Raw genomic sequence first — 144,179 nt, forward strand, 5'->3', positions numbered from 1 at the left:
TAAATAATATACTCTATCATAGCTAGGCAAATTTCAAAAAGGCAGATGGGCAAATATCCAAAAAAGAGAAACAGAGGCGTATTTTCCCAGTTACTGCTCACGGCTCCTTTCTGTTGACCTCTTGAAAACCAAGTGAAACAACCTTATCCAGTCAATGGGTATTTATCAATTGCTTATATAATACATGACAGATAATTGGGAATTTGAAATGAAAAGAAAGTATTAGGTAGACACAGGGCTTACTCTCAAGTAACCAGGACAACCTGCTTAAATAATGCTAAGAAAAGTACCATCTAAGATTTATGTTTAGGAACCATAAATATTGTCATCCAATGTTTGAAATATTCTTTGACCTATAATAAATAACTATTAGTTATGTTATAAAGTTTTAGATTTATTCTTCTTTCACTGAGCTATTCTAGCCCCTTGAAGTTTCTTTAGCTGTGATATATTCAGAATACAGTTCAGAATCTGGATACACTGATTTGCCACATTCCCTGGAAAAACATCATTGTCTGAAAAATGGAAGGACAAGAATGAAGGAATCATGAGCTCAGTTGGAGGATACAAAGGGTTGTGCCTCTTTGTGAAAATTTGCTATATCTGTTTTCTCCTAATCTCTGTGCTTGAAGTTTAAGGGTCATAGCAGGAGGATAAAGAAATCACTCTTCTGGGAGTATCTTGATTTAAAAAGATTTCATATGTCTACTACAGTGTCCCATATTTGGGTGATATTTCAAATTCAGTTACTCAAGACAAGTAGGTCAGTTGTTATAGGAAATATTTATTTATTGTTTTTGGCTACTAATATCTTAACTTCCTTTCCAACATCTGGGAATTTCCCATTTTATGAGGCAGATACTGGTTCCCACTGTAATGCTAGACATGTCAGATAATTACCTTTCCAGTGATTCTTGCAGGTAGGGTATAGACACACGACCTCAAAGTTCTGCCAAGTATACACTTCTGCCCAAATTGGTGTGGGAAGCTGGTGAAGAGGAACTTTCCAGATTCCATTCTGATGAAAGTGATGACAGGGATGGCAATTGAATTTATTCCTAAAGGCAGTGGGGGCATTAATGTGGTATCCTTGTCCCGTGCCGGGTGGTGGCGATGATGTCTGATCATGGTGCCATCTGCAGGGTCTATGTCATTGGGAGTGGTATTGGTGGTTTCATGATTTTGGGAATGATTTCTGATTGATAGGCCCCCAGGCCTGATTCTCTAGTTTTCTTATCTGTCAATGCCCAACATCCTTTCAAAAATCCCATTTCTGCTTAAGTGAGTCAGGTTTAATTTTCAATACATGCAAATAGGAGGTTTGACCAATACTTTGCAACTTTTCTTAGAAAAATGATATGAACTCACATCTTTGGATTTACTGGGTAATCTTATAGGAAACATAGCTTCTCAATTTTAATATCTTGAAGAAAATTTTTAGTGATCAAATTTCCATTCTGTAAACCAAGATGATCTTTCCAAAGGGCAAATGTTTCAATTTGTAGTATAATATTAGAATAAAAATTTCTTATTTCTTGTTCTAATTAACACACAGGAAATGGAGCAAAAGCTAGAATAGGTGACCTGCACAGGTGAACAGGTTTTGTTTGTTTTTTATTTTTGTTTGTTTTTGGTTTTGCCTGCTTGCTCTGTTAGAGACTCAGAAAGAAGTTTTAGGCTGGGGAGTTAGGATTTCAGTGTGGAGATTTCAGTCCTAGGATTATAGTGGGCTCTTTTTAGAGCCTCTTAGTTGCTGAGAACCTGAGAGAAAATTGTTTGCTGTGAGTCCTTGTACAAATGACACCATAGGGTGTGGTGGGCTTTAACATGCTCATGGTAGCACTGCTCATGGATGACACTGCAGAAATTTGACACAGGAGCACCTCTATGAGGGGCCAAAATATTGAGGTAGTTGCTTTTTGAGTACCTATCTTCATTAAGGATAATATTTAGAGTGTTTCGAGAAGTAGATAGAGGGCTTGCCCTTTAGGCAAGCTTCTTAAAGTACTATCATTGAAAATTAAATTGTGATAAAGTGTTTGAGGTTAAGTTTCTGGAAAATACCTGGGAATTAAATATTCTTTTCTGATTATCAGTAAATAACTAGGAGGCAGGTTTGACATCTTCTGGGTGCAGAAAGGAAGTTGACCAAGTCACATGCCTGAAGAGATGGCTACACCATCTTGGGGAGAAGAGGTCAAGGAAGGATCTGGAGTCAGGGCCAATAAAGGACGTGTGCACTCAGACCACAGCTTTATTACTGAAGGACAAGTTGTTAGGGCAACCGGTTCTGTGACTGTCTTCATTAAGAATGATGGTTGGCTTTTATTATCTGTGTTAATAATTACGATGGCATGGGGAGTGGTAAATCCAAAATAGTAGTGTGTCCCAAACAGTTTAGGCTTAGTTTAGAATATTTTTTGAAGAAGCAAAACAATAGAAATCTCAAAAGCTTTGCCTCCTATAGTTTTGTCATCTGCAAAATGAGAATAATAATCTCTATGGTACCTAGTTGTTTAGGTGATGTAGTCATGCATTCATTCAACAAATACTGGGGGTGCCAAAAAAAGTAGACAAGTGGACACTTTGGTCAACGTTGCTCGAGCAGTAGTTCGCCATAATCAGAAGTATCTGGACGCTGATGGTAACCACTTTGAGCACCTCTTAATTGCAGAAGTCAAATGTGACTTGTATTCATCTTTTGTTATCAGTATCTATCGAATATTACAATTTTAATAATTTTTTCCTTTCTTAAAATATGTGCACATTTTTCAGGCACCCTATGTATTTATTGTGCAGCTACTATGTGCTCGGTACTAGTGAGACTGTAGCATTAAACAGTACAAAGTCCCTGCCCTCATGGAGCTTATATTATAGAGGGAAAGGCAGGCAAGTAAGCATATAGATAATATAATGGTGGGTAATAAGTACTATGAAGAAAAATAAATCAGGGTAATTAGAGAGTGTTTGCCATGGGTGGTGGGGTGAAGGGTAGAACTATTTTAGATAGGTTGGTCAGGGCCTCCGTGATATAACATATGTAAAAGTAAAAGGAAATACTTGCGTAAATCTTCAAGTAACAGTGACTAATTTTTATTTATTTATTTTTGCAAGACTTTTATTGGGGAACAGTGTGTACTTCCAGGACTTTTTTCCAAGTCAAATTGTTGTCTTTTTTATCTTAGTTGTGGAGGGTGCCATTCAGCTTCAAGTTGTTGTTCATTCCGTCTTAGTTGTGGAGGGTGCAGCTCAGCTCCAGGTCCAGTTGCTGTTTCTAGTTGCAGGGGGCACAGCCCACCATCCCTTGAGGGGGTCGAAACCCGGCAACCTTGTGGTTGAGAGGACACACTCCAACCAACTGAGCCATCCGGGATCTCAGTGGCAGCTCAGCTCAAGGTGCCGTGTTCAATCTTAGTTGCAGGGGGCACTGCCCACCATCCCTTGCGGGACTCGAGGAATTGAACTGGCAACCTTGTGGTTGAGAGCCCACTGGCCCATGTGGGAATTGAACCAGCTGCCTTCGGAGTTAGGAGCATGGAGTTCTAACCGCCTGAGCCACCGGGCTGGCCCCCTAACAGTGACTAATTTTGAATTCACCCAATCCTTCCTTGTTTTCTATTTACATTTTTCCCTTCTGTGTATGTTAAGCATCCTTAATATCTTTTTATTATTTAGTTTCCCACCAAATATAGTCACATGAAATTAGCATTTATAAAACTTTTTGGTAGTATAAAATATGAGATCTCTTGTCTACAACCAAAAGGAACATATATATTAATTTAATTATCTAATATGTATTAATTACCTATGGTATATCAGGCACTCTAAAGACATTGCAGATACAGAGTAAACAAGACTGATATGTTCTGAATCTTCATTGACCTTAAATTCTAGCAGGAGTGATGACTGACATTCAACTACCAGGAAAGATGGATATTAAACAACTAATTGCACAATTAATTATTGAAACACAGTAAGTTCTACAAAAAATTGAAAGTGATCTGTAAATAATTTAACAGGGATATCTGACCTAGTTGTGGGGGTGGTGGTGGCAAAAAATACTTACTTGAAGAAACAAAATTTGAACAAAGCTTTAGAAGGAGAATGTAAATTAACCAGGCCCAAGTAAAGGAGAGGAGTAGGCTGGACAAAGGAAGTGGTTAGGGAGCAGGTTACCGTATGTTTCCTTGAGAAGGAAGGCACATGAGAAAAACCTGTCTTTAGAAAGATTAGGCTGAGGGTGGTTGGGGTTGTACTGGAAAAGGCAGGTCTACTTTGGAAGGAGAACTGGGAGCTTGAACTAGACAAGTGGAGGAAATGGACTAAAGCTGTTGGATTAGATAGATTATATAATAGGAAAGGTGAACAAATCTTGTTGGTGGAGGGGAGCTAGGTATTGACAGTCTCTTGTGTTTCTGGATTGCCATGTACAATTGGGGAAAAAGACTAATCATCACAACATTGCTGATATTGTCTGATGTTGTCCTGTTGCCCTTAGGCAGTAGGAAGAATAACTCCTGTGGCCATGTTGTACTTAGTTAGCATGGTGTCACTAAAAGAAGGGGCGAGGAAGTCAAAGAACTCCAACTCTGTCACCAACTAGTGTCTGACTTTGGGCAATTCATTTTTATCATTTGTAAAATGTTGGATTTTTAAATGTCTAAAATTCCAGTTCTAAATTTTTATGGTGGTTTATGTTGGTCTAATGAGTTTCAGGCAATTAAAATTTAATTAAACAGTGATTATTATTTTTTTAGTACCTATAAAGTCATAGTAACCTACTTAGTCAAGCTAAAAAGCTAGGCATTATCCTTGGATCCTTTCCCATAAAAGCCGTATCTGGGTTAGCATCGTCTTGTCAGTTCTACCTGCAACACATATCTGAATTCATCTATCTTTATTGCTGCGACTACAGCCCTGCTTCACGTCACTACTCATTGTTTCCTGGATATGGTGATATCTTAACTAGACTCCTTCTTTCTACTCTTGCCTGCCCCACAGCCCATCCTCCATGTGGTAGCAAGACGGACCTTTCAAAAATGTAAATCAGATCATGTGACTTCAATTCCCAAAACCCTCTCATGACTTGCTATCATACTTAGAATAAAATCTGGGCTCCTTCCTCTTTCTCACAAAGTCCTCCTTACTTGTGCCCTGCCTGTCACTTCTTCATCCTCCATCACTTCTCTCTTTCACACCCAGGCTCTAGCCACATTATGTTTCTTTCTTTTTCTAGAACACACCAACCTTCTTTGTACCTCAGCAGGCTGTTTCTTCTACCTAGAAGGTGTTTTCTTGGTTCTTTACATGCCTGGTTTTCTCCTTGTCATTCAGCTCTCAGCCTAGATGTTGGCTCTTCAGACAGATCTCTCCTGACTCCCTTAATTTAGTGGTCACCTGGTAACGCGCAAGTATCTTGCCCTACTTTAATTCTCTGAAGAGCATTAATCATCCTTTGTTTTGTGGATTGTTTATTGATGGATTTTCTCCTCCTATTAGAATGTAAGCTCTGTGAGAGAAAGACATTTGTCTATTTCTTTGTTACCATGTTACCAGTGAAAAACAGTCTTTCATAGATTAGGTACACAGAAAATATTTGATAAATAAATGAATGAATGAATGGGGACATACAAAGAAGCAAAACGCAGTTCTTACACTCATGGATTTTGCAAACTTGCAAACAAAATGCATAATTTATTATAATCTGAGGGCTTGTGACTGGTCAAAGAATTAATGTTTCTTAACTTCAGCTTCAAAGGTCCTTCCCACAGCTTCTGCAGCCTCTGTGTAGTTGCTGCTACATTGAACACATATTCCATTTCTTTCTGAGTAGGGTAGATAAGCCTATAAAAAAATAGCTCTTACATTAAGACACTCATGAAAATATTATTGGACTCTCTAGCCAAATAAATAATCTTTGTCCCCAAACTGTTACTGTTGCTTTTACTATATTATATTTTTTAATGCACAGCAATTTTGGTAGGATGTCAACTATTTTTCCAGTGTTTAATGAAATATTAAAACAACATGATCTAAAAGACCCTGTAAGGGATTCTGACCTGGGCTCAAAGAAATACTTAATAATTTGTTTTGCTTCTCAACTATTCTGTGACCTCTGGATCCTTCTGTCCCTCAGTATCTCTATGGGTAAAGACTAAATAATATAATAGAAATCTCTCATTTTCAGGTAAGATAGAGGCAGAAAGTCAGATTTTTTCAGTTTTATAGCTATTCCCTGGAGATCATTGAGGAGTCTTGAAGAAATCTATTGGCTCAGCTGGTGAGAGTCATTTACTGCACTCCTTTCCCGAGGGTGGGTTGCCAGCCCAGGATCATATGAGGGCATTGTAGGGTCTTATTTTTCTTAATGTTTATTTTCCCCACCAACCTCCCAGAATGTCTGAAATGTCTACCACAAGAATAGCTCCTTTGGGTTAAGAGGTTATCTCCAGGGAGACATGTTTAAAATGAGCACCATGTGCAGATAACACATGAGTGCCATTTAGCACATCTGTACCAACTGGGTTATTAGAATGGAAGTTGCCTTCCAGGAGAAAACTTGAGTGAAGGGAATGGAATATGTTATTTTCTTTTCCTTCCTTCCATGTATCCATCTATCCTTGAAATAATTCCAGAGTACTCCTATAATCAGAACCTCTGCTAGTCCATGAATAGAAAAAAAAATTAACAGCTCCTTCTTAAAGAAACTTTCAGTGTAGTGAAACTGATGAGCATATAAAAGTTAACTAGATTACAAAGGCAAAATGAAATAAACAGCTGAGATTTTAAGGACAGGAGTAGCTCATGTTGACATGGACTATTGAGAACAGCTTTGAAAAGAGAAGGCATTTTAATTGTGCTTGAATTAGACTTTGAAGAGGAAGAAAAATTTCAAAAAGAGTATAAGAGTATAAGGGATAAGAGTAGGAAAAGAGAGTGTTCCCTAATCTGAGAGAACAGCATAAGTGAAGGCAGAGCGAATTTTGATGAGGATTAGAATTTGGAAATATCTGGAGAATGAGGTATTTCCTATGAATTGTCTTCAATTGCTTTATTGAGGTATAATTGATGTACACTAAACTGCACATAAATTTGTTATATGTAAATATAACAACCTTATATTTGGTTATGGAACTTAAAAATATTTCTTCCAGTCTGTGGCTGTTTTTTTTGCCTTAAAAAAAAAAAATTTTTTTCAATTATAGTTGACATTCAATATTATGTTAGTTTCAAGTGTACAGCAGCATAGTGGTTAGACATTATACAACTAATGAAGTGATCTCCCCAATAAATCTAGTACGCCCTGACACTGTATATAGTTATTACAATATTATTAGCTATAATCCCCAATGCTGTACTTTATACCCCATGACTTTTTTGTCACTGACGATTTGTAAATCTTAACTCCTTCAGCTTTTCACCCAGCTCCCCAATCCCCCTCCCACCTGTCAACCATTAATTTGTTCCTTGTATCTATGAGCTTGTTTCTGTTTTGGTTGTTTGTTTATTTTGTTTTTGTTTTTTTGAATTCCACATATAAGTGAAATCATACGGTATTTGTCTCTGAGTTATTTCACTTAGCATAATACCCTCTAGGTCCATCCATGTTGTCCCAAATGGCAAGATTTCACTTTTTTATGTCTGAGTAATATTCCATTTTACATATGTACCACATCTTTACATCTTTATCCATTTGTCTATATCTTGACTATTGTAAATAATGCAGCAATGAACATAGGGAAGCATATGTCGTTTTGAATAGTGTTTTGTGTTTCTTTTGGGTAAATACTCAGACTCTCAAAATTCAAAAGAAAAAAAGGAATTAATAAATGGGCAATTTCTGGATCCTTCTTTATCTTTTCTTATAGCCTTTGTTTTAAAGTCTATTTTGTCTGGTATAAGTATTGCTACCCTAGATTTTTTTGTTTGTTTCCATTTGCATGAAATCTCTTTTTTCATCCCTTTACTTTTAGCTTGTGAATCTTTTGACCTGAAGTGAGTGTCTTGTGGTGCAACTGACGAGCATATGTATGAATCTTGTTTTCTTATCCATTCAGCCACCCTATGTCATTTGATTGGAGCACTTAATCCACTTAAGTTTAAAGTAATTATTGATATGTATGTAGTTATTGCCATTTTATTATTTATATTTTTGTTCACCTTTTCCTTCCTCTTCTTCTCCTTCTCCTTCATCTCCTCCTCCGCCGCTGCCTCCTCATCCGCCTTCTTCTCCGCCTCCTCCTCCTCATTGTTTTTCTTCAAGAAGTCCCTTTAACATTTCTTGTAATACTGGTTTAATGGTGATGAATTTTGGCTTTTTCTTGTCTGGGAAGCTCTTTATTTGTCCCTTCATTCTAAATGATAGCTTTGTTGTGCAGTATAATTTATGTTGTAGGGCCTTGCTTTTTAATCACTTTGAGTATTTTGTGCCAATCCCTTCTAAAGTTTTTGTTGAGAAAGCACTTGACAGTTTTATGGGAGCTCCATTGTAGGTAACTAACTGCTTTCCTCTTACTGCTTATAAGATTCTTTCTTCGTTTTTAACATTTGGCATTTGAATTATGATGTGTCTTGGTGTGGGCCTCTTTGGGTTCATCTTCTTTGGGATTCTCTGTGCTTCTTGAATTTGTATGTCTATTTCCTTTGCCAGGGTAGGGAAATTTTCAATCATTATTTCTTCAAACAGGTTTTCAATCCTTTGTTGTCTCTGCTCCTTCTGGTACCCCTATGATGCAAGTGTTGTTACTTTTGGTGTCCCAGAGGTCCCTTAAACTATCCTCATTTGTTTGGATTCTTTTCTGTCTTTGCTGTTCTGATTGGGTGTTTTCCATTACCTTGTCTTCCAAATTGCTGATTCAGTCCTCTTCTTTATCTTCTCTGCTGTTCATTCTGTCTAATGTATTTTTCATTTCAGTTATTGTATTTTTCATTTCTGATTGGTTCTTCTTTACGGTTTCTATGTCGTTTTTTATGCTTACTATTCCTTTGTTGAAGTTCTCACTGAGTTCGTCTATTTTCCCCCTAAGTTCATTGATTGTTCTTATAACCAGTGTTTTGAGCTCTATCTGGTAGATTGCTTGCCTTCATTTTGTTCTGTTCTTTTATTGGTGTATTGTCCTGTTCCTTCATTTGGGACATGTTTCTTTGTCTCCTCATTTTGGCTGCTTCTCTGTGTTTGTTTCTACTATGTTTCCCCGAAAATAAGACCTAGCCAGACCATCAGTTCTAATGCGTCTTTTGGAGCAAAAAATTCATATAAGACCAGGTCTTATATTATGTTATATAAGACCCGGTCTTATATTATATTAAAATGAGACCAGTCTTATATGAATTTTTGCTCCAAAAGATGTATTAGGTCTGATGGTCTGGCTAGACCTATTTTTTGAGAAATACGGTATGTATTAGATAGATCTGATACATCTCCAGTGTTGGCGGGGTGGCCTTATGTGGTAGGTGTCCTTTGGGGCCCAGTGGCACAGTCTTCCTGGTTACCTGAGCTGGATGTTCTATGGGTGTCCCTTGGGTGGGTTGTGTGTGCCCTCCTGTTATAGTTGAGCCTTGATGTTAGCACATCAGTGGGTGGAATTGACCCTCAGTGGGTGGAATTGTGTCATTGGCTGTGGGGTCTGGCCATGACTACAGCAGATGAGCTGTTGTGTGGGTACTGATTGAATGGGATTTGTTGTAGTAGGGATCTGGTGCCTGCTAAGTCCACCTTTTGGGTATGTTATTTGTGGAGCTAGTTGGGTGATGCTCTGGTGTGGTCTGAAGCCACTCACCATGTGTGTTGGTTCTGGGGCCTCTTGGGAGGGGCTCTGGTGCAAGCCCATGTTAGCCACTGTCTTGTCTAGCCCAGGGCCACATGGTAGGAAGTACAATGTGATCAGCCATTGCTAGCAACCTATGCTGGGCTTGGAGGCACCTGGGAGTAGTTATGCTGCCAACTGAGGCCAGCTGCTACTAGTGCTGGGCTTTGGGCTGATTAGCAAGAAGTACAAGGCACACTGAGGCCAGTAGATGCTTGTTTGGTATTTGTAGATCTTTCAGGGATTTCAAGGAAGTCCACCTCACAGATCAAGGCAAGCTGCTTATGTGTAACAGCTGCTGAAAGAGGTTCCAGCCTGTATCCTAGTTGGGTGGGGCTGATTCTCAGGGAACACGAAGGTGGGGCCAGTTTGATGGAGATTCAGATCTGGCACCTGCTCACTGGCTCTGGGTGGGGAGGGCTCAACAAAGGAACAAAATGATAGAGAGACCTGCCTCTTCAGCCTCCGTCCTTAAGCCAGACAGTTCAGCTCCTCCTCGTATGTCCCTGGAGCTTTTTGAGCTGCTGCACAGCACTGGACCTCAGAAGGAATAAGTCTATCAGTGAGTACGTCCATGTGTGGGCCCTTTAAGAGGAAGTTCTGGGACTCTAGCATCCCTCCCTCTCACTGGGACAGAATCCTCGCTGATTTTCACAGCCAGATATTGTGGGGACTCCTCTTCCTGGCCCTGGCAGTCCAGGCTAGGAAGCCTGGTGTGGGGATGGGATCCCTTACTCCTCAGGGGGGACCTCTGTAGCTGAGCTAGCCCTTCTGATTCTCAATGGCCACACATGCATGTGGGATCAGCCCATTCCCCCATCTCTGTTCCTACTACCAGTCTCTATGTGGCTTCTTTTTTATATCCTTGGTTATAAGAGTTCTGTTCATCTAGTCTTCAGGTGGTTCTCAAGAGTGGTTGTTATATAATTTAGTTGTAATTTTGATGTGATCATGGGAGAAGGCAAATACAGCATTTATCTGCTTTGCCATCTTGACTGGAAGTCTTTTTATTCTCTATTTTATATAGTGTCTATTTTATATAGTGTCTTTTGAGGAGCAGATAGTCTTAATTTTGATAAATTCCAGTTTATTAACTTTTCTTTTTATGGATAGTCATATTCATATTTATCCTAATTTCTAAGAAATCTTTGCCTATCCCAAGGTCACAAAGATTCTAATATATGTTTTCTTAGAAGTTTTATAATTTTTTATCTTACATTTAAGTCTATGATCTATTTTGAATTCATTTTCATATGTGAGGTATGGTTTGAAGTTCATTTCTTTTAAATATTTTCTGAAAATGGTATCATTTATTTGAACATTATCTTTTCTTCCCTGAGCTATCTTTGCATCTTTCTCAAAAATTTGTTGTCCAACATAGATCAATGGAACAGAATAGAGAGCCCAGAAATAAATCCATGCCTATGTGGTCATTTAATCTACAACAATGGGAGCAAGAGTTTACATTAGGGTAAAGACAGTCTATTCAATAAATGGTGCTGGGAAACCTGGACAGACACATGCAAAAAAATGAAACTGGACCGCCTCCTTACACCATGTACAAGAATAAATTCAAAATGGATTAAAGACTTAAATGTAAGATCTGAAACCATAAAACTCCTAGAAGAAAATATAGGAAGTAAATTTGCAGACATTACCTTTAGTAATATTTTTACTGATATATCCCTTTGAGCAAAGAAAGTAAGAGAAAAAATAAACATATGGGATTACATCAAACTAAAGATTTTTACAGCAAAGGAAACCATCAATAAAACAAAAAGGCATTCCAATGAATGGGAGAAGATATTTGTCAATGACACATCTGATTAGGGGTTAATATCCAAAATTTATAAAAAACTCATTCAACTCAACACCAAGAAACCAAACAAGCCAATAAAAAATGGGCAGGGGACATGAAGAAACATTTTTCTAAAGAGGGCATACAGATGGCAAACAGACATGAAAAAATGCTCAACTGCACTAATCATTAGAGAAATGCAAATAAAAACCACAAATAGAAATGCAAATAGAAACCACCTCACTCCAATCAGAATGGCTATCATCAACAAATCAACAAATAACAAATGCTGGTGAGGATGTGGAGAAAAGGATCCTTTGTGCACTGGTTTCCAGTTTGCCAGTTTCTACAGAAAAGCCTGCTGAGATTTTGATTTGATTTGAGTTGCACCTATAGATCAATTGGGGGTGGGGTTGACATCTTAACAATATTGAATCTTCTAACCAATGATAAAGTTATACGTCACCATTTACTTAGGTCTTCTTTAATTTCTCTGAACAATGCTTTTTTTTGGTACAAATTTTACACATATTTTATGATATTTATTCCTAAGTATTTCATGTTTTTGATGCTATTGTAAATGTTATTTTTAAATTTCAGTTTTAATTGTTCATTAAGCACATAGAAGTTAATTTGTTCTGTATTTTGACCATTTATTCTAAAACTTTGCTAACTCACTTATTAATTTTCATAGCTATTTCTATAGATTTCATTGGATTTTCTACATAGATAATCATGTCATCTATGAGTAAAGACAGTTTTATTTCTTCCTTTCCTATCTGGATACCTTGTCTTTTTCTTGCCTTACTGAAATTACTAGAACCTCCAGTACAATGTTGGACAGAGTAGTGAGAGCATATATCGTTGCTTTGTCCTAATCTTAAGGGAAAGCATTGTTTTTCACCATTGTTGTGGGGAGAATTGTGTCTTTCTAAAATCCACATGATAAAGCTCTTAGCTGCAGTACCTCAGAATATGATTGTATTTGGAGGTAGAATCCTTAAGGTAAAATGAGGTCATGTAGTTTGGCCCTAATCCAATATGAGTGGAATCCTTAGAGGAATACCGTATTTCCCTGAAAATAAGACCTAACTGGAAAATAAGCCCTAACATGATTTTTCAGGATGACATCCCCTGAACATAAGTTTTAATGGAGCAAAAAAGTTTTTTGGAGCAAAAAAGTAATATAAGACCTGGTCTTATTTTCGGGGAAATACAGCAGGAGATTAAGACTCAGATATGCACAAGTACAAAGGAAAGACCCTGTGAAGAAAGAGAGAAGGCCATATACAAGTTAAGAAGAGGCCTCAGGATGAAATCAATTCTGCCAACACCTTGATCTTGGACTTCTAGCCTCAAGAACTGTGAGAAAATAAATTTCTATTGTTTAAACCCAGTCTATAGAGTTTTGTATGGTAGCCCTAGTAAACTAATACAACCATTAAGTATGATATTAGCTGTAGATTTTTTATGGATACCCCTTATAAGGTTTTGGAATTTCCAGTCTATTCTTAATTGCTGAGAATTTTTTTTCATCAGGAATGCGTGTAAGATTTATCAGTGCTTTTGTGAATCTATTGAGAAGATCTTATGGTTTTTTTAGTTTGCTAATAATGGAGAATCAAATGGATTGCAGTGGTGATTTAATATACCATAAAAATTCTTGTGTGCAGAAATTAATGATGTTTTTTAGCTGTTTTCATGTTATCAATGAAACAAAAAACTTAGTTACAAATGAGCCTAGGTAGATTGGTAAAACACTTAGTGGATTTCATAAACTTAAAAGGAAGCAGTGAGATTGAATGAGAAATAGTTATACCTAAAATAGATTGTAGTATGAACCCTGAATTAACTGAAATTTTTCTGCACTTGGCTTTAAAGTGGAAAGAAGATAATAGGAAAATAGGTAATGTAGCAATGACAAATAAAATTCAAATATTCAAAATATGGTGTGGGGTTTGGTTTCCTTTTTGTTAAATTTTGTGTGTACATCTATTATCTATAATGGGGGTGTGAAGAATGAATAGTTGTTTAGGTGGTACTTAAGGAACCTCAGGAAGACGTCTTCCTTCTCTGCCAAACACCTATAATGCGGTATTAGCCGTTCATTTCTTTGGTGTAGATTTGCTTCTTTTAAAATTAGATTTCAGGGCTGGCCCGGTGGCTCAGGTGGGTGGAGCTCCGTGCTCCTAACTCTGAAGACTGCCGGTTCGATTCCCACATGGGCCAGTGGGCTCTCAACCACAAGGTTGCCAGTTCAATTCCTCGACTCCCGCAAGGGATGGTGGGCTGTGCCCACTGCAACTAGTAATGGCAACTGGACTTGGAGCTGAGCTGTGCCCTCCGCAACTAAGACTGAAAGGACAACAACTTGACTTGGAAAAAAGTCCTGGAAGTACACACTGTTCCCCAATAAAGTCCTGTTCCCCTTCCCCAATAAGATCTTCAAAAATAAATAAATAAATAAATAAATAAATAAATAAATAAATAAATAAATAAATAGAATTAGATTTCACTTAGGTAAACACTTTGGGTTATTTAGTACCCAAAGTGTTTAGTGCCACACTTTATCTGATTTACTTTTTCCTGGGGCCATTAGGCTGAAAGCAGAGTACTATGGAGCTAAGAATATTATTAAATGAGGGAAGGATAATTTTGAAGCATAGAATAATCTCATCACAGGACATTGCCTGGGTAAGGGTTTGGTGGTGGGCAACATAAAGCTATAAGGGCTAAATGTGAGGCTGGCAGGTGGTGGGTAGGAGTAATTGATGAAATCCAGGAAATAAGGTGAATTGTAGAAAGAGGAAGTAGGAGATCATTTAAAATGTTGCTTAATAAAATAAATACATATGAGCACTGTTATGTGCCAGGCCTGGGCCTGCACAGAAGTATGAATAAGCCAGTACCTTTAAATGGGAGTGAGGATGGGAGTGGAGGTGAGAAATGGCTTGAGGGAGAAGCAGCGACATCAGCAGGAAACAAAGGGTAATGTTAAATGCCAAGGGCTTTCGCAAAGTTATGTTCAAAGTCAGGCTGAAGCATGGCGGAGGCAGCTGCTGAGTGGCCAAAAGAGGCAGCTGGTTAGGAGAGCCCTAGGGTAAAGGAGACAAATGAATAAAATTCTACTATGGTTTGATGATAACTGGATATTTCTACAGTATTTTTAATTATAAAAGAAGATTATATTATTTTCTGTATTCTGTGTCTAGTAGGGGAAGATATTAAGAAAAAGAGCTTGTAGGAATAGTGAAAAAAATATATGGAGAGAATAAATATCAGTATATTATAGAACGTGAGTTTGGATAAAAAGCAAACCTGAATGTCAATCCTGGCTCTCTATACGCATACTTACTGAGTTGCAGTTGTTTTTAAATTGCACAATGGATGTACTAAGCTTTGTAGGGGTGTTGTGAGAATTAAATGACATAAAATATGCGATGTTGCCTGATCAATTCTCTAGTTATTGATAGGCACTTAATAGCTATTGTCTATTATTATTACATATGTTTTAATGGTCATCTCTGATCATAGTTCTTTTAAAATGACTTCATAAAACCAAGAGATATTAAAATATTATTCCTATGACTTTAGTTATTTATTTTATACAATATAGACTGGGCCAAAATCAACTCCTTTTTAAAACTGAGCTGTTCATTTCTATCTCTGTTTCAAGGAAGAGAGAACTGAAAATATGACATTTGGTAATACTGGTAATACAGTTTGAGTACTTAGTTAATATCAGCAATTTATTTACTAAATCTTACAAATATTATGGGGGTGCCAAAAAATGTCTATAAGTGAACACTTTGGTCAGCATTGCTCAAGCAGTAATTCACTGTAATCAGAAGTGTCTGGACACTGATGGTAACCACTTTGAGCACTTCTTGGAATTGCAGAAGTCAAATGTGACTTGTATTCATCTTTTGTTATCGGTATACATTATTACAATTTGAATACAATTTTTCTTTCTTAAAATGTGTATACTTTTTTTGGCACTCTCTATATTTGATTATTTCCTTAAAAACTTATGTGGCATCTCAAATCAGTGGCAAGAAGATGGAATAAATTTCATCACATGATATTTGTATTGGAATAATTGGAATAATAAGATAGTCTATTGGGGAAAATAAAATTTGATCCATAGCTCATACTATGCATCATAATAAACTCCAAATATATTAAATATTTAACTATAAAATACAAAATCATACAATAGATGAATGGATAAAGAAGATGTGATGCAAACACACACACGTACACACACGCACAAACACCCAATGGACTATCACTCAGCCATAGAAAAGAACGAAATCTTACCACTTGCAACAACCAGGATGGACCTAGAGAGTATTATGCTAAGTGGAATAAGTGAGACAGACAAATACCACATGATTTCATTTATGTGTGGTATATAAAAAACAAAAGAAATGAACAAACAAAACAAGTAAAAACAAACTCATAGATACAGAGAAAAAAATGATGGGTGTTAAAGGGTAGAGGGGTGGGGGGATTGGCAGAAAAAGGGAAGGGAATTAAGAAGTACAAACTTTCAGTTATAAAATACATGATGGGATGCAATGTACAGCATAGAACATAGAGTCAATAATGTCATAATAACTACAGTGAAAGAGAGTTACTAGACTTCTTGTGGTGTTCACTTCATAGAGTATATAAATGTTGAATCACTATGTTGTGCACCTGAAACTAATATAATATTGTATGTATATTAAAAACAAACAAGCAAAAAACCCAAAATTTATAGAAGGAAAAGCATGGGTGAATTACTTTCTAACTCTGGAGTAGGGAAGGGTTTCTACCAATGACTAAAAATTCAGAAGTCATGAAAGAAGAAATTGATCATTTGACTACATTTATATATATGTGTATATATTTATGTATGTATATTTATATACAATCTCAAAAAGTTCTGAAGGATAAAAACTATAATCAGCTAATTATTGGGAAAAACAATCTGTAATTCTCATGGATAAAAGATCAATCTACCCAATATATACAGAGCTTCTAGAGGTTGGTAAAAAGAGTATTGTGTTTTTTAAAGTAGACTAGTAATATGAATGGACACTTTACAGGAAAGGAAATATGATTGGACCTTCAAAAATGTGAAATATACTCAGAATCACTCCTTATAAGATAAATGCTAATTAAACCTACACTAAAAAGCAAATTTGCACCTAACAGCTTGAATTGGTACAATTTCTATAAAGTGCAATTTGGCATTATCTATCAAAATTATAAATACATTTTCCTTGGGTCCAGCAATTTAACTTCTGGGAATTTATCCTAGAGATAAAACTGTACACATAAAGAATGACTTATATACAAGCTTACTTGCTGTAACTTTGTTTATAGTAACAAAAGGATGAAAATAACCTAAGTATCTATCAGTAAGGGACTGATTTAAAAACATTTTTGGTCCATTCTCTACAATGCAATATAAGGTAGCTCTAAAAAAGAAAAAAAGAAGTTCTCTATGTATTGATATGGAAAATGGAAAATTCTCCCAGCGGTATTGAGTAGTAAAAACAAAAAGATGTGAAACAATGTAAATAATATTTTATATTTTGTATAAAATAATAGGAAGAATAGGAATATAAATTTATATTTCATTATAATCACATAAAGAAACTGAAGAGATACACAAGAAACTCAAAAAATTAATTACCTTTGGGGGTGGCAGGTGGTAAATAGGGCAGATAAAAGCAGGAATGGGAGTGGGACGTTTACTGCGTTGTTTTTAATATTGTTTTAACTTATAACCAGATACATTTATTACCTATTCAAAAATGAAGTAATATAAAATGAAGTTCTTCTGTCTCTTGAATCAACAGTTCCAATCTTTCCATGATCCTGGGAAGTTACAAGTAACGAGTTATTTTTCTTGAATTGATTTTGTCTTGCCACTTCCTATTTCATCTTATTAATTTCCCATAAAGCCTCAAAGAACATAATGAGTCCAGAGCCCATCAGGAGATGAATGGCTCTGGTCAGCCGCAAGCAAACTTAGACCAATTAAAACATTTTTCTCCTGATTTCTTAATTTCAATTTCCTTTGTTAATCCCATTTCCCTAAAATCCAAATAACTCAGATGGTGCTAATTTAGCATCAGTTGTATTTGTAGAAATGCATATTGGACAGGCAGTTGTGTTAGAACAAATTCTATTATAAACCATCTTATGACAAACTAGATAATTTCTTACTTGATTATTGACTTATGATTGGAAATAGTGTCCCACGTCATATATATGAAGTTCAAGAACTAGCAAAAGAAAAAAGATTTTCACTACAAGATATTTTACTGGAAAAGGCCAAGTGTTTGATATTTTTGGCGTACAAAGCTGATTAGCTCAGAAGAGTCAAACAACAGATTTAACTTTATCAAATTAATCCAGCCTAAATCTACAGCGTTAAACATGATTTTTCCTATTTATTAATGTCTTCAGTGTTATCCATTGTACTTTAAAATAAAATGCAAGGTTCAACCTTATGATTGAGAGATTAGATGAGGCTTGAACCAATAAAAATAGATTTTTTTAAAGGAAAAGTTATTTTGAGTGGAGTGCTAGCTGTACTAGACAAATTCAGTCGGGCCTCCTCTTCAGTCTTGTCAAAGCTTAGCACAGTCCAGAAGGCACTAGTGTGGATGCCAAAAAATCAGAGCAGCAGCAGTTAAAAAAAATAAGTGCACTAAGAAATATTAAATGGAAAGCCAATGCCTATAAATAAAAAGGCAAGTGAGCACTAATCAATCATAAGTAACTCTGAACAGAAAATAGGAGTTGGAAGGGTGAGAGAGATTTCACATACAACATATGAGACTAGATACAAATGATTTAATTAAACTGCGTTCCTTCTACACAAGACTCAAAATCTTTAAATGTTAAGAAAAACTGGAGTATAGAAATGCAATGTCTTGCTTTGCAATCTATAGCAGATGAGTAGCAACGCATATGCCAACAGCAGAAATAGAAGCAGTTGATGAATCCTGGGTGAGTGGAAGTGTTTCATTATCTGTGTCTGTTTCTTGTTATTCATCTCAGCTTTATGGCTCTTACTAAAGGACCAAACCCTTTCCACTATGAACAATAGCAGCCTCCATAGGCTTGAAGTTTGGAGTAAAAATCATTAGACAAAATACAAAACTAATTTGAGTAAATATTGAATAAATGCAATCAAGAGTAAAAATAATTCAATCAGTCAACAAAATAAATGTTGGAAGGACCAGAGGGAAGACAGAGGAAGGAGACAGAAAGGTTGGTGATTACAAATGTGAGGAGAGGAAAAGGTGTTTGTGGCTGCCTGCCGTCCAGCCTCAAAACAGAGGATTTTCACTCTAGACGTTGTCTAATTGAACTTTAAGGCCAGTCTTGCCTTAGGAAATTATTTATGATGCTTAGCAGAATTGGACCATATGGCCATTCTTTTTAGGAGGGAACGTGAATCTCTTTTCAAGTAAGAGGTCCTCTCACTACTATGACATTTAGAGTCCAAGAAATAGATATAGGTTGATAAAAACATGCTCCAAAGGCTTTTTGGATATCCATGATTTTAAGCCTTGATTTAATTGCAGATAAGTCAGAAAAAAAGGAATTATTTTTTCTTGTATACATTTAGGTTTTAAAATAAAGGAGATTTAAAATTCTGTAATTAAAACAAGAGATTTTTCCAAGATCTATCTATCTATCTATCTATCTATCTATCTATCTATCTATCATCATCTACCTATCTAATATATATATATATATATACACACACACACACACACACACACACACATATCTTAATACCATTGTTCTTTTTCAATTCTATGAAACTTGAGAATGTGATGAGTTTGTTTCTTATCATAAACATTGGAAGGATAAATCTAAATCCATATATCAAAACCAAAAATTGGTTTTCCAACCTAATAAATGACAGCCAGGATTCTAAAGGGAAATGAGTTATTTTTAATAGCAAAGATGATTTCAGTGGTTTGTAGCTCTGAAAATGGGTAGCAAAAATGGCTCATGGGAAAGGCACATGTGCTGCTAATAGATTGACTGAAAAGGAAAACATTATTATTGGTGTTTTTTCCCCCTACCAGTTCCAGTGATATCACTACTGCAATCTGTTATTTATGTAGAAAAGCAGTAAACAGTGGAAAGGAGAGTATCTGTACGGGAACATCTCTGAGAAGTTGCTTGAAAAATAAGCATGTGATGAATATGTGAGAAGCGTTTATGCAGTTGGCAGCATATAAATTCTCAGAACAGTAGGGGATAAAAATGGGTTAGATAAAGAAAATTAAGGATTAGATCCAGATAAACAATGGGGTGTTTGTAACATATTTATTTAACAACAATAACAACAAAAGCTGGGAAATATAGCATACACCTTAATTGAAACCCAGCCTGAAATAAAAATTAAAAAAAAAAAAAAAAGATTTAGACTAAAAATTTTAAGACTCCAAAATTTGACGTTAGTTCATATTACAACTTACAGGGGGGTATGGCTGTATTTTGTTTATATTCTCTAAAACAATTACACATACCCTCTCTATGAAGACCAGTTTATATTAGTGTTTCTCAACCTTGGCACTATTGACATTTTGTTCCAGGTAATGCTTTGTAGAAAGCTGACCTGTCCACTGTAGGATGTTTAGCAGTACCCCTGGGATCTATCTACAAGATGCCAGTGATATCACCCCAGTTGTGACAACCAACAGTATCTCCACATATTGCCAAATATCATCCGAGTGGCAAAATCTCCCTAGCTGAAAATCATTGTTCGGTACCTCTTTCTAGAAAATCAAGCAAATCTAAAAGTTATAAAATGGCCTCTCAAATGGCATATGTACGTAATTTTAAAAAATTCCCTCAGTTAAGTCTCAAATGAATTTGTAAGAACTGTGTGAATGATAAAACAAATTAAAGTACGGTTGAGAACATTTTCTATAGCAAAGAAAAAAAACCTCAGATGGAATCTCGAGCACTAAATGTAGTCACTCAAAACTAATCTTGTTTTCCAATTGTTCCTTTTCCCTGTTGATTTATATGGGGTAAATTCTCTCTGATTTCCAGGCACAGCAAAGTGCCTTCAGCTGAGAAGGGCTTTGAGCATTTATTGTTTTTCCCCACAGGGAAGCTGTGTTTTCACCTTCCCCTCTCACTGGGGCAGGGGGATGTCATCAGAAAAACACCCTATTCCTTTTTCTCACTGCCTGAAAACGTCAACCTGTTCTTTAGGGAGAATCTCAGACTTTCTTTCTGATTGCTGTTGGTAAGAAAAGTTGCTCTGGTCACTGAATGCCCAGCTTAGTCATTTATATGCTCAGTTCAGTGTAATAATCAAAATGTGCATTTCCCTTTATCCCAGCTTGTGTCTGAGAGCTGGTTGCTTGCAGTTAGAAAAGCATGGCCAGCTTCTTTTTTATTTCCATGCCTGGAGCTTTATTCCTCCTCTACACCCCTCTCCCAACTTCACTAGGCTGATCTTTGGCCTCTCTTGGAACCGCAGCAGGAAAATGAGGAGCCAAAAGGAGCAGAAAAGGTTTTTCTTGACTGATACTGTCGTTGGGTAGTGCCAGCCTTCTCGGGTTTTCTTTTTCTTAGGGTGTTATTTTGTGAGTTTGGTGGGGACACCCCACCTCCCAAGCACTTGACTCTGGCTGGTTCCTGGGTAACTCCTTCCTTAGCCCTGAGGTATCCAGTGGAGCCTTGCCCTTCCAGAGCACTCAGTTCAACTGAATCGAAGACATCTTCAGGCTAGTTTCCTTGTGCATACTCCACATCTGAAAAGTAGAAAATCGTCAAGTATTCTTTGCCCTGACTAACTTTGAATGTCTAGGGTAGCCCCAGTATTGCCAAGTCTCTTTCCTCCAAAAGCAGAGCATCCAGCAAGCCATAGTAACTCGCCCTTTACAATTTATAGGAATGAGTCAAACATAAGTCCATGGTATCCCACTTGCTGCAGGAGAGACATGTCAGGCATCCTAAGGGATTTTAGGAAGCCCATTTCTTAGGCATGAGGGGAGGAGGGAGCTTACACAGCTTCCTCCAAGGAGGTGGGAGGTGTACTCACAAGTAAGCTTTCTTCAAAGAAATCCTTCTTAAGGTTCCTACTTTGCCCTTTTATACCTGGCCAGTATACTTTTCAAAAGATGACATGCATAATTCTTATACAAATCTGCAGTGAGCCCATGCCAAAGATTTATGTTATGGTAGTCTCCCCTTATCCGTGGGGGATAATGTCCATGACCCCCAAATGGATGTCTGAAACCGAGGAAGAACTGAACCTTATACATACCACGTTTTTCCTATGCATATATACTATGATAAAGTTTAATTTATAAGTTAGACACTATAAGAGATTAATAGCAATAACTGATAATAAAATAGAGCCATTATAATAACATACTATAATAAAAGTTATGTGAAAGTGGTTTCTCTCTCTCTCCTTCTGATAACTGATCTGATAACCAAGACAGTTTCTAAGTGACTAACAGGTGTGTAGCATATACAGCATAGGTCTGCTGAACAAAGGGATGATTCATTTCCTGGGTGCGATGGAGCAAGACAGAGCAAAGTTTTATTATGCTGTTCAGGATGATGAGCAATTGAAAACGTATGAATTGTATTTCCAGTATTTTTCATTTAATATTTTTGGACCATGGTTGACTGCGGGTAACTGAAATAGCAGAAAGCAAAGCCATAGACAAGGGGCACTATTGTACTCATAAATTAGTAATGAAGATGAGGAATGGGTCAGTTGAGGATGAGAGATACTGAAGTATATAAATATAGCATAGTTGGTGAAAGAAACAATACAGAAATAAGATACAAAAGTTAGATACAAAACTGTCTAATGTCCTACAGAGCAGTGAAACACTATCCTTTGGGGTTATTTCTTTTACCAGGCAGAAATCATATGCATGTCTACTGGACAAAAATAATTTGTAGCTTATTAGTCTTCTACAAGTTAATATTTAGTTTCGTACATTCTGGGCCCTAAGCTATAGTAAAGAAGAAAATTGTCTTTGTCTAGAGCAGCGGGAGGCAAACTATAGCTTGCAGGCCCCGTGACGCTTGACTGACTTTTATACATAAAGTTTTATTGAAATATAGCCACACCCACCCATACGTTGTGTCTTACCTATGCAATGGCAGAGTGTACTAGATGATATAGAGACCATATATGGCTCACAAAGCCCCAAATATTTACTATATTGCTCTTTATAGAAAAAGTTTCCTGACTTCTACTGTGGAGTATCAGATAACCCATAGGTGAGTTTGTTAGGCCATGCCTTCTTATGACTTGGAAAGGGCACACAGTAATCTTTTTGCTATAATTCCAAATTTTGGATAATTTTTCTTAACATAACCTTGATATGATGAAGAGTAGCAAAACAGGTTTTGACCATCTTTTTTGTGTGCTGGTCTTGTCTCTCATTTTGGAATTGGGGAATAGTTCGTGTTCGCAGCTGAAACTAATATTGAAATAGTTCCACATAAATGTTGTATTAAAATATTGTCCTGAATAACATAACATGGTTTTGGGGATTAGGATTTTGTGTTTTGTTAAGGTAAAAATTCTAATGGCTTTGCAAAAAATCTACCTTTTTGCTTGGAATTCACAATTAGTGAAGATTGGAGTTGGCAGTAATAGCATGTGACTTGAAATAAGTGTTGAAAATAATTTAGCTTTAATTTTTTTGTCATCTTTGTTTTAAATTGCACTGGGAAAACTGCTGCAATTTGATATTAGTTAATTAAATTTAATATTTTTGAATCTAGTTTTCTACTGCTTATATTTAGATAGTTTTGTCAGATGGTCACGATGTTTATTGGTAAGTAGCTGAATATCATTTTTTTCAGCAATTATTTTTCTAGAGATATGATGTATTTGTTCTTAAGTCATGATGTCTCTAGTGATTCATTTAAACTGTGTTTTTCTTAGAAAGTAGTGTGACAGTGAGGGAATTTGATGATGAAAGATCTTCACTTAGCTACAATTGTGTTTCCTTGATCAGCGCATTTAACTTATCTGTCCTCTTCATAAGTGTTCAATAAGGATAACAATAAGAGATATGGTTCCGCTTATCATACAAAGCATTTGAGAGAATGATAGATAAAACAGTGCTTTGTAAACTATGAGGTTCTTCACCCGTGTTAGCTGTGGTATTATTGGTAGGAACAAAAATTCAAGAATTGTTCCAATTACAATTTTGTAAATTTAGATTATCAGTACTTTTCAGTCTTTATAGAGCTCAGTTATTAGATTTCCCAGTGAACTTTCTCAGACTTCCTAGGATTAGGTTTGGAGTTGGAACTTATGCTGACCTCTACGCTACCATATGTCTCTTTTTGGGTCCTCTAATGTATTCTCAGCTCCTTAAGGACAAAATTTTACCTTCTGTAAATACATGGAATTTGCATATAGTATTGTTTATAAAGAGGCAGGCAGCATACATTAGGGAAAGTTATCTAATTGCAAAGAAAAGACACTTGGACTTATAAAAGCTATTCCCCCCCACCCACAGAACAGAATAGAACTACAAAAAATGACAGTTACTGTGGCTGAAAAATGCTATTAAAGTATCTACCAAAACTAAATGGGACTGGGAGTCGTCGTGATGGGAGGGGTGTGGCAGAGAGGAAATAGGCATGCCACAAAGCAACCTACAAGGCTCTTGGTGATCTCCTTAATATTCTAGCAAAGCTTCTGTTTTTCTTGATACTCTTTCATCTAATACTATTATGAACAAGCTAAATATGCCATAAGGGGAATAGCCTGCAGAGGGTTATATCTTAGGACCTAGTACATATCATAGGTCCAGTGGTGGGTTGAGAGAACTGGGAGTGTTAAGGGCTTTCTAAATAGCTCGTTGTGAGGTACTGGAAACTCTACTTTGGTAGTAATGAAACAAATCACATTTAAAGCTAGTTGGGATACACTTTTAAAAATTACTGATATTTTGTTAAAAAACTTAAAGCTCATATAGAATGTTGTATTGGTTTCCTATTGCTGCTATAAGAAATTACTACAAACTTAGTGACTTAAAACACTACAGATCTATTACCATATAGTTTTGGAGGTCAGAAGTCCAAAATGGGTCTTACAGAGCTTAAATCAAAGGCTGTGTTCCTTCTTCAGGCTCCAGGAGAATTTATTCTTTGTCTTTTCCAGCTTCTGCAGGTCGTCTATACCCCTTGGCTCCTCAGTCCAGTCATCACATCTCCTTTTCCGACTGATCCTTAGGCCTCCCCCATAAGGATTCTCATGATTACATTGGGCCCACCTAAATAATCAGGATAATTTCATCTCAGGATACTTAATTTAGTAACATCTCTTTGCCATGTAAAGTACATTATTCACAGGTTTCTATGATGAAAACATGGACGTCTTTTGTGGGGGAAATTCTAGCAATCCCTGGTTTAGGAATACAGCTGATTTGGTTCACAGAAAGCTATAGGAGAAAAACCTTTAACCATTCTTCTACAGAATAATTTTATTATATTATGGTGGTACTTTTGTAGCTAAAACAAGACTGAACATATTTTTTAGATTTTATTACAGACTTTCAACATTTTGAGATATTCATAATAATGGAAATTCCTCCCAATGTTACTCTCCAATGTGATTAGTAAGAACAAATATGAAATGGTCTTCAATTCGTGATGGGGTAGAGTACTGAGGCACAGAGAGAGACCGTAGGTGCTGAACATATGGGAATTTCTAAGAAGAACTTTTTGTCTTTCAAGCTTAGATTTAGGGGTAATGATCCATGATGGATTTTAGATCTTGTTGAAAGCAGCCATGTCATGGATTGCACGTTGTTCTCAAAAGCATTGGTCTCCTCCTCCAGCATATCTGTTCCAACTTTATTGTCTTTTACTGCACACCATATTTGAAGTTTTTAAATTCCATACCCCACCAGAACTAGTTTAGAAGAGCCCTAGACCAAGCCATCTGCTGAATGCTCTTGACAAACATGTCTTTAATTTTGCCATGTCTTTCTCGTCATCCCAAGGTTTCATATCTAATAAGATGGAAGACTTGGCAACAAGTACAGGTGTTTGGCATTCTTTGACTCATACCACGCAAGGTGCTCTTCTCTTAGCCTCTTCACTTCTTCTCTTTCCTCCTCCTCATCAGATCCAAAGAGATCAGTGTCGTCATCGTCTTTACTATCTGTAGCTCCCCTTCCTGTAGTGTCATCCACAGTAGCAAGGCCATACTTGGCTAAACCTTTCTTTACTCCAGGTAGGCTGGCCTTTTACTTTTTGTAAGACTTGATGTGGTTATACCAGCGTAGGGCATGATACAAGTCGGCAGGTGGTAGGCTGGAGACTGCTTCAAATATTGCCACATCTGCTTGTGATGGCACATACTCCTCCATGTAGCTCTTGTCTGCCAGGTGTAGTCGTTGAGCACCTGGAGGCCGGCGGTGCTTTTCAGGTCTCTAAAACCTACGGCATTGGCTGATCCGGGAGCTGGGTGGCAGCATAGGAAACAGGAGGTCAGGCAGTCGGTACCCAACGCTAAGGGGGGTGGGGAGGGAAGCCAAAAAGAAGTTTCGATCAATATTTTAGTTTTTGGTGGTGGTTGTCTTCTCTACCAAACTTTTTATATGAACTGCCAGTTAGTATCCAAAGTGTTTGGTTTGAATTTCATTTCTATTTCCATGTCTCTTCTGCTGTTTAATAGGAAGCTCACAGTTATCATCAGGACTAATTAGGAGGAAGAGAAGCCAAGAGTCTAGGTAAATGGAATAAACTACCTTTGAATAACCAAGAGGTAGCTTAAACATTATTTTGATGGGTAAGTGGAGAATAATCTGTTAAATTGGAAGAATCATGGTACTTTTTTTAATAACCACAAAATCTGCATTGCAATGTATAAATACTGAGTTTCATATGGTCTACCTTTAAATGGTATTCGAAACAGCATGGCCTTGTTACTTAAACTGAATAACACAGCTGTCTTCTTGTTGCTTCTTTTGCATTTTTAGGAAAAGATACTTTTCTGAGTCAGAAGTTTTAGCCCTTGAAGGTTGTCTGACCAGACTGTAGGTATTTACTGTGAAAATTACATCATTCTATTGAATTGAACTTCCTAGACATTTGCAAAAGTTTATGACTTTTTTAGTAGTAGTAGTTTTTTAGTACTATGTAATGAATTGGGTTCAGTTAAATTAGCCAGCTCCGGTTTGTTGCAGGACCTTTCACTTTGCACTCAACAAGTCACTGTCTATTTATACAAGGCTCACTAAGTATGTAGCTCTGCGCTACATGTTGCAAGAATAAAGAGAAGTGTAACATGAAGGCAAATAAACCATGGATTCTTATAACTGAAGGGGGTTTCACATATTCAAAATTACTCTTCAATTTGTAGGAAGGATGGGAGGCAATGTATTAAGGAAACAGCATAGATATACATGTCAGAAAGATCCAGGTTCCTATCTTGACTCTGTCATTTATAAAAGGTATATAATACCTACATTGAAGTGTGGCTGTGGGAATTGTATAAAATATTAAAAACAAAACCTCAAGGAAAAAACATGGAGACAGTAAAAAAACAAAAATCAGTGATTGCTAGGGGTTGGTGGGGGGAGAGATGAATAGGCAGAGCACCGAGGAGTTTTAGGGCAGTGAAAAAAACTCCGTGTGAGACCATAATGATGGATACATGTCATTATATATTTTTCCAAACCCATAGAATGTGCAACACCAAGAGTGAAAAGTAATGGAAACTATGGACTTTGGGTGATTATGATGTGTCAGTGTAGGTTCATCTACTGTGACAAATGTCCTACTCTGGTGGGTGATGTGATAATGGAAGTGGCTGTGCATGTGTGGGGCTCAGAGATATATGAGAAATCTCTGGACCTTCCCCTCAATTTTGTTATGAACCTAAAACTGCTCTAAAAAATAAGCTCTGAGAAAACAAACACCAAACTCTTCTGGGTTAGTGCCTGACAATGAATAGATGATTAAGGATGAAAGTTAAAATTGTTAGACTAGAGAAGACCTTGGGCTGTTTCCAGAATGTCCCTGGGTAGCATGTACCACACTTAGACAGGAGGAAGTTTGGATAAGACAGCTTTCCCCTGAATCATTCTAGTTACTTACTTCTGTCTATGGGCAGCAGATTCTTGTCATTATTTATCTTGTAACAATCCCTGTGCTGGGATGGGGGAAGCTGGATAATTGTGGGAATTATGAAGATAATAAAAACAATTTGTTGAGAATGACCAAAAATGAACTCTATAAGGCTTATTAGAAATTGTATTTAGCATATTATCCATGATAGTGAGTTTTTAATATCAATCTCTAATTCCTCTTCACTAAATAAGTGTTAAAAACCCGTAGTCTAACATTTCTTAAAGGCACATCTCCATTCAGGTCTAAGCTAAATTCCTCTTGCCTTATACTTTCCAAGTTCTAATTTTCTTCTGAATGCTCTACTTTGCTTTTATTCCAAGCAGGTCTACCCTGAAATGTCAATTACTTGTTTTGGGGTCTGTAGTGAGTTGAAGGGTGACCCTTCCGCCACCTACAAGATGATATGTCTACAAAGAACCTCACAACGTGACCTGATTTAAAATAAGCATTTATGCAGATGTAATTAAAGTAAGGACCTTGAGAGGAGATCATCTTGTATTAGAGGGGCCCTAAATTCAATGATGAGTATGTTAAGAGACAGACGAGAAGACAGAGGCACTCAGGAAAGAAGAGCAAATGAAGACGGAGGCAGAGATTAGAATGATGCACCTACAAGCCAAGGAATGTCAAGGATTGTTGGAAAACACCAGAAACTAGGAGAGAGGGATGGAATGGATTCTCCCTCAGAGCCTGTAGAAAGAACCAAACCTACCAACGTCTTGATTTTTGGCTTCTGGTCTCTAAATAAAACTGCAAAAAGAATATATTTCTATTGTTTTTAAGCCACATTGTTTGTGGCAATTTGTTATAGTAGCCCTAGGAAACTAATATGGGGTCCTGAATGCAGTTTAGAATTTTAGAAAATATGGCTAAATTTTACTTTAAGAACCAAGCCTTATTCTTAGAATTTTGAATGGGTTTTTTTCTCCCTCCCATGTAGTCTGCTAATGCTGTTTGCATATTGCCCTGATTGGCTGCTCTGCTCCTTATGAAACACTGAGTTTGCACCGCCTCCCTCCATTGCCTGCCCTTCTATTTGCGTGTTTCTTCTGCCTTCAATTGCAACAGTTGACCACATTCCATTCTTTTGGGAGACAGAAAGGTAGCTTCCTGTTTGGAGACTGAGCAGAAAAGAATCACCACTAGGGAGAAATACATACTCCCAGAGAATGCCCCACATAACATGATTAAATACCCACCTTGACTACCACAGCGCTATAGATTTCACTCTTAAATAGTTTTTTTGCCCACCTCCTTTTGAATTATGCTCGCCCTTGTATTTGTCCAATTCTGGATAATGATGGCTGTTGTGCATAGACAACTACTTGAGTAGTCAAGGGCTATGCAATCCTGTGGGGCTTGGGGCTGACCTCTCCAGAGCCAGAGCATCCGCAGTGACTTAGGGAGGGAGCCGGTGAACAGCAGGAGAGAGAGGAAGTGTGGGCGTGGGAGGTGATGGTAGGAGAAGTAAAGGAGAGTGGTGATGGAGAAGCATTTGAGGCACATGTATTTGTAATTAACACACAAATACTTTTAGGAACAATAGGGCAAAAAACCTTTCTACATAGACTCCAAAGCTGTCTTTTTTTAACTGAACGTTTTCTTCCAGGCAGGAATAATTGCTTAACAAAACATATAGCACACACTCTATACTAAACACAATCTAAGCGTTCTGTAAATATTAACTCATTTAATTGTCAAGCAAACATGTAAGTTAGTACTATTATTACTAACTTATTACTTATTAGTTAGTAAGTAAGTAAGTAAGTAAGTAAGTACTATTGTTGTCCTGAGTGTACTGATAAGGAAAATGAAGCATTAAATATCGTGCCCAAATTCACATAGCTAGCAAGTGACTGAGATAGAATTGGCACTTACATAGGATTGCCAGATAAAATACAGGACACCCAGTTAACTTTGAATTTCAGGTAAACAACAAATAATTTTTGAGTATAACTATGTCCTTGTATTGCATGTATTTTTATTGTGACGTCCAGCAACCCTCATCCAGGGAGTGCTTGCTGTTAACCACTACCCAATGCTGTATTCTAATTAAAAAAAAAAAAAAAAACTTTAAGGAAGGAGAAAGAAAAATCATCTGGCATAATGTGCCCTTGGTTCTGAAGTCTCAATAAATATTCCTGGATGCAAAATTTGGGATGCTTTGTACAGTATATAACATGTCCTTTTTACCTCCCCGCTCAAACAAGACTATTATTGTACATCATCATGCAAGTAGGCTTGTGCTGATTTCAAGTAATTCTCTTCCCCTCAATTTATTCATAAGAGATCAAATATACAATTACATATGCGACTGCAATTCTCTAAGGCTTACCACAGAGGCACTCAGATCTAGCCTTTAATGCCAATTTGACTTTAGGTAACACTTAATAATCACTCGTTACTCTGTTTTAAAGCCCAAATTAATTAAAATGTATGTTTCTACAATGAGTATTGTTTCTAGATTGTTTTTTCAAATTCCCAATATAAATAGCTTTTTATGTGGATAATTAAAACCATCTGCTTCCTGGTAGCTCAGTTATGTTTATAGCAGCCCCTTTTTATTTGGGGAATTAAACTGCCATAAGTTTTTACGTTAGTGGATAAAATATCACAAAAATGCTCGTGGCAGTATTATTCCTCAAAAAGAAATGGATACTATTAAATGTTATAGGAAAAAATTGTTTTCAGTTAACTCAAAAGGCCTTAGAGTTCTACGTTTTTCTGGGTAAATATGTTTAAGACTTTGTTCGACCAAAAAGCCTAAATGCATAAATAAAGTTTCTAATAAAATTTAGCATTTAGATGAAAGCTCTCAAATCACTTTATAACTATTACTCTAGTAAAATTTCTCTGGGTTAGTAAAGATAAACTATCTTTACTAACCCAGAGAAATTTGGAGATTTCACAAGATATTATAAAACCACCAAATGAATTGAATAATTGGACAAAGTCCCACAAAAAATGTTAGAAGTGAGGTAGGGATTAAAGTTAAAATAAATGTTTCAGTCTCTGACTCTGATCAGAAACTTCACATCCCCTTTTGTGTCTTGGAAAGGATATCTAAATGAATACTCAATAATATTTTTGGGATATTTAGGTTCTTTTATAGTTCCATATTTTCAAATTGAAAATTCCTGCCTGAAAAATCCTTGTCAGGTAATTTGCCATTATGACAATGTCTTTAAGGGCTGATTACACTTAGTAAAAAAAGATCAACTTGTCAAAATGAATGCTGGTATGGTAATTAAAATATACCATTCAAATGTTACTTTCAGTTCTTTTGTTCATTCCAGTAAGTTCTATATCACAAAGTATAAGCCACTCGACCCTGTTGTTACTAAGGCATTTAAAGAAATCTCTTTGAATAGAAAAATGATATTTGTTTCATAGCAAAGCATGTAAAAAGCCTTCTTGAAAATTATTCAAAAAAGCAGAGTGAAATCATGCCCCAATGATTGCCAGCCAAGATTGCTGTCTGCATAATTAACAATTTTGACTGAAATTTCCAAACTTTCATATCTTTGTAGTCTGGTTATGGCGTGGAAAATGTTCTTATTTGAATTAAAACTTGAGGAATATATTGTAACTATGAAACTAAATTCTTGTGTTCTTGTTCAAGCCTGTGCAGGGATTGATAAACTTAGTGAGGTCTTATCCATTGTCCTATTTTAAGGCTTTATCCTGTTTTAAGTATCTTTTTTCTTTTCTTGACTCATTCTGCCAACAGTTGCTAGAATTTGGCTGCTAGGTTTGTACAACTCTCCTGTCCTGCCTGTTAGCCAAAATGCTTCTGGTCCTCAGATAGGCCTGTCTGAACCCCACACTCGTGGGCTTTTCACATCTTAGCCTCTGCCCATTTCCTCTGGTTCTACTGGAAGTTCACTTCATTACTTGCCAGGCAGCACTTATATTTTAGTAGGGACCTTCAACAACTTCAGTACCTTATATTAAAATGGGCAAGAGTACTAAAATGATTGAGTGCCTCTGCTGTGAGTATCATTGTGCTTTAAATACTTGCTGTATTTAAATCTTACGATGACCTGATAAGGTAGGAATTACAGTTGTCCCCTGGTGTCCACAGGGGATTGGTTCCAGTCCCGTACCCTACCCTGCAGATACTAAAATCCATGGATGTTCAAACCCCTAATAAAATAAAATACTACAGTATTTGCATATAACCTGTGCACATCCTCTCGTACACTTTAATCTTTCTAGACTACTTATGATACTTGATACAGTGTAAATGCTATATAAGTATTTCTTATACTGTATTTTTCAGGAAAAAATGAAGCAAAAAATGTCTGTCATGTTCAGTACAGGTGAAACAATTGTAGGTCTACTTACATAGTACATGTCTGCAACAACGTAACTTTTTTTTTTTTTGGACTGATTATTTCTTTTTCTTTTTAAATTTATTTTTAAAATTTATTGGGGTGACAATTGTTAGTAAAATTACATAGATTTCAGGTGTACAATTCTGTATTATGTCATCTATAAATCCCACTGTGTGTTCACCACCCAGAGTCAGTTCTCCTTCCATCACCATATGTTTGATCCCCCTTACCCTCATCTTCCACCCCCACCCCCTTTACCCTCTGGTAACCACTAAACTATTGTCTATGTCTATGAGTTTCTGTTTCTCATTTGTTTGTCTTGTTCTTTTGTTGTTTTTGGTTTATATACCACATATCAGTGAACTCACATGGTTCTCTGCTTTTTCTGCCTGACTTATTTCGCTCAGCATTACACTCTCAAGATCCATCCATGTTGTCACAAATGTTCCTATATCATCTTTTCTTACCGCCAAATAGTATTCTATTGTGTATATATACCACAACTTCTTTATCCATTCATCTATCGAAGGACATTTTGGTTGTTTCCATGTCTTGGCCACCGTAAACAAAGCTGCAATGAACATTGGAGCACACGTGTCTTTATCTCTAAATGTTTTCAGATTTTTTGGGTAGATACCCAGGAGAGGGATTGCTGGGTCATATGGCAATTCTACTCGTAATTTTTTGAGGAACCTCCACACTGCCTTCCATAACGGCTGTACCAGTCTGCATTCCCACCAACAGTGTATGAGGGTTCCTTTTTCTCCACAGCCTCTCCAACACTTGTTATTATTTGTCTTGTTGATGATAGCCATTCTGACTGGGGTGAGGTGATATCTCATTGTGGTTTTGATTTGCATTTCTCTGATGATTAGTGATGTTGAGCATTTTTTCATATGTCTATTTGCCATTTGTATGTCCTCCTTGGAGAAATGTCTCTTCAAGTCCTCTGCCCATTTTTCAATTTGGTTGTTTGTTTGTTTTGTTGTTGAGTTGCATGAGTTCCTTGTATGTTCTGGATATTAGCCCCTTATCGGAGGCACTATTTGCAAAAATCTTCTCCCATTCAGTTGGTGGCCTCTTTATTTTGTCGATGGTTTCTTTTGCTGTGCAGAAGCTTTTAAGTTTCATATAGTCCCATTCACTTATTTTAGCTTTTACTTCCATTGCCTTTGGAGTCAAATTCATAAAATGCTCTTTGAACCCAAGGTCCATAAGTTTAGTACCTATGTTTTCTACTATGCAGTTTATTGTGTCAGGTCTTATGCTTAAGTCTTTGATCCGTTTTGAATTAACTTTGGTACATGGTGACAGAGAGCAGTCCAGTTTCATTCTTTTGCATGTGGCTATCCAATTCTCCCAGCAACATTTATTGAAGAGGCTGTCTTTCCTCCATTGTATATTTTTAGCTTCTTTGTCAAAAATTATCTGTCCATATTTATGTGGTTTTATTTCTGGGTTCTCAATTCTATTCCATTGGTCTATGTGTCTGTTTTTCTGCCAATACCATGCTGTTTTGATTACTGTAGCCCTGTAGTACAAGCCAAAGTCAGGAAGTGTGATACCTCCATTATTGTTCTTTTTTCTTAAGCTTGCTTTGGCTGTTCGGGGTCTTTTGTGGTTCCAAACAAATCTGATGATTTTTTGTTCTATTTCTTTAAAATATGCCATTGGGATTTTGATGGGGATTGCATTGAATCTGTATATTGCTTTGGGTAATATGGCCATTTTAACTATGTTGATTCTTCCAATTCATGAGCACGGAATGTCTTTCCATTTCTTTGTGTCTTCTTCAATTTCTTTCAAAAATGTCTTATAGTTTTCAGCATACAGGTCTTTCACATCCTTGGTTAAGTTTATTCCTAGGTATTTTATTCTTTTTGCTGCAATTGCAAAAGGAATTGTTTTTTGTATTTCTTTTTCTGAGATTTCATTGTTAGTATATAGGAAAGCAATGGACTTTTGTACGTTGATTTTGTAGCCAGCAACTTTACTGTATTCGTTGATTGTTTCTAATAGCTTTTTGGTGGAGTCTTTAGGGTTTTCTATATATAGCATCATGTCATCTGCAAAGAGTGACAATTTAACTTCTTCATTCCCAATTTGGAGGCCTTTTATTTCTTTCTCTTGCCTGATTGCTCTGGCAAGGACTTCCAACACTATGTTGAAAAGCAGAGGTGATAGGGGACAGCCTTGTCGTGTTCCTGAACGTAGAGCAAAGAGCTTCAGTTTTTCACCATTAATTATGAGATTAGCAGAGGGCTTGTCATATATGGCCTTTATTATGTTAAGGTATTTTCCTTCTATACCTATTTTATTAAGTGTTTTAATCATAAATGGATGTTGTATCTTGTCAAATGCTTTTTCTGCATCAATTGATATAATCATATGATTTTTGTCCTTTATTTTGTTTATGTGATGTATCACATTGATGGATTTGCGATGGTGAACCATCCTTGTGCCCCGGGGATGAACCCCACTTGGTCGTGATAAATAATCTTTTTAATGCATTGTTGTATTCGATTTGCTAGAATTTTATTTAGGATTTTTGCATCGGTATTCATCAGAGATATTGGTCTGTAGTTTTGTTTTTTTGTGCTGTCCTTACCAGGTTTTGGTATCAAGGTAATGTTGGCCTCATAAAATGAGTTAGGGAGTACTGTCTCTTCTTCAAATTTTTGGAAGAGTTTGAGCAGGATTGGTATTAGATCCTCTTTGAAGGTTTGGTAGAATTCACTAGTGAAGCCATCTGGTCCTGGACTTTTGCTTTTGGGAAGGTTTTGGATGACTGGTTCAATTTTGTTACCGGTGATCAGTCTGTTTAGATTTTCCAGTTCTTCATGGTTCAGCCTTGGAAGGCTATATGTTTCTAAGAACTTGTCCATTTCTTCTAGGTTATTGAATTTGGTGGCATATAGTCCTTCATAGTATTCTTGGATGATCCTTTGTATTTCTGTGGTGTCCGTGATAACTTCCCCTTTTTCATTTCTGATTTTGTTAATTAGTGTCTTCTCTCTTTTTATCTTAGTGAGTCTAGCCAAGGGTTTGTCAATTTTGTTAATCTTGTCAAAGAACCAGCTCTTTGTCACATTAATTTTTTCTATTGTCTTTTTGTTCTCTATTTCATTTAGTTCTGCTCTAAGTTTTGTTATTTCCTTTCTTCTGCTGACCTTGGGTTTTACTTGTTCTTCTTTTTCTAGTTCTTTAAGGTGTAACATGAGGTTATTTATTTGGGAGTTTTCTTGTTTCTTGAGATAGGCCTGTAATGAGATAAATTTCCCTCTTAAAACTGCTTTCGCTGCATCCCAAAAATTTTGGTAGGATGTATTTTCATTGTCATTTGTTTCTATGTATCTTTTGATCTCTCCTCTAACTTCTTCTTTGACCCAGTCGTTCTTTAAAAGTATGTTGTTTAATCTCCATGTACTTGTGTTTTTTCCCCGCTTTCTTTTTGCAGTTGATATCCAATTTCAAAGCCCTGTGATCAGAGAATATGCTTGGTATGATTTCAATCTTCTTAAATTTGCTGAGACTGATTTTATGTCCCAATATATGGTCTATCCTTGAGAATGTTCTGTGTACACTAGAAAAGAATGTATAGTCTGATGTTTTAGGATGAAGTGCTCTATAAATGTCAATTATGTCCATTTCATCTAATGTGTCATTTAGGGCTGCTATTTCGTTATTTATTTTCTGTTTGGATGATCTCTCCATAGCTGTCAATGATGTATTTAAGTCCCCTAGTATAATTGTGTTTTGGTCAATTTCTCCGTTTAGTTCTGTTAGTAGTTGCTTGGTATATTTCGGTGCTCCCTGATTGGGGGCATAAATATTGATAACTGTTATGTCTTCTTGTTGTACAGTCCCCTTCACCATTATGAAATGTCCGTCTTTGTCTCTTGTTATCTTTTTCACCTTGAAGTCTGTTTCATCTGATATCATTATGGCTACACCTGATTTTCTCTGGGTACCATTTGCTTGGAGTGTCAATTTCCACCCTTTCACTTTGAGTCTATGCTTGTCCTTGTAGCTGAGATGTGTCTCTTGGAGACAGCATATGGTTGGGTTTAGTTTTTTGATCCAATCTGCTACTCTGTGCCTTTTTATTGGTGAGTTCAGTCCATTTACATTTAGGGTGATTATTGATATGTGAGGATTTCCTGTCATTCTGTCTTTAGTTTTCTGGTAAGGCTGTGTCTCCATTGTTTCTTTACCTTTTTGTTGTTGTCTGTTATTTCTGAGTGGTGGTATTCTATGATGTTTCCCTCTGTTTCTTCTTTTATTACAGTATATATTTCAGTTCTGGATTTTTTGAGTGGTTACCCTTAAGTTTATGTAAAAGAAAGTTTGATATTTAGAGTATTCCATTTTCTTCAGCATGCTTACTTTCTCCATTCCTGTATTCTGGTTCAGGCCTTTACTCTCCCCCTTTTTGAGTTTTGGTTGCCACAAATTGTCCCTGTTGATGGTGGTCGAATAGCCTCCTTTAGTATTTCTTGTAGTGCAGGTCATGTGTTAGAAAATTCCCTCAGCTTCTGTATGTCTGGAAAGGTTTTTATTCCTCCTTCATATCTAAAGGATATCTTTGCTGGATATATTATTCTTGGCTCATGATTTCTCTCTTTCAATAGTTTGAATATTTGGTTCCACTCCCTCCTGGCTTGTAGAGTTTCTGCTGAAAAATCTGATGATAATCTAATGGGCTTTCCTTTGTAGTTTACTGTCTTCTTTTCCCTGGCTGCCTTGAGGATTCTTTCTTTGTCATTGATTTTAGACAGCTTCAATACAATGTGCCTTGGAGAAGGTCTGTTGGGATTGAGGTAATTAGGTGTTCTATTTGCTTCTTGGATTCGAGGGTCCAGTTCTGTCCATAAGTTTGGGAAGTTCTCATCGAGAATTTGTTTGAATATATTCTCTGTTCCCTTCTCTCTTTCTTCTCCTTCTGGTATGCCCATTATTCTTATATTGCTCTTTCTGATGGAGTCAGAAAGTTTTTGTAGAGTTCTTTCATTTCTTTTAAGTCTCAAGTCTCTTTCTTCTTCTATCTGTGTAATTTCCAGGTTTCTATCTTCGATGTCATTGATTCTTTCCTCCATCTGGTCAACTCTACTACCTAAGCTGGTTATTTCATTCTTAATTTCTTCTATTGAGTTCTTAATCTCCAGAAATTCTATTTGGTTCTTTTTAAAAAATTCAGTCTCGTTGGTAAAATGTTTATGTTGTTCTTAGATTGTGTTTCTGAGTTCATTAACCTGCTTTTCTGTGTTTTCTTGCATCTCGTTGAGTTTTTTTCAGAACTGCAATCTTGAATTCTCTGTCATTTAAGTCACATATTTCCATATGTTTAAGTTCCTTTTCTGGAGACTTTTCACTTTCTTTCTGTGCTGTCTTGTTGCCTTGGTTATTCATGGCAATTACCGATTTATTATTTTTCTTCCCAGACATATACAGTAGTGGCTTCTGCAACAGGTTGATAGGAAGAGGTCTTTCTTTTGTTTTCCAGTACTTGTTGGTAGAATGTTTTATTTTCTCTCCGACTGCAGCCTTTTTTTCTCTCTCACACAGTAGTGCTATGTTTTCTCTGCACTATTCCAGCTTCTCACACAATGGGGGGATTACCTGGGAGACAGGCTTCTCCTCTGATAACAGTTTGCCTGGGTCACAGGTTGCAGTGTCCGTGTGGGTATGCGGAGAGCTTTTGAAGTTCCAAAGCTCTTCCTGCACCAGATTCAGAGCCTGTGTGTTTCAGTAGTTCTGTTTACTTCTGCAGGGATCTGCCCAGATAGGTGGGGTCAGGGGCGGGGTGAGTTGTGAGAGGTGGCCCAGAGCAATGGCGGCAACCACCACCACAGCTGGTCCTATTTTCACAGCTCCCTTCCCTTTGCCGGAACTAGTTGGGCTGCGAATCTGTGTCTGAGGTCCACAGTTCTCAAAACAGCAAACATTCTATTCTTTTGATCTGACTCTGCTACTGTTCTGCTTCTAGCGCTGGGCAGGTGGGGGCAGGGCGAGCTCTGGGAGGGTAGAGAGGGGGCGGCTCGTCTCAGTGCCCAAGGCTTCCATTCTCTGCTCGGCAGTGAGGGCTTAAACCACCGTTTTCAGCCTTCTTCCCTCAGTCTTTTCTCCGAGGTTTCTGCCGTGAGCGTTGGGTTCAGCCGTGTTATATGCTGCCCCCTCAGACCTGTGGTCCATAAGCAGAGCCCTAGCAGTCCGAATTCTTCCCTGTCCCGCAGCTGTGGTAGTTCCGGGATGCAGCGAGCTGGGAGCACTGAGCTAGGTCTGCGTCCTGTTCCTGAGTGGCTCCATCTCTGCGCTTCTCCCTCTCCTCCTCCCCCACTCTCACGATTCGCCCACCTTTAGGTGAATTCAGTAGTGGGCCTCTTTGTCTTGCCTGACTGCTGTGCAGGGAGTCCTTTGTGGAGTTGTAGTTGTTCGATTAGTTGTAAATTCCAGGGGAGATTTATAGAGGCTCACCTCACGCTGCCATTTTGATGACCACAGATTTGGAAACCAATTAATTTTAAAGCAATGGGAAAAATATTTTACCTTTTGGGGTATGTTTTTTTCATAGTGATGAAACAAGTGATTTGGACTAAGAAATATGTAAGATTCAGTGCAACTCTGAAACGTATGATTCTGATATAAAGGATATTTGTGTATATATTAATATGAGTATAGTCTGAGACTCTGTTATGGTTATATCTATATATCTGTATATGTTAAAGATATATATATATATATATATATATATATATATATATATATATATATGTAATATAAATATATAGTGTATATAAAATTACTCTAAATGGCCTTTGAACATTAAGGGTAATAGATGTTCTAAAAAGGAATAAAAAAAATTTCTCATTTTAGAAAGGAAAGAAGAAAAGTAGAAGGAGGAACTAAATCATATTTTAAAGAGATATTTAGTGGCGGATCATTCTGTTAGAGTCCCTACTATGTAGTTTAATTGGCTCAGGTCAATCAAATGGATTAAGTTGAGAACAATCAAATTTTCTTAGAAATAATTTCTAACATATTTGCTAAGTATGCTTTACCATTTACTATTTCAATCTACAGACAAGAATATTAGTTTTTTATCAAGTTTTATAGGAGGCTTTTTTTTCCTCAAGGACAATGAGAATCATATAATTAGATTTCCATTTTTACTGTGGCCACCCAGAATCTCAGAGCCAAATCCGAGCCTCTATTATAGACACTATAGAACTCAATATCCGCCTTCTATCCTAGCTGACCCACACCAGCTTAATGTGTCTTGACACTCAATTATATTTACTTTTGTTGGTTTTGTATTTTTATTTTAAAGTATGTATTTTAAAAATAAACTATATATATTCTTTATGGAATCAGGGAAGACTTTGAGGGTGCAGGTTTAATTTTATTTAACACTGAAGCGTGCTAAGAAATTTATTATTTTTTAATTTATTGATAAAACAGGCAAAGTATTAGCTTAATGTAGGCTCTTTATTAAGAACTGAAAAAAAAAATACCTCTGGAAATTGATGAACCTTGGTTTTTCACATTCATAAAATAAAGGGGTTAGACTCAATGTCCTCCAAATTCATTCTAGCTTGAAGTCTCTGATCATAGGCAACAGAACTGGGTTACTCTCTTCCTCTCTTCAGTGGTAGTATTACTATGCAACTATGCCTCACCCAATGGCAGAGGGAGTGGGTCATCTTGGCTGGTCCTTACTGCTAGATGACTGAGTCTATAGTTTGGGTTGACTTGAAGTCTGTCCTTTTCTTTTTCTTTCTTTTTTTTTTTTTTTTTAAGTATTTAGGAGGGATATTTTATGAACCCCAAATTTATTTGTTTTTTCCTTTCTCTTCAACAAAAGTAATTTAAGTTCACAAGAATGAAGATGATGACAGCAGCCTGGGCTTTAACTTTTGAACACTTTCCAGTTTTATGTCTTATTAAGCAGTATTGTAAGTAATATGCACATATTTCAATAAAATACATGAAAAACTTTGCACATTGTTAAGACATTTTTTCACAGTGTGTTTTGTCAATTCTGAAAGTCTGTGAGAATCTGGCAAACTGTCAGTAAGTGTGGGTAATATGGGAGGACACTAAAAATGAAGATGATAGTGGTAGGACAGTTTGGGGAGCATGTTAAAATAAAATATGAAGAACACCAGCATGCATTTTATTTAAAACATATGTCTTAAGATCCTTAAGACTGCTTTTTCTCACTTGAAAGAAATAGGAATGTATATATGATATTATCTTTATATTAGATTGGTGCAAAAGTAATGGTGGTTTTTGCAATTATTTTTAACCTTTTAAACCACAATTACTTTTGCACCAACCTAATGTAAAACAAGTATATTAATATGCATTGTAAAAGGTGTCTTATTACAGGATACTGAGACTAAAAATGTTCTTTAAATCCAACATGGAGATATAGTGTAAAGATAACTCTTATTATAAGATGTGTCAAATAATTCCTATTATAAGATGTACAATTAGGTGGAACTTATTCTATGACATATATTGCAAGAATCTCACGATCACATACACAGTGAAATATATTGTTTATGATAAAAATAGCCACAGAACTTTCACAGAAGTGAATTGTCTTCTTCAGTATTAAGCAGATTGGAAAGCAGCATTATGGAAGAAATAGTCCTGGGGGGTTATGGTAGAGAGAAACTGTGCATAGTTATGCAGCGCCTCTTCTATGTCATACAAATTCAATGTTATATTTGATTCATGGCTATTTAAGAACGGTGTCTTAAGCAATTCATCTAAGCCTTGCTTTCCCAACACGACTCATAGCACAGAAACAATAGGCAAATTAATGTGTAAAAAGTACTTGTCATAGGATCTAATCCATAGAAAGCTCCAGTGAATGTGAGCCACTTGCTTTATTCTCAATATTACTTGCTTTATTCTCAATAAGGTAGAAAATATTAGGTTGGTGCAAAAGTAATTGCGGTTTAAAAAGTTAAACCGCAATTACTTTTGCACCAACCTAATAGAAACTAAATTTTTATTTTATTAGGATCTTGTTATTTCAGGTTTTACTGTGTCCTTTTTATATCTGTAAATCAAAACTGCTTTTCTTTTTTTTTTTTTTTTTTTTTAATTAGTTTCAGGTGCACAAGACAAAGCAAAACTTAGACATTTATCATTTATATCCCTCACACTGTGTGAACCCCCCTCCCCCCATCCACTATCCCTCTGTACATTCCCAAAACCTCTCACCTTCCCCTTATCCCCACCCCCCCGCCCCTCTAGCTGCTTTTCTTTTTTTGAAGAAAAGAATTTTTGCTTACGTTAAAAGGATGGATCAAAGTGTGAGTATTTATTCAGAAAATAGTAATGATGCTGAAGCCACGCCATGATGACAGTGTCCATGTTGCCAGCTGTGAGTTTGCAAGCTAATGATTATCATTTCTGCGGTCTGTAAATTAAGCAATACCTTTAGTCACTAGATAACCAGAGAAGCCAAAGGTTAATAATGCCCGTTCATTTTTCTATATTTTTTTCATTTTATGTATTTTTTCTATATTATATAGAAATTTTTTATATTTTTTTCTATATTTAGTTATTTCTGAAGAAATTTCATGAATACACTTTGACCTTAAGGAACACAAATGTTCAGATTTATGTGAGAATAAATTGTCCATATTTAGATTTTTGAACAGTAACATTTAAAAAAATATAACCTGGTCTCTTCCTAGATGTAACCTTCACTACAAATTTATAAATTTAGTGCTCTCATCTCACATAATTGTTAAGCTATTTGAAAAAGAAGCATCATCACATTATAAAAAAAAGCTAGAAGGAAATATATTTCCCATCTCTTGATGGAGAAGGAGTTTTTAAACTTGAAAGAAACGGCAGTAAACACAAGAACTCGATAGTTTTGCCTATTGAAAAATTTAAACTTCTAGGATTTCTAGGTATAAGGCAGCTTGAATATATATACATATATATATATATGTATATATATAATTTATGTTAAATATATATTATTTATATATAACATATATCAAAATAAGATTCTTCCTAGATTTCCACTGTAATGTCAAAGGAAAAAGATAAATATTAAACACATTGTATTAATGCTAGAAATACTGGAAAGGTGAAAACCATATTCCAGAACTTTGAAGAAAGTTTGTAAGAATGGGATGAAACTGGGAGGAAGAAGGAAGAAGTAGGGTGATCTGTGACCCCTGCATGTGAAGGAATCGTAGCCTATGGAAATGAGTGGCAGAGATGCCACTGAATCCCACCAGAATTCCTAACTCTGTAGAGTTGCTGAGACGAGAGAGAATAGGGGCACTTGTGCAAGTGGGTAGGTGAGTGAACTGAGCACATCGAGGCCTCTGGTACCCGTTGCATGTACACTGACGGTCACATCAAACTGGGAGCCTGGTTCATCTAGGGAAAGGGCTGTGCTAGAAAAAGAGCGGGCTCATTTCTTTGTTTTTCTTTATAACTACAATAGTCCCCACTTCTTGACACAGCATATGTTCCAAGACCCCCAGTGAATGCCTGAAATCGTAGATAGTACCAAACCGTATAAATACTATGTTTTTTCCTATACATACCTACCTATGATAAAGTTTCATTTATAAACTAGGCACAGTAAGAGATCAACAACAGTAACTAATAATAAAAGAGAACACTTATAACAATACACTGTAAGGAAAGCTATATGAATGTGGTCTCTCTTACTCTCTCAAAAATCTTATTGTACTGTACTCACCTTTTCATGTAAATGAAGCACTTTACAGCTTCTCTTTGGCATACGAAGGTCCAACAATTAAGTTCACGAACTTGTTGCAATGATGTTGCTAACCTTTTTTTGATATCAGAGGGGTTATTCATTATGAATTTGTACCAACTGGATGAACAGTTAACCAAGTTTACTATTTGGAAGTACTGAAAAAGCTGTGTGAAAAAGTTAGACGACCTGAACTTTTCACCAATTCATGGCACTTGCATTATGACAATGCACCAGCTCACACGGCACTGTCTGTGAGAGAGCTTTTAGCCAGTAAAGAAATAACTATATCGGAACACCCTCCCTACTCACCGGATCTGGTCCCTAATGACTTCTTTCTTTACCCGAAGATAAAGGAAATATTGAAAGGAAGACATTTTGATGACATTCTGGGCATCAAGGGTAATACGACGACAGCTCTCTGCTGGCCATTCCAGAAAGAGTTCCAAAATTGCTTTGAAGGGTGGACTACGCACTGGCGTCTGTGCATAGCTCCCCAAGGGGAGTACTTTGAAGGTGACCATAGTGATATTCAGCAATGAGGTATATGGTACTTTTTCTAGGACTTTTTTGCGAACTTAATTGTCATACCTAATATTGTAATTCACATCACTGGGCCAGGAAACTGAGAATGAGAGATTAGATGACTTACCCAAGGTTAAACAACTGGGGGGAAAAAACGTTCCTTTTCAAAAGTCTAGTGCATGAATAACTCGCTTGAAATCCATCTTCTGTTTAGTGCTACACAGACACATATGTTTGTTTATTTGTTGAGCACCTACTGTTTTAGGTGCTGGGAATATGGCAGCAAATAAAACACAACTCCTGTTCTTGTTGAGCTTACAAACTAATTGGGAAGCCAGTTGATGAAACCAACAAGCAAATAGATATCTACTCTTATGGCTGTAATAATAAGTGTTATGAAGGAAAGTAAAGCGGGGTAAAGGGATGCAGAGTGATAGGGGCCACTTTTAAAACATAAAGTGAGGAAATTAAGAATGTGATAATATGGGGAAAGAATGTCCCAGGTGGGGAAAACTGCAAGTTTAAGGGCTCTGGTGTGGGGGTTGGAGGAGAATGTTTGGCCTGTGGGACAAAGAGCTAGGACTTGTGTTACTGAACAAAGTGATGAGAACTATTAGTGAGAATTGGTCTTACATACAATACACATTTAAATATATTTACATAAATTATGGTTTTAATCTTAAAATTATGTAAAACATCTCTCCTGTCAGAAAATGGGCTCTTTGAGGGCTGATAGTTATTTTGCCACCTACTAATTATCCAAAAAATTAAAATTAAAATTTTAATTCATTTTTTCTCCTATATAAATAGCAAAGATTCAAATAAAAAAGGTATGTGAAAAGGTCACCCATTCACTGAAACACACACACACACACACACACACACACACAAAATGTTTCTTCAGAAATTTGGCAACAGCTGGCAAAATCTTGATTTTTTTTGCATATTCTTTGACTCTGCAGATATACTTCTAGAAACGTATTTTAGGGAAATAATCAAGATTTTTAAATAAAAATCTGACTATAAGGATGGTAATAGGATCCTTGTTTTAGTAGTTAAAAACTGGAACCTCCCAAATGTTCCCAAAGTAGGAAATTAGATATAGGACATTTCTACCATGGAACACTATGCAGCCATTAAAAATGATTTTATACAAGACTATACAACAATATTGAAGGATGCTAATGGTATATTGCTAAACAAAGAGAATAGCCTGCAAAATGTGCTTACTGTGTTCATATATTTTATAACCAATAATATTCTTATGAACATGCTTACAGAAAATATAGGAGGGGCATACACCAAAAATATTATCTGTAACTATCTCAAAGAGTTGAAATCATGAGTAATTTAATTTTCTTCCTTTTATGTTAGTATTTCTAAATTTTATACGATTAATATATATGGATCTTGCAAAAAGAAATAAGTAATACATGTTATTGAAATGGAAAAACTGTAAATATATTAAATACTTCCTTACAAATAATCATTAATAAGCACAATTACTTTTATTTTCTATCAAAGGTAAGTATACATCTTAGGGACCTGTAGTTTGCTTTGAATACACTAAAACGACAATAATTCAATGCTTTGGGGGACAAATATTCTGTAAACTGTTAAAATTTAAAGGCTTTGTCAATTATCCAAAATGGATTTGTCCAAATCATAGATTTAATCTGTCCTCTTTCTCCAATACTCTGAAGTCTTCCTCTCCTTGTCTCTCCGACTGGACCATGTGCTCACCCAGGGTATGGACTCTGAGTTATTCATTTGTATAGTCTGTACCTGCCACATGCCTGCCATTTAGTAGGGCTCAGTTAATGTTACATAAATTAGGTTCTGAAGTAGATTACTTAATTTACAGTTTTTACAGTGAAAGTCCTCTTTTTTTCTTTTGATTTCTATTAAAACATAGCTAACATACAATATTATATTAGTTTCAGGGGTACACCATAATTAGTCAACATTTATATACCTAAAAAAGTGATCACCATGATAAGTCCAGCAACCATCTGACACTATACTATGCTGTCATAATATTATTGACTATATTTCCTATGCTGTATATTACATCCCCAAGACTTATTTATTTTTTACCTGGAAATTTGGACCTCTTATTACCCTTTGTTGCGTCCCGCACGACGAGGATTGTGGGGAGTGAGGAGGGTGGCGCAGGGTTAAGAAAGACAGTAGCCATGAATAGAGTGCAAGTGGGGTCAAGGGACTCCAGCCTCAAGGACTGAGCCCCAATAGGCCTACGCATAGCTTTTATTAGTTAGGTGGGGAAGTGAAGGAGATAAAGCTTGTCAATCTCAAGATCTGTGAATCCCATACATTATAATAGGAAACGGTTTCAAGCCAATCACCCTTGCCTGCAGGCAGCAGAACCGTAAGTCTCAGGATGTGTGTCCTTCCCCAAGGGACAGTATGAATAGATGGAGAGCACATCATTGAATCTCTTCCCCTGCAGGTTGTGGGAAGGAATCCAGCCACAGAGGCAGAGGCTCTCCTTAGCCTGGGAAAATAGGGAGCTGTGCCCACCTCTATGAACCCGGTGGATTCTCCTGTTGGTCCCCACACAGCTCCTCCTGGCTTAGGTTGCCCCCTCCCCCGCTGTGGGGAATCGTACCCATCATTGGCTGACCGGCCATCTTTCTGGGGCCAAACAGGGAGACATAAGGTGCAAGCACAAAGGTGAAGCAAAGTCCCTGAAAGGATCCGTCTCACAGACTCTCCTTTCTTTAGGGGCAGGTACGAGGAGACAGATGGGTAGGCTGTTGTGTGGCAACAACCCTTCACCATTTCCCCCCTTCTTAAATTTTCAGTTACAGTTGACATTCAATATTACTTTATATTAATTTCAGGTGTACAGCATTGTGGTTAGACATTTATATAATTTAAGAAATGATCTGCCTAACTAGTCTAGTACCCACCTGACATTGTACATAGTAATTACATGTCACTGACTGTATTTCCTATGCTCTATTTTATATCCCCCTGACTATTTTGTAACTACCAATTAGTACTTCTTAATCCTTCACCTTTTTCACCCTGTCCCCCACCCCCTCAACTATCACCCCCCAAAATCTAGTACCCATCTGACACTATACATAGTTATCACAATATTATTGACTACATTCCTTATGCTATACCTTACATCCCCATTACTACTTTGTAATTACCAATTTGTACTTAATCCCTTGCCTTTTTTTCACTGACACCTCCAAACCCCCTTCCATCTGGCAACCATCAAAATACTCTCTGTATCTACGGTATGAGTTTGTTTCTGTTTTGTTCTTTAAATTCCACATGTAAGTGAAATCACATTGCATCTGTCTTTCTCTGTCTGATACTCCACTCAGCACAGTACCTTCCAGGTCTATCCATTGCCACCATAAATGGTAAAAACCCATTCCCTTCCATGGCTGAGCAAATTTCATTGTATGTATGCACCACCTCCATTTTATCCTGTCTTCCATTGACAGACACCCAGGCTGCCTCCACATCTTGGTCATTGTAAACAATGCTGCAATGAAAATGTGGATGCACATGTCCTCTTGAAGTAGTGTTTTGGGTTTCTTCGGATGAATACCCGGAAATGGGATTACTGGGTCTTTCTTTGTCTCTTGTTATAGCCTTTGTTTTAAAGTCTCTTTTGTCTGGTATAAGTATTGCTACCCCAGATTTTTTGTTTTTTTGTTTCCATTTTCATGAATTATCTTTTTCCATCCCTTTACTCTCTGTCTGTGGGTGTCTTTCAATCTGAAGTGATTCTCTTATAGTCAGCATATGTAGGGGTTTTGTTTTCTTATCCATTCAGTCCTCCTCTGTCTTTTGATTGGAGCATTTAATCCATTTACATTGAAAGCAATTGTTGATGGACATATAGCTATTGCCTTTTTATTATTTATAATTTTGAATTTTTTTGTCCATCTTAAAGACATCCCTCTAACATTCCTTGTTATACTGGTTGTGTGATGATGAACTCATTTAGCTTTTTCTTGTTTGGGAAGCTCTAGCTGTCCTTCAATTCTAAATGATAGCCTTGCTGGGTAGAGTACGCTTGGTCATAATTCCTTGCTTTTCATCACATTGAATATTTTGTGCCAATCCCTTCTGGCTTGCAAAGTTTCTATGGAGAAATCAGTTGGCAACCTTATTGGAGCTCCCTTATAAGTTATTAGTTGCCTTTCTCTTACTGCTTTCAGGATTCTCTCTTTGTCTTTAAACCTTTGTCATTCTAATTATAATGTGTCTTGGTATGGGCCTGTTTGGGTTCATCTTGTTTGGGACTCTGTGCTTCCTGGACTTGTAAGTCTATTTCCTTCACCAGGTTAGGAAAGTTTTTCAGTCATTATTTCTTCAAATAGATTCTCAACCCCTTGCTTTCTCTTCTTCTCTTACCCCTATGATGTGAATCATGTTACTCTTGATGTTGTCTCAGAGGTCTCTTAAACTATCCTCATTGTTTTGGACATACTATTTTTCTGTTTGCTGTTCCAATTGGGTGTTTTCTGCTACCTTGTCTTTTAAATCACTGACTTGATCCTCTGCTCCTCTAGTTTGCTGATGATTCTTTCTAGTGCTTTCTTCATTTTAGTTATTGTGTTCTTCACTTATGACTGATTCTTTTTTATGATTTCTATGTCTTTTTTATGCTAGCTATTTTTTTGTTGAAGTTCTCAGTAAGATCTTTGAGCATCCTTATAACCATTGTTTTGTGCTCTGTATCTGGTAGTTTGCCTGCATCCATTTTGTTTAGTTCTTTTCCTGGATTTTTCTCCTGTTCTTTCATTTGGGACATATTTTTCTTTTTTTTTGGTTTCCTCATTTTGGATGCCTCATTTGGATTATGTATTAGATAGATCTTCTATGTCTCCCAGTCTTGGCTGGGTGTCCTTATGTAGTAGGTGCCCTATGGGGGCCTGGTACAGTCTCCCTGGTCACCTGCCTCGGGTGCTCCAGGAGTGTCCCTTGTATGGGTTGGGTGTGCCTTCCTATTATAGTTGAGCTTTGAATGTTATTGGCATATCAGTGCCTGGGATTGACCCTCAGGCAGATTGGTTGTGGGGTGTGGCCACGTCCACATCTTATAGGCTGCTGTGCAGGGGGCTTATCCTACTGAGTGAGATTTGCCCCTGTGGGCTCTGGTCCATTTGAGACCACCCTTTGGGTGTGCAACTTGTGGGGCTAATTGGGCAGTTCTCTGAAGCCAGCCTCCAAGTATGTTGGTTTTGGGTCCTCTTGGGATGGGTTCTTACGCAGGCTAGGTCACCCAGTGTCTGTGACAAGTGGGGGACTACCTGGTAGGAGATATGAAATGATCCACTGCTATTCTCTGTCTGTGCTAAACCTGGAGGCATGAGGGAGAGCCACACTGTGAACTGAGATAGCTGCCACCAGTTATGGGCCTGGGGTAGCCAGAACACCCTCAGGTCTGCTGCCACCTGCCAGCTCCTTTAAGGTTCAGCTGCTGATAAATTCTTGTGTGGTACATGAGTTGAGTGAAGTGGGGTTCTCAGGGAGTCACTAGAGTGGGAAGAGTTATAGTCACAGGTTAATGTAGATTCTGGATTGGTGCCAATGCTGAGTCTGGAGCTACTCAGCAAAAGTCTCCAAGCACACCAAGGCCAGTTGTCACTGACTGTGCCCACAGATTCTGATAGTTTCCTAAGAAAGAGTGCAATGTGGGCAGGATGACTGCTCTCAGAGAAAGTGCCTCCAGCATTGGGGGGTTGGGTAGGGCAGGTTCCTAGTGAGTCAGCCGGGTGGAGTGAGGGAAGCTCGCCAGGCCAATCAAATTCAGATTTGTCCTGTGGGGGAGGGCTCAACACAAAAAAGATGTCATCTGCCTGCCAGCTGCATGGGAAATGGACCTCACACAGGAGAAATGGCAACTATCCTCCAGTGCTCTCTCTGAAGCCACACACTTCAGTCTGCCCCTGTATGCTTCTGACACCCCTTGTATCACTAGGCCTCCACCGGAGCTCAGGGTGAGTGATGCGAGTGAGTGAGTCTGTACACAGGCCTTTTAAGAAGACATCTGGGTTTCCCCCAGCCTTCTGTTCTACCCAGATAGTTGGAACCCCCACTGTTTTTTTACAGACAGACATTGTGGGACATTCTCCTTCTAGCACCAGTACTTTGGGCTGGGGTGCCTGGTGTGAGTCTTGGGTTCCTTGCTCCTCTAGGGGGAACCTCCACAGCTGAGTTATCCCTCCTGATTCTCAATTGTCACATGGAGGTTTGGGGCCAGCCCGTTTCACATCTCTACCCCTCCTACTAGTGGCTTCTTCTTTACATCATTAGTTATAAAACTTCTCTTCAGTTAGACTTCAGATGATTCTCCAGGTTGATTCTATAAGTTAGTTGTACTTTTATGTATTGCAGAAGTAGATAGGAACAGACCATCATGGAGAGACCATCATGGGTCTCTCTCTGTAAAAGTCCTCTTATCTGAGATAACTCAGGCTTGTAGTTGGTTGATGAACTGAAAAAGATGGTGAAAGCCAAGCTCACAAAAGGGATACATGCATATCTTAAACATTTTATTTTAACTTAAAACATATAAATGTACATTTGTTCATCAATCATTTGAAGCAAAGGTAAGGTTTTTAACTGAGTGTGGATTTGCTGATTGGAGTTCTATTTGGTGTTTCTTCACTAAAGTGCACTTATAATTTCAAACTGCAGTTTCAGATTATTTAAAGTAGACATAGAAATTAAAGACTTTCATGAAGCAATATGGAAACCTAAATTTTTATGAACTATAAAATCTTTTGCAGTTCTCTCTTCTCACCTAATTTTGCTGTTTGGTTTTTGCAACTTGCCTTTATGAAGTCTTTCCAAATGCTCAACTTAGTTTTCATAGAAACAAATCTCTTTCTCTTCATACTAATATTTAAAATGGTTTATTTTTTTATTATTAACTTAGATAAGTAAAATAAATACAACTGACATAACAAGTTGGGGGACAAATACATCTGGCTCTTGGTAAGCATGTGACAAGCCCACTGATTTGACCATTCCATGTGCTGTGGGCATCAACCAGTAAAGTTTGCAGAAGGAAGGAGAATGTTTACCCATTTGGCCAGTTTTCTGAGTGGTGGTTGGTTAAGAGAGTTTATAGTGTACATCCTCCTGAAAGCCACACAACACTGAACTGAACAAAGTAGAAAGTCCTCTATAATAGATGGATTGAGGACAGAGTAAAAGATGCATATTATTTGGTATAGAGAATTATGCATGGGGACTTTTTGATGGTTTGCTTCAAAAAGACTGTTGGGACATATCTATATCCAAACGTCCCCTGAGTCAAAGTCTACATCAAATTGTCCTATTTTAGAAAATAATCCCAAATTGTGGGTTTCCAGTGAACATGGAGAATGAATTTGCTTGGGCAAGGCTGAGATTCTTAAGAGGAGAACTGTGGATAGAAGGAAAATTTGTGTTGTTATTGTTGTTTTTTTTTTTTTTTCCCTTTGGGGTGAAAAAGAACTTACCAAGCATGGAAAGGAGAAATCTTTGACAACATAAAGGCTCTGTGTGTTGCCCTAGAGACTTCTAAGGCTACTAGGTAGAATTCAGCTTGTGAAATTAAGCTCATGCCTCAGAGATGCAGTCCTGAACCTCCAATTTCTTGATTTTTTTTCCTCTTTGGCTACCTGCTATTTAACCTTGGCAAGAATTTTTTTCCAAGCATCTGATTGGCTGCATTTGCTTAGTCAAACTGATGAAGAGCAATTTTTAGCACCAGTGAGAAAAACGACCTTCTTCCTCCAGCTCTACCCAGTATCAGCAGCTCGGGTAGAGCCATATGGGATCAAAGATCTGAGCCTGGAGTGGAGGCACATGCCTCCTAGGTTTCAGCAGCTCTGTGGGGTTTCCCTAAGTGCTTTGCAAGGGTATTTATAGAACTGAGGGCTTGGCAGAATCATCTCTTTCAAAATTTGGCCTAAGGGTAGCATCTAGGATTTAAATATTATGATTACCTGTTGTTCCAGGATAGGAATCCACACAATGAAGCAGTTTATGCCCTCCAACCCAGCCTCTCTTTTTAGAACTTGGAAGAGTGGAACATTCTAAACACTTAGTAAAAGATGGAGAAAAAATACTTCCTTATAAACCTTCCTTGCCCTCCTGTCCCTGTAGTCATAGAATCACAATAAGAATTATTCATAATCTCCAAGCTTTAGCTCCTCCCCACTTTCTGAATCGTCAAATGAATACAAACTTCTGATAAAACAAATGTGGTGTTATACTGGTCTGTGTAAGGTCACAGAGGCTTTATAACAACACATGAAAACATGTTTCACTCTCACTCAATATTATGATCAATAGAAATAGTCCTAAAGAAACATATGAACACATATGCTCACAGTTTTATAAACCAAGAAGAAAATATGTCACCAGTCTTTGACTATCATATATGGACAGCCCATTAGTTGGCAAGTAGCAGGTCATCAAAGTTAAAGCATCTACTCAGTCAAGGACTTAGTATACTACAAATTCTCTAGTTTACAATTAATTCCAATTTGACAAACACTAATATTGCTCATTATCTGCATCTTAATTAATACTAAGTAGATTGCAAACCTCTAACTTCCAAACAGAAAGATTATCTCAAAATGGATGTTTACCAAGTTTAAAATAATGGAGCTTTCTCAGCTAGCACCAAACCCAAGCTTCAGGATTGGCCAAATCCTGGCAATTACCTTTCAGTACTTGTCAGGAGGACACAGGGAAGATGGCACATATAGACATGTGGTAGAAGTCATCCTGAGAGAGCCAGTTGGGCCTAAGATTTGCCAACTGTAAAAGGTCCAACAGGAGAAGCATTATAACTGCATAAAGCTAATGTCCAATATCTATTTTCTGGTTCTTTAGGTTATTATTTCTTTCTTCCAAATTTATGAGATGAATCAGTTCTTCAAATTTTTGAGATGAATCTGCCTAAGTTAACGAAAAGGTTGGGAAGGTTAAATATTCTAAAGAAAACAATCTTTTTAAGTTTCATGGTGATTAGAATAAAAATAGAATAAAAAAAGAATAGAAAATAATATTCATAGAAGTTTCTGAAACCAAGTGAAATTTTAAACTTTCCATCAAATCAACTATCTTAAATTGGGATAAATAACTCAAATGACTTCAGGGACAGGTAGGTGTTATAAATGGGTAAAACTGGCTAGAAATCAAGTAATAGGAAGTAGTGGGGCCCATGGAAAACTAGGGCATGGATGCTCTTCGAGGAAAGATCAGCGGCTGCAACCCAGTAAACAGCTGACTATGGCCAGGAGAAAATGCAGACCCACTATTTTTCAGTCTTACGATTTTTAAAAGGAAAGAGACATTCTAAAGAGAAATCTGGATTTTCATGTAAAATCCTCTGCTATGTAAATATTGGCAACCAAATCAAGATATTAAAAAGAATAGTGTAAGACAAACAAAACACATCTGTGGGCTACATTTAGTCTGACGACCTACAGCCTGTGACAGCTGATCTACGTTTTACCAAATTTGGGGGTACCACTCATGATCATTGACCCAGTGATGTATGATCTTAATCTTTTCTTATCTTCAGCATTAAAAATTAATACAAAGCTTTTATATGCACACTCTCCCTGCCTCTAGTCTTTCTCCGCCTCTAGTCTTTGTAAGCTGTCTCCCACACTGCTGCCAAAATTATAATAAAGATTTTAACTACATCACCTGTCCAAGTTTTAAAACCTATGGTAACTGTCCAGTGTCTGCAAGATATTTTCCAAACATACAATGGCTTTTTAAATTTGATCCTAGCTTGGCTACCTGAATTTAATCTCTAGTCATTCCTGCTCTGTGTCCTATGTTCTAGTCACACCAGATTATTCATCATCCCTCAAAACTGATATATATTACCCATTTACATGCCTTTGCTGATGCTGTTCTCTTTTCCTGAAATACTTTTCCTCCCTATTCCTGGCCAATGCCCAACTCAGATATCTCCTGCTCTTTTTTATTCTCTCTGATTCATCCATTCCCAGGCAGTTGAGTTGTTTCATGTTTCTGTTAGTGAACTATGTACCTTTGTTAGGGAATTTAAGACACTGTGGGATACTGATTTGTTTTTGTGTGTGTATTTTCAGATAGATAGTAAGTGCACTGAAGACAGTGATAGATCCTCAACTCCTACAATTGTAGGTGAAATTTATTTAGAACTCAAGTTTAACACAGGGCTATATAACGAGAAATAAAGATGTCATGCATTTAATCCAGCTGATGGATTCCCAAAAAGTTGTTTAAAAGTACAAAGTTTATAAATTAAATTACATTTTCTTTATACTGAGAAAGTTATCTATAATAAAAGCATTACTTTGTAAAAAGAAGAAATGCTTGTGAAATGCCCAGGGCTGCTCATGGGCTTATGGTATAGGTACTTATGAACACATTGTGATTTGAGAGGACAATAGACCCTCCAATATTGTGGATGTGTCTAAAATAGTGCCTTATGGTCTTCATTACTCCTTAAGACTGCACTGTCCAAATTGAAATTAATAATAATTAAAATTTAAAATGCAGTTCCTCAGTCACCTTGCCATGTGGCTGACGATGATCAGATCGGACAGCACAAATATAGAACATTTACATCATGGCAGAAGGAAGTTGTATTTCAGAGCACTACCTTAGGGGTTTTATCAAGCAATGAGAATTATAGATGGAGATCTTCTGAAAAAGATGATGAGGTAACTGGTACACCCCTATTCCTACTCTCTCTAGGCAACCTAAGAATAGGTTGGGAGGAGATGGTTTCTCACTCTGTGTTGCTACCTATCTGGGAGCCTGCACTACTTTCTGATTGCAGCCTGAAACAAGAGAGGACAACTCTGTCCTTGAAGCAAACAGGGCTTGCCAGATCCTGTGGCGTAATGTAACATATGATAACCATACATGGAGCTCAAACCCCCTCTTTCTCTGTTATATTCATTTTGGGGCAAAATAAAGATTTTCATTCTCAGGGATCACTATTCTAACAACATCTATCATAACAAAAATAAATGGAATTTAAGACAGGAATGGGGGCCTTGGAAAGCTTCTGTCAAGGATATTATATACTGAGCCTTATATTCCTGTGAGATTCTATTCCTCTCTCCCTCCCTCCCTCCCACCCCCACCCTCCCTATCTCCCTCCTCCTCCTCCTCCTCCTCCTCCTCCTCCTCCTTCCTCTCTCTCTCTCTCTCTCTCTCTCTCTCTCTCTCTCTCTCTCGCTCTCTCTCGCTCTCTCGCTCTCTCGCTCTCTCGCTCTCTCTCTCTCTCGCTCTCTCGCTCTCTCGCTCTCTCGCTCTCTCGCTCTCCTTTTCCTGGAAATATTCCAATAAGTTGCATAAACCACCTTCTGAAAAACAGGAAGACATTAAATTGGACCATGAGAGGTACAAGGCACAAAGCAATTCTCCAATATATCTGAAGGAAGAAAGAAATAAACAGAGTTAAATTCTTGTTTACATGTTGGCCAGCAATTCATTTTCCCCCCTCTGTGATGTTCTTTTTTATCATCTTGGAGGTCCTTTTACTGTTGATATTTAGTTATTTCATCAGTTATAGTCATTGATATCTCTGCTTGAGACTATCACATAACATCAACATGTGGTTCTTGTGTAACTATTAAAATTTTACTGATAAAATATCAAAAGCAATATACAGAAAGCTTTTGGAGTTTTCAATTGGCTCCCCACCTCCACCCGTTTCTCTAAATAATAGTTTGGCTTTTTTATTCTAAAATTCAGAGATAAAATCTTAGTGACAGATAGAAGAAGGGACTTAGTGAAGTAAATTAACTATAAATCATTAATTAAATGCAGTAATTTATAAACCATCCTGCTTCCTTTCTGCTGCTATTTTCTGATTAACCTGAAGTTATTTAGTTAAAATTCCTAATGATGTAATTTTGTCATCATTTAAACTAATGTATTTAATTAGAATTTACTCAGTTTTTAAAAAATATACAGTACACAGTTGGTTTCTAATGTGTTTAGGTAAAATTCAAAATCTTTAGATTCAAAATTCTCAGCTGGAAAACAGACTGATTTGAATTCACTGCTTGTCTTATTCTGAGCCCCAAGTTGGACACAGAATACTAAGAAATTCAAAAGAAGCATAAACATTTATTAAATGAATATGTACCTAGCTCTTTAAGAAATGACATTTTAAAGTAGACGTTTTTATAAACAAACTTGAAAAATAAATAGATGATGTGAATTTACCCAGGAAAATAAATTCAAATGCACAGGGGACTCTGTAGTGGAAAGACTACTAACAAACAGTAAAATGACTGAAATTTGAAGGGAGAGGAAATAAGGAGAATGTCTCTAGATTATCAAGTTGTGGTCTCTGTACGTGTGTACAAATATTAACTTGTGCATGTGTATAAATCACACATCTTATTGATTTGCCCTTGTAGATATGTATAGTACATTCAACTAACATAGGTTCTATTAAGCTCTGTCCTCTTGGCACTGGTTCCTTAGTGACCATATACTTATCACCTAACCAGTTGCTCCAATGACCAACTCAAACCTGCCAAGTTAGGTGGTCTGGGATTGAATCCTATCTTCATAGAACTGTATACAATATCTGAGCCTGAGCCAGAGGTTCCTTAGTTTCTGAAGCCCTTTCCAGGTGGTAGAAAGTGGAGGTGAAGTCTTGCTTTGGATTGTGAGTTTGACTGTCCTTTTTCTGTTTGTGAATCTACGGGCTCTTATTCATCTGTCTTGCTCTGCTTTCCTTTCTTGTGCCCCTTGCCTTGAATTCTTGCTTGCCTACATGAGTGCTGATACTAAGCATGGTTCTGGTCTTTGGTGCCCAGATGCGTCCTTGCTCCTGGCTGCTGCCTTCATTCAGGAATTTTCACTCTACTTGCCCACACATTTCTGGGACAGCTCTTCCTTGTTCCTGTGTTTATCTTCTAGTCTTTACTCTTAGGCTTACTTCATCCTCCTGGCCTTGAATTTTTCTTGGGCTTGATAACTTCCTACAGTCTCAGCCTGATGACCTCTTATCCCTTTGTGTGACGGTACCCGTTACTGTACTCCTGACATGTAGTACCCCCTAACTTCTCTAAGGCTCTCTTCCTTGTCTGGGGCTAAGGAGTTGGGTTAGGTGTTCTTCCAGATCGAATGTATAATGATTCTGTCTCCTTCAATCGCAACCTAAAATAATAAAGGTGAGAAGAAGCCTTTAATAAAAATTATTGTAACTGTAAGAACCTGGCCCTACGCTAATTCGGAAGAAGCTGGCTTTGTGGGTCTCCGGTTCTCCTGGTGAGCTTTTTGGTTCTAACTTGTCTGCACTGAATGTGACAGCTGTACATCAGCATCATGGATTTCTTCATCAATGGGGATCTTTAAAATGTCTCTATATAGAGGGAATTTGTGTAATTCCATAGCTTAGATTAGAACATAGGATTTAGAATGATTAGAGAGTTAAAAATTATTTTACAAATAAGGGAATGTTAGTTAAAGACTAATATGTGATAAAGGTTATTTTATTAAAAGAACTGAAGTTAGTTATTTATGACACCAGAAGGCAGCCTCGCTTATCTTTTAGTAATATACAAAACCTGCCCACTGAGGGCATGTTAGTTGACAAAATGCCACAGTTGTCCTTATTCAGACAGTGTCTTTTTTTTAATGACTTGCAAAAAGCTTATTTAGAAAGATGTTCAAACAGTGATTTGAAGGTTGGGACTGGATTGTAGAGTTTCTTAAATATGAATATCTTGAAATAGTTCCTTTTACATTACTTTAAAAAAAATTGTATGTTTATGCTTTGAGCAGTTTCACCCCCCACCCCCCACTCACATAAAGAACTCCCAAAGTTGATTTCTCTTTATTGTGGGAGGATATTGTGTTCTCTTCTATTTATTTACCTTCATAATAATCACATAGGGCTCTGAAATAATTGTAATGCACTGCTTTCAAAGTAACCTAACACAGATTTTATAAACTTCACAAAATTTATAAGGTGGTTTCATATACCATTCTCACCATTTTATAGTTCAGTAAAGTAGAATGGGGCAGATTATGATTTTGGTTGAGTTTCACCAGTTGTCTCCCAGTGACAATCAAGTTAGAAAGCGGTATTATTTCTTCTCTCTTAAAAATTTCAGCCTGATGCCAGTCCTAGAGCATGTCATTCACATCCCCTTTAAAGCATATAAAAGTGCACCAATAATTTTCAACCCTGCCATACTCCTTTAATCTCTTAGGTAGAATGCTTGTTATAGGGGCAAACACAACAGCAGGGACACAGTAAACACTAGTTTCATTTCTCTTTTCTACTTTTAGATAAACTAAATTCCAAATGGCTCTGAGTTGAATATATTCCTCAACCTCCATAATCCCCTGCAAAGTGAAGTCCACATGGGTCCAGATCAGGTAGCCTGGAATACTTGAAAAGCCTCAGCTTTGTCACTTACCTAAGGCACAAAAAAATCCTACCTGCTCCAAGGTGATGCCTTTGTCAAGACTGTGTACCTGAGAGTTTGCCAGTGTACATTAAGGTGTCTTTTCAGTTTTTGGGTATGTTAATGACCATCAAATGTTATTGTGTAGACTAACCTGGAAATACTTTTTAAGGAAGCAAAATCCACAAACAGTGCATTTAAGTAGTCTCTCTCTCTCTCTCTCTCTCTCTCTCTCTCTCTCTCTTTACTTTCCCCTCCCTCCCTCCTTCCCTCCTCCCCTTTTCCCTCCCCATCCCTCTGCAATATATTGGCCATTAATAAATCACATTAAACTTGAGAGAAAAGTTTACAATAATTAAGTAAAATGCTAACTTTTATTATATACAAACTAAGTAAATGCTTATTTTAAAATTACATTTAGAACTGTATTTCTATTTCTTTATGAGGTATTAGAGCTGGAAGTTTGATGTTTTAATATAGTATGGTTAATTTAGAATAGATAGTTAGAGGTAGTTAAGTCCCCAAATATGAAAAGTAGTACAAAGTTTAAAATGGTATGAGTAGGTTTTAAATTATGTTAAGTAAACGTTGCCAATATTTATCACTAAAAGTTCAAACTGTGACATATTTGTTAGCTCAAATACAAAAACACAAAAATTAAAATCAAATACAGTTTCTTGCCTTTTAAGAATCTTCTGACAGACACAGCAGCAACAAACATCTTTAGGGAAAAAGGGTAGGTATATCAGAGATGGGAGCACATGGGGGAATATTTTTTATTGTCCACTAGATGTCAGTACTGAACTGGAAAAACATCTGTTCCTCCAAGCTCTTAGACAACATGCTATTAATTTATAATAAAAGGTATCTGACAGCTTTATTCTGATGAATTATGGGAATCCAACGCATAATTCCCAGCCTTTGGTTTATAAATTGTCATTGATTTTAATGTTCTTTGTAAAGTTGTGGCATGCAACAAATTTTCCTGCCAAGAGCTGTTAAATAAATAGTCATCCTTTGCTCTGAGTAGTACACTGAACTTGTTAGACTGATGAGCAGAACCAATTGATGGTTATCCATAAACCATTTATGGCAGAATGCACAGCAGCAATTCAAACAATTATTGAATGCATTTATTATATATTTAAAAAAAAATCTCAAGTGAACCAAAAGGAATACGCAGGTAATAGACAGTAGCAATGTCACACAATTCTTTATAAGATACTTCCTGAGTGACAGATGATTAGAATTGGTGTAGCATTTGCTGAGGGCTCATCAAACCTCCCTGGAATTTATTTGGTTTCCTCTATTGTGTGATTTGGCATCCCAAAAGTATACTGCTTGCCTTTTTTAAAGAAAGATGGTTATTGTAAAGACAGAAGCTTTTGTTCATGTAAAGATCCCTTACAAATTGTCCTCAGAACAAAAGCAAGCTTATGCTTGAGATATAATTTCAGTGTATTTGGCGACGTGGTTTATGCAGAGGGGACCGTGAAATTTGGAGGTCTGCGATGACCATTAAGTACTTAATCACTTTTAAGCAGAAGTTCTATCTCCTAGGAAAATTCTCCACCGGCCTTATGCTGTTGTGTTTGATTTCACTCTCTGAAAACACTTAACATCCTTGGTGATTTTCAGAAGGACCAACATTCATCTGTGTTCTTTGTTTGAAATTGTCCTGCTTTTTCTGTTGCTATTTCTGGGACCACTTCTACTCCCCAGAAGTGGCTGTCTTTCAGGGATGTAGCCTCAAGTCTGTTGTTTGTACACTGTTTTAAGACTTCTTTGGGATCAAAGGAAAGTGACCTAGGCATGTAAAATTCTGTTAATGGTGCTATTTGTGAAAGTACACCGGCAAACTACCTTTAGGCACTGTTAAGTAGTGAAACAGTACATTAAAGACTAAGGAACTGACTGTAATGTTCTATCCTTGATTTCTTTTTCTTAAATCTTTCTATGCCCTAAATGTTGTGATATGACAGTCGCACACAAACTGGAAATGATCCTCTGCTTTCTCGTTGAAAGGGAGAAATCCACAGGCTGAAGATGTCGGATTTTCAGTCTTCATTCCTCAAAAAAAATTGAAAGATAGTTATCGTTTGGTGCCGTTTTCTTCAGATTTAAAAATAAAAGATTTTTTTAAGAAAAAAACATTAGGAAGACTGAGAGCTTGATACACATATGGCTGCCTTTTACAAGTCATTATGATCTGTCACATAAATACTATATTTACTGACATTTCAAAATGTGGACTCTAATCTCCACACGCATTTATTTTTTTAATAGTTGCTTTTCATTGCAAGCTTCAGCTCAACAATTAACATTAGAAAACATGCGACATGGTCCACAGGTTCAGCTATCAATGTCATTACTCTTTAAAATTCTCAAAGATGGTCGAGTTCAGAGTATAAGCATTTAAGCCTAAATTGAGTTAAATTAAATTGAGTTGGGTGGAAAGTTAGTGAGAGGAGTCATTTTAAGCACTAATACAATTTTTCAGTGTTAGGGATGAATGGTGGCTGTGTGCTGCAGTGTATTTTTCCAAAGCTATTTTCAAACTGGTTCCTTTACCTAACTTTCAGACTTTTGCCATCTCTGTATTTATCAACTGTGAGAACTCTTGGGCTGCATTAATTAGCCGTGGTAGCATTTCAAACAGGCACTATTACTCTATGCAGTAACCACAGTGTTTAAAAATTTACATTTTTTGTCCAACATCGTGACCACCTGTGACCAATCAGTTTGATATATAGACTCAGCAGCTCTTTCTGTGCCCAGGGTCACTCAGAAGACTGTGTTTCTCAGGCTAATGTTCCTGGAGACCATGGATTCAATGGAAAATGGGTGTGTGTGTGTGTGTGGGGGGAACGGAGGTGGAGTGGAGTGAGTGTTTCGCAGAATTTTATTGGGAGTGTGAAATGAAAATTTATGCAACTAGTCTTTTGGATAATTTTTACTTAAGTAACATATCTGTCCAACTCTTTTGAAGAAAGTATTACAAAAATTTTGCATCTTAGAGTGATTACGGCTAAGAAAAAGAACCAATCAATTCTAGAGAGAGAGAGAGAAAAAAAATAATCAGTCAATTTCTTTTTGACAGACTAAATTGTTCACTTTTCCACTAGCTTATTCATGTAGTCACCGAGTAGTTATCAAGCTCCTATAATAGACCAGATACTATTTCTGGTACTAGCAGTGGGCAGAAAAATAATTTCTTCTCTCATGGAGCTTGTATTCTGGTGGAGGGAGACCTGCAATAAACAAATACATAAATAAGTCATCAGGGTGATAAACATCAAGGGAAAAAAGTGAAACAGGGTAAGGAGGTTGGAGAGTGATATGTACCAGGACTGTGAGCTCTTTTAGAGAGGGAGCTGGGGAAGCTCCTTTGGTAGACACCTGAGCAGAGAATTGAACAGAGTGAGGGATTGAGCCCTGTAGATAACCAGGGGAAAATATTCCAGGCTGAGGAAACAGCACGTGTAAAGGCACTGAGGCAGGAATGGGTTTGCTGTATGAAAGGAAAAGCAAGGAGGCTAGTCTGGCCAGACTGTGTGAGTGAAGAGGAAACTGCAGACATAGGAAGCAGGACAAGTATGGGGGAATGTGGTCAGATTATGCTGAACCTTATGGGATACTGTCAGACCTCCAGCTTTTTATTCTGAGTTATATGGAGAGGGCTTAGAATGGAATAGTGAGAACTGACTTGTATTTTAAAGGATCACTTTGTGGGAGTAGGGTAGGGGACAAGGGGACAAGTAGGGAGATCAGCTGAGAAATAATAGCAATAGTCCAGGCAAGAGATGACGGTGGCTTGGCCAGGGTAGGTCATAAGAAATGGCCTTATTCTGGATATATTTTGAAAAGAAAGCCAACAAGATTTACTGGTGGATTGAAGTGGAATGTGAGAAGAAGGGATGAATTAAGGATGATGAAGGATTTGGCTTGAATAGTTTTTTAAATCTTGGTGTCCTTTACTGAGTTAGAGAACACTGGAGAGGACTAGGTTTTGGGCTTGAAAAGGGAATTAGGAGATGCTGAATAGCAAGTAGATCCACAATCATGAATTTGGGGCAAAATGAGGTGTCATCGTCTTATAGATTGGATATAGAGCCATGGGACTGAATGAAATGCCTCAGGAGGGAAGGTTGAAGGGGTATAAGACTGAGCCATATATCATGCCATGTTAGAGGTCATGGAGAAGAGGAAAATCCAGCAAAGAAAACTGAGAAAAGATATTAACAAAGCGGTATTCTAGCACAGTATTGCTCAAGTGTGGTTGGTGAACCAGCAACATCAATATTGCCTGGGAGCTTTTCAGACATGTAAATTGTCAGACCCCACCCCACCCCTACTGAGTAAGAATCTCTGGAGATGGACCTCAGGGATCTTTTAACAAGCACTTGAGTTGATTCTTTTACACAGTGACACCAAACAAAGGAGGCGTTTCACGTCTATCAAGTCTATTAGGTGATGATTCTCTGTTCATATTAAAATCATCTCATCTTTGAAATATGATATTTTTGTAAGAAAACAGTGTGCTATGTTTAGTAGTAGAGTTTTGGGCTCTGTGTCCCAAAATGAGTTCAAAGACCCAAAGTGACCAGCTAAGAAATATTATTGCTGAAAGCATCAATAACGTTAATCAAGACATATATAATCATCAATCAAAGAACCATTTGGGTTCTAGATCAGACCCAATAGTATTATTCATTTTCCCCGTAAAGGATAATCAAAATAGTGACGAATCTCCAAAGCCCCCTGGTTTTAGCCCCTTCAGCACTGTAAATGCATCAACTTTACCTTTATATCATGTGTCATGGAGTAATTGTTGACCTGGGACATAGATTGAATTGAATTTTTTTGTACATGAGTACAGGTTGTGGCCTGACTAGACGTCTAGCATATAGGTTGCCCTTCATCACTCAGCAGTGAAGAACGAAAATCAACAGAGCTTTCCCCAGCCTGCTGCTTAAGCAGCTGCTAACAGGCTGAGACTACCCAGCCTCATTAACCCATTAGATGCTTCTTTAGCCCACGAGTCATCCTTAATGAGGCTGCTGTATTGTAGGGAAGCCAGACATGCACCAAAATGTTGGGGCATTAAAGGAAGAACCTTAAATATGGGGCCTATAATGGAGTTATTATTATGTCAGAAACAGACACATCAGAGAGCACTCTTAAGGCAGGTAGAGCAAATGATACTATTACCATCTGTGGGTTTATAGTGCTTTAAAAATATTGGAAATTTTGAATTCAGGAGGCACTTGGAAGCTTTCCATTTTCCCAAACATCTTGTCCCCCTAATTAGCAACTCTGTTCTCTAGAACAGGCAGCAGTGTACAGTATGAAGTCTTAGATTTAATGCAACAGTTGAAAGCAGGCTCGATCCCTCTAAACTTCATAATTTTCTCTGGGCAGAAAGATAATGACTGTATGTAAAACACCCCCTTTCTCTTTATAGCCTAGAGGCAATCAAGATTCTGTTTTTGTCAACAAATAATTTTTAGGGCTATGCCAGCAAGACCTTCAAAACAAACTTTGCCACATCAGTGCTTCACAGACACTCTGCCCGTGGAGTGGATTTTTAGGGCCTCAGATAAATGCATGCTGGTGGGTGAGATTTTGATAAAGCTGCCAAGGTCCAGTGTTATAATTTCCTTCATCCCTAAAATCTTAGCAATTACTCTTTACTCCAAATCTCCTTTTATTGGTGATAACAATTATATTTTAATTCTCTTTCTACTGCTTTCACTTACCTTCTCCTGTCTTGTTGTTCTAATCAGGTCTCTACAAATATCTGAGTTAAAAAAAAAAATTAAAAAGCTCTGCCATTCTTTATTGTCGCATTCTATTAAAGGAGGAAAGCCATGCTTTTACATTTTCCCTGTTCAAGAAGATGCTGAATAAGGTTTCCCATCCATTCCCAGAAGCAGAAACTCTATTAAAATTTTAGATTGTAATCTAATAAAATTTCATCTTATCCTATTGCTTTTCTTAACCCCCCCCCCCCCCCCCCAGCAATCAAACACATAGTATCTAAGGCTAAGGAAAAAGGAGTTCATATATTGCATAAGTGTTTTCTAATAAATTTTTTAAACTTGGAGGAGATGGAGGGGGGGTGCTTCATGTAATTTTATAGGACCTCTGAGGCCCAGAGTTTTTAAGTAATCTTTTTTGATGTTTTTAGACAGACCATTAAGCTGAGGATAAAAGTCCCTGTGTTCAATATCTGGATACATTAAGCATTAGGTTTAAAATTTACAGCTTTCATTTTGACAAGGAAAATGACACGTTTGGTCTCAAGTGCTACCTTGAACTGTTTTTCAACAGTGAGACAGGTTGTCAGCATGAGGGTGGAGGTCTGTGAATTTAGCCCCAGCAGAGCGCCATGAGGTAAACTGCTCTGGCTCGTCAGGAAATACTGGCTGGACCCTGGGCAATGCGCTGGTGTCGGGTGGGGGGAATGGCAGGAGACCATGCGGACGCTCCTTCCCATGGGTTGCAGTCTAATGCCTCCCAATGAGAAAGTAATTGATACAAAGGGAGAAAAGAGAATCCTAAAGAGAATGACTATATAAATGTGTGGAAGTCCATTTTGATTCTGCCCATAAGAGATTCTTCAATGGAGCCTTTTCTTCTTCTGACATGTTACATTGTGTTTAGGAACTGGGACTTTGAGGAACTTAGGAACTTAGGAACTGGGATTTTGAGGACTTGTCTGAGCAAAGTGAAGGACAGCGGTAGGGGTGGAGGGGAAAAAGGAGTAATGAATAGTAAAGAACAGAAATGTGAGGAGAGTATGGTGCCATCCACATGATACAACTAGTGTCGGGAGTCCTGACAAAGATACAACGTCCTTGTCACCTCCCACCCCAACACAAGAAATGAGGTTGAAGAGGTAGGGATGGAAGAGACTGGAAAGACTTTTATAAGCTAGGATAAGGAGAGTGGATTTTATCTTCAAGACAATGGATGGAGATAACAAGGTCAGTTGTTTGTTTTTGGAAAATCACTGTGGCTTCTAGGTGAAGAAGGGGCTGGAGATAGTGGGGGAAGCCTGGGGTTCACAGCCTGGTTGAGAGGTGATTGCAGTAATCCAGGCAGAGGCAATGAGCTGGTGGCAGTGCTGCCCTGTACCAGGGAGGTGTGGCACAAAGCTGGTGTGGGTGTCAGTAAGAAGCAGTAGTGCCCAGTGGCTCGATGGGATTTGGTGCTAGATGCGAAGCATGAGGAAAGGAGGGCCATCTGGTTTCCTTTTTTCACTCCCCAATTTCCAGAAGATTTAGAGAAGGTCAGGGAGACCTTCAGCCTCACATGCATGGAAAGGAGACTCTATTTTTCTGTTTTCCTTTTTCACATCCTCCCTTGCACACTACTCCCCTCCTTTCCCTCTTCCTCATCCTTCTTGCTAAGTCCCTGAGGGAATAGGGAATAGGATACTTCTATTTACAGGACTTTTATCTATCTCTGCCTGTTCCTGTTTCCCCCCCCCTGCTATGATACTACTTATATTTATAATATTTGTATCCTATACTAAGTGCTGCTATAAATTATATACACTCAGACTCAGTACTCCCTCCTCCCTCTTCTCTCTCTCTCTCTCTCTCTCTCTCTCTCTCTCTCTTTCTTTCTCTCTCTCTTCTCCACCCATTAGTTTACTTCTCTTAATTTAGATATACTTTAAATGTATCGGAGACTCACCACCTGTGAATTCTTTCTGTGTGAAGAGCATGTGTCAGTGGCAAATAGTGTGGTTATGCAAAACATACACAATTAATTCTACTATTATTCTTGGCATTGTGATTTTAAACAAATGTGGCATAAATACCAAATTACAGCGCAATAAGTCTTGATTGATTTTGACCTCATGTGGTATCAGATTTATAATGTCCAGAATGGCCAGTCTATTACAACTGACTATAATAAAGGTAGGGTGTTGAAGGAAACTTACTGTGTTAGTTTGTGTCTAGGTGTATGAAGAGGGGCTTTTGAAGAGCTATACTCATTTCAAAGGTGACGGGATTAAGAAGTATAAATTGCCCGTTATAATAGTCACAGAGATGTAAAGTACAGCACATGGAATATAATCAATAACACTGTAATAACTATGTATGGTGTCAGATGGGTACTAGACATATTGGGGTGATCACTTTGTAAATTATATAAATGTCTAATCACTCTGTTGTACACCTGAAACTAATATAATACTGTATGTCAACTATAATTGAAAAATTAAAAAAGGGGAGGAAGGTGAAGAAGAATAAGAGGCTCAAATTTCTAGGTATAAAACAAATAAATCATGGGTACAGCATGGGGAATATATCAATAATACTGTGACAACGTGGTATGCTGTCAGATAGGTGTTGGACTTATCATGGTGATCAATTCTTTAGTTCTATAATTGTTGAATAACTGGTGTACACCTGAAATTAATATAATATTGTATGTCAGCTGTATTTTAATAAAAGTCTTAAAAAATAAAAAGATTATAAGAGACAAATACAATCATTTAAAACTTAAATAGCAATCCTTTGTTTTAGCATTAGATTCTAAAAGTTTGTGTTTATAAAGAATGCTTGATCTAAGGGGCATACCTTCAACCTCATCTATTTGTAGAAATGATAGAAAAATTCAGGTCTTCCCAAATCAGAGTAAGTTCCATCACAGCTCACTGTCTTTCTACAAGAGAACAATGAATGAAATGGAACAGTACTGAACATGAAATGGTTATGGATTAAGAAATTCTCTCTGGAATTTTTTCATACTGAGTAACATTTATACAGAAAGAATGTAAATAGCCTGGAGTGAAGTAATTTTTCTAATAAATTGGGTAGAGAAATGGTATCCAAATCTAGGACATTATATATTAGAGACATATATACCCTTCATTCTATCTAGCATCATCAAGGCAATGACACATGATCACTTTGTTAAAAAAAAAAAATCCATCACATAACTGGACAGGTGTTTTGAAGCCTTTTATTCTTGTTTGTATTTCCTTTAAATGGTTCATGAAAAGGATAAGTTCAGATAAAAATGAGGGCAGTACACTTGTATTTTAAAAAATGTGTGGAACATTCAATATCTGTATAAATACAGAAAAACTGTATTAAAATTACGCTGATGGTAACCACTTTGAGCACCTCTTGTAATTGCAGAAGTCAAATGTGACTTGTATTCATCTTTTATCATCAGTATATATTGAGCATTACAATTTTAATACAGTTTTTTCCTTTCTTAAAATGTGTATACATTTTTTGTTACCCTCTGTATATTGGACTGTTGTCTCTGAACCTTCATCAAGAAAAACAGGGGCTGGTTTAGCATTACAAATGTTAAAATGTTTCCCAGAGACATAAAAGAGAATATATCACAAGTAATGAAATTGAATAAGAAAATTGAAAAATAAAACACAAAACAGGAATATGGCACTGGGACAGATGAAGTGAAGAAAGGAAGAGAAAGGTGAAACAAGAGAGGAGAGAAGAGAGAGGAGAGAAGAGAGAGGAGAGAAGAGAGAGGAGAGAGGAGGAAGAAAAGATCGTAAACATAGGTAGGCTTAAGCAGTTGATTGCATAGGGAACCTCTTCTACACTTACTGGTTTTCATATCACTCTTTGAATCTGTTTTGTCATTTGAGTTAGGCTTTATTGGCACCTCTGTTCCTTACTTTTATCTTACAGATACTTAGAAATAACTTATAAAAGAATAAAACATATTACTAAAATCTAGAAAATTAAATTTCATAAAATATTTTGGGAGCCCGAGAAGCAGTAAGGTTTACTCAATTAAAACCCATTTTGGGAGGATTTCTCAGGAAAGGTGTGTGATAATGCTAGAAATATGAAATATACTCTAACCTACCTTACAGAAGTCATATAGGGTACAGATATAGTTGGTAAAACACACATCCAACACAAAACATATACATGTGTGCATGCATGTGCACACACACATACACACACACACAGACACACATACACACACACACACACACAAATACACAGGCTTATAAATATGCAGAATGATGGGTCTATCTAATTTAAGTCAGTGAGAGGAAATATTTAATTTATTAAATACTGCATAATTTATTAAATACTGCACTTCCAGGGTAATTGCTACCTTCTCTCTTACAAAGAGGAACTTTCTCAAATTATTAAATCAGTATTTAAAACAATTAGAAAAGAAATACTTAGCCAAGGTGCTCTCCCACTTGCCATTTGAAAGGAAGTTACCAGGCATTTATCCACCTATATTATGCTAAGTCCCTGATTCAGAACAAAGTCTCAGTTGTAGATTCTGTTTTGAGTGGCGGCCCAGCCCACAGCACTCCTTGAAGAAATGGCTCCCTTCCTAACTGTGCTCGTACAGATGGCTCCTGGCAACGATGTTTGCATTTGCCACCACATCTCAAGCTATAGTCACCCAAGGTACTTACCTAACATAAACTGTCCTAGAAATTCACACACACACACACACACACACACACACACACACACACACACACCCCAGATAACGCTTTATTAGGTACCATAATGTTTTCTGCCTTGCAATCCTCACATCCTTAAAATAATTTTCCTTTATGTATTTAAGCTATTTATAGTGGCTTTCTGTTACCTGCAACAACAACAGAAAAGCTTGATCAAGATAGAGAAAAAGGAGAGAGAGGAAGAGAGAGATAGTGGTGAGTGGAGGCTCTAGTGTGGTGACAGTCTGCACCAATACAAACCTTTTAAGCCAAAGGGATGGGGAAATTTTGTATCTGTGACCCTCCAGGCCTTCAGGGGTGAAGAGTCCCAAAAACCTGCCCCTCCCTATTCTCCCCCTTTCCCTAGCACTCAAATTTATCTCCACTATCTGCTTTATATCCAGACATAATCTCATTATGTCCTCGATCCATGCTTCTGTCAGCCAACACAAATTCCCAGACTTCCAGGTCACCCTTCTCTCCTACACTTTAAGCCAGTGAATCCGCTGTTCCAATTGTTCTCAAAGTTTATCACCTATAAGAATCATCTAGAGTGTTTGCTAAAACAGGATTGCTGGGCCTGAATTTGATTCTGATTCAGTAGGCAGAGTCTGACCTGAGAACTGGAATTTCTAACAAGTTCTGAGGTGATCGGACACTTCCAGTCCCAGTGGAGAAACTCCTGCCCTATTCTTTTCACCCTCGCCAAGTACTGAAACTCACTCATTGTGCTCTCTGAAATCAGAGTGTGTGGGTAGCAAAATCTCCTGTATCCTCAGCCTTTCTTCACCTTCTTGACTCTTTCCTAAGATCATGTTTTCCCTGTAGCCTCTCAAGAGATGGCTATTTTTTCTCCCAGTTCCCTAGACCACTGTTCAAGAGGAATCTCTTGGTTCCTCATTGTTACTTTCAGACCTTTCTCTCTACCTTCTCCCTAAAATCAACCCACTGTGGATCTTGTGCCATTAGATGATGTCAACCCTGCCCCTCATTGTTGCTGTCATTTATGGATTTCTGCATTATTTTTCCAGATTTCTTGGTGATATAAGTGTCTGTTTCACTCTTTCAAATAACATTCCTGTCTTAATTATGGTAGATTTCAATAGACGTATAGATGATTCTTCTAACACCTTGGCCTGTCACTTCCATGACCACCTTTCTTCCAAGATCTTGTTTTTTTCCCTTATCTTAGCCAGTCTCTCATGGTCATACCTGGAACTCTTCATAATCTCAATTTCAAACATCCTGCTCTCTGACTGCCATCTCCCACATTTCAGCCCATTCTCTAGTATTAGGGCCCCAACCATTCTTTGACCTTAATGAGACCTCTGATATTTTGATCCTACATTCTTTTAATTGACCTCAATTAATCCTTCCAGATTAAAATTTTTGGTTAATCATTATAATCATTCCCTGTAAACACCTTCCGCTTCCTTGCTCTCCTCTCGTTTTTGTCTTACTCGTGTGGTAATAAACAACCCTGGTCAAATCTAACTTCCTGCCTACTCCATGTCTTCAATCCTGTAGCGAAAACTGCCTGGAGGAAAACACACTGACTTTAATTTAAACTGCCACACTGACTTTAAGTTAGAAGTAGATCTTTAATTCTGCAAGGTAATCCTACTAGATGGTTTTAAAAAAATTCATTGTCCCACTCTCTTGATGAGGATTTAAAATATTTTTCTTCCTTTCCAAACCCAAATACCTTCTTCCCCACTAAGAAAATCGGAACATTCGCAAGAGAACTTACAGATATTACCACCACCACTTCACCCCACCTGCCCTTATGTCCTCTGACATGCTGCCTGTCATCAACACTTCCACTGTGATCTGGAACTAATTTCTCACTGCATTGTCTGAGAAACTTTCCCTTTCTCTATTACATCATCCATCTTTCCCTCCTGTATCAGCACAGAAAAAAATTACTTCTTCCAAGCTAAAAACTTTCTCTTGATCCTTTTTTTTCCCAACAGCTATTGCTCCATTTCATTGTTCCTATTCGCAGCAAAATGATTTGAAAAAGTTACCCATAGTCATATCTCCAATTTATCTCTGTCCATTCTCTCTTTTACCCACTTCAGTCAAGCTTTTGCCGCCATGACTCCTGCAAACCATGTCCCCTGAAGCTCACCCAGGTTACCATATCCCAGGATCAAATCTCTGTTTTAATGTTAGCCCATCTATAGCATTTGAATCACCCATCTTCCTTGATATATAGTCTTTACTTCTATTCCAGGGAACCACACTTTCTTGGATTTCCTCCTACCTTACTGAAAGCTCTTGCTCAGTTTCCTTTTTGGCTCCTTCTCTTCACCATCTTTTCATACCAGAAAGGCCCAGGGCTCTGTGCTTGGACCTCCTTTCTTCTTTATCTACGATCACTCTCTTGGTGATCTTATTCAGTCACATAGCTTTAAATATCATATGGATGCATTTATATTGTAGTGCTGTAGAAAAACACTTCTCTAAAACTCTGGGCCATATAGTCAGATGTCTGTCAGACACATCATACTCAGCTTTTCAAAACTGAATTTCCAGATTCACTCCCTCCTGCCTCACCTAACTGGTTTACAAATTGTCTTCTCCTTTTCAGTTGATGGCAACTCTATCCTTCCAGTTGCTTAGTCAAAGCTTTGCTTTGGTTTCTCTAAGTCTTTCAAACCCCACAGAAGATGTATAAGGAAATTCTGTACCAAACCTTCAACATAGCCGTAATCTAACCTCTTCTTTTTTCTTTCCTGGTTACCACCTGATCTACTATCATCACTCAGCTTGATTACTGAAATAGCTTCTAATATGGTTCCTGCTTCTTCTCTTGCCTGCCTAACTCTAGTCAAAAAAGAGTAGCTAGAGTAATCCTTTAAAAATATGTCAGATTACATCACTGCTCTATTTAAAACCTTGTAATGACTCCCCATATTTCTAAGACCCAAGTTCCTAATTACAGCTATGGTAGCCAGTGCCCAATATGGCACTGAATAATCCTAGCCTCTTAGAATTTAACATTGTAATTCCTTCCCACTCTGAGTAATCCTGAATGTGTAACTAATAGGATGTTGTAGAAATGTGCCTTCTGAGGCTCTACATTGGGATTTTGTCCTCTCTCTCAGATGAATTATTTTGGAAGAAGATAGTTACATTTTGTAGGGACACTCAAGCAGCCCTAAGGAAATGCCCACAAGGCAAGGAACTGAGGCCTCCTGCCAACAGTCATGTGAATGAGTCATCTTGGACGCAGATACTCCAGCCTCAGTCAAAACTTCAGATGACTGCAGCCGCAATCGAGATTATATTAATAACTGTGACCTAATGAGAGACCCTGGGCCAGAACTACCAGTAAGCTACTCCCAAATTCTACAACTGTGGAAACTGTGTGAGATAATAAGTGTTTAAAGCTGCTGAGGTGTGGAGTAATTTGGTACGCAGCAATAGGTAATACATGCCTTGTAAGCTTACATGATGTACACCCCTCCTTTGGTCCTCACACCTCATCTCCTATACTCTCTTCCTTGTTCATTCAGCTCCAGCCACACTGGCTTTCTTGCAATTCCTAGAACATGCCAGGCATACACTCAACTTGGGCTTTTGTTCTAGCTGCTTTCTGTGCCTAAAATATTAAATTCTCCAGGAATCTTCTTGGCTAGCTTCCTACCCTCTTTTAAGTCTTCCCTCAAATTTCATTTTGTCGATGAGACTCACCCTGGCTTAATAAGGTAAACTGTGTTCCTCAGTCTAAACCCCCTCCTAACTGCCTTTTCCTTATTTTCATATCACTTATTAATATTTAACATACTCTATAATTAACTGAGTTATTGTGTAATTTATTTTTTGTCTGTTTCATGTCTAGAAGATAGATTTCATTAGGATTTTTTAAAATCTCAAGCACCTTAAGGATAATCTGTTTTTGAAGGTTGCAAACTCCTCATGACTGGAGGAAGAAGGGAGCATCAAAAATTTACCTAGTTGGCTTTACCAAGTGATCTTTAAAATCACTTACAAGCCAGAGATTTTAGAATACAGATCATAGAGAATAAAATAACAGAGAATCCAACTCACCTATGTTTATTAAGACTCTTAATTGTAAATGTCAAAAAAACCAATTAAATTGACTTTAGGGGAAAAAAGTATGAGGTTGTAGAAGTTGTTTATCTCATTTGAGAATTCAGAAAGTTTACCTCCATTTCCATCATCTTTTTTCCTGCTAATTGATTTCAGCAGGCCTGCACTCCATTGTACCTCTGTACTAACAGTTATAAAAATCAAACAAAACATGTGAAACTGAGTCTCATTAGCTCTCACTGGCCAGGTTTGGGACCCATGCCTTCCCCTGGAACTAAAAATGGAGACAACTCCACTCAAATCACATGCATGGAAAAATGGGAAAGAAGTTTTCCAAGGAAAATTAGTGTGCATCCACTAAAAGAAGGTAGAATGGATGCTAGAAAGACAAAAATAACAATTGTCCGCTATAACATATAATAACAAAAAAGACTTGGTTTTGTAATAGATGGTAGATGGTAGAAGGGTACATGGTAGATTTTCTATCTGAGGGTAGATTCTCTGAATTTCCCATATGTCCCTAAGCATGAGTTGAGCAGACTCCTATGGCTCTGAGGAAAGCACATCATTTCTCTGAGGGAGTCTGTATCTGCTTAGTGATCTATAGATTCCTGGTCACTTGATATCTCACATGGGGGTAAACTCTGAAAGGGTGCTGGAATGTAAAAACCTTCGAAACAGTTTTGTCTTGATGCCCTTTGAAATGAATAATATTTAACAGCTTCTTCTGTTCTTGGTCAAGTATCAGAGTCCCAGAAGAGTTCGTCTTATTAAGCAAGTTTAGGCTATGTTTTTACTCTTCTTCCTGAGCTGGAGTGTCATGGAGAATATGCTTATTCTCTTAGCAAGAGATAAGGAACCTGGATTTACCACCTCCTCAAGGTGCCATACAATGTGGAACAGATAATATGATGAAAGGAATCTGGATACAGTTAAAAGGAGGAAACATATGTTGGAAATCCCCAAAACAAATGCCCATCATATCTCTCCATTGGAGTCTATACTCTATACATTGCTTAATTTTTTGCTTAAATTTTGTTAATTTATGGGTGATATTCTCAAATCACTGTTGTGTTAGCACATTATCCAGAGTATGTTTGTTTGTTTGGACATAATTTACCTCTGTCAGAAATACCTTTTCCTCAGGAACAATTACCAGGTAAATTTCTCCTTTAAACCACCACTTTCAGGATGTCTAGTAAATTATTCATTTATGTTCTATGTTCTCATGGTGCTTTGTATAACTTATATTCATATTTTCTTCACTGTATTGAAATTATATGTTTCTATGTCTCTGAGCAATAAAATATTGAGGTCAGTGGCTTTTCTTTATACTCAAATCCCCAGTGCCTCGCATATATTAGGTTGGTGCAAAAGTAATTTTGGTTTAAAAGGTCAAAAATTGCAAAAACCGCAATTACTTTAGCACCGACCTAATAATAGGTGCATAATTAAGGCTTATTTGTAAAGATTTTACTTTTACAATTAAACTTAACCTATTAGTAGATCATTATTCTATTAGATATTTTTCCTACATGTAAAATATTGAAATGATATTTACCCCTCCCATTTAGATAAGCCAAACAATGTAATATTACTTTTTTCATGAATGAGTGAACACTACAGCTTGTCACTATTAAAATTATTATCAAAATTTTCCATACCTATCTAATTAAAACAGAACTGGCTTGCTGATAACTTCATGCTTAATCAATTAAATCTTAATAAGGAAAGTAATGTTATTTAGATAAAAATAAAATAAGTACAATATAACTACCTCTATCTCTTCTATCACACTGTTTGCAAAAGAGAAAACAGTGGGAGAGAGTAATGACTGGGTAGTAGCTTTGTCCCTTGCCCTGCTCCTAGGTTTTAGAGAAATTCTCAAACCGTTGCTATACTTTCAAGATCACATTAGTTAATTTGAGAACGCATCATCTTTAAATACTAAAACATCATTAAAAGCTGAAACATCCTTAGCTAAAGAGTAATTGGAAATTATGTGGAAGACTTTACTAGGACTTTGTTTCTTGTATACAAAACTTAATTGGAAGAGAAATATTGGGAAAGATAGGAAAGAACATGCTTTAATTATGGGAAGGACAAATCTTTGGAATTTCCATTCTTTTTCGTTATCTCTCTATGCAAATGCTGAGGAAGAAAGCCAAGCAGCTCAATATCCTGTTTTGTAATTGTGTTTAAAACAGAAAGCAAAAATTGGCAATACATTTTGGGCAATGGGTCTCCTTATTGTTCTCTCTTAGTAGCTCATCAATGAAGTCGGGTGTCTTTACCATATACAAAGTAATTCCTGTCTCAGGGCACTGCTGGTTCTTTGTAATCTTTGCCCTTTCTTCTCCTCCCCACTTCCTTCTACACACTCTTCCTCTGGTGGAGACATAGCCCAAAGTTAGGTAACATTCGTTAGAAATACCAATGAGAATGCCTTTCAAGAGTTTATGCATATTCTGCTGTGAAAATCTTTTTCGTTTGGTGTAATCCCATATGTTTATTTTTTCTTTTACTTCCCTTGCCCGAGGGGATATATCAGTAAAAATATTACTAAGGGTAATGTCTGCAAATTTACTTCCTATATTTTCTTCTAGGAATTTTATGGTTTTGGATTACATTTAAGTTTTTAATCCATTTTGAATTTATTCTCATATATGGTGTAAAGAGTGGTCCAGCTTCATTTTTTTGCATGTGTCTTTCCAGTTTTCCCAGCATCATTTATTGAATAGACTGTCTTTACCCCAATGTAAATTCTTGCTTGGTCATAGGTTAAGTGATCATATAGGTATGGATTTATTTCTGGGCTCTCTATTCTGTTTAATTGATCTATGTATCTATCTGTTTTTATGCCAGTACCATGCTGTTTTGATTACTGTAGCCTTGTAGTATGATTTGATGTCTATGTTTACTGCAGCGCTATTCACAATAGCCAAGACATGGAAACAACCAAAATGCCCATCAGTAGACCACTGGATTAAGAAACTGTGGTACATGTTATACAGTGGAATATTACTTGGCCATAAAGAAGAATGCAATCTTACCATTTGCAATGGTATAGATGAACTTAGAGAACATTATGCTAAGTGAAATAAGTCAGACAGAGAAAGACAAATACCATATGATCTCACTTATATGTGGAATCTAAAGAACAGAATAAATGAGCAAACTAATCAGAAACAGTCTCAGAAATATGGAGAAAAAACTGAGGGATGCTGCATGGGAGCAGGGTGGGGATGAGGGAGAAGGTGAGGGGATTAGAAAGTACAATTGGTAACCACAAGATTGCCACGGGGATATGAAAGACAGTTTGGGGAATAGAATCAATAATGTTGTAAAGATTTTGTAGGGTGTCACATGGGCATTTGTCTTATTAGGGAGACCACTTCATGGGTGGTGTAGGTGCCTGATCACTGCACTGCACACCTGAAGCTGAATAATAATGTCAACTATTATATAACATATATATAGTCACAGGATGTGGAGTACAGCATAAGGAATAGAGTCAGTGGAACTGCAACAGCTATATACGACGTTAGAGGGATAGTAGATTGGGGGAGGGGAGTTATCACTTTGTGAGGGGTGTAAATGTGTAACTAGTACATTGTTTTGTACACCTGAAACTAATAAAATAAAGAGTTTATGCATATTCTGCTATATGATTCAGCTAGTGAACAAGGTGTCCAGAAAGCTGACTTAACATTCTTCCAGAGGCTGGCTTACCCATCAGTGCCAGGATTCATCTGTAGCTTTGAAAACAAAAAGCCAAGGATTATTTTCAGCTCTGCTTTGCCTATTGACAACAGTTGATTGAGGTAACATGCCAATTATCAAGGGTTATTTTTAAATCCTTAATATTAGAAAGGACAATGTCATTGGGTAATGTTATCCAACACTTTGGTTCAATGTACTACTTATATTATCGCTTGCTTTGTCTGCTGCGAACTATTTCAGTTTGAACTGATATTTTTCAAAGGGTTATTTTTAAATTATTTATTTCTTTTTTTTTCAGTTACAGTTGACATTCAATATTATTTTAGATTAGTTTCAAGTGTACAGCATAGTGACTAGACATTTATATAATTTATGCAGTGATACCCCAATTAGTCTAGTACCCACCCGGCACTATGCATGGTTGTTGCAACGTTATTGACTATATTCCCTATGCTGTACTTTATATCCCCAGGACTATTTTGTAACTACAAATTCTATTTCTTAATCCCTTCACCTTTTCACCCAGCTCCCCAGCTACCCTTCCCTCTGGCAGCTATCAGTTTGCTCTCTGCATCTATGAGTCTGTTTCTGTTTTGTTTGTTTTGTTGTTGTTTTTGTTGTTGTTATTTAGATTCCACATACGGTGAAATCATAGAGTATTTGTCTTTCTCCATATGACTCAGTTCACTTAGCATAATACCTTTTAGGTCCATTCTGAAAGAATGTTAAGTCAGCTTTCTGGACAGCTTGTTCACTAGCTGAATGGACCTAAAAGGTATTGAATGGACCAAATGGTAACATTTCATTCTTTTTTATGGCTGAGTCCACTGTATATATACAATATCTTTATCCAGTCATCTATTGATTAGCACTTAGGTTGCTTCCATGTCTTGGCTATTGTAAATGGTGCAGCAGTAAACATAGGAGTGCATGTATCTTTTTGAATTAGTGTTTTGGATTTCTCTGGATTCAGAAGTGGAATTGCTGGGTCATAAGGTAGTTCTATTTTTAATTTTTTGAGGACCCTCCAAATCATTTTCCATAGTGGCTCTACCAATTTGCAATTCCAATAACAGCACAAAGGTTCCGTTTTCTCCACATCTTTGCCAATACTTGTCGTTTGTTGATTTATTTATGATAGCCATTCTGAGTGAGAGGTGATATCTCATTGTGGTTTTAATTTACTTTTCTCTGATAGTGTTGAGCATCTTTTCATGTCTATTGGCCATGTGTATGTCCTCTTTGGAGAAACGTCTATTCAGGTCCACTGCCCATTTTTTAAATTGGATTGTTTTTTTTTTTGGTGTTGAGTTATATGAGTTTTTAAATAAATTTTGGATATTACCTCCTTAGCAGATGTATCTTTGGGGAATAACTTCTCCCATCCAATAAGCTGTCCTTTCATTTTGTTGATCGTTTTCACTAGGTTAGATTCTGGTTTGGTGCCAGTGCTGATTCTGGAGCTACCCAGCAAAAGTCTCAGAGCACACCAAGGCCAGTCACTGCCTGCCCATGGCCTGTGGACCCCTGATTGTTGTTCAAGAAAGAGTCTGAGAAGTCTGAGAAGGGCTGGTTGTTTACTGAATAATTGGCTCTGGTGTTGCACAGTTGGGTGGTGTGTGATCTTGGGGAGTCACCAGGGTGGAGGGAGCAGAGCTCGTTAGGCCAATTCAGATTCAGATTTGGCTGTGTAGGGGAGGGCTCAACACAGGAAAGATGGTGCCCGCCTTCTGGCTGCATGGGAAGAGGATTCTACACATGGAAAATGGCTACAGTCCGTCTAGTCCTCATCTTGAAGCCCACAACTCGGTCCCTCTGTATGTCTTGGATGCCTCCTGAGTCACTGTCCCTCTGCCACAGTCCAGGTGCCTGCAAGTGAGTGAGTTCGTGCATGGGCCCTTTAAGAGGATGTCTGGGTTCCCCACTGTCAGCCTGATGTTACAGGGACTACTCTTCTTGGCATCAGTACTACGGGCTGGGGAGCCCAGTGTGGGGCTGGGGTCCCTTCCTCCTTAAGGGAGGACCTCCACTGCAGAGATATCCCCTCTGAGTCTCAACCATGACATGGAGGTTTGGGGACAGCCTGTTCAGCATTTCCACCCCTCCTACCAGAGTCCATATGGCTTCTTCTTTATATCCTTAGTTCTAAAGCTTCTGTTCAGCTAGACTTCAGATGGTTCTTCAGGTTGATTGTTCTATAATTTAGTTGAAATATTAATGTGATCACTGGAGGAGGCAAGCACAGCATTTATCTATTCTGTCATCTTGGATCTTATCCCAGAGGGTTGTTTTATTATTATTATCTTTTCCAGTATTGAAACATAAAACTGCAGTAACATTATTTAAGAGTATTTTTCCACTAAAAACTTCTTCCCACTACTACAAACCCCTTCTTTTATACCAAGATAACATTTTATTCATCTTTGATTATTAAGTTTTTCTAACTGTTATGCTATCATCTCTTGGACCATATGCCCAGTACATACTCATCTGCTAATCTTTGCCTTTAGATGTTTATAGTGGCTCTCACCATAGAAACTTGCTGTTTGTGAAAATAGGCTAAACTATAATTAAAAATGAAATCCTCTTCATGTACACCAGAACCATACCTTTTTGATATCAAATTCAGGAGAATTTATGTGTTTAATTATGGCATTTCAGTCAAATATAGAAATAGCTAATATTTTCTTATTAGCATTTTGGTTCCTTATAAGTTCTTTTTAAATTTATTTATTTATTTATTTATTTATTTATTTATTTATTTATTTATTTGTCTTTACACCATTTGTTGCTTATTTGATGTTTTCTACACTTACCTTTATCTTTTTAGTGTGCTAAGGGTCTAAAACTGAGTACAGCATCATGATTCAAAGTTTCTTTTTTCTATCATTTCAAATGGCCCTTGTGTAGCTACACACTGCTGAGTTACATTTCTCAAACTAATTTTCCCTGGGAGAGGATAAAACACTAAGATGTGACATAATGAAAACTTTCAACATTATGAATATGAATAGAGTATTTTTTGAAGATGATGACAGCCAACTGTGGCCTCTTAGACTGCAATGCTTTTCAAATTCCAATACCACAAAATGGTAAAGTGTCAAAAGTTTTTGACTAAGACCCACTGTTAGATATACACATACACACAAAATTGAAACAATTTTCATGAAACGGTACTTAACTTATATTCTCTACTATTCACTTTGGCATTTTTTTTCTATTTTTTAAAATGTTGATTAAGCTCACCAAATTGATTCTGCGACCTTTACAGGGTTGCTAATCAGATTGAAAAATACTTTATTAATTGAGAGAATGAAGGGCTTTTAAAAGAATATATACAAATATAATACTTAAAAATATAAATGTTTCTGTAAATATATTGGTGTGTATGTCCAAAATATATTTCTCACAAGTCATTGTGAAAAAAGTTTGTAAGCCCCTGCCTTAAAGAATAAGAGAATTGAAACTTGCCTTCACAGGCAAGTGGGTGAATAGAACGAGCAGGCTTGAGAGGAGAAGCAAAGTATAATGTAAGCAAGATTTAGTTTTATTTATTTTTTATTTGTTAATTGTTTGGTAAGCCTATAAGATTGATTTGTTTCCTTCTCTCAATTAATATTATTTTCTCAAGAGTTATATACGAATTTATATAGAGATACAAAAACTATGTTGAGTATTCAGTGCAGAGATGGAGTTAGTTTCTTAATCTTAAACAATGAATAACCCTCTGACGTAATTTTGTGAACTTAATCTTTAAAGAATTTGAGGATTTTATTTTTTACAACTGTTTTGGTGCTCCTTTTTCAGCTATTATGAGCAAGGGTTAACTCAAATTCATGTTGTACAATGGATCCTCTATAATTGTTCTTACATTACAGATCCCCACGGCTGTATTCATGATAGCTAAAGAGATAAATTTTGAAAGCTTTCATGAGAATTGGCATATTATTCACATAATATTAAACATAGTTTTATGACTGGATTCCTCAATGAGTCAGAAATCTGTGCCCATTAACATTAGAAGCAGACCAAGTGCCTGGCCAAGGACCTGACTCTGCATGCAGTACGGTGCTGGACTCACATCGATGCGAGCAGACACTACCCTTTGGGTGTTTATACTCTCACATATCAAGTTTGAAATAGTGTATCCTTCTGCACTAGGTATTAATGAAAGGAGAAAGGGGGAGATTTTCTCTTAGTGGCACTTTTCATTTGACAAGCACTTCTCTTTATATAAAAAATTCTCTCATCCTTCCCCCATCTTTCCCTCGTACCCATCCTCAAGTTTTCTCCTGCTGCTTTTATCCTGACTGTGGTTGACAGGTACCCCATCTATCCCACCTATGGCATCTTTCTAACCTTTTCCGAACTGAGCAAGAATAGCACAGTTACTAAAACTATAGTCTCCAAGTTTGACTCTCAGCGTTCCAAGATCAGCACTTTGCCTGAGTTTTGCAAACTTGGGCAATTTATTGCAAGAACTGTAAAAAGTGTCAGTGTCATGATGTCTGAAACCTATACTTTCAAATAATTTAATCAAAAAAAGGTTTGTCTGTGTGTGTGTATGTGTGTATATATATTTACACATGTATAACTATATGTAGTATTCTACTATGTATTATATACTATGTAGTATTAGCATATACTACAGTATATACAAGGGTTCCAAAAAAATGTATACACATGACTTGTATTCATCTTTTGTTATCAGTATATATTCAGTATTACAATTTTGATACAGTTTTTTCCTTTCTTAAAAATGTGTATACTTTTTTTTTTGGCACCCTTTGTGTATGTGTGTGTGCATGTGTGTGTGTGTGTGTGTGTGTGTGTGTGTGTATGTATGTATTTTTTTTTCCTAAACCACTGGACTTATCTGTGGCATTTATTCATTCTGAATATACTTTCCTTTTTAGAATTCAATTCAATCCAATTAAAAGAGTTCCTAAAATCTTTCTATATGCCCCTCATTGTGGCAGACACTGGGAGTAGTCAATTTTGTATAAATTCCATGGTGAATTTTGTATGTACATACGTATATATAATCTATGTCTGTCTATCTATCGATCGATCTAGAACTGTAGAAGGATGTTAATGACTAGTTAATCAATGCAAGCATTATTTGCACATTCATTGTGCTATATTTTCAAATGTTCTGTTGATGTAAAACATTTCAAACTAAAAGATGGAAAGAAATAGAAAAAGGATTTTCTGGTATATAATGAGTTATCAATAAATGCTAACTATTATTTTTATTGATCCTGCTGTTATATGTGTGGGAGAGGGCTCCCCAGCCCACTCCTAGGTAAAGCAGCTCTTGTCTTTTAGCGACAAGGCCGTGATTCTCTTTGCCTGTCCTTTCTTATAAGAATGGATTGGGATTTTTGCATTGTGGCAGCCTACTGGTATAGACTGCCAGGGTGTACCTGGGGTACACAGGTGATCACTTAACTATTCATAGGTATAGCCAGTTCTAATTTTAGAGAGTTGGAAGTTCACTCACACTGCGCTAATTCTTTTTTTTTTAAACTTTTTATCGTGGGAATACAATATATTATTTCCAGGTGTACAACACAATGATTTGATGACATTTATATATCTTACAATGTGATTATCACACCAAGTTTAGTAACTAACTTTTCATTTCCCATATCCAAGCTAATTGTCCTCCTGAGTACTTCACTTTTTATGATAGTAAGAGAAAGACACATGCACATACACCCACACACCTGATCAATTAGCAGACAACACTTTTCTTTCATTTTAAGCAGTCTGTTTCAATTAAGTCTTTAGAAAATTGGGTATCAAATTCCCCAGAGGCTTTCTTCCCAAGGTGGTGTCTGGGTGTAGGGGAAGCTCAGGAATCAGGACTCCCAACAATGGGAGTGAGGTGGCTGGTTCATGTGCTGCCTTTCTCTTTGAGGCAGGGTGTCTCATCTGGTCTCCTCCCTGCACTGACATCCCCTAATATGATTCAGTTAGGTGCCCCTGAAGGACCTGAAAGTTTTTATAACTGCCTTAAAAGAAACCCTTATTTCCTGTAGCAACAGGGCTGAGATTTCCGAAAATCCAACCCAAAGTCTAATCCTGCTCTCGGGATTAGGGAACAAACAGTGTGGGGAACAAACTGTAAGATACATTACCCCCACTTCCCAATTATCCCCACATCCCCGTCTTCATGCTGTTGTGTAATCCCCTCACTTTGAATGTGAGTACGACTTGTGACTTGCTACGAATCAATAGAATATGGCCAAGTATGTCCTTTCCATAATTATGTAAGATTTTTAACATCCATGTTACTGGTAGACTTTTCCATATTGACTCTCTCCCTTGCTGGCTTTGATAAAGTAAGGCACCATATGGAGAGGCCCACATGGTAAGAAGCTGAGGGCAGTGTCTGGCCAACAGCCTGCAAGGAGCTGAGAAACTGGATTGTGAGAACAGTCATGTGAGCTTTGAAAAAATTTCTTCTGTAGCCAGCCTCAGATGAGAACTCAGCTCTGGCTAACCTGTCGTCATTGCAGCCCTGGTTGAGATCTGGAAGTGAAGCACCCAGTTATGCCACAGAAATGATGAGATAATAAACAAGTGTTGGTTTAAGTTGCTTAGTTGGTAGTCATTTGCTTATATGTAGCAATGTATAACTAATACATAACTTTTGCCACAAATTGGGCAACCAAAGCTGATAGAGTTATGAGTTCCCAAACTGTTCAATGGCACTTATTTATTCTGAACTCACTTTCCTTTTTTAGACATTTTAAAAGGTCAGAAACTGAATTCAATTCAATTCAAGCAAAGTTAATTCAACAAGAGCTCCTAAAAATGTTCTGTATGTCCCGCATTGTGCTGGATAACTGGGAATACAAAGTAAATATAACGTAGTCCTCAGCTCAAGAGGTGTAGCTTTGTTGGAGAAGACAAATTTGTAGAAGTCTCTACTATAGAGCATGGCATTTTTACTATGACTTTTTATATATTTTTAAAGCTCCGTGAGATGGTTAATTTCACATGTCGACTTGGCTGGGCCATGGTGCCCAGGTATTTGGTCAAATGTTATTCTGGATGTTTCTGTGAATGTGTTTTTGGATAAAATTAACATTTAAATCAGTGAACTTTGAATAAAACAGACTGCTCTCCGTAATGTAGGTGAGCTTCATCCAATCAGTTAAAGGCCTCAATAGAACAAAGACTATAAACTCTCCTCCCCCCCACCCCCACACACACATAGCAGAAAGGAATTCTGCTAGCAGATGGCCTTTGAACTTGAACTGCAACACTGGCTCTTTCCTGGTCACAATAATCACATGAGCAATTGCTTAAAACCAATCTCTCTCTCTGCATATACACATCTTATTGGTTCTATTTCTCTGGAGAACTGTGCCTATCGTGCACTCCATACCATAACACTAATGTTTAAAATTGTAATCTCTAAGTTGATTAGTTCCATATTCAACCATGAGTCATCACTTATAACATAGATCACATCTATTACTTGATTCCTTCTCTGACAGCCTTCGTGGACTGTAAGTTCCAGGGCATAGTGCCAGACCACTTATTAATGGTGTAACTTTGGGCAAATTGCTTCATGTCATTAACCTTCAATTTTCTGATTTGTAAAATGTGGATAGTAAGAGTAACTACCACTTTATCAGACTGCTGTTAGTGTTGATTGAGAGAAAACTATAAAGAATTTAGTATACTGCTGAGTACTATAATAAACATTCAATAAATCTTAGTTTTTGTGTGTGTTATTATTATCTATACCAGCAGAATAGTTAGTGCTCAATGAATATTCATTAAACACAAATTTAAAATGATAGCACAGATTGAAGTTATGCCCAAGATGGAGAATAAGAATACTATATAGAAGCTTTAACTCAATACATTTGAGAGATGCGAGTACTTACTGAAACCACCTCCAAAATTATAAAACACGTTTTCAGGTACATCTCATATATAAAACAAAGTGTAGAACAAAAAAATGTTCTCAGATATTACCAGTTATGTACCAAAAATTTAATTTTGCCTAGGTTCTTAAAGTGCTTTGATGCTGCCTTTAGTTTTTTCTTATCAATTACAAAGACTTTTTCTAAACTCCACATTTAGGAATGGATTCAGGTATTCTGAACTGGTAATTATGCAGAATAGAAAGGGAATGTGGTGGGATTATGAAGTTACAGTTAAATCCTAGCAGGCTAGAACTAATTTTTCATAATGTTTCCTTTTGTATTTTTATTAATGAGGAATAAATATTTTTGAATTAAATTATGTAGTTCATCAGTGGAAGAAAGAACACAAAATTGAAGATTACTTTGTAGATAGTCTTTTGTATTTAAAGAAAAAAAGAAGTAAAAAAGCAGTGAATACATTTTTACTCCATTTTCTTCTTAGTCTAAAAATTTCAGCTTGTCACCGTACATTATGGAAAGTTATACAAAGCAGCAAAGCCTGTATAATTTTCTATTTTTAAAAAATTTGTAAACTCAATAATAATTGTGGGAAAACAGTGGCCTAACCTCTCAATGCGGATTTCATAATAGTGTACTCTACTGAGGTCTCTTATTGGTAGGATTTCATTGCTTAAAAATAGCAATGTGGTTCAGGACACCTACTGAAATGCTAAAGACTTGATTAATTGCAATTAAATAACACTAGTTCAAGCATTTTATTTCTTTTCATTTTTGGATTATTTTCATCACATTTAGCGTCAACATCAGTGAAGCTTCCATGGTACAGGCAATCTATTTTAAAATAGGCCAGAAGCTCCTCTGTATGGTATAACAAGGGGATTTACATGGTGATTTAAACTATTGAGTTTATAAGTCTACTATGCCAAAAATTAACATTAAATCGTGTCAAATTTAGGGAAAATTATCAATCCCTTATTTTGGTGACATGTAAACCAAAAATTTTGATTTTTTTTTGACCAATTGCTTCATTTCATACAATGTCTTGTAAATATAAATAATTTTATATTTCTAGGCATCTTAAAAAATGATTGAATCCCTGTCATGTACAAGACAGTCCTGAGTCTTCCTTTAAGTGGCTTACATTTCTAGTGAAGGAGATAAGATAAAACACTAATAGCAGTAATACAAGGCAGTTAATATTATAAGAGTTCAAAGTAGGGAGAGATCACCTCTAGACAGCTGGACAAAAGACTGTTTCATAAAGGAAGTGATAGAGGCATAGAACCATAAACTCTCATAAGTGGGAGGGCACTCACTTTTCATTTCACAGATGAGGAGACTGAGGCCAGAAAGAGTAAAGATGTCTGAAGTCATAGTATTAAAATAGGACAGCATCTAGATTAGAATCCAGGTTTCATAACTCTTTGTCTAATGGACTTTTAAATAACAGCTTTATTGTGGTATAATTAATATACCATAAATTCACACATTTAAAATGTACAATTCAGTTTTTTGTATACTAAAGGGTTGTGCGACTATTAACATTATGTAATTTCAGACTATTTTTATCACACTAAAAAGAAGCCCTGTGCCTATAAACACTCACTTCTCATTCTTCCCTCCATGTAAAGCCTGGTAGAGACTAATCTATTTTCTGTCTCTGTGGATTTAATTTACATATTATAGACATTTCATATAAATAGAATCATAATTATGTGGCCTTTTATTCTGAATCATAAATATGTGGCCCTGTTTTACTTAACGTAATGTTTTAGAGGTTCATCCATGCTGTAGCGTGTATCAGTAATTTATTCATTTTTATTGTGGAGTAATATTCCAATACATGGGTACATAATATTTTGGTTATCCATTCATTAGTTGATGTATCTCTAGATTGTTTCCACATTTTGGCTACTATGAGTAATGCTGCTGTGGACATTCATGTACAAGTTTTATGTGGATGTTCATTTTCAAATTTTCTTGGGTATATACTTAGGTTATATGATAACTCTAAGTTTAACATTTTGAGGAACTGCCAAACTGTTCTCCAAATGAACTGCCCCACTTTGCATCCCTACCAGTAATGTATAGGGTTTCAATTCCTCCACATATCATCAACACTTTTTAATTAAGTCATTCTAATGGGTGTGAAGTACTATCTCATTGTGGTTTTGTTTTGCATTTCCTTAGTGAATAATGAAATTGGGCATCTTTTCATGTACTTATAGCCACTTCTAGATCTTTTTTTGGAGAAATGGTTATTCAATTTTTTCCCTATTTTTAAATTGGTTTGTGTTTTAATTATTGAATTTAAGGGTTCTTTATATATTGTGCATGTACATACAAGTCCCTTTACAGGAATATGAGGATTTCTCAATTGTAAATTATCTTCTATTGGAAAAATAAATAAATAAATAAATAAATAAATATATATATATATATATATATATATATATATATATATATGTACACACACATATATATATGTCCTTATGTCAGTATCACACAATTTTGATTAATATGGCTTTGCATTAAGTTTTGAAATCAGGAGTATGAGTCTTTCATTTTTGTTGTTCTTTGTCAAGATTGTGCTGGCTATTTGAAAAATATTGCCACCTTAACAGTACTAAATCTTCAATTCACAAACATGGTATGTCTTTGCATTGATTTAAATTGTCTTCAATTTCTTTCAACAATGTTTCTTGGTGTTGCATTTTGTTAGATTTATTCTAAGGATTTTATTCTTTTTGATGCTATTGCAAATAAAGTGTTTTCTTAATTTCATTTTTGAATTGTTCACTGCTACTGTATATAAAGACAATTGATTTTTGGGTATTTATCATGTATCCTGTAACTTTCATAACTCTAATAGTTGTGTGTGTGTTTCTTAGGGTTATCTATGTATAAGATGATGTCATCTGCAAATATAGTCGTATTTCTTCCTCTCCGATCTGGATACTTTGTATTTGTTTTTATTGCCCAATTTCCCTTTCTAGAACCTCCAATATAATGTTAAACAGGAGTGTGGATAACAGACAACCTCTTCCTATTTCTGATATTAAAGGGAAAACATTCAGTAATTCACCATTCAGTGTGATATTGGCTGAGAGTTTTTCATAGATGGCCTTTATCAGATAGAGAAACTTGATTTCTATTCCTATTTTGTTGAGTGCATTATCATGAAGGGATGTTGGATTTTGTCATGCTTTTTCTGCATCTTTTGACATGATAATATGGTCCCCCTCTTTATTCTGTTAAAATGGTGTATTATGTAGATTTATTTTTGTAAGTTAAATGAGCCTTGCATTCCTTGGATAAATCCCAATAATTTTTTTTATATGTTTCTGGATTTTGTTTGCTAGTATTTTGTGAAGGACTTTTGTATCTGTATTTATGAAGAATAAGGTCTATAGTTTTTTTTTTGTTGTTGTTGTTGTTTGTTTGTTTTTTTGGTAATGTGCTTTTCTGGTTTCAGTAGCAGGGTAATACTGGCTTCATAGAATGAGTTGGAAAGTGTTCCATATTTCTATACTTTGGAAAAGTTTGTGAAGAATTGGTATTAATTTTTCTTTAAACATTTTGTAATGTTTTCCAGTGAAGCCATCTGGCTGTGGCTCTTCTTTATAGGAAGGTTTTGGTTATTAATTTATTACCTTAACTTCTTACATGTCTATCCAGACTTTCTATTTGAATCGGTTTTGGGAGTTGGTGTCTTTCTAGAAATTTGTCCGTTTCATCTAGGTTATTTACTTTGTTGGCATTCAGTTGTTGATAGTTCTCTTATAATCATTATTATTTCTGTCAGGGTTATGGAAGCACACTTTTTCTTTCCTGAGTTTAGTAATTTAAATCTTCTCTCTTTTTGTCTTGTTCAGTCTAATTAAAAGTTTGTGAATGCTTTTATCTTCTCAAAGAACTAACACCTGGTTTTCTTGTTTTTTTTTTTCTGTTTGTCTCTTATTCTCTATTTTCACTATAGATTTTACTTGTTTTCTTCTTTTTTTGGGGTTTAGTTTGCTTTTTTGTTTGTTTATTTTGTTTTTTAAACAAAATAAGATTAAGCTATTGATTTGTATATTCTCTCTCTCTCTTTCTTTTTTAATCAAGATTAAGCTATTGATTTGTATATTCTCTCTCTTTCTTTTTTAAGTATAGGTGCTTATAGCTGTAAATTTTCCTTTAAATACTGCTTGAATCGCATCCCATAAGTTTTGGTATCTTGTATTTGGTATATTGTGTTTGTTATATTGTGTTTGGTGTGTATTCTCTTCACTAGATTTTCTAATTTTCCTTGTGATTTATTCTTTGAGTCATTTTTTTATTTAGTTTTTTTTTAAATTTTCAGTGTGTTTAGAAATTTTCCCTCTGTTACTGATTTCTAATTGAATTCCATTGTGGTTAGAGAACATACTTTGCATGATATCAATCCTTGAAATTTACTGAGACATGCTTTATGATCTACTATATTATATAACCCATCCTGGAGAATGCTTCATATTCACTTGAGAAGAATGTGTATTTGCTGAAAATGGGTTTCTTTAGGTCTAGTTGGTTAATATGTTTTCAAGTCTTCTATTTTCTTGTTGATCTTCCTTGTTGTTATAGCTGGTATTGAATAACGGGTATTGAATTATCCAACTATGATTGTTAAATTATCCATTCTTGGTTCAGTTTTGTCAGTTTTGCTTCATGTGTTTTGGGGCTCTGTTGTTTGGTGTGTTTATGCTTATAAGTACTATATCTTACTGATGGACAGATCTAGTTATCATAAGAAAATGTCCCTCTTTTTTTCTAGTAAAATTTTTTCCTTAAAAGCTATGTCATCTGATATTGGCATTGCCATTTCAGCTGTCTTTTGTTACAGTTTTTATGCTATAACCTTTTGTATCCTTTTACTTTCCAGGTGTTTGTTTCCTTGAATCTAAAGTTGTCTCTTGTAGATAGCATATCATTGAACCTTTCAAAATTCATTGTGCCAATTTCTGACTTTGTATTAGAGTGTTTTGTCCATTTACATTTAATTATATTTAAGATATGATTCTTTGTGTACACTAGATTACTAACCCTTTGCCAGGTTTTGACTTTGAACATATAAGGATGGTTTTAGATAGATTTCTTTCAGGAAAATTGAACTTTTTATTATGTTAAATCATTTTATTCATGAACATAGTATATCTCTCCATTTATTTAAATCATTTGTAAACTTTAATAGCTTTTTGTATAGAAATATTTGCTACTTCTTTCTCTTTATGTCAGACTACATGTATGCTGAGATGCCTTTGACCTCCTATTTTAATTTGTTTTATAATGTATGAATTTGAATATAGCAGGAAATACCATTGGACCATCCTTGGTTTTAGTCCCTTCCCCTTTGAGGTAAAAAACAGTTTTTGTCACATATCAAAAATCAATCCCAATGACAAAAGCCTTAACTAGTCATGTCAAATTTACATGTTTCATAGATTGGTAGAGACAAAGATCCACATCTCATTACCCAGAAACTTATTAAGATTACCTGTTAGACATTTTTGTTCAGCTAAAGTTCCTTTTCTGCCATTAGCTGATTGATCTTTTTCTCCTTCAGTGTTGCTTCTCTAGATATACACATTCTGGCTTCTCTCTTAGCCTGAGCAATGTTGTTGTTTTAGCTTGTCCAACAATGAATTTCCTATACACATCATTGAACTCTTATCTTCAATATTGAGAATGATCATTTTATGGAGAATGATTAAGATTTGAGCAAACTATAGGCCCTCTTAAGTATCAATCTTCTTTAGAAGGGCAAGAGTCCTATAAATAGTAATTATTTACAATTTTTATTGTGTCCACTTGTGATTTATGCTGCCAACATTTGAATGAGCTGTCTGTATTTTTCAGAACCTCTTTTACATTTCCTTCTGTCTAAACCCAACCTTACTTATTCCACAGGGCTACGTAATTTAACAGGAAATGGTATAGGCTGTGGTATGAAATGCAATTATGTTTGAGACCTGGATCTGCCAGTTGCTAGCTATGAGACATGAGACCACGTTCTATGGTTGCTTTCTCTCAGTTTTCTCTTTTGTAAAGTAGGGCTAGTAAAAGAATATACTTTATATAGCTCCTTTGAGAATTAAATACTGTTTAAAAGTCTAAATATATTTGTGGAAATTGATAAATTTCAATAATTTTTACTGATTACATTATTATTACTTATCATCGGATATATTGTTTCTGAACTCTTTTCCTGTTCTAGGTAGTAGAAACTTTAACAACTAGAGTCTCACAATTCTAAGCAAAGAAGCTATAAGACATATAAACAGAATTCTGTTCTTAATATTGGAGCATCTAGGAATTGCGGGAGAGTAAGGAATCTATTAGAGACATAAGAAAACTTATTTAGCTGCTCCTCCCCACTTCTGGTGAGCATTCAAAACTCTAAGACTCCTTTGTGGGTAGCAGCAGCAGCAGCAGCAAAGTTGCTGTAGCAGGGTTACCCAACTAATAGTCACATCCAGTACCTTGGGGAAAGCTTGAGAAACTCTGCCTAACAGAGATGGTCCAATTATTACTGAGAGAGGATGAGACATATATAACTCTAAAGCCAGAGAGATATTTTGCTGATAAAAAAATAGGTGGTCAGCTGTCCAAAGTTGAATACAGCATTAGTTGCAGTATAAAGGTCCTAGTCCCCTGACTTCTAATCTGATGCTATTCCACTCAGTTGTGCTTCTTATCCCCCTCCCCCACTTATAATAGGTCTCAGAAGAATGAGACTCATTTACCTCCCTCACTATAGAAATATTTCTGGAAGATATGATTTGGGACCAAACAACCAAACGCTGAGCTTGGCTCTGATTGGCTATAGATGACTATGGGGGTTAAATATTGGGAGCCACCATCCTCACCTGGATTAAAAAAAGGACAGATTTTATCTCAGTAAACTCAACCATGCAAAAATATCACTTCTTAATCTAACACAACTTAATTGATAAATTTGACACCCCATCCTGTAGGGCAGACAGGACATTGTGTCTCAGCTATCACTGGAGACTTCTGCCTTTCTCCTCCTCTAGTCTTTTCTCCCCATTTCTTCCCCCCTTTTTTTCTCTTTTTCTTTTTAGAGTTGCATTAGCATTCAGAAGGTTTATGTACTACTTTGAACACAGGAGAGAGGGCTCTGATTTCCAGTCTATCATAATAGCTGAGGCTTTCTCATCGTTCAAATGGGTAGTGGTCTCTTAAAGTTCAGGAACTGTTTTTGCAGCTTTGCATGTAGGGAAAACTTTGCCAAAGCTGGACACCTTAGTGCATAAAACTTATCTTTCTAGGTAAACCATGCTATTATACACTCTGAGGTCTGGCTGCTTGCAAGGGGCACTGTGATTCTTAGTTCTGTGCCAGACTGAAGTCTTTCTCTTCTCTGCCTCTCTTACCTTAAGCTGTCATCTCTTCTGATCTTTCACAATAGACTGTTAATGCCCATTAAACACAAAGACCACATTGTTAGCAACTAGCACTGGTGGCTGCTAGAATATAGGTGTCACACTTCTATATTTGGTCTCTGTCCGAGGTCTCTGCCTCCGGTTGGGTTGGGTTCAGCTGTTTTATATGCTGATCCCTCAGGCAGGAATTCTGAGGGCCACCTCCATCCTCTAACCTGCCCTGTCCTGGGGCTGCCAGTGAGCACCCGGCTGTGTCTGAGGCAGTGGTCTCTGCTCTTTTCCCTTCCCTCTTCCTCTCTTTGCCCTGATTTGCCCACCTTCAGATGTTTTGATGTGTGAGTCTCTCAGACATGTTTGTGTGTTGTGCAGGGAGTCCTTTATTGAATTTTCACTGTTCAACTTGTAACTTCAGGGGGAGAGATGAAGAAGACCCCTCATATTTCAATGCTTCTGATGTCATTAATCTAGAAAATCTTGACTTGATGTTTTTGTTGTTTTGTTAGTTTTATATAGTTGCTAGAACATTATTAATGTTGCATATTCTACTTTGTCTTTGTTTAATTGTCTTTATGGTGATAGAGTTATTGCAACAAAAACTTTATTTCTTTTTTTTATGCAATGATTCACTAGTAAAATATAAACCAACTGGATATTTTGGCATCCATAGACAAGACTTCCTTTTTCTTTTAAGGAAATCAATATTTTCCATTAATGATAAGTGAAACTTCATAACTGACATGCACCTTCAGTAGTCTCTCATAATTGTTTTGTGAACTCCCCCTCCCCCTTTTGGTTTTGGTTGTCTGTCTGATTTAATTATGCTAAATATGTTTTTAAAAATTAGGTAGGCTAATTTCTACACAGCTTATTTTATTGACTCAATTCTCTAAATCACTTAGCTTTTCCTCTTGTTAATTATTTGAATAAAAAAACAAATAGAAAACTTAGCTTTTATATTTGGTACTTCCATCAATCGTAAATAATAAATTATATAGAGAATAAAAGAATTTATCAATCATATATTAATTAGTGACAATGACTAGAACCTAAAATTAGAAATTATTATAGTATTATTTTACACTTGCGTATAAAGTGGAGCATATCATATGTTCATCTATTTTACCCAGATATCTGTAATATGATGTTGTTTTTTTCTGGTTCAAGGGGTAAAACTAAGGATGAACAAACACTACTGGTAATTTCAATACCAACATCTAAGTCCCATTTGTCTCCTCTCATATATAAGCCAAAATTAAATATAGATTTTGTTGAAACACATTATTCTTTTGACTGCTAGCATTTCTAGTCCTCTCTGATCAGTTATTCCAATTTTAATTCACTTTCAACTAATCATCCCCTTACATAGTAGCATTTTTCCTTGACCCAATGATTAAACTTCCAACAGTTAATCCAAGATTCAAACATGTAGAGATAGTATTTTTTATGTTTTAATAATTTATAGTAAAGTCTTCTATTAAAATAAAAAACAAATGGAGACCAACTTGAGGATTCCTTGAGCAGACAGACCCAGTTAAGTCATACAACTACAGTTTTGTAGCTTATTTTGAAAGACTAATTTGATCTTGCTTATACCTCTGGAAACCATAGGCAGAGCTCGATCTGTTTCCCAAGGTCAGTATGCGGTAACTACTGAAAATTCTAACATTGTAACCAATCACTGTGAAGAATAAACAGTCACTGCCTTCTCGCTATACAAGCTGCTTTATAACGATATACCCCTGAGCCTCATTCCATATTTTGGTTTGAGTATTCCCAGTTTACAACTATCTTCTTGGTGTGTGCGCAATAAATTTTTGCTAATTACTACTTCAGTGATTCATTGGTTTTTGCCTTGGCTATTTTTGAACCTTTGACACTTCCAATTAATTTTCCTTTTTCCTGGTGGGAAAAGAGAAACCAATTCTCTGCCAAAAGCATTCCATATTGGCTACTAAATGAAGTCAGGTAGCAGCTGTCCAATCTAAACTTTGGTGGATAATTTGCAGATCCAATATCCAAAAGAAACAGGTAATTGTTGTGATTCATGAATGTGTTGCCAGCACAGATACTTTACAGCTCACTATCTTTCCCTAAAGAGGGAAAATACCTAGAGCTTTGTGTAGTAAAATGCTGTTTTCCTCTCTGTTTAAAGAGAAAGACTGTTTACTTTGGGGATATTCTTGGCACTCCACTATTTATTTTCTTCCTCTTCTTCATTTTTTTCCTTGATGATGTTCAGAAAGCTATGAAATATAAAAATTTCACTCAGGTAGGAACATAAAGAAATTCTACTTGAGCAGAAATGAAGCAGCACCTGCCTTGTGTTAAGGCCTAATGGATGGTGTATATGCAACAATAATCTATTATTTACAAAATTTTAAAACTTACAAAGCACTTTAAATTGTTTCTTATTTGTGCTTCACAACAAGTCTTGATGTATGCATTCCTGATACTATTTCCATTTTATTCAGAACCTAAGTAATGTGAAGTTCATTGAATTTTCTAATCGAACTCAGTGAGAACATGGTGAAGATGGAACAAGAATTCAGTTCTATTGTGTTTATTCCATTAAACTCTGAATGCTTTCCAGGGAAGTAAGATGTCTCCCAGATAAGAGAGAGAGAGAGAGAGAGAGAGAGAGAGAGAGAGAGAGAGAGAGAGAGAATGAATATAGGCTTACATGAGAAAATCAAGAGGAATATGGCAGTAAAGGCAGCCAAGAGAGATGAGGGGGCACAGAGAGAAAAAAAGAATTGACTAAACCAGAAAATAGAGTAGTTCAATAAAAAATTTTAAAAATAGGATTCCAAAATTCAAATTTAACTTATTTAAATGTAACAGGCATTTGTGTTATTGTAACAGAGACAGGCCAGGGACCAGCAAATTTCCTTGATACAGTGAACTAATATAGAGTTTGGCTTTGGGTTCCAGTCTTGTACTCCATTTCTTCCTCACTTTCTTACAAGTTATGTCATCATGATCTGGTTGCTTAAGTTCTCTGAGTTTGTTTTCTCATCTTCTGTTTCTTCATTTGCACAAATGGAACTACCTCTCATAATAATTTTAATAAGAAATATAAAATGATACCTGCCATGTGGCTGGTGTTCTGTAAATGTTAATTCCCTTTCTGTTCTATTGTGTTCTCTATAGCTCAGGCAAATAGGGACACAGTGAACACTTTCTGCTTCAGGAATGAAATCAAATGAAATTATTAGGGGATTCTATAAGTGTTTTAAAATTGTAAAAAAATAAATTCATCAAAACTTGGTGCCAGCATGAATTTTATAAATTATTGGTTAATCAACAATTAGTAATATTATTAATATATAAATTATATTGTATATTATTTTATTATTTTTCTAGCTTTTATTTTGAGAAAAATATTAATCTAAAGAACAGTACCTTTCATCTATACATTCTTATGTATCTCTCTAGATCAGTGGTTCTCAATTGGGGGAGATGTTACCCGCAGGGGACATTTGGCAATGTGTAGAGACATTTTTGGTTGTGCAGTTGAGAGTGCTACTGACATCTAGTAGGCGGAAACCAGAGATGCTGCTAAACATCCTACAATTCACAGATAAGACTTCTCCTGCAATAAAGAATGAAAGCAATGCCAATGGTCCCAAAGTTGAGTAACCCTGATTTAGATTCAGTCATATACTCTTCATCTATTAGGTTGAACCACATCTAATTGCTGATATTAGACCATTTTAGATCTACAACAATGTCAACTTCAAATGAAACATTATGCACATTTGTCACGCTTTTTATATTTCTCTGTGTGTATGTGTAATCTATTTTTATCATTTTAAAGTAAATCACAGGCATCATGACACCTCACTCTTAAATACTTTAGCATTTATCTCCTAAGAACAAAGATATTTTTCTACATAGACACAACATAATTATCATATTCAAGAAATTTAAGATCAATACAAAAATTATCTAGTAGATAGTCCATATTAACATTTTCCCAGTTGGCCTCCAAAAGGCACTTCATAGATTTCTCCTCCTCAATCAAGGCTCCAGTCAGTTTGTCTCATTATTGTAGGGCTATTCTTAATGAAAACCTTTACTGGGATCCCAAAGTCATGAAGCCTTCATGTTTGCAGAAGTTTTAAGACTAGAGAGCCAAGCAAATGGAGACAGATGACAGAGAGATCTTAAAAGGCTCAGTGGGTCTACATGTGGCGCATGAATTTTAATGCAGGCAAGAGTGAGATAATGCTCTTAAGGATTATTTTGCATTTGGATTTAAACAACCCTTATTAAAGTTTTAATTTTTTTTTTTTTATAGTTAGAGTTTTGTACCAAGGCTACTTAAGGAACAAGGACAAAAAAAGTCTCTAAAAGATCACAATTCCTCCTCCCAGCTCTATTTGCTCAGAGAATTAACCAGAAAAATAAGTTGTGGAAGGGGTAGGAGCTTATCCCTATTTTAACCGGTTTGTGGATTGAAGGATTCATATTCTCATAGCTAATATTACAAACCTGTACAGCTTTTCTGGGCTTAAAGGTAAGTAACTGAGTCAATAGGGGTACCTTTCAAGAACTCCAATGGAGCATAATCAATGAACCTTAGTTATTTGGCTTGGCATACTTAAAATTTGTATCCCCTCCATCGGATGCAGCCTGGCTTATAGAGTGATAAGTCTTGTTTCATCAGTTCTAACTATTAAATTCTCACCAAAGATGGCTGTCTTGTCTTCCTCTATTTATTTATGGGTCTTCCATTTTTTAATATATCTGGTCCTTTTGCTTTGACAAGAGAATTTTCTTTTAGTATTTCAGATGATTTCTCAATAGCCCTTCCATCCACCATAATCATAGGAAATAACATTTCTAGCCAACATTCTTCATTATCATCTTAGTTTACATAGCATCTATAATTATATTTATTTTATTAAAACAATATATATGCATATATATTCATTATTTTTTCTATTTTTGTAGTTGTACTATATAACAAATTGTACTCATAAACAACATTTTTACTCACTTTTAACTTTACCATTACATAATATAGAAAAGGCCAATACAATTCAATGGGGGAAAGAATAATTTTTTCAACAAATGGTTCTGGGGAAACTAGATATCTACATGCAATATAATGAATTTGTACACCATACTTAAAAATTACACCATGCTTAAAAATTAATTCAAAACGAGTCGTAGACCTAAATATAACAGCTAAAAATAAAACTCATAGACAAAAACACATAATCTTGGATTAGGTAATAATTTCTTAGACATAGTACCCAAAGCACAAATGATAAAAGAGAAGACTGATCGCAGACTTCATCAAAGTTAAAAACTTTGGAGCTTCAAAGTATACCACCAAGAAAGTGAATGTATATACATGAAAAAATACATATTCATAACTCATAACTCAATACTAGAAAGACAAACTAACTGTAAAATGGGTAAATGATTTAAATAGACATTTCTCCAAAGGTGTTCAAGTGGCCTGTCGTGCAGGGCGGCCTGCAGGGTCTCTGGTCCCGGTCCCCACATAAGAACGCAGGATACGGTGAGGCCAAAAAGGTACACCCACAGAGCCATAGATGGGGGAGTCACACCACTATATTCTTGCTGGTGGCTGGGTTGGAGAAACAGGAAACAGGAGCCACATGATCCACAACACTCACTCTGCCACTTGCTGGCTCAGCCACCATCTTCTTGCTAGCCCCCATTTGCTGCTAGCGTAGCCACAGCAGTTACATTAGTGGCCAATGGCTCACTGGTTACAACTAACGGCCAACTAGCCACAGCTGATGGCCATCCAATCACAGTTGATGTCCATTTACTACTACCTGAGCCAGCACCTTTCTATGTGAGGCCAAGAGCCTGGAAACTGCACTCCTGGCTCTGTCCCCACAGCCCAATAAGCTCACAAAAAGATGTTTGACATTATTAATCATCAGGGAAATGCAAATTTCAAAATTGTAACATGTACAACTTCATATCCATTATAATGCCTATAATAAAAAAAGACAGACAGCAAGTGTTGGCAAGTATATGGAGAAACTGAAACCCTCATATGTTGCTGGTGGGTATGTAAAATGGCACACCCACTTTGATAAACAGTGTTAAGTTCCTTACAATATTAAACATAGAGTTACCCTATGATCTAGGAATTCTAGTTTTAGATATTTACCCAAGAGAAATGAAAACGTATGGCTACAAAAAACTTGCATATGAATACTCATAGGAGCATTATTATATTTTATTTTATTTTTTAATTACAGTTGACATATAATATTATGTTAGTTTCTGATGCACAACATAGTGATTAGACATTTATATACCTTACGAAGTGATCACCCCAGTAAATATAGTACCCATCTGACACCATACATAGTTATTATAATATTATTGATTGTATTCCCTATTTTATCAGCATTATTTATAATATCCAAAAAGTACAAACAACCCAAATGTCTATCAACTGATGAATGTAGAAACAAAATGTGGTATATCTATACAATGGAATGTTATTCAGTCATAAAGAGGAATGAAGTGCTAATATATGATACAATATGGATGAGTATTGAAACATTATGTTAAATGAAAGAAGGCAGTCACATATTATATGATTCTATTTTTATGACATGTCCACTGAGATAGGCATCTCCATTGAGACAGAATATAGATTTCTAGTTGCCTAGGGTGGGGGAGGGAGAGCGGGGAGTGAATACTAATGGGTAGAAGTCTTCTCTTGGGGATGATAAAAATGTTCTGGAATTAGACAGTAGTGGTGGTTGCATAATTCTATAAACATACAGTTCAAACTGGTGAATTTTAGAGTTGGTAAATTATACCTATATATAGGTAGAACAAGGGGTTGTTAAATATAGGTGAAAAATTGGTTCTCTAATGAAGTAGGTATTTTCTTTCAAGCCTCTTTTTATCATAGAAATAAATAATAGTAAGTATTCATATAAAATTGAGTGATAGATGTCTCTCAATAGTATAATGGAATAAATATACTGTGATAACATACCCAGAATCAGAGTGGTGTGGCAAATTTGGAAAGAACAGTAAGACATAAAATAACTCATACTATATGGTTCCATTCATGTAAATTTCAAAAAGAGGCAAAACTTAATTATATTTTTTAGGGATGCTTTCAGGGTTGATAAAACTATAAAGAAACAAAAATATTAATACAGGAGTCAAGGTTAGGTATCACCTCTGGAAAGAAAAGATGGTGATCATTGGAGAAGCACGTGGTGTTCTTCACTAAGTTGCGGGCAGAATTCTAGTTTTTGATCTGGCTAGCGATGTCATGACATTTTTTTCTGTAATTGTATATTACACTGTACATGTTTCCTTGATGTAATAAAAAATTAAATGAAGAGACCAGAAGACCTGGTTTAACATTATGACTATACCTCTTACTAGCAGTATAGTTTTAGTCAATTACTTTGCCTCTTAGAGTCAGTTTCATTGACTCTAAAATGAGGATGTAAAATATGCCTGACAGGAATGTTTCAGGATTAAAAGAGATCCTGTATATGAAGCTGCATAGTACAGGGCTGTGTGTGTGTGTGTGTGTGTGTGTGTGTGTGTGTGTGTGTGTGTGTGAGTGTGCGTGTGTTCTCTTACTACACTGAAAGTACTCAGGAGGGAGATGAGATTGCTTATAGGAAATGAGGACCTAGTGCAATATGAGGGAGTCCTTAGCGCCGTAAAATGAGAACAGCCCCAAAAGATACCGCTAATGAGTTATGTCACAGTTTTAAAATGTATATTTAATTTCTGCAGTACTGGAACCAGAGAGGTTCCATAAAACGGTGACTAAAATGAGAAGACAGATGCCATGTGTGGAGAAATTAAAACCACTTTTTTCCCCCTCTTAAATCCTGGAGAGTTGAAGGTTTTAAGAGACATTGTTTAAATCGATAAATTCTGGAAAAAGATGCTTAAGGTAAAAAAATTTGACCTGTTTATTAAATCTCGAATTATTAGCCAAGTAAACAGATAAGAATCAAAATAACAGAGCAGAAAACAATCTGTTAAATATATGAAACACCAAGAGATGATAATGGACTCCAATACGGTTTGCACACTTCTTTCAGTGATTGAGATTCCTCGGAGAAAGTGGAACCAGTCTGCCCTTCCAGGGTTCCGTCAAATAGCACATCCAAGCTCTTTCAGGTATGTCCCGGGGGTCACTATCAAACCCAGAGTCCTGGAGTGCATGAACCAGGGTATCATCCTTTGGGACAATTCTTCTGAACTAAAGATATGAAAGCATAGCCTATTATAGAAGCAGAATTTTCTTCTTTTCTTAGAGATATTGATTTTGTCTTCTAAAATAATTTTGAACCTTTTAAAAATAAAATAAATTTGTCAGAAACTGCTTCATAAACGGCAGTTAGAACTGTTTTTACTCTAATCAAAAGTAAATTGCTGAAGCAGATTCTTTAAAGTTACTTTTTTGACATTCCTTTCATCTTCTTGTCTCTAGCTTGATTTCCTTCTCCTAACAGAATTGTGCTCAAACTTTCTCTTTCTGTGCTTTCTTTGTTTTGCTAACACCAATTAAAACAATGAAGATGAAGGAACAATGCAGACTCTCTCCATCTCTTAAATCTTTGAATTCTGAGACTCCTTCGATGCATTAGTTCTCTACCTGGGGCTAAAGCTTCCTCTTATGGGGCTGCAGGAGCCTCACCTGCTAACTAGGTATAAAATCCCACCAGTCGGTGTTTGGAGGGACTGTTGGTCCTCAATAGGGACTACAATGAAAATTTCAAAATTACTTTCCACTGATGGGTACAATGAAGGGCTTTGGGATTTGAGCTTCTCTTTGAGAAAGAGCAGTGTTTCAACAGAAGAGATACCTGGTGGACTGATGAAGGTAGGGAGAGGCCAGGTCTTTTAACTGTGCTTCAAAGCCTGTCCAGGCTCATTCACTTTATGTATTCCAAAATGAATTCCACTCGCAGCTGGAATGTTTAGTATCAGCAGGGCCAATAGATTTTATCCACTACCCACAGCCCTAGTGTCTATGTTCCCATTAAACACTTCTAATTCAAAAGCCGAGGGAGGCACGTACATCTCAAGCCTAACTCTCAGCTTAATTCTCTCTGTCTTTTTAAAAGCTTCTCTTCCAGGATGAATTATAAATCAACCACAGCTAATTTTCACATTGAACTGTTTATGTGTTTTTAAAGAGGAGCTTCTGGGAAGAAGCAGAAAGAAGATTTAATAAACGGAGAAGCTGCGAAGCTTTCAAAACACATAAGTAAAATTAAAAGACAACATGTGACTCAAGATATCAGGAAAATAGATACAGGGCAATGATGGGTAACTTCTTGAGTAAATGTAATAAGCTGAGCCCTCTTTTCAGCCTCCTGGCAGGTATTGATGGTGGCATCCTCATTTCTATATTGATGATGGTGTCCTCATTTATTGGGCAATGCTACCTTGCTCTGAATCAGGGAGGCTCAAACGGTGGCTTCAGGGCAGGAACTAGACAAACCACCACCCAGACAATTTCCATGGTGATCTGCCTCTGCCCCCACAGTTATTGTTTTGTGCACTCTTCTCATTACTCACCTACGATTTATGCTTTTAAAACATAATTAACTTATTTTAAAAATGTAAAGTATATTTCACACACCATATTACATTAGTTTCAGGTATGCAACACAGTGATGCTACATTTATATACTTTACAATGTGATCAGCACATGTCCAATAACCATCTGTCGCAATGCAGTTACATTATTGACTGTATTCCCTGTGCTGTGCATTACATCCCTAAGACTTATTTAGTTTACAACTGGAAGTTTGTACTCTATTCCCTTTCACCTTTTTCACCCATCCCCAGAGCCCTCTCCTCTGGCAACCGTCAGTTTGTTCTCTATCTATGACTCTGTTTGTGTTTTGTTTTACTTCTTTTTTATTTTTGATTCCACATACAAGTAAAGTCATATGGTATTTGTCTTTCTCTTTCTGACTTATTTCATTCAGCATAATATCCTCTAGGTCCATCCGTGTTGCAAATGGCAAGCTTTTATTCTTTTTAATGGCTGAATGGTATTCCATTGTAGATAGGTGTATGTGTGTGTGTGTGTGTGTGTGTGTGTGTGTGTATGTGTGTACAACTTCTTTATCTGTTCACCTGTTAATGGACACCTAGGTTAGTTCTCTATCTTGGCTATTGTAAATATTGCTGCAGTGAACGTAGGGTGGTGCTTATAGCTTCGTCTTTTTTAGTGTTTTCATTTTCTTTGGACAAATGTCCAGAAGTGGAATTACAGGGTCATATGGCAGTTCTAGTTTTAATTTTTTGAGGAACGTCTATACTGTTTTCCATCTTGGCTACAACATTCTACACTCCCAGCAGCAATGCACGAGGGTTCCTTTTTCTCCACATCCTCTCCAACACTTGTTATTTGTTATCTTTTTGATAATAGCTGCTCTGACAGCTATGAGGTAGGTATCTCATTGTGGTTTTAATTTGCATTTCCCTGATGATTAGTGATGTTGAGCATCTTTTCATATGCCTGTTGGCCATCAGCATTTCTTTGGAGAAATGTTATTCAGGTCATCTGCCCATTTTTAAATCAGGTTGTTAGTTTTTCTGATGTTGAGTTATATGAGTTATTTATATATTTTGGATATTAACCCCTTTTTGGGTATGTTATTTGCAAATATTTTCTCCCACGCAGTGGTTGTCTTTGCATTTTGTTGGTGATTATCTTTGCTGTGAAAAGCTTTTAGTTGGATGTAGTCCCATTTGTTTCTTTTTGCTTTTGTTGTCTTTGCCTTGGGACAAGGATATGTGTCCCTTTATCTTCTCTACCACCACCTTCCCCCCAACTTTATAACTTTATCTCTGTTTCCAGTACCCAGAATTTTATGGGGAACTGGGACCCAGGATTTCTACCTTTGAAAAGTCTTTCCATGGAATCTTACATCTGCCAAATTGCAGGATACACTGCATGTGTAATCCTTTGTGTTGGGTCTCTGTGGAGCAAGCCAGTGCTATTCCACGTGTGATCCACAGACCACTGCTCACCTTTGAACTATGCGTTACTGGTCTGAGATGAGATCAGTAGAGAAATCAGGAGTAAGCATTTCACACTTTTATGGAAATCTGGCATTGCTACAGCATCTAAGCACATCATTGTTTTTCTAATAATTCTTTTAGAATTTATTTTACGAAAGTATCAGTTTGTGAGGGATTGCAAATTAAAGAAAAAAGAAAATTCCTTTGCAGTAAGGACACTCGTAGCTCAGTTCTTCCAATTCAGCATGTGTGGCCACACTGGACTGCAACACTCTGGGCTTATCCCTGCACTTCTGTCCCTCGCTACTGGCCATGTATGGTGGTTTGTTTGCTTTTTTTTTACTCTTCCATAAATACATTTAATCTTTCAAATTTTAGGTCTCATGGGAAATCTTCGGTATTTTAGCTGAACTCACACAGGGCCCCTGATACCTTTATGTTACTCTCGCTCTTTCCTCTGAGCTTGCCTCTGTACCCCAAGACTTTCTATTTCTAGGGGATCATAATAAAAAGGTGTGAAAAGTGCGGGAGAGCACCTGGTCAGTTGATAGACTAATTCCAGGAAATGTACATTTGTCCCAAGTTATAGTTCTCTATGACTTTTAGTAAAGTTAAAATCCACTCATTTGAAAATAACTCAATTTTGCAAATGCAGAATGACTCGATGGAACAAAGAAAAGGACCATTCAAGAGCCTCTCTACCCCAACTATTTAGTGAAAGCAGTCACAAGAGGGATGAGTGACATATTTGAATGAGTTCTTGGGGTTTCCTCTGCACGGGGCAAACGCAGGTTCCAGCAGGAGGCAAACCAGCTGCAGCTTGTCTTATATTAGTCAATTATCCTGAAGATTTTTTTCCCCACTAAAAAGCATGAATCCAGGTTGCTCTTATATTTTTATGAAGATTTTACTTTGTCTACTCACAAATATTAATTGGATTCTCTCCATGTTGATTCCAGCCTCTGGGGTTTGGGGGTCACTGCAGGTGCATGAGGGCTGGTGGAGAGGGAGAGGAGACTGGCAGGAAGTGCCTTTTCTCCCTGCATCTCTGTCTCATGCTCCTGTAAGGACAGCATTTGATGAGAACTTTACAACCTGTTTCTCCTCGGATACAAGGAAAATATCGGAAACCACTGTGCCAATTCTGGCTGTTGCTCCTTTGAACACTGTAGGATCTGCTAGCGGAATGTGAAATAAATCCAAAAAAGGCTGCTTTATGGATCTTTGAATGTGGTGTCACAGAAGGAAACTGTCTTAGAAATCATACTAAAATTGGAGAGTTTGTTAATTCTATGGCAATTTTTTGTATCAGAATTAATCTTTAACCAAGTAGTCATTTCCAGCCAATGTCCTCCACTCCATATAAAATGACAGTGTTATTGAGATATAATTGAAATCTAAGACCTAGATTTTGACCTCTCTCAGTGGCTTCTCTTCTTTCCGTGGTACATATCGCCATCATTCCAGTGGTCAGTAGTAATTGTATCAATGTTATGAACGAATGTTGATGTGAATGACTGCTCTTTTTCTCTTAAGTTTTCCCTAGACCTAAATAAATATTATTAATTTTGCTCCCTATTCTAACTCATCTTTGCTTAGAAATTTGATCAATGTTACATTGATGGCTGTTCAAGTTTATTAAACCATTATGTTAAAGGACTGGTATTGTCAGTTTATACCTGAAATAGTGCTCCTAAACTCTGCTATACCAATACCTCTGATAAGGTAATATAGAATGGCTAAGTCAAGGCAAATCTGACACCACCATAAAAATGTAACTTAAAGCACTTGCCCCCCATAAAAAGTTTCAGGTGCATTATTTCCATATATAAAGGATGGCGCATCCATATACTTTAGTGTTTTGTTATTGAATCAGGGGCATTTTAGAAAGAAGGCAAACTTTCATCATTGTTTGCTTTAAAAAAATCGTATTTCTTTTCCCTTCAGTGTCACTATTTAAATACACAGCAGTAACGGCAGTATAATAGTTCTAAGGGGGGTGGAGTGAGTCACCATGGCATGATTCAGTGGGAAGACCAATAGAACAGGATTCTGCAGAACTCACTTCTGACATGGCTTCTCCTGCTAAGAAATGGGGTCATTGACCCACCAATTGACAGCTCTGGCCCAAAGTTCTCATTTTCAAAGTGGTCATGATCACTGCCTTGGATTATTTATAGAATTTCATGCCAAAATAAAAAGAGTAAATGTGAAAGCTGTAGCTTGGGCCCTCAAAAGAGGAGAAACCAAACCTGCCAGTTTAAGGGTCCATGTATTTGTTAGGGAAGGGAAACTGATATGAAAAATTAGGAAAGCCATACTTTATTCCTTGAATGTACATGATCCTTCTGTGTGGTCCTTCTGGGTTCATTCCCTGACTCCCCCTTGTCAATAGTGCTAATTTCCTTTCTAGGATTTGTGTTGTTACAGGGAAGGAAACCATACCCCTACAGCACCAGGTACTGGGCAGAAACGATAAGAGCAGGAACATGTTTCCCACTGAGGCTGTGATGGATTTCTCCTTATCACAGCACTAGAGTAACATACCATGGAAGCTTCATTCCCAACGTTAGGCCCCATGGGGGAGCATGGAAACTATCTTCTTCAGGGTATCAGTAAGAATGCTTTATGTTGCAAAGACTCAACTCGTCAGGGTTAAGAGGGATGAAAAGGAATTCTGAGATCATTGTGACAGTGACAACATTGATCAAATGTTGTAGGAGCTCTAGTAGTAAGAGGAAATGCTTCCCAACATTACAAAGATGTGGCAGTGGTTCTGACCACCCAGCAGCCTCTAGATCCGGGTCACAAACTCAAATGCCTCCAGGGGCTAAAGAGAAAAAATAGATGGGGAGTTAGAGAGCACAATGGGGATTAGCGGGGAGCACAGCAAACTGGACCGTGTGTGCTCACACTAGCCAATTGTTCCCCTGGGGCAATATGAACTCCACTACAACTGAGCTTCCAAATTTTATAGATAAATCAGAAATCTAGATTTTTAAATAATCTGGTTTTAAATGTGGGCTCAAAAATAATAATTTAAATAATATACACTGTACATGTGAAACAAGAATGTCTGTGGGCTAAATTGGTCAGTGAGTGGCTAGTCTGTGGCGTCTGCTGGACCTTCCTTTCCAGAGCAGCATGGGGTCTGTGGTGCTATGAGAAGGAAGTCCCTAAACCTCATTCTGTGCCTAAACAGGAACAAGTGTCTTGAGGATGGGGAATTATGTCAAATAGGCTGCTGGTGGCTCAGTATTTGCTGGTTCGTTTGTTCTGCCATTGAAGGCTTTACTGCCTTGATTGTTTTCCCAGGTTATTAGCCAGAAAAACAACTGTTGCATCTATCAAAATGAAGGCACTCACTTTGTGTATTGTTCTTTTGATAGATGTGGTGCTGATATTTCTAAAGAGATCAGCTAGATCTGTTCCTTAGAGAATAGGAATTTGGAGATTCAATAGTGTCACCTCTGTTACTCCCAATATTTTTTAGATATGCCGAAGTAAGTATTGCTTCCAAGTCCATGTTTTCCTTCACTCAATTGAAAAAAAAAAAGTGATAAAATAATGTGTCATGTAAAAATTATACAAATTAATCAACAACAATGTGGCTATTTTAGCCATGTGGTTTAGATGAGGTTGACTGCCCCCTTCCATCCTGTTTAAGAAGTGACTCCTGATTAGGCTAAGCCGCTCTGGTTCTGGGAAAGGTACTAGATATGTTGAGGTGCAAGTGATTGGAAATCTAATTCAAACAAGCTTAAAATATGGGAATTTGTTAGTTTCATAGCTGAAAGTCCAGAGCGGAAGTGTGAGCTGAAGGCATGGATGATCAGGGCTCCAGGTCTATTTCTGCATCATCCTCCATTCTCCATGTGTAACTTACCTCTGGCTGGTTGCTTTGAATCACAAGGTGGCTGCTAGTAGAAGCAGGAGCACATACTTCCTTGTTCAGGTTGAGACAGAGAGAGAGACAGAGAGAGAGACAGAGAGAGAGAGAGAGAGAGAGAGAGAGAGAGAGATGAGATAATTTTTCCACTTGATAACAAGGTCACCCCAGACCAGTAGCAGTTACCCAGCGAATACTATGAGCTCATGAACTCATTGGCTTAGGTTTGGGCTCTTCTTAAACAAATTACAGGCAGAGTGGGGAATTATTAGCTGTCCCGTTTTCTTTTTCACATCAAGGCACACATTTGAAATGAGAATATTTCAGGGTAGCCTAGGGCAAGAATGGGGCTAGAAGGCTTGGAGCTAGATGTGACTGGTTCTGGGGGCTGTAATTGATTCAGGTCCACCTGGCTGTTGTGATTGCTGAGGAGGTCAGTGACTCGTCACTCAAAGTAGTCATTTCTATAGCACATTGGTGGGAACCTCCATCTGCGACTGACTTGGATCTGTCCTAGCGGAGATGGGGTCAGTATGCCCTGAGGGTTATGGGCTGCCTTTAAAAGAGGCAGATTGTTGAGATAAATTTGTGTTCTTTTGGGAAAGATGAAATAGCTGTAGGACACAGTGTTCATCCCAAGTGTACAACCCAGGCCTCTGCCCCTCATTGCATGGCATCCATCTGACTCAGGGAGGGCTTATGACTAGAATGGCTCAGTCAGAATGAAAGTCAGAACTTCAGCTTGATGACTGTGGGAAGAGAGTAAATAGCGAGTCCTGTTATTTCTAGGAAACTATTCTCAATTGTAAGCCCAATTGACTACGTCTCACTGTCCTCACCACTATCATCCTCATCCAAGCCACCAGCATCTCTTGCCTTGGATACTGTAACAGCTCCTGTACTAGTTTCTAAGTTCTGCTGTAACAAATTACCACATATTTCATGGCTTAAAGCCACAAACATTTTTTCTCTGAATCCTTCCTTGCTGCTTCCAGCTTTGAGTGGTCCTAGGTGATCCTTGGTCTGTGGCAGCGTAACTCCAATCTCTGCCTCAGCCTTTACATGCATTCTTCTCTGTCTCTGTGTGTCAAGTCTCCCTTTGACTTTCGCTTATGAGACAACTGTCATTGAATCTACAGCTCATCCGATATCCAGGATGATCTCATCTTGAGATCCTTAACTTAATTATAACTGCAAAGACCGTTTTTTGCCAAATAAGGTCACATTCACAGGTTCCAGGCGTTAGGACTTAGACATATCTTTTTGGGGGCTTATATTCAACCCAATTCACCCCCTACTTGTACTCCCCACTTCTGCCCTCACATCCCTACTGACTATATTGTATATCATGAGGTCCTTTAGATCTCGTCTGCCGCTCCCCTGCTCAAACCTCCAATGGCTTCCTGTCACCCTTGTACTAATATCCCATTGACACCATTCCTACCGAAACCCTGCCATCATGTTTATGCCTTCTTACCGCTCCCCATTTTACACTGGTCTCCTTCTTGCTCAGAGGACTACACTGAGCTCCCTTACTATTCCTCCAGCATACAATACAGTTTCTTCTTCTTGGGTCTCTGCAGTGGATATTCCTGCTGCTTGAGACCCTTTCGCTATAAGTCTTATCGTGTCCTCTGCCTCGCTTTAATTAGGACCCAGATGAAATGTTTTTATTCATCAGAGAGGACTTCTTTGCCCTATTTTATTTTTATTCAATGTGCTTATCAACCTAACACCATATTTTACGTTTGTTTTTTTCCCTGTATTTGTTATGCATCTCTCCTACCAGAATGTATGCTTTATCTCACAAATTTACTTCTATATCCTCAGAACAGTGAGCAATGCCTGGCATGTTAGAGATGCTTAACAAATATTTGTGGAGTGAATGAACACAGCCCTGGCAACAATTTGGAGGAGGAAGCTGACCCAAGGAAGAGGGCAGAGGTGACATACGCTCAGAGAAACACGGCCTCAACTGTGTTGACATTATGATTTCAGGAGAAACCTGCATTGTCTCTGTCCATATCAGTCACATGAAAAATAAATGTCTTAGGCTTTCAGCCAGTATGAGTTCTGCCAGTGACACCTTAAATGAGTCCTAACCAATGTACTCTACCTTGAGTTTGCACATCTTTGTAAACTTAGAACAAGTACCAACCTCGGTATTTCTGTCCCACTGGATTAGATGAAAGTTTTAGTATAATTCCTTTAGTATAATTCCTTGTTTAGTGTTTGAAAAACAGCAATCTCATTTGGGATATTGACAGCTGAGTCTCATCCTAGCAAGTATACATTTTAGAATGCAAATGATGTGCCAGTGGTGTGGCTTGCAATACGAAGGACTCTTTGACCAGTCCTTATCAGTTTTCAGCTGATGACTTAAATTCAGTATTCTGCGACATGCTGGCTCCTCCTCTTGGCCATCATTGTCCATGAAGGGCTTATCTGAGCATGGGACTATTTTAGACGCAGAGCACAATGAATTATCTAGGGAGAGGCAGTGATAATGTGGAATAACACTTTTGAGAGGGAAGCTTGTATTCATTCTCCTGGAAGTCCCCTTTTCCCTCCCCCCTTTTCTGGGGCTCGCATTCTCCCTGCTCCTTTCAAGCAAGATCCTCCCCTGTACTCACTTTTTCAGGGGAAGTTCTCAGCAGGCTGGAAAGCAGAGCAAAAAGGCTCTAAGTGGCTTCCTTTTCTCAGGAGAGTGGGGGCAACTTTGGGTATTGGGCATGGATAGAATGTGGAAGAGAAGCACCGTGAAGGAGAGCAGGCTTCCTGGACTCTCAAGCAGAAGACATTCTCTTCAGCTGATAGGGAGAGGGGAGAAGAGGAATAATGGAGAAGTGAGCGGGGATATAGGTCTGTAGTTTCCCAAATTCAAGAACGCTGTGGCCTGTTTTCTGGGTTAGAGTTCTGGGGCGGGTTGAGGTGGACAGGTGGTTCAAGTGCTTGGAGTGCTGCCCTCCTAACACCAAGGACCCCAGTTCGATTCCCACATGGGCCAGTGAACTGCACCCTCTACAGCTAGATTAAGTTCTGGGGAGGAGAGGAATGTTTGAATTAGATGACATCATGGTCAATGGCAGTGAGATCCCTGGGCTCCAGCAGAATGACTCTTGTGCCTTCTAGAGTGGCGTGGAAATAGCAGTGATCACAGCTGGATCTGAAGGGGTCATGTGCACCAGTACAGGCTATTCCTCAGCATGAGCTGTCATGCCATGATGGCCCGTGCATCCCACCTGCTCCCTGAGATGCTGATGTCTCGGAAGACGCATGTGAGAAAAATAGCACTGGGGGTCACAACCCTCTCTAATGCCTAACATTTGCCTCAGACCCCTGGAATTCCAACACAGCCCCAAGTTGACTTCAGAGAATTGGGAGCACAAACTAGACATTAAATGATTATGGAATAACAAAGTTGCATTTTGTACACCTGTGTTTGCAGCCTGCATTTTATAACTTGTATAACATAGTATTTGCTTTCTTTTTCTTATGACTGAATTCCTATGGAGTTAGAAGAGGACATAACTTTTAGGTAGATAGAGTATCTTCATAGTTATAATGGCAGCCCCCAAAATTTCATTGTTTGATTAGCAGGCTTCAGCCCACCTGGTCATTAAGTAAATCTACAAATCTGGGCCAAGACCAGGTTTCCCAGACTGAGATTTGGAGAGGGTATTTTGCTATTATGAAAGCAGCTTGAGTAAAAACAAAAAACAAAAAACAAAAAAACAAACTATTCTATCAGCATTAGACCCGTTAATATTTGCTATTTCTATATGCAGTGGAAAAGTATGCCGATAGAATTAGTGAAATGTGAAATGTCTGGTCAGAAGAAAAGCCTGTTCAACCCAGTGCAAAATGATTTGGGGAACTGGGGAGAATGCTTTACTTAATAAGTAACTCTCATGCCTCTTATTGCTGCCACAAAGGGAAGGGAATTAGAATTTTAAGATTATCCCACTTTGTTGTGTTACACCTTTGTGTTACATATTTGGGACTGGTAGAGATCTTCAAATCACACCATCACTTGACAGCCCTGGGTTTCATTCATATATTTAATTGACATAAAATAATATCAAAGTATTTTTATTTGGTGATTATCACAGGAAGTTGGCAAATTCTTCATTCCTTAACCACCAATTACTCATTTAGCTGGCTCTGCGGTTCCCTCTGACACCACTTCTCCAATTCTCCGACACCAATTGGGTGTTTTCAATTCAATTTTGGTACTATTGGCTTGGAGTTAGAGTCAGATCCCTCAGTTTACTTTAGATGCCAATTGCAAGTTCTGGGCCACTGATATTTCTGATGAACCAGCTCAACTGGGGGTTTAATAATTTGCTGGAACAAATCCTAGAACTCAAGAAAATAATTTCTTTATGTTTTCTGGTTTATTATAAAGGATGTAACTCAGGAACATCCAAATGGAGGGGATGCATGGGGCACTGTATGCGGGTGAGGTGGGGTGTCCCTGCCATGCTCTCCTTCCGGGTGAGCTGACTTCCCAGCACATCAGTGTGTTCAATAGACTGGACGCTCTGCAAGCCGCATCATTAGGGGTTTTTATGGAGGTTTCACTATGTGGATACAAGTATGATTGATTAAATTGTTGGCCATTAGTGACTGAAGTCAATCATCAGCCCCTTTCCCCACCTTTTAGGTGGGGTTTGGGCGAGGTGGATTGGCTGAAAGTTCCAACGCTTCAGTGATGGCTGGGTTTTTCTGGTGACCAGCCCTCACCTTCGAGCTATCTAAAGGCCTAGCCAGGAGTCATCTTGTTAGCATATAAACGTCATTCTTATTAATTTAGGGGATTCCACAGGTTTTAGAGTGTTCTTTTGCCAGGAAGCAGGGGAAAAGACCAAATCTTTATAATTTTTGTATCACACCGGTTTTATCTTCTAATTTACAATGTCTGGTATTCATCCTTCAGCTCTAAGGTTGGGGGTTCCCTATTGGTTCTTGCCTTGCTGTTCCTCCTTCTGGGATGTGCAAACTGCCCTCAGTCTCTGAGCAGTCAGCTTGTCTTGCTGAATTTAAATCCATGGATCATATGCAGAGAGCAAGTAGGTTTCACATTGACCAGGAAACACGATGAACACATTGCCATCTCTCTCCACACTCCTGCATGTCTCCCAGTTTACTGCCTCTCATCTCCATCTCCCTCCGTTCCTCTTAAAGGCACCCAGTGTAACGTGTGGGATATAAGTGCATACATGATACATGCACTTAGCTATGTATGTACCCCTGAAACACGCACAGTATTTAGTTTTGTGAATGTTGTAAAATGTACGTAAATGCTATTGTATGATAGGTTCGGTTTTCTTGCATGTTTCTTTCAACAATATATTTTTATCATCTGTCCACGTTACTGTATGCTTTTCTAGTTTGTTGCTTCATAGTATTTATCCGCCACTTATCACTTACACAAAACGCTGAAGATAGGCCCCTGGGTGATATTCAACAATGACGCACTTCCACTAAGAGGCCGCATGGAGGATTCTTGTACAAGAATTTGCGGAATTAGGTTTGGGTTTCTTTGGGGAGTACATGTAATCAGCAGATTATGTAAATGTTTTCTCTTAATCTGCCACAATTTTTTTTTTGTGTTGTCTCAAGTGAATTTCTTTAACTTAAATTCAAGTTTTCTATATTTTCAGTGCCATTTTTGGCATTTGATAATTTCCCAGAAATTATCCCTTTGGTCTAGCTTACCTCAATTCATTATTATATTATTGTTAACATTATTGTATTTTTTCAAATGTCTGTTGTGTCTGAGCTATTTGCCCCTTTCATTCTGCATTTTGCTTATTTTCTTTTTTCCAGTTTTATCAGAGCTTTATCAGTCTTATTAATCTTTTCAAAGAACCAGCTTTTGATTTTATAAAACTTCACTATTTATTTTTCTAATGATCCATTTCATTGATTTTCATCCTTATTGTAATTATTTCATTCCACACGACTCTGTGTTTACTTATTGCTCTTTTTCTGGTTTCATTTTTATTTGAATGTTTTGCTCATTTGTTTTCATGCTTTCTTGGTTTCCAATAAATATATTAAACCAGTTACTTTCCTTTTAAGTGCTGTGTTAGTTCCATACCAAATTTTTGATGTTTTATTATACTATTTAGCTCAAAATATTTCATAATTTTCCTTATAATTTCCTCTTAAATATAATGATTGTTCAGTAGTATGATATTTTGTTTTTGGACTTCTGAGATTCAAAAATTTATTTTGGGGGTTGATTTTAAATTTTATTATATCGTAATGAGAGAACATAATCTCCATGATGTTGATTCTGTGGAATTTATTGAGATTTACTTTGTAACTGAGTGAATAGTTAATTTTGTAAATATTCACATGTGTGTTAAAAGAATGTGTATTATTTTGGGGGTTTAAAGTTTCATATATCAATAAATTCAAAATTAACAATGTATTGTTTAACTCTTCCATTTGGTTACTTGTTTTGGTTCTAATCTATTAGTTTCTGAGAGGGGTATCTTAAAATCATAAAGTGCAAAGGTTGAGATCTACTCGGACTTCTGATTGGTTTATATATTGCTTGGTTAATATATATTCATGGTGATTATTTCTTCTGGATCTTTTTTTTTTTTTTTTCTCTCCACAGTATGTTACTTTGTGTCCATTCTACAATTAAACTCACTTTATCTTAAATGTTACACTTTGTATATCTAGTATGTTCATTTGGTTTTTCTTCATGTCTTCTTTTTTCAGCTTCTGGTTTGCATTATCCTTCCTTATCTCCCTGACACTATTTATTAAGATGATTTAAAATTACTCTTTGGTGTTGTCCATTCATTTTGCTTTGTCTGGCATGGGTTGTCACTTTGTTGCCCTTCTTTCATAGTTGCTATTCTTCTAAGGTGGAGTCATAATTTTTTTTGGAGTTCATATTCCTTAGAGGTGTTAGCCTCTTCTGATGATAGGTATGTTGGGACAAGGGCTAAAGCCTAACTTTAGTTTGTGTCCTGCTTGTGGGTTGGGGCAGAATTTCCTAAATATCAAGAGCGAGTGTCCTGGCATTTCTCTGTCTTAAAAGATATCTTGGTTAGTTGTAATCACCGGAGAAAACTAATGGTTGCTAGATGGAAGGGGGGTTGCGGAATGGGTGAGAAGGTGAAGGGATTAGAAAGTACAAATTGGTAGTCACATAGTAGTCACAGGGATATGAAATACAGTATGGGGAACATAATAATGTTGTAAAGACTATATAGGGTGTCAGATGGGTACTGGACTTACTGGAGGGATCACTTCATAGATTATATAAATGCCTAACCATTGCGCTGCACACATGAAACTAATACAAAATCATATTGAATGTCACCTATAACATATATATATATATATATATATATATATATATATATATATATATATATATATATCGTCACAGAATATAAAGTACAGCATAGGGAATATAGACCATGGCATTGTAATAGCTATATACGATGTCAGAGGGGAAGGAGACTTGGTGGGGTTATCACTTTGTGAGTGGTGCAAATGTCTAATCATTATGTTGTTTTGTACACCTGAAACTAATAATAAAATAAAATAAAATTAAAAATAAAATAAAGTGCAACCTGGAGTATATTAGTAATGGCCATATAAGAACATGAGGTCTGGTCTGTGTTAATGGAATCAGCCGAAGACACTTAGCTTAGATACGGGTTGAAGTCCTAATTTAGTTCTCAATAATATTGTAGGATGATAAGAATTTCTAAATGTTCCAGTCTTTGTATGGTTTCTTTATCTTATTTAGTGTTTTTCTTTCCTCTTAAAATGGGAAGAAGAGTAGAAGAGCATTAATATTACAGAACATGTACTTAGTACCTAGGACTCTGCTTGGTGTTTTCCATATATGCTCTCATTTAATTGTCACAACAAACATATAAGCCAGCTATTATAATTTCCATTTTTAAAACGAGGAAATTAGAGCTTCAAGAGGTTATATAATTTGCTCATTCACAAAGCTAAGTGTGAGAGCTATGATTTCAATGTAGATCTGTCTGCCTTTTGTGTTCATGCTCTATTGCAGCATTTCTCAAACTTTATTGTGTATGTGAATCACACCTAAGGATCTTGTTAACATGAAGACTAATTCCGTAGTCTCATGGGGAACTGGGATTGCACATTTCTGTTATGCTCCCAGGTAATTCTGATACTGCTGGTCTATAGACTACACTTCGAACAGCAAGGATCTATACCATGCAGCAACAAAATATGTATTCTGTTTTTAATTTTTTATATGATTTCTAGAGTTTGGATAATAGGATAGGGCTGCAATACTAGTGTTGGGCAAGGATCTAGTTGCACTAACTAGCTTTGGATGAAGTTATACTACATCTCCTGTGATGCGGTTTTATCTTATCGTGTTTCCCCGAAAATAAGACCTAGCCGGATAATGAGCTCTAATGCATCTTTTGGAGCAAAAATTAACATAAGACCCAGTCTTATTTTACTATAAGATGGGGTATAATATAACATAATATAATATAATATAATATAACATAACATAATATAATATAATATAATATAATACTGGATCTTATATTAATTTTTGCTCCAAAAGACAAATTAGAGCTGATTGTCTGGCTAGGTCTCATTTTCGGGGAAACACGGTATTACTCTTCCAAGTTCTAAGTAGCTTTTAATACAAACAAGGCTCAAGAGGCATTTTCAAATAGGCTTTCTGTACAGGCCTCCTGCCCATTCATCAGCTCCTAGTGTTTTACTTAAAGAATATTTTGTCCATGTATGGGGCCAGAATATGATCATGTGTAAGTCTGGTTCTATCTGGTATATTCATGCCTTAGCAGAAGCTTAAGCTTCTCCAACTCTCACATACATCCCTGCTCCGTGGAATTTAGCTAGGACGGTAATGTTACTGGCCACCAACTCACGGTTTTCATTTTACCAGGTTCATGTCTAATGGGAGACTTCTGATGTTTCATGTACATTATAATCACATATCAAAAAAGAGCTGTTTGTTGATTTAGTGGCCATTTAGTTTCTATCTATTCACATTTTCCTGCGATTGTATGAAATGTCACTTCATAAAGAACACAGTTGAGGGTCTTGAAGTTATGCTGCTTATGACTTGGTACAGCTGCTCTGCTCTTCATTTAACATTTGAAAACATTTAAAGAATCAAAAAACTTTCGAGGACCATGTTCAGAAATGAAAGTGAAAATGTAGAAGTTTTGCTGATGCATTTTAAGGAGGCTGATCAGAGCGTGTCCAGGGGTCACCACATTTCAGAATGCTGTGATGTGCAAAGGAAAGTTGACATTGGCAGTGTTAAAACCTCTAGAAACATCTCAAGTTTGAATTCAAGCATCACTATCTTTCTAAGATGTTGAGCTAGTCACTGAGTTACTCTAGGAAGCAAAACAAAACAAAACAAAACAAAACAAACTAACAAAAAGCTCTTTACTAAATGGAAAATAAGAAAAATTGATTCTTAAGGAAAAAAGAGATATAGCCAGTTCAGCTTTTTGAACACGTAGAAGCGTAACAGTTGACATTTTCTGTGAATAGTAAAAATTATTCTGTTAGGAATTAGGAAAAAAATATATCTTTTAAAATCTTTATTGGAGTTATTTAAATTTTAAAAATATGCATGTTTATGACAAACAATTCAGAGATACATAAAGAAAATACTTATTTTTTCCCCTACTCTTGGTCTATTCTGCATCTCACCCACTGTGGGGAAAGCAATTTAAAAAAAAAAATTGTTTATTTTTTTGAATAGGAGACATACAGTCATGTGGTTAAAAATTCAAAAGATACAAGACAGGTTAAATGAGTTTTCCTTCCACCACTCTATTCCTTAGGCACTTACTTCTCTTCCTGAAGGGCAATGCATGTTGGCATTTTTTGTTTGTTTGTTTGCATGTGTGTATATCTTCACAAATATGTTTTATTCTTATATAAGTACATATTTTAAAATTTCTCCTCCTAAATTTTTACACATAGTCATAGCTATCATTTACTGTCCTGCACCTTGCACATTTCACTTAATAGAGCTCAGAATCTATTCCATCTGTACATAAAGAGCTTCTCATTTGTTCGACGGTGTGTGATGCTCCATTGCATGGCTGAACCATATTTAGGAACAGTCTCCTACTGATGGACATTTACATTGATTCACATTTTTTGCTAGTATTAAGAACAATGCTGCAATAAATAACTTTATAAATAGGTCATTGTGGGGACAGAGCCCCAGAAAGCAGTTTCCAGGCTCTCGGCCTCACATAGAAAGGTGCTGGCTCAGGTAGTAAATGGCCATCAACTGTGACTGGATGGCCATCAGCTGTGGCTAGTTGGCTGTCAGCTGTAACCGGTGAGCCATTGGCCACTAATATAACTGCTGTGGCTACGCTAGCAAAAAATGGGGGCTAGAAAGAAGATGGTGGCTGAGCTAGCAAGAGCAGATTGCAGAGAGGCGGATGCCGCCAGAGAGAATATAGTGATATGACTCCCCTACTTATGGCTCCGTGGATGTTCCTTTTTGGCTTCACCATGTCCTGCGTTCTCTTGTGGGGAGAGGGAGCAGAGAACCCGCAGGCCGCCTTGCACGACAGTCATTTTTTTCCTGTGTAAGTAAATCTAAAAGGATAAATTATTAGGAGTGGATTACTGAATATATACGTTATAAATTTGATAGATATTGCAAAATTACCATCCCTAGGGGTCCTATGAATTTATGCTCCCACCATCAACGCATGAGAGTGATTTCCCTCTACAATTTTGCCAATAATCTGGTTTAAATTGACCTTGTGTGTTTTTAATTTGCCTTTCTCTATGAGTGAGGAGGAGCATTTTTTCAGATATTTTAAGAGCCATGTTTGATTAGAGATTGGTAGAATAGGAGTCTTTGGGATTGTAGAACTGGATTTTTATTGGTTCATAGATCTGGGCTTATAGAACTGGATTTCTATATAGTTTTCCAGGGAGAGAAAGGTTTCCTGGCTTCTTGCTATATGTATCACTTATATTTTAGTGTATCTTTTTTTTTTCTTACCACAGGTGGTTTGGGGTTAGGTCAAGAGCCTGTGAGAAAGGGATGAATACTTTATTCTAAGAGTGCTGATGATTACACAAGTGTATGGTGTTGTCACTTAGGATGGTTAAGGTTGTGGTGAGAAGTATTTCGACATTCACATGGAAAATGACTAAATTAAACACATGCTTCTCTTGTTTCAGTGCCTGGGTTACAGGCAGCTTATCAGAGTCACTAGAGTTAGTTATGAGTACCGTGTCAAATGGACAACTCCCATTAAAATTATTTTTAGCCAGTTAACGTTTTTGCTGCAGTTACTTCCATGCCCATGATGAGCCTCAGAGTAACACCTACTGGAGTTTGAATCTTGGCTCTGTCAGTAACTGTGTGACCTTGAACAATTAGTGTCTTCAAGCTTTTTACCTCATCTATAAAATGAACAGACACACTTGGCAGGCTGTTTATAAGGAGGAAAAGAGATGATGTATTCCCAGCATTTACTGCAGCTTTGAATCGAAAGGCTGCCATTATGATTATAGGCTAATGTGCACAGTCTTCAAGTTAGGCAGACCTGGGTTCATACCCGAGCTCTCTCCTTTATGAGCTGTGTGTCCTTCGACAACTTCCTCAGCCTACCACGCCTCAGTTTCCTCCTCATAAAATGGGGATAATAACTGTACTTCATTAGGTTGATATGTAAAGTGTGTAGCACAGTGCCAGACACATAAGTGATCAATAAATGGTAGCTATTTGTTTTTATTATTGTCATTATCACTCTTTTCAGCAATTTTCTTAAGCTTCCTTATCCTGAGCTCTTCTGTTGAAAATTGGCCGGCATGCTTCCACTATTATTCTTTCTCTATAGTCATGCTGTGACATTTGAGTCACTGTGTGGTTGAATCTGCCAGGCACTTCTCTTGGATCTGCATGTGGAGATGTGGGGATTCCTGCTGACATAAGCCCCCGGGGACACTTCTTGAACCTGGCCCAGTGCCCCTTTCTTCTTTTAAAGAGTTGCAGGGATTGGTCCACCCACTCTCTTCTGACTGCTACCACCTGTTCTTCCTCACGTTTTTTCTTTTTTTTTCCTTGTTTTTTTTTTTTCCCTTTAGGCTCTGCAGTGGGACAAGATAAACAAACATATAGTGGGTACAGGGACGAAGGAGAAAGAATATAGATCATGGGATCAGGAGATTTGGGTTTTAGACCTGATTCTTACCAAGTAGCTTTGCTTCAGAATTCACATGTGCAAAATGAGGGATTTCTATTCAGTTTCGCAATTCCTACCAGCTCTGACATTCTTTGATGCTTTCCTGTGTTCAGAACACTATGTTGTGTGTCTGGGAAGCAGCATAGGAATGCATATAGCATGGTGCTTGCTCCACACTGGTGAGAGGCAGGTAGCCTTGTGGAAAGGGTACAGGCTAAGGATACATTTACTGCTGGTGTGACCTATGCAAGTTGTTTAAATCCCTGAGCTCTAGTTTCAGTCTGTGAAATAGGCATTGGATATAACATAGGTTTCAGAGTCAGATGGTCCTACATTAAATCCTGGCTCTACCACATTTATGTTGTGGGATTTTGGCAAGTTAAATAACCTCAAGGAGCTTCAGTTTTTCCATCACAGGCAAATAGCAAATAATAGGAGTTCAATGGGTAGTTAATAACAGCTGTGAGGAGGAGAATGACAGTTGATGTTGTGTTAATGATTGTAACTTTGGAACTTCCTCTTTCTCATATAGTTCTGTTTTCTTTTAGTCAGCAGCAGTAAATCTTTTAGAAATTTGGGAAAGAGCCAAAAAGTAACAACAGAATCTAAAACCTAATGACTGATTTCAAAGCTCATTTTAAAAAACAATTTGATTAACTTTATTGGGGTGACATTGGTTAATAAAATTACATGGGTTTCAAGTGTACAATTTTATAATACATCATCTATATATTGCATTGGATGTTCACCACCCTGTTGTCTGTGTCTATGATTTGTTTGTTTGTTTGTTGCTTTCAGTTTTATATCCCACACATGAGTGAAGTCATATAACTCTCAACTTTTTGTCTGACTTATTTCACTTAGCATGATAATCTCAAGATTTATTCATGTTGTCACAAATGGCAGTATTTCACCTTTTCTTATGGTTGAATAATAGTCCATTGTATATGTATACTACATCTTCTTTCTCTAGTCATCTATTGAAGGACACTTTGGTTGTTTCCATGTCTTGGCTAACATGAATAATACTGCAATGAACATAAGGGTACATATATCTTTACGGGTAAATATTTTCAGAGATTTTGGGTATATACCCCTAAGAGGGATTGCTGGGTCATATGGTAATTCTATTTTTATTGTTTTGAGAAAACTCCATACTGTTTTCCACAGAGGCTTCACCAATTTGCATTCCCACCAGCAGTGCATGAGTATTCCTTTTTCTCCACAACCTCTCCAACACTTGTTATTACTTGTCTTGTTCATAATAGCCATTCTAACAGCTGTGAAGTGGTATCTCATTGTGATTTTGATCTGCGTTTTTCCTAATAGCTAGTAAAGTTGAGCATTTTTTCATATATCTGTTGACCATTTGTTCTGGGAAGATTGTAAAGCCATGTGCAAAAGAATGAAACTAGACTACTGTCTGTCACTGTATAACAAAATTAACTCAGAATGGATCAAAGACCTAAATATAAGACTTGAAATAATAAAATACACAAAAGAAAACATAGGTACTGAACTTATGAACCTTGGGCATAGAGAGAATTTTATGAGTTTGACCTCAAAGGCAAGGGAAGTAAAAGCAAAAATAAATGAATGAGACTATGCCAAACTTAAAAGCTTCTGCACAGTAAGAGAAACAATCAACAAAACAAAGAGGCAACCAATTGAATGGGAGAAGATATTTGCCCTCTGATAAGGGGCTAATATCCCAAATATATAAAGAACTTGTACAACTCAACAACAACAATAAAAAAACAATCCAGTAAAAAAATGGGCGTAGGACCTGAACAGACACTTCTTCCAAGAAGACAATCAAAGTCCATGTTCTTAATCATCCTGCTATAGAGCCTATAAAGAAAAGTCCTAGATTTAATGGGATTCATATTTTATTTATTTTTTTTAAAAATGAGTGTTCTACATGTAAGATTTTTCTCCTAATCGACCCTTCATCTGCCTGGGGTTGGAATGGGTATAGGGTGGGTGGGAGCAAATGGGTAATGAAGTACAGGAACAAAGAGAGTTGAAATTCAGCTTCTGAAATTAAAAATAAGATTTTGCATCCAAGTAATAGACTTGAAACTTAGGCTTTGTTAAAAAAAGAAAGAAAATATTTCCTTTGATTCTGATTGAATTTATAAAAATCTAGGCATAGTGGCCTGAATTTCAGAGTTTTTACCAGAATTTAGGGAAGGTAACCCTTTCATTTTTAGTGCTGAAGACACAAAGACTACTGTTATCTGACACAAATAGGATATGACATAGCAATTAAAAAAAAAGGCAGTTGCTTCTGGTTTAAGGGGATTATGAGAACAGAAAGATAGAAGTGGAAAGTAGACATAAATTTGAGTATCTCCTTCTGGACTTTGGTGAAGAGGGATAGATGTAATAGATGAACGGGAGGAAGTTTGAAGTATAGATGCCATTTGACGTATTCCATGCTTGGGACGTTTTAGGAGATCACTGTACTATATGGAGTGGACAGCATAGTTAAGATGGCAGAGTAACATGATGAAGCAGTAGCATCATGAAACATGCTGCAGATCTGTGCTACTGAGCTTCCTTTGGTTCCCTGATGAAATAGGGACATTGAGTCAAGATCTACTGGGCCTAATTTGGGGCTGGGGTTGACTAGTGAACTGGAATGAAAGACTTGCAGCAGGAGCTGAGTGAGGCCACTCAGTCCGGATGAAACAAATTAAGAAAAATGTGTAAAACAAATGCATAGATACAGACAACAGACTAGTGGTTACCACAGAGGAAGAGGGTACAGGGAGGAAGAAATGGGTAAAGGGGGTCAAATATATGGTGATGGATGGAAACTATAGCGTGCTCGCAATACTATAGTGAGCATGCTATAGTGTATCAGATGCTGAATTATAAGGCTGTACACCTAAAACTTACATAATGTTATTAATCAATGTTAATAAAGAAAAAAAAAAGAATGACTTGTACATTCATTGGCCACAGTTGTCAGCAGAAACCCCATCACAGGACGTGAGCAATAGGACCCAGCATCTGGATTATGCCACACCAGCCCCCTAGTAAGTGGGACCAGGAAGGGACCAGAGGGACAGCTGCCAGATCTGAAATCTCTTTCACTTGGCTGTCAGCAGATCATGTGAACAGTTTTTTCCCAACATACTCAAATATCACCATGTACAAGAGAATAAAAAAATGGGTGGAAATCAAAAGATTGTGCAATTATCCCCAAATATTGGCCTGCCTAAAAGCACAGCTTAAATTATTGGATCAGATTAGTTTTAAAATAACATACCTAGAAGTAGGTTTTTTTCTTACTCCCCATCAATTAGGGAACCATGAGAAAAGCCATGTTAGTTAAATACAAAATTAGGAAGCTATGTTTCCTGTGCATGTCTAAGTTACAGTGTCAGTACATTTTTGATCCCCCCTCTAAAATGCTAGCAAAGTTCAAACTTGATCTTTCTTATTTCTTGGTCTTGATTCTTCTTAGCTCTAGAATTCCAGTCCAGTCACTTCCAGTTCTTCTATTTTCCTGTCCTGTGGGTTTATGTTCCTGCCCTTTAGGAAGTTTCTCCCACTTCTTTCTTGATACTCTGTGGAGAAGCCCCTTTCAAACTTTCTATCAAGAAACCTGGACATCAGAGAAATGCCAACCAGTGTCCCTGTACATGTCAGCTCACAGCCCAAAGTAGCATTAAGTAGAACCCAGAGTTCCAGAGTATTCAGACTGCTCATTATATTTGGATAGTTTTGTAAGATGTCATTATTTATTAATATCACTACTGCCTGTTTTTCATCACTTCTCCTATTTTCCCAGTGGGGTAAGTAAATTTTATTTAGTAGCACAGCATTTCCAGTGACTGTGTAACCACAATCATCATATCTGCACAAATTTTTCATATAAATGAATGTATTTTTTCTTCACCTTTATATTAAAGCATAACAATAAACATAGAAAACAGTTTTATTGAAGCTCAATGATTTTTTTACCTATGTGTATACCTGTTCATCACTGCATAATATCACCTCATGCTCCGGCCCAGTCTGTGCCCTATCTCCCAAGAGGTAACCACTATTCCAAAACCTATCATCATTGGTTAGTGTTTTCTATTCTAGGAATTCATATAAATTGAATCATACAATGTGTTTTTTTGTATCTAGAATATTTTACAGAACACAATATCTATGAGTTGCATCAATATTGATGAATATACCATTAGTTCATTTTTGTTTACTGCTGGTAGTATTTCATTGGAGGAGTATGTCATAATTTATTTATTCTACTATTGATGGATATTTGGTTTGTTTCTAGTTTTGGGATATTAGAAAGCATACTACTATAAACTTCTTTGTAGACAGATGCACCCATTTCTTTTAGGAATAAACTTCGGAGTAGAATTGCTGGGCCACAGTGTAGTCATATATTTATCTTTAGTGAAAACAGCCAAATAGTTTCTCATAGTCATTGTACGATTTTATATTCCCATCTGCAATGCATCGAGGTGTCAATGGTTCTACATCCTCTTTAATATTTAGTATTTCCATCTTTATTGTTTTAGCTATTCTCATGTGCACATGGATATTTTGGAGAAAATTTATCCTTCGTGTTCTGCAAAATGGCATGCTCGGCCATAAATAAAACTAGCCCAAGTATCATAGAAATAAAATAAATTTTATCAATATACTCCTCTGAAATCTGTTAGAAAATACAAATAGGAAATACCTACCAGATAAGTTGTAACACACTTCTAGTAGCTCAGGGAGAAAAAGGAGATTGAAAAGCGTATTAAGCTATGTTTTAGAGTCATAGGAATCATTTAAATAATCTTTAGAACTGAATGTATAGTACAGAGATATATGAAAGTGTGCTTCCTCGTGCAAGAAATATACACAAAGGGCTAAACAGTATAAACTATCTTTATTGTTGAATTAGAGGTATCAAATAAATCTTATGTGTGTAATAGCTTTTAGAATCGGCTTCTACAACTGTATTTACACATGACTGGCCGATATCTGTTGATTTTTAAGGGACTACACCAAAAGCATAACATAAAATTGTAACCCAAACTAATTTGAGGTGTGGATAAAATAAAACTTAGCTTAACGGCAGTTCATTTCATACTGAGCATTGAGCCTACTTCTTCAAATTGATTTAGAAAATAGGTGAGATATATTTTATAAAGATGAATAACTATGTAATCTAAAAACTGTCTGCTAACCACTTCTACGTATGCATTATAACTAGCCTCCATGGCTTGTTTCATGCAGTTCTGTGTTTAGAGTGTTTACTGAACTAAAGCTACCCTACTCTGTATGCCATAATTTGTTTACTTGTTTATTTGTTGTTTGTTTAAACATTGCTTCCTCTAAGGAATAAAAGTTACTTTTACCTTGAGTCAGTGTTCAGAAACTGAGTGTGGATGAATGCTCATGAAAGTAAAACATTGGGAAAATGTATATTGTTTTTGCAATGCTTTTAATATGGTATACAGCCTGTCAACTTATGGAAATAATGACCTCTGGGATGTGTTTATCTTGGTTTTCTCCCACTTGAAATACATTTAGCCTTTAGCTTTTCCTTAGGCCCAAATCACATCAAACAGGCCACACACAGACTCCTGAAGTCATTATCACTTTCTGGTAATTTTGAAGAAGAAAAGGAAAGCAAACTGTCTCTTTACATTACTTTTCAGTTCTGGAATTCCCACAGGAAGAGTGAATATATTTGTTCATTTGTTTCTCTTTCGATGTTAGGTTACCTGCCAGTCCCACTTTTCTTAAAGGTGGATTTTTAAGCCTACGTAATGAATCTATACAGCCAGTTTCAAGTGTGCTTCACTGTGAGTAAGAAAAGCTTCAGAATCCAATGTTATCTCACCAGAAAGCCACAGCCTCAGGAAACACAGACAATTCCATTGGCTGTCATTCTTTTAACGTTAAGGTTTCATGATAACTTGTGAACTTATTTACTTCTGAGAACTTTTACAAGTCACAGTGCTCTGTAATGATCTCAAACTAACTATTGTGTCTATGCATCACTTCCCATTTTCCAACCTGAAATATTAAATATTGCAGTACCACTTGTGATAGTTAGTAGACAGAGGCCCAAGAGTAGGAAATGAATTATACAGTGCTTGAACTAAGCAATGATGGATGAGACAGTAGGATAATTTCCACTTGCACAGCTTCGGTGATCAAGGGCTATTTTCTGTTTTACCAAGAGAGTGCATATGTGTTTGCAAACACCGTGTGCTGAAACATTCAGTTCTTACTTAGGAAAAGGTGCTACCATTCTTCAAAGGCACCCAACAGCAACAAAAAAGGCACTCCTAGATCAACCTGCTCATTCTCCTGGATTTCACCTATTCAGCATCTTTTGCCTGCCTGTTTTCAAATTTAGTGAATTCGCAGTCTGAAGTGATGAGAAATGTTTTGGGTACTAGCTCTTCGCATCACCCTCCACTTGTGAGCTCTATACTTGTGTGCAATTTACTTATCTCTTATAGCTCAGTTACCAGATTTATAAAATATAATTATTAATTTAACCCTAAAGATTAAATGAGTTGAAATAAGCAACATGGAGTATGTGTGCAATATGCTTTACCTATTATTATAGTTATTTGGGGAGTGTGATGCAGGGGAAGAATAAAAACAGAGGTAATATACATCTTAGAGGGCAGAAAAATGTTGGATTCATCAGTAATTAATTGGAAAACAACAAAAGTTTTTGGTGGTGGGGGAGGGAGGAAGTGGCTTCTATGCATTTCTGGCTCTTTGTTACATCCCAAGTAGTTAGCACTAGGCCTAATACTTAATAAACAGTAAATATTTGTTGAATGGATGAATAGAATGATTTAATAGTTGCTTATTAAACAGATATATTTAAAGCATTGTTCTGGTTTTATGACATTTTGAAATGCTAACATGATTAGCATTTCAATAACTCAAATCTAGTGAGCAAGACAGATTTTGTTCAAATAACTATCACTGTGCAAAATGTACAAAGTGCTGAGATAGAGATATAAACAGTGCTATGTTAACAGGTGTGATAAGGTAGGGAACAGATGAATCATTTTCAACTGAGGTGATGAGGGAAGACTTGAAAGGTTAATTAGGAAGGATTTCAACACATCCAATCAGGTATGGGGGTGAGGTGGGTGATGAGGAGTGTCTTATTTGCAGAGAAGATAGCCTCAGCAGAGCCACTATGGTGGAAAAGTACTGAAACAGAGAATTGTTGTAGATGAGCAAAAAGATGAACCTAAAAATGCCCCACTCATGATCCTATTCCACTACAGATTCAGTTCATGATTGATGGCTTCCAGCTGCCAGACCTTATACCTCTTTGCTTCTGGGCTTTCTCTGGTCACAGAAACCTTTTGGGTAGGATGGCAAAGCTGGGAAGTTTATGCACTTTCTTTCTCTTCATGCAGTCAACTAATGAATGGCAGAACCGTTGTCTCCTCTGTGGGAATACTCCGAGGCATGTAGTTTTGACCATTTTTTTGAGATCCCCCATGGGATTAAGTTATAATTGCTCATAGTTGTAATTGCTTGATAATACACACTTGACTGGCTCCCTTCTCTTTCTTGACTTACATCCCTACTCTGCTAGCATATCCTAGGATCACTTCACATAAAAATGACTTGCCCTGAACCCTTCTATCAGTGTTTGCTTCTGGGGTAACATCAACAAAGAAAGTTGAAGCTGGGAGTGGGGCTCTGTAATTGGGTAACTGTGGACCAGATAGCAACAATAATTCACATTTCGGTTGGAAGTGTGGTGATGATAGTCCTTGGTGTGCTGTAGCATCACAGTTACCAAGATTCCCCCTACAGTTAACTGTTTTGGGAATAGCTGGAAGGAGATGTATTACTTATACAAATTCTCTAGTAGTTGAGAGATGAGGATAATAAGAATTATAAAAATTATGAATTTGGTCTCTTGTTGTTAAGTGACAATAAAAGAAAATAATTTGTTCAGTCAGCCAACTACCAACTTAAGGTATAGTGTGAAAGCCAGAAGGTCAGTGGGTATATCATTTAAAGAGAACCACACGTTCTGAAACAAGAGGGAAGACAGTGTTGAAAATTAAGCCCAGGACTTAACTGTGAGGTCAATGGCCTTAGAAAGAAGCCAAAATAAAGTCTCCTATAGTGAAGTCAAAACCCTTAGGGAAAAGATGAGACCTCAGAGAAGCAAGATAGAAACAAATAGTTTCATGTACTTGAAAAACTTCAACTCCCAGGTTCCCCCTTTGGACCAAAATAATTGATACACTTACTCACTTCCTATTTCTGGAAAATAGACACCTCTCTTTGCCTGGATACCATACAAAGTCATCATCTGAGGCAGTAGTCTCATAAGATGACGTCTTGCTCTCCCTCTACCCATCCTTACATGTCATTAGTCTAAACCAATAACTAAGATTTGGTCTTAGCATGGCCCAGTTAGAAATTATTGTCCCTGTTATGGGAGGAAAGGGCTTAATCACTCCAAAACCTGCAGGACCTGGCTGATATGTACTGGCAGAAACCAAGGTGAAGTACTTTGGAATGGACTTCAAAATGCTGGATCTGAGAGACAGATATGATGCTGGATAAGTGAGAGTATATTGATATAGGGCATCCTTCCATGACTCAGGACTTAATGTTCTGACAAGTACACCTGGAACCAATCCTAAGGCACTGCTGGATGTTTACTTGATGCTTGGGGGGGAAATAGACTACAGTAAATGAAATTGAGCTGCCAGAACTGTTTGGCTGAGAATTGAGAAAGAGGTAAAAAGGCTAAGGAAGTGTGTATTCTGGAATGGATTAATTATACAAAACCAAAGAATCCACCAGTTAACTGTTTCCCAGGACAGCCCAGAGGATACTCTCTTCGCTAAAGTGAAAAGGAATGAACTAGTTATGATATTATACTGGCTTTTTTCTGTAGGGCAGGATTGATACTGGAAGCTGCTTTGGAGGTAGAGTTAAGAAACATATGTATATTTTAAGATAAAATATATCGTGAACTCATATTGAGTCTTTCTACTCAGCTATAGGACTAGGATTTTTTTTTTAAACTTATTCTCATGTAGCTTACATCTTTATCTAATTTCCCAGTTTTCTACTAACCTCAGAATCCCACTTCTCAACAACAGCAACATAATTATTTGTTTTAATCAATAGTACACACAAAAATAGTCTCAGAGTAACAATATCAACACTATCACCAAGAATATAATAACTAACAATAGCTTAATATGTTTTTTGTAGTTTTTAATATGATTTAAGAATTTCCCACTAGGTTTTAATTCTTGTGTTTTAAAATCACATGATATAGTTACTCTCTGTGTGGTTATGCCATAAAATCAATATGCAGTTAAGTTCATTTGCTTCATTTAGCTTTCTATTTTTAGAGATTGCTTTCAAATATTATTTTATAATTATGTAAAACATGTATAAGAGTCCTAAGTCAAATCTGAAAAACAAGGTGTATTTAGAAAAGTCTAGATTTTATCTCAGACTTCTCCACTCTTGTTACCTTCATGTTCCTATACGTAAATGTTGAAAATGATTTCTCCTATTTTTTAAATCTAAGAAAAATATATTTATATAATATTTATGCCTCCTTTGGTTAATATACTTTATATACATTTTCTTTTCACCTTACTTAGCAACACATACTGAAGATCATCTCATGGGGGGATATAGAGATATTCCTCACAACTGTTTACAGCTGCAAATGACTCTTTGGGTGGATGTATCATTTATCAATCCCCAGGGGTTGTGGGGTATTTTAAATTCTTGAGAGAAAGAAAGAAGTATTTTATATTTTTCAGACTACACAAACAACCAGCTTGAGGTAAGTCACTGTTTCAACATTAGATTATGCTATATATATTTTTTGGTGATGTCATATCTTTGCAAAGTTGGGTTTCTGGTGATAGCTATAATAGAAAGCAAATTCCACATGGCAGTCAATGTGGAATATAAAATGAAAGGAGAAGAGTTCAACCTTGTTTTAAGGTTTGAGAAGTTGTGCAGTACTCAATAGGTGTATGCATCCCCTTGCTAAATAATTGTGGTTGAGAATAAAGTAAAAATGTTAATTTTGATCTCAATGGATTTATATTATTTACTTTCAAATGGTTATTAAGATGTTAGAACATAAATATTTAAAATGTTGTTTGGGTCTAACTACTAAATAAACAGAACAGTTAGGTATTTCTTTTGGTTTAGGCATGCCATAAAAAAAAAAATACTGACTCATTAAAGATGTTGTGAATCAAAAAGCCTTGGGATTCTGGTTCCATATTTAAGGAGCTTGGAAGTTGCCACTTCATCTAACAAGTAAAAAGCTGCACAGACTGAACAATCAACAGTTCTTCTTGGATCCATAAGGTAAGTGAGGACATAGAGCAAAACACTGCTCCCAAGATTGGAAAGACAGACAGACAAATACAGAGAGTCATGGCTTAGCAGAGCAGAGACTCACTGGTGGAAACCATCAGGGGAACCAATCCCAAGATAGAAAAGCTTGAATTGTACTTGACGAATTGCTGGGAACTTAATGTGGACAAGTCTGAGAGATAAAAACTTCAGGGGAACTTGGTCATCAGGAGAATTCCCACATGTTTGTGAGTTTTATCTCCAAGAGCTAAACCAGGTCTCACAGTAAATATTGAAGAAAAATCTCCTTGTACTTCCAGCAGGGGAGGAGAAAAGGAACCATTTAAAAATATGCCTGAGCACTGTTAACAAGGACTGTCCATAAGGGAAATTAATTAACCAAAGCCTGCCTTCTAGAGTATTATCAGAGCCTAACTGACCCGGGAGAAGGGAATATCCAACTCCAGGAAGCTATAGTCATCCTGTCCCACCTAAGAGGGGAGAGAAAAAACCCCTGAGAAATACTTGTTAAGTTCACAGCCCAGAGATACAAGCTCACTATAAGACTGAAACCTAATCATAGGATGATACAATACTTCCACTCCCCACACCTTACCATCACATCGCTAAAGGCTTATTTATAAAAGTTCCTTTTACCTAGTACATCATGTCCAGCTACTAAGAAAAGATTACTAGGCACACTGAAAGGCAAAAAAAAAAAAAAAAGAACACCACAATTTGAAAAGACAGAGCAAGCATCAGAACCAGACATGGCAGGGATGTTGGAAATTATCAGCCTTGGAATTTGAAACAACTGAGATTAATATGCTAAGGGCCCTATGGGTAAAGAAGATAGCATGCAAGAACAGATGGGCAATGTAAGCGGAGACATGAAACTTTTAAAAAAGAACCATAAAGAAATGATAGAGATCAAAAACACTGTAACAGAAATGAAAAATGCCTTTGATGAGATCATTAGTAGACTGGACCTGGCTGAGGAAAGATTCTTTGAGCTTGAGGATATATCAGTAGACACCTCCAAACTGAAAATCAAAGAGAACAAACATCGAAAAGAAAACAGAACAGAACATCCAAGGACTGTGGGACCACTACAAAAGATGCAACATATACTTTCTGGAAATACCAGAATGAGAAGAAAGAGAGAAAGGAATTGGTGAAATATTTGAAACAATAATGACTGAGAATTTTCCCCAAATTAATGTCAGACACCAAACCACAGATCCAGGAAATTCAGAGAACACAAAGAAAGATAAATGCAAACAAGAAAAAACAAAATAAATAAAAACAAAACAAAAACTACAGCTAGGCATATTATTTTCAAACAACACAAAATAAAACACAAAGAAAAAATCCTGAAAAAGATCACAGGGGGTGTGGGGGGACGGGGAACACCTTACCTACGAAGAACAAAGATTAGAATTGCATCTGACTTCTAAGAAACTGTGCAAGCAAGAAGAGAGTGGAACAAAATATTTAAAGTGTTGATAGAAGAAAAAAACCACCAATCAGAATTTGCTACCCTGTGAAATTATCCTTCAAAAGTGAAGGAGAGGTTAGATTTTCCTCAAATAAACAATCTAATCCACTTTCAGTTTATAAATTTACCTCTGTTAGACATTTCATATGAGGGTAAGTGTAATCATATAATATTTCTCATTTTGGTGATTGGCTTATTTCACTTACCATAATGTTTTCAAGGTTCATCCATATTGTAGGATGTATCAGATCTTCCTACGTTTTATGGCTCAATAATATTCTTTTCAATAATATTCTCAATAATATATCACATTTTGTTTATTCATCTGTTGATGGACACTTAGGTTGTTTCTACCTTTTGGCTATTGTGAATAATGCTGCAGTGAACCTGGTGTACAAATATCTGTTTGAATCAATTTTCAGTTCTTTTGGGATATATCTAGGAGTGAAATTGCTGGGTCATATGGTAAATTCTATGTTTATATTTTTGAGGAACTACAAAACTGTTTTTTCACAGCAGGTACACCATTTTACATTCCCACCAGCTGTGTACAATAGTTCCAATTTCTCCACATCTTTGTCAACACTTCTTTCCTTTCCTTTCCTTTCCTTTCCTTTCCTTTCCTTTCCTTTCCTTTCCTTTCCTTTCCTTTCCTTCCCTTCCCTTCCCTTCCCTTCCCTTCCCTTCCCTTCCCTTTCCTTTCCTTTTCTTTTTTTCATATAGACATCATAGTAGGTCTTAAGTAGTGTAATTTAAGGTACAATTTCATTATTAATGAGGCTGAGCATGATTTCATATGGTTAAGGACCAGTTGCATTTCTTTCTTTTACAAATTATATCCTCATATTTTAGCCCTCAAAAAAAGATAATATAGAGATGACATTATGTAGGTAGACTTGACAAGACTTGATGATCAGCTTAATATGAAGAATAAGGGAAGAAGAATAGATGTTTCATCATAATTTTTAGTAACTGAGAAGATGAAATAAGTCACTTAAATGCCCTGATAAAATGGTAATTGAGAAATATTATTTTGACAGTAGGATGGCTTAGAAGGGGGCCAGGCAAAGAGATTAGTTAGGAGTCAGCTGAAATTATTTAGGGCTAAAATGATAAGGAATTGAATGAGCTAAAGGGACACATTTTAAAATAAAGCAAAAGAATTAAAAAATATAGGATTTGATATTAGATTGGTTGGAGATGAAGACAAAACAGAGTGAAATGTGACTTGAGATCTCTAGCCCTGGAGATTGAGTGGTGGTGTCAGCAGAAATAAAATAGGATAACATGAAAACCTCTAATATGACTTTAATACTCCTCAGAGGGTTGTGAAGTGAATATATTTACATTAAAATATAATTGATTTCTCTCAGCACTCTGCTTGTGAGCAGGTTTGGACTCGGGAAAGGGGAGACTGCAGCATGGTTTGATGAGGGCAGTGGCAAGGGGCTAAGAGGAGGCTTAGAGTAGATGAAAAAGCATAATGGGAGGACAGGGGCAAAAAGATCAACTTGACATTTCTGTTTTCAGTCACTTCTGTGACTGTACCATAAAATAAATGGCAATGCTTAATCGTTTTTGCTATTTGTAACATTTGCCAGAGCCATTTTGTTTGCAAGTGACAGAAACCCAGGGTATGTAAAAGCAGAGCTCAAAGATCATATCCAGCTCAAGCACAGCTGGATCCAGGTGGTGAACCAATATCACTGGGGCATGGCTCTTTCCATTTTGGCCTTTGCTTTCTTTCCAAGTTGGCTTTCTACTCAGACAGGGTGTCTCCATGCGTTGGTAAAGACGGTACCTGTCTGTCAGCTCTAGGATTACTTGGTCTTTTATACCTTTTATTTCAGGGAAAAAAAAGGGACTGCCCTGTTCCTAACATTCCAGCAAAAGTCTCTTTGATTGGCCTTGCTGCATCATATGCACAGCTTTGAACCAATCAAGCAACATGGTAGTATATGATACTCACTCCAGAAACAGAGGCAGGGAGCCTGACTCAAAGCCTGTGAACCAAGAATGAAAGCACTTCTAAGTTTCCACTTGGTCTAACAGTTTTTATGGTTGGGAACTTAGTAATTGAATATGAAATGCAGAATATTCATAAATTTTAAAATCTAGCTTCTAATTGGACTATGGTTATTCATGTCCCTTTCCTAACCCTAGGAAAAGACAATAGAGACTGGCATACTCATGTATTTTAGACTTAAAACTTTTCAGATTTTTCAAAGGACATTTGAGTTTGCTGGTAAAATAAATTAGCTGAACTCTATACTGAAGAAATGAAATCGGTTTGTTTATCTCAGGCAAGACATGTTGCCAACAGCTGTGGTAAGATGTGATGTGATCTTCTGAATGAACAATCTAAGAGCCACAGAGTGAGCTAAAATAATAGAATCTTCTTGTCTGTCATTAGTGGGTTGACAAGGAAACAACCCACTGTTGGGTACTGTAGGGTAAACACAGAGCAAGATTATACAAAGAGATTAGATAAAAATAATCAAAACACTGTGCAACAAAAGAACTCCTATAATATAGCAGACAACGTTAAGTGCTTTTCTAATTAAATCTTTGCTTTTCCATGTGGAAACACTGAATTTGGTTTTCATTGTTTAAAATGAATTCCAAAGTGCTGTCCTCAAATCATCTTGAAAGTGTTTCCTAAAGTTGTTAATTCATTTTTTTTTTCATGGTGGCTCCCAAGTTCTGACCCATCCAATGGCTTCCAATAAGTATTCTTAAAACCTTCCTTGAAACAACTTTATGATAGGTATTATTTCATTTCCAGAGTAGCTCATCCCTTATAGAAGTGCTCCAACTTTATACTTGATAAATCTTACAGAGAAGCTGCTTTGCCAAGGCTGGCAATGCAAAAAACTAGGGTGGATCACTGTTTTGTTTGAGTTTTCCGGCAACATTGGATAGAGGTGTAAGGAAAACACATGTGCTTCTCTTTGTTTTTCATCTGGAACCAGTGCTTATTAATGTTATACTATTATTCGATTTAAACAGAGGCTTATTTTGTTATCACATCTATTTTACCTAGAATCTGAAAGGTGTATATGAAAAACAGAAGATGGTCTATGTTTTAACAGGTAATAAATTTGTCTCTGAAAACAGTTCAGCCTTTGTCTTGTAATCTTCAATGCTTCTGTAATTGTAACATCGTTGTGAGATAGACACACAGTGGTGGATGATTTTTAATTTCCTGAGGGAATATTTCTCATGATACCAAGGAGAATGAAGGCATGACTTTTTTAAAAGGCAAGATTTTTTTGAATAGCCTTTTCTTTTTATGTTTTATTGTTGAAAACCATACCTCTATTAACTTGATAAGTAGTATAAAGACATCAGTTTTAAGTCTGCACACTAGTCCCACATAAATTTGGCAGCAAGTAAGTATAAGGTCTTATTGTTTTAGATAATCTCAGTGATAAGCTACCCTACTTTACATGTATATGTATACATATATATTAATATTATTCCTTTCTCTGTAGGACAATTAGCATTTACTCTGCCTCTCGTTTATTTCTCCACACTTCCTTGACTTCTAAACAGGATCTTTTTTTTCCTTTACGTTACCTTACCAACTTCCTTTATTTTAGTCTCCCAGAAATGTGGTAGAATTCAGTGAATATCATGTTGTGTTTTGGTTTTTGGTGATCGAGACACAGTTAAGAGTACTGATTCAGAGGCAGTAAAACTACCAGTTACAGGTGTGCTGCTAATTGACTCTGTGACCCTGGTCAAGTTATTTAATGTCTTTTAACTATAGTTTCCTAAGCTATAAAATGTGGATAATACATTTCTCCTCTTAGATCACCACATTGGGCATGTTGCATAGGGAAGAAAGTAGGACTCAGCATTCAGAAGAGTATGACGCATTTTATTAATAGAGGGTGGCTGCATTAATATGATGGTGATTATGAGCTTTCCCATAGCCTGCAAAAAACTGTTGAGATGACTACCTTCAACTTGGAAAGCAAAAGAGGGTAAAGAATAACAAGGACTCATTTGATGGCAGTCTTATTCAAAATTTAGATTGCTTCCTGTTAGAGTTGTGAAATCAAATTAATTAGCTGCTACCAGCATTAAAACATAATAGAAGCGGATAGAGAGCCACTGCTCTAGGATATGTCTAGTTTGGATCATCTATTGAATTTTCCCTTCCTTATCATCACCAGTCTCACACGCCTCATACTTTCCTTTAGTTCAGCTATGGAAGAAGTACACAGGGATAGCATAGGAGGTTAGGGTGGTTCTGTTAGGATAACTCACTGCCCGCCTGTCAGTCTCATGTTATCCTAGCAGCTTGGGACAGTGGAAAGAGAACTGGTCTAGAAATGAGAAGACTGAGTTTAGTGTAGTCTAGAACTCAGTTTTCTCATTTCTAGACTGGCTCTGTTTATTTTTGCCTCTTAGATCTTAGAAAAATTCTGTAACCTTTTTGGCTTTCTCCTCTTAGTTCTTAAATTGGGATTAATCAATACATTGAACACAATTTTCAAGCATGTACTATGGCTTGACACTTTGCAAAGAGCCAGGAGTATGCCCCCCACACGCCGCTGGGAATTTAAGTCTATAATTTATTAAGGTGGTTATGAAAATCAAATTAGATAAAACATAAAGTCGCTTAAAAACTTCATTGTTAAGTATCAGATATGACATTCTTCCTTCTTAAAATATAGTGAAAATAAACTAGAAGCCAGATTTCCACGATCTCAGAAAATTTAAAAAGCTCCTCAAGATTTCTGCAATGGATCAGCGGGCTTATATTTTCAGATCGTATTTGACCCAATCACCTGTGCACTGTTGATCACCTTTCCTGAGCTTTATGTTGCACTTACCCAGTTTGGATTCTGCTGTTTATCTTTGTGACCCCTTCTGTCTTTATCTTCCTGGTTCATCCCTCTGCCTTCCTCTTTTGGCAAAATCCCAGCCCTTAGGTATATCCAGGTCCTGTAGCGGCACAACTTATCTTGACTAGAGAAAGATACATATTGGCTGGTTGATTGGACTCCCTTTAAATTTATGAGTGAAAATCTTAAGGGGGCCTGATAACAATCTCACTGTATTTTCCTAAACCAGTCCTTTTCCCACTCGCCAAAACAAAGGTCATGTGCATTGTCATTTCTCCTCAAACTTCCAACATCCCCTCCTCAATCCTCACTCCTCACTGTACGTTGTTTACTTCGCTGCTTTTTCTCTGAGACAGTATAAGCAGTCAGAGGCTAATTTCCAATCTGCCGCCTCCAAATTTCCCCCTTCCCCTGCATGTGTTCCTGCAGCCTCTCCTTCCTTTCTGTTATCATGTATGGACAAGAGAAACCTCTCGTGCACTGCCTTCTATCCGAATCACTTTCCTAACGACACTGCCTCTTGAATTATGCATCCCCTGCCCCAAGCAGCAGCATCATTTCCTCCTGTGTCATGAAGACCTGTCCCGTCATTGCACAAACACACATATCCCCTGTCTTAAAACAAAATAAAAAACTTCCATAAATTCCACATTCTCTTCCCACAATGGCACCATTTCTCTACTCTAATTGATAGCAAAACTCCCACTTCTGATAACCTTATTTCCATGATTATTTCTTCTTTGACTAATAAGTAGTTTAGAAGTGCATTTTTAAAGATTTCTTAACTACGAAGGTTCTGATTATTGACTTTTAAATTTAACTGCACCAGTGTAAGTGGAATTCGCTGAGCTTTGCTATAGTTGTGGTCTGATACATGGTTGGTCTTTGTAAATGTACCCTTTGTACCTGGAAAGAACGTGAACCTCCAGTTGGGTTAAATAGCCTATCTATGTCCATTGAATCAAGCTTATTAATTTTACTGTTCAAATATTATATAAACTTACTGAATATTTTTTCTGTTTGAACTATCAATTTCTAAGAAATGTGTGTTGAAATGTTCTACTATAAAGATAGATTTTTCTATTTTTTCTTTGTAGTTCTGTTTTTGCTTTATATTTTGAGGCTACATTTAAAAATCTTCTTGATACATTAAGCATTTTATTATTGCATAGCACATTTTTTTTTGTTTTAATTTTTTATTTATTTATTGGGGTGACAATTGTTAGTAAAATTACATAGATTTCATGTGTACAATTCTGTATTATATCATCTATAAATCCCATTGTGCGTTCACCACCCAGAGTCAGTTCTCCTTCCATCACCATATATTTGATTCCCCTTTACCCTCATCTCCCACCCCCTACCCCCCTTATCCTCTGGTAACCACTAAACTATTGTCTGTGTCTATGAGTTTTTGTTTCTCATTTGTTTGTCTTGTTCTTTTGTTGTTTTTGGTTTATATACCACATATCAGTGAAATCATATGGTTCTCTGCTTTTTCTGTCTGACTTATTTCGCTTAGCATTATATTCTCAAGATCCATCCATGTTGTTGCAAATGGTCCTATTTCATCTTTTCTTACCGCTGAATAGTATTCGTTGTGTATATATAACACACCTTCTTTATCCATTCATGTGTCGAAGGACATTTTGGTTGTTTCCATGTCTTGGCCACCGTAAATAAAGCTGCAATGAACATTGGAGCACACATGTCTTTATGTGTAAATGTTTTCAGGTTTTTTGGGTAGATACCCCGGAGGGGGGATTGCTGGGTAATTTGGTAATTCTATTCGTAATTTTTTGAGGAACCTCCACACTGCCTTCCATAATGGCTGCACCAGTCTGCATTCCCACCAACAGTGTATGAGGGTTACTTTTTCTCCACAGCCTCTCCAACACTTGTTACTATTTGTCTTGTTGATGATAGCCATTCCAACTGGGGTGAGGTGCTATCTCATTGTGGTTTTTATTTTCATTTCTCTGATAATTAGTGATGTTGAGCATTTTTTCATATGTCTATTTGCCATTTGTATGTCTTCTTTGGAGAAATGTCTCTTCAGGTCGTCTGCCCATTTTTCAATTGGGTTGTTTGTTTTTTGTTGTTGAGTTTCATGAGTTCCTTATATATTTTGGATATTAGCCCCTTATCGGAGCCACTGTTTGCAAAAATCTTCTCCCATTCAGTTGGTTGTCTCTTTATTTTGTTGATGGTTTCTTTTGCTGTGCAGAAGCTTTTAAGTTTCATATAGTCCCATTCGTTTATTTTCCCTTGCCTTTGGAGTCAAATTCATAAAATGCTCTTTGAACCCATGGTGCATAAGTTTAGTACCTATGTTTTCTTCTGTGCAGTTTATTGTGTCAGGTCTACATTTTCTATCTATATTTTTTTCTTAAAGACTATTTAGACTTATATTAATGCAGTCACACTTTTTCTATTATAATTATTTTCCTGTTATGTCTTTTTACATCACTAGACTTTAAGGCTTTCTGTGTCCTTATGGTTTTTTTTTTTCCATCCTAACACTACTTTATTTGCATTGAATTGCATGCTGCAAAATGAGGTATAACTTGAGGTTTGATGGATTTTAACTTCTACATATACCCATATAATCCTACCTAGATTAAGATATAGAGCATTTACACCATTACCCCTTTGCTTAAGATAACTACTGTTTTCAGACTCTTATCATCATAGTTTTTTTTGTTTGTTTGTTAAACATTCAATTATAGTTTAAGAAAATTTCAGGAAGAAAAAATATAACAAAGTCTCCTATTTACACAGTTAATTACCATTTTTGATGCACTGCATTCCTTTATATAAATTTGCCCTCACCTCTGCTATAATTTCCCTTCAGTTGAAGAACTTTTAATGCAGGTCTTCTGGCAGTGAATTCTTTCCGTTTTTTTGTGTTTTTTTTTTTTAACTGAAAGAGTTTCTATTTCATCCTCATTTTCACAATATGTAATATGTTTGTTGAAGGATTTAAAGACCATTTAGAGTATAAACAGGAAATGGTTCTATTTTTTCTTCCTAAGCACAGTATTGAACCGTGTTTTGTCAACAGTCCATTTCCCCATTGGATACTGGGTCTTTTAACATCAGGATGATTCGAGATTCTACAACTTGGTTATTAAAATGATCTTACATATGGTGTTCAAGACTAAGTCCTATTCATCTTTTTAAAAGATTTTATTTTTAAGATCAGTTTTAGGTTTTATATTAAAATTCCCACATACCCCTGACCCCATATAGTCTTCTCCATTATCACCATTGCTCATGAGAATGGCACATATTTTTTTCTAAATTAAGGTTAAGCCTACATTGACACATTATAATCACCCAAAATTCAAATTTATCTAAGGGTTCAATCTTGGTGTCGTACATTGAATGGGTTTGAACAAATGTATAACATCAGATATCCATGATTATGGTATCATACAGTATTTTAACTTCCCTAAAAGTCCTCTGGGCTATGCCTAGTCATCTCTACACACCCCCATCCCCAGAAACCACTGATCTCAATATTGTCTCCAATTTTTGTCTTTTCCAGAATTTCATGTAGTTGGAATCATATAGTATATAGCTTTCTCAGATTAGTCACCCTCACTTTTGAAGGATATTTTTGTGATAAAGAATTCTGAAATGACAATTATTTTCTTTTAGTATTTTAGAGATGTTGCATTGTCTCTGAAATGCCTCCCTTTTCATATGAGAAGTCAGTGGAAATACTTACCATTGTTCCATGATTTGTCATGTCATTTTTCTTTAGTTTTCTTTTAAAATATTCTATTTATCTTTCTTAGTGTCACCTGACATTATTTTGTATTGTGATTTATTGTTATCTTTCTTCCCTACTAGAATCTAAGCTCCATGAGGAAAGGTAATTTGTGTTTTTTTTTGTTCACTGTTCTATTATTCTTGCCCAGAATAGAGCAAGTACATAGTGAATATTCAATTAATATTTCTTGATTAAATAAAAGAGTGAGTGCTAACTATTGCGTCTGGGTCTCTATTTCTTTTATCCTACACTTGGAAAACTAGGATGAGAAACTCAATTCTTACTGATTTCAACCAAAAACTCTTTCATGCAAAACATTCATAGAGATAATAGGCTTTAATTTCCACCCACCCCCTCGACACTCACACACGCACCATGCACACACACACGCACACACATACATTATGGGAAGGGGAGTGAGTGAAGAGCTTTAAATGACGGAAGGAAATGAAATGATAACTTAAATTGAAAATTAGAGAATTCTGTTCTTAAAATGTTCTTAAAATTTTAAGAAATCATTTAAACTCTTAAATGTTCACCATGGTAAAATTTTCACTGGCTACTTCCCTAAGATTTCTCTGCCTTGAGCTCCTCTATTTTCAGCATATTCATCCATGTTTTCTTTCCTCCAAATTACTTGTCAGTAGGAATTCTAGCACTATGATAAAGTAACGAAGTCTTTACCTCCTTACAAATATAAGTGGTTAACATTTACTTGTGAGATTCACCAGGTTCTGTCAACTCCAGGTTAATACTAATTAGAATGCATTTTCTTATTTGGGTGATAAAATATTTATCTTATTTTTTTCCCCATCAAAACATAGTTTTGTCATGTTATTTAAAAAACTTTTTTGTGAACAACTAATTTTTCCATTTTACTACAGGAGTGAATATGAGAAACATCTGCTAATTCACGAAATCGGCTAGGTAATCCCAATCTGGGAAAAATTCCTTTGGTTACTCTCAGCATTGATTGTTTTCTCTTTAGATTAAAGCAGGATATTAAACACTAAATGAATTTCCTCAGTACCAAAGGGCAGTCTTTTCCCTTTGGCAACTTTAAAACAGAACCATCCTATCCAACAAACTCTTTGGCTGCTTAGTTCACAATGTCATTTTTATTCAATATATTGCAAAAGTAGAATTCCCTTTTATCCCACACTTCCTGAACCAGAAATGTGAATGGTTATTGTGTATTTTTATGTGGGTGTTGGGTTAGAGTGGAGTTGAGTAGAGAGAGTGGTCTGAGTGGACTCTAGTCTGAGGAAATATCTCCTGAGAATATATTACTGCATTTTTCTTCTAATCTTCCTCATTTTCATTCTTGTTATTTTTCTTTTTCCTCCTTGATATATTTTCTGAAGTATTTAGGGTGAGAGCAAAATTTGTATTTCAGCTGTGATTAGTGTCAGGGTAACTCATTGAGGTAACTGAAGGTCCAAACATTGCCAGATTACTAAGATTTTATTTCCTCTTTTCCCCTTGAATTCTCAGAAACTATCCATAACATTTTTAAAAACACATCTTTCTTTTTTATTCACAAATCCTATTCTCCCCCCAAAGATGGATCTCAAAGTGGGTGACTACACCAGGCTTTGGTTTTCCTTCCTTTCTCATTCCATTTTTTTCCACACCCTACAGTCTCCCAAATGGAGGTACACTAAGTTTCTGTGTCAACTGCCTTCTGAATAGTGGGATCCTTTGGAAGAGGCACTGCTCTGGGAAGATGATCTGGTTTGAATTCCCTGTTCTGCCCCAATGAGCAGAGTGACCTTGAACAAGTGACTTAAACTCCAGGAAATCGTTTCATAGATAATTGAGAATGCTCATACCTGTCCCTGTTACCTAAGGGTCTGCTACCCTGTTACCTAGGGGTCCAATGACATAATGATGCAAATATATTTATAAAATGATTGGAACTGTAAAATCATAACTGATTACAGGAGAGTCACAACAAGCCCACATATGCAATTTGGGGGATATGATTTGACTCTACTAACTTTATTTAATGCCTACCAAAAAAAATTCTATTAACATTTACTAAGGTTATAGAAGCTAAATATGAACAGAGAATAGAGTGAACCATGCAAGCAAATGAAAGACTTACAGTTCTCTTTTTTCCTACTTTTCCTATTTTAAATGCCCATGGAGATGTGTAGATTTCATAAATTTTTCCTTTTATTCCTTCCGTTAATCCAGTGTAGAAGTTCCCACAATTCAGCATGAATAAAAATTACTACATAATATTGTATATACAAACATATGCATATTCTATGGATAATTTCAGGGATTTTCAAGGGTAATTTGGACTTTGTCGTTTTCACTTTATATGCTGAATTTAGAACTTGACTCCATGTAAGATTTGACTCCCCTGTGTCCTCATCATCCCATGCTCTAAAGGTGGTGAAAAGGAGAACTTTTATATGAAGCAGGATAATCCCTTGAAGAGAGCAAATGCATTTTTAAAACGTAGGCTAGCATAGCTTTGTAAGGCTGATACGTTCATGGAATTTAACACATTATTATCACTTACACTTTCATTTTCTGAGAATAGAGGCGTAGGTTTAGGACCCCAGAGATCATCATTTTTACATAAGCAGTGAATTTCTTTTTTTAAGACCTGTATTTTCATCACTCCTTCTATCTATGCTTTCTAGGTTGGCTCTCAGAGTGTAGGTCACAAAGGCCTAATTGGTGCTTCCAAAGGCCAAACCAAGCAGTCTGGTATTAGAGACAAAAACTCCATGTTTTAATTCTTTCATTTTTTAGCAGCCCAGCAGGCTTTCTTTGTTTTGTGAGAGTGGGTAGTTCACTTTTCTCATGGTTAGAAATTATGCCACCCATTTATGTGTGTTCTCAAAGCAGGGTTTGACATGGGCAAGAAAAGACAAACCCTGGCTATTTCTGGTAGAAAATGGAGAATAATCTGCAGGAGGGGAAGAAAGGATCAAAGCTGTTAAATAGCTGGATGGGTCCCTTCCTTTGCTGAGCCATGCTTCTTGGTGACCCCATTTCTCTTGAACCAGGAGAAGTCTCACGCAGGCCTAACTCATAGGTGACTAGACTAAGCCTCCACCATCTACTGTTGAGAGTCTCATTTTTTGCATGTGTGCCCCAAAGTGGTGAATTTAGAAATGCAATGGTTGGAGTTAATCTTCCAAGAAAGAGGGAGAAGAGAGAGTGACAAAGAGAGAGTAGTATAAAGTAGTATAAAGCATATACCTTATAAATGGTAAAGTATTTCCATCTGAAGTTCCTGTCTTTATACATCCTGTCACTCTTTATGTGAAAAGTATGTGAGTCTGGTTCTTGCTTCAATCAATATCAATGAAAATAGTTATTTCTTGTTACAGAGAAAGCCATCCATCAATCTGAATCAGAATGTTCATATCAGGGAAAACTGCCTACATAGAAAAATCCTAAGCTCTCTGAAGCAGCCCAAAGGGTGGAGTTGTTTGTTGCCAATGAGATTTCAATATTCAGGGGTCTTTGAATCCTGCACTCTGGACTCCCATGGACAGCGATGATCAACTCTAAGGAAGAAGGTTAGCAGCTGTGCTGCCCTGTGACCAATTCTGAGAGGCACAGTTTAACAGTTTGCAAAATTTGGGAAGACACCCCCCCAGAGTGAGATCTGAAGTCTGTAAATGGAAAGGGTTAAGAACAGATAATTTCTAGATTCTTGCTGTGATCTTTGTCATAGCAAGCTGGAACACATTGGAGTTTTAATTCTCTGCTAGTGGGATAAAAATAAACTGTTTAACCTTTTAAATGCTGGTAATTTGCAGGGGTTTGCCATTTTTAGTTCTCTCTAACACATGAGCTTCTGAAAAGCTAGGAGGATAGAAATGGCTAACTAACTAAATTTGGAACCTTAAAAAGGTCAGAGTAAATCTGGTGCTATCCTGTCTTTTTTTTTTTTCTTCCACAGAATGCATGTTACATTCTTTAAAATTGTGAAAAAGATTGTAAAAAGGACAAGCAAAGACAAAACTTGAACTGTGAAATATTGTTGTAGGAGGATATAAAAAAAGAATAAAATGTCTCAGGCTGATGATTTTTAGTAGATCTTGAAATTGGACTTTCACAATCCATTGTTTCTACTTTGAGATGGTTTTTGGAATGGGCAGCAGGAGTTTCTTAGCTTTTTAATACCAGAGGTGCCAAAAAATGTATACATATGATTTGCATTCATATTTTGTTATTGGTATATATTGAATATTACAATTTTAATAGTTTTTTCTTTCTTAAAATGTGTATACATTTTTTGGGCACCCTTTGTATATTTCCCCCTTTCTGTTAATCAGGGAATCATGAATGTTATAATCTTCCAGGTTCCCTTTTATTTAGCAAAAATTGGGTTCCTTGCCCTACCCCCACCTTGGTAATTATTGATACTTCTTAAGGACATTGACTTCTCTCCTGGAGTCTTCACTTGTGAAGAAAATTGCCTGTAAAACCATGGGTGCTGGAGAAGTATGCCCAGGAAACAGAACCACCAAGAAATGGGGACTTTTTTTTGTATATAATACTTGTTCTTCTTTGGAGTACACAAAAAAACATATAAGAGGTGATTTTTTTTTCTTAAAGATTTGTAAACTGATTAAACAGATCAAACATGAAGAGATGAACTGATTGAAAAATCTCCTGGCAATAGGAGTAAGAGAAAAATTTTAAAAAGGATTCAGGGTAAATGAAAGATCACAACTGGTGATCTGGGCCGATAGACAGAGGGCATGAATCAGCTTTCCAGCCTCATCTCTGACTATATTCCACCATTCACTCCATGTTCAGATAGATCGCTTTCAGTTCCTTGAATACATTCACTATATTTGCTTGTGCTCATGTTGTCACAGTTGCTTTGAATGCTTTCCCTCACATTCTTCCTGTTGAAACTCTACTCCTCAGTCATTTCACTCTACATGTCTACGCTAGAACGGATCTTAGTCCAACTTGTGTTGTCACTTGCATATGTGTCTTTTTTTCACACCACACTCTGAGTTTCTTGAAGGTAGGATCGGTCTTTTATTTAGCTTTATATCTCATGCACTTATTAGGGTCCAAATACATATTCCTTGCAATAAATGGAATTGAATTCTCCATGATGA

General features: G+C 36.9%; 1 pseudogene; it reads right to left on the bottom strand.

Moving 5' to 3' along the window:
• Positions 1-25,398: 25,398 nt before the first annotated feature.
• Positions 25,399-107,403, bottom strand: LOC109449669 (elongation factor 1-beta pseudogene; annotated as a pseudogene).
• Between the last annotated feature and the right edge of the window lie 36,776 nt (positions 107,404-144,179).

The sequence above is a fragment of the Rhinolophus sinicus genome, chromosome 1, assembly GCF_057876585.1.
Source record: "Rhinolophus sinicus isolate RSI-liver-muscle chromosome 1, RSI-T2T, whole genome shotgun sequence".
Classification (NCBI taxonomy): domain Eukaryota; kingdom Metazoa; phylum Chordata; class Mammalia; order Chiroptera; family Rhinolophidae; genus Rhinolophus; species Rhinolophus sinicus.